At 39.7% G+C, this 144,179-nt stretch overlaps 2 protein-coding genes across 14 annotated transcripts in view; both read right to left on the bottom strand.

The window, feature by feature from the left end:
• Positions 1-53,643, bottom strand: part of LOC137109155 (seizure protein 6 homolog) — an 80,293-nt gene extending 26,650 nt beyond the window's left edge. Inside the window, exons 1-3 of one of the 3 annotated variants that reach the window (XM_067494628.1) lie at positions 53,253-53,643; positions 8,890-9,624; positions 8,319-8,440 (exon numbers count right to left, since the gene is read on the bottom strand). In XM_067494628.1, coding sequence (XP_067350729.1) covers positions 8,319-8,440; positions 8,890-9,624; positions 53,253-53,337 — 942 coding nt within the window. In that variant the 5' untranslated portion in view covers positions 53,338-53,643. The remainder of the gene's footprint in view (positions 1-8,318; positions 8,441-8,889; positions 9,625-53,252) is intronic. The other 2 variants (XM_067494630.1, XM_067494629.1) reach the window with 2 other exon arrangements.
• A 26,675-nt stretch (positions 53,644-80,318) lies between these two features.
• Positions 80,319-139,973, bottom strand: LOC137108970 (unconventional myosin-XVIIIa-like). 11 transcript variants are annotated; one of them, XM_067494220.1, is made up of 47 exons: positions 131,281-131,426; positions 130,362-130,532; positions 130,191-130,216; positions 128,329-129,114; positions 125,372-125,461; positions 125,109-125,180; positions 123,359-123,418; positions 122,523-122,610; positions 122,098-122,204; positions 121,834-122,010; positions 121,475-121,685; positions 121,212-121,354; positions 120,982-121,082; positions 120,761-120,824; positions 119,997-120,141; positions 117,140-117,310; positions 116,204-116,294; positions 115,606-115,798; positions 113,616-113,702; positions 111,753-111,891; positions 110,703-110,862; positions 110,411-110,597; positions 109,139-109,364; positions 108,877-108,986; positions 107,666-107,731; positions 106,031-106,159; positions 102,020-102,163; positions 101,748-101,837; positions 101,445-101,564; positions 101,220-101,334; positions 99,961-100,088; positions 99,607-99,761; positions 98,720-98,843; positions 98,380-98,580; positions 98,003-98,113; positions 97,467-97,571; positions 97,132-97,278; positions 96,813-96,926; positions 95,542-95,658; positions 94,990-95,073; positions 92,424-92,561; positions 91,954-92,139; positions 91,711-91,850; positions 90,988-91,032; positions 86,342-86,464; positions 84,370-85,801; positions 81,962-82,099 (listed from the first exon to the last, which is right to left on the bottom strand). In XM_067494220.1, the coding sequence occupies exons 2-46, from the start codon at positions 130,396-130,398 to the stop codon at positions 84,385-84,387; spliced, it is 7,470 nt and encodes a 2,489-aa protein (XP_067350321.1). In that variant the 5' UTR covers positions 130,399-130,532; positions 131,281-131,426; the 3' UTR covers positions 81,962-82,099; positions 84,370-84,384. The 11 variants fall into 11 exon arrangements, with proteins under 11 accessions (XP_067350326.1, XP_067350327.1, XP_067350321.1 ...); XM_067494222.1 differs by lacking the exon at positions 125,109-125,180; XM_067494217.1 differs by lacking the exons at positions 128,329-129,114; positions 130,191-130,216; positions 130,362-130,532; positions 131,281-131,426 and adding exons at positions 137,062-138,166; positions 139,851-139,973.
• Positions 139,974-144,179: the final 4,206 nt, after the last annotated feature.

Genomic DNA, 144,179 nt, shown 5'->3' with positions numbered 1-144,179 from the left:
CTGTCCTGCCTCAATTATGAATCATTGGCCATGTCAGGGGACATCAGACTACCTTATCTTCACCATGGCTGCAGAAAAATGCCCAGAGGGACTTAATCTCTCTCCTTCTCTCTCTCTCTTTTTCACTCACACACACACACACACACACACACACACACACACACACACACACACACACACACACACACACACACACACACACAGAGACTGTATTGCACACATGTATGTTCCTCTGGACTGTAATGAGAGCAGGTTTATTGTAAGCCCTAGCTGGAATCTCTGCCTCAGCAGACACATTTATGGGACCAGTGATTTGGCTGACCAAGCACACTTCTGCACCAACCACAACATTATCTGAGCATGCCATCTAAACAATGTGCTGTTCGAGTTTGAGAATTGTATTGAGAGAAGGAAGTCTGTATAGTGTTTTTCATCCAGCTTATGAAAGGAAAGTACTAAGCAATGCAAGAAAAGACTGTGGTCTATTGTAGCTAGGTGCACTTTCACATAAAGCACTCCTTTATTTCTCAACCACTGTTCCAATATTATTCCAAAATTTCCCTGGGTCCACTCAAAATGAAAGGAGGAGAGGGTCATCTCTCTCCACTAGCCACTGTCTTACAATCAAAGCACTATAATGAACAGACCATCCTGCAAGGCCACACTGCAATTGACGAGCCTAAAAATGCACTCCGAATAGAAAAGGCTTGGAACGAAAGCAATATTTGCAGGGCTGAATACCTTGATCTTCCTGTTTTTCCGTGACCTTTGTAGAGTAGGGTCCTCTAGTGTGCTACAGTGTTAAATTATGAGAGTGAAGAGTGAGCAGAGGTGAAGATTTACCTTATCACATCCAAGCAGCCTGCCATGGCTTTTACTCTGACTCGAGTCACTGCTAGGATCTTACAGTTGGTCCCACAGACATCAAGAGATAAATTAAAACTGTATCATGTAATTAGAGAGTTGCTATCTACTTTTAAAAAGAAACAAAATCGCTAATGAAACTGTATTTTGCACAGAAGGAAAAATTTTCCTCCTGGTACGTTTAAAAAAACAATCTGTCAAACAAATTAGACTTTTTTTTTTACACGTGGCATCTAATCTTTATTCACTCATGTATGAATTTATTCATAAGTACACAGTAGGAGTTAACTGTCCACAGAGGTTGGCTCTCTCTGATAATTTACTGTTGAAAACATCTGGTGGTGCTCTGCAATGAACATTTACATCGACTCACAGGAGCCATTGCAGATGCAGAATGAGCAGTATGTAATCAAAATGATCCCACTATACATGGAAATTAAATGACCCTGCTGCTGGGGGCAATAAATCAGCAGCCATTGGACTCACCAGCTGCAGTGTCATCATTACTATGATAAAACCCACTGGCTTATACAGCGCAGCATACTGGTGGTGTACCTACACTGCCCCATATCTAAGGCTTACATTTGAATAATCTTGGTACACCACATCCGCTTGGTGTTTTTGTGTATCTCCTGATAAATTCATACAGAAGTTCTTCCAGTGCTCATTATGTGAAAAAGCGTTATCTTAATTAAACATTCACCTCCATATAAAACAGCCAAGGCCATTTCCTGTTTGCCCTGCTGTCTAAAACAATGGATCCTCACCAATCAGCAATGCTGAATGTTAATGAGAATGTGCTGGAGCCAGTGGCTGAATACAATACCGACTTGCTCATTGTCAATTATGTCACATTTAAGATGGCTGATTTTATGCTCCTGGGATCATGAAATGCCATCTCGACATCGTGGCCATCTTTCCCAAATGTTATTGTTCAATATTTTCCCTTTCAGAAGCTTAGAGCAAAGCAGATATTAACATCATCTGCATTTGAAACACTTTCATGAGATGAGATTCTTGCTCTCTGATAAATCAGCCCGACTTTCAGAGTTGCCTCTTGGGCCTTGACATCTCAGTTTATTTACTGCAGTGTGCATTTTTGCATAGATTTAAATTCATGCATTGCTGATTACTCTTCATATTTTCTTGCATGCATCTTTATTCTCCCATCCTCATCGTGACGCTGAAAGAGTTGGAGAGAACATAGCCTTCTGCCAGACAGAGTCTTCTCCCTTTATGACAGCTAGCTGGGTGGAGGAGCAATTAGTGTCACCTGAAAGCATTCCTCTCAGGATGGCTAGGCCCCATGAAAACTCATCTCAGCAAAGCCCTGACACCCTAAAAAGCTCATCAAGATCAAACTGGCCTTCTTTATGTCCTGCCGTACTCCCCCAAGGCACAACATAATGAAGGCTTCCTTCTGCCTCATCTCAGGTTGATTAAAGGCAGAAAGCCTGTCTTGGCCCCCATTACTCAGTTTCTCTCAGACATATCTGGTACGCACTGTGTGATTTGTGCTACTGGGGACCTGAGTCACATAATGGTCAAAACATGCGCGCTGCCTTTTTAAAACACCACTTAAAATAGGTCAGAGGTGAAGAGGAAGAATTACAGGCAGCAGTGTATTGTAGAAGTTGCACAAAAAGTGTCGACGTGATTTGGTGGAAATTTCATAACACTTTTTTGTGGCTCTCTCATCTGATGGGAATACTAGTGGTCACTGGCAACCAACAAAAGAAATTTAATTCCCTCCCTCACCAGCCACAGTCAGACCTTGGGTCAATGCCTTGTACATTTTGATTCCTTTGTAAGAAATGCTGGAATTAAAATGAGAGTGCGAGAATCAATACAGTAATTCAGCCAGCACTGAGAGGAGGCTGTGTGTCAAGTATTGGTGCTGCTTATTAACATGACTATTGATTGGAGTCAGAGGAGCGTGGTCGCAGAGGCAGCATCAAATACCGATCTTTAACCCTTGAGTCGAGGTTAGCTTTAAACACTCGGCATGCTCTGTAATGTCTCAATCCTCAAAAGGGGGCTGATCCAACTCAACAGTGCTTTATCATCGTCTTACAGTGGGTGTAACTCATTAGTACATGCAGCCTTGAGCTCATTAGATGTTTGGTTCTGAAGTTTTACTTTAGTTTGTTTGGAGTTGTCTGAAACAATTTTCGCTCATTTGAGGATGAAAAACTTGGAAGCGGTAATTTCACCCCCGGAGACTCAAAGCCTTTGTTTGATATTTATAAGCTTTAATTAATGAAACAAAAGTTATGTGCTCTCTTTAACTTGATGGATCCTTTACTGGGAAACTCCCTACCAATATAGGCCTACTTCCAGTTTTTTGATCCACCATCATTGTTGCAACGTAGAATGACTGAAATCCTGCTTAACATTTGAGTGTTACATTGTTCTTTTAAGCAAAGCAATCGTATAGCAAGTCAAGCTATAATCATAGAATTTAGTTCCTTTCTCATGTAAATAAAAGTTCACAGTTCACATGCATCGAAACTGGCTGAGACAGAACAGCTTGACAAGTAGACAAAAAAGTAATGGAAATAAGTTGGAAAAGAGAAGAGATATACAGCTCTGATGCAGCATGATGCTGCTTTAAACCCGTCAGAAAACAGATACACTTGCTCAGTCTATGTTTGTGGCAGTGGGAGAAATTGGCCATGTCTGGGTTCCTAACCCCTGAAAGGTATCGCCCGCTCTCAGTCCTCCCCACACAATGCATTTTCTTTTAGCAAGAGTGCCGGATGTGGCCCTCATGAAACGGAGCTGGGACAACCTGTGCAGAGCCTCAGATGGCAACTCCTTGAGACTCAGGCAGGTAGATCAGTGAGCAGAGGAGACAGAGATATCAGAGCGGGACAGATGGTCTGGAAGGAGCTGATAGCTAGCTAACCCACCGGATTTAGTCGATCAAATAAAAAAGCACCAAAACAGATTTTAAGCATTTTAATGCCACAGCCCAGTTCTGGAAAACCTCAATCTTTGCTCTGCTAAAACCTTATTACCAAAGTGACTGAGGAGAATAGTAGATGAAAATAAAGGACAGAAATATGATGTGCTTAAGATTTCACTCACTAGAAATTTCATTTCCACCTGTAATTATACAGTCGAGAGGTGGAACTGACTTAATAGACCTGTACGCAACTATAGCAACAACAGTGTCCTCTTCACATCAGTTCATAGAAGAAATTTTCATAGAAAAATGTTCGCTGTTTTTGTCATAGAATAAATTCTGTTCGTATAAAATCTTTTGTAGAGAGGCGCTTCGTGCCAGCAGGCAACTACTGGGGGCTCCAGGCCAGTAGGGGGCCCCCTGAGCGCTGGCAAAAGTTAAACACTGACTGCGTGCAAAGTTTGCAATGACTCTACCAGTGGCAGACCTCCCTAAGAGGACCCCAACTCTCAAGTAACACGTGATTCAGTGTAAACAAACTAGTAAAAACCAGCTGATGAAAAGGAAGAGTAGTTATCACATTTTATATTTGCTCTAACTAAGGTGTGTCCAGCTTTATTGGAGTCACCAGAAGTCAACGTGTTAGCTTATGTAGCAGGCTGCAAATAATCAACTGACTCGGACAAAGCTTTTTCTGTAGTAAACTGAGGAACTGTAAACTGTGAATGCTGAGTTATGAAATTTAAATGAAAATAAATTGAACAGGTGTACTATAAATCACTACTCTGTATATTAATTGTGCTATGTCCAGTGTGGTGTGGTGTGAATTTTATTGTATTTTCCATATCTTAAGCATACCGGATTTATGATGTATACATTTTAGCCTGAGGCCCCATCAGACTCTAAGGTCACCATTGATTGTGTACAATATGTGTTTATTATTCATAATTTATTACATCAAATCCCACCTCAGTAGAGATTTTTGCAAAAATTGATTCTGCATATAGTATAAACCTTCAGTCACAGAATTAAACCCCGAAAGCTTTTTTTCTGCAACCTGATCTGCCTTTGATGTGATTCATCATCCTTTGCTAACTTTAATTTAATTGCTATGTCATGACAGGGAAAAATCTGTTTTTTACTTCTTTACTCATAACTGTTTTTTTTTTCACTTTACCTGTTCAAAAGTCATGCATTGCTTTATATGGTATTAACACATTTTTGATTATACTTTCAATGTTTATTAGATTATTAGTTGCTGTATGTATCTGCACTTTATAAAGGTTGGTGTTAAATCAGCTTCCTAGTATTTTATTTTGCAAATAAATTGTAATGTGGCCAGAATCACCAGATGGGGCGATGCATTATATGCTGTTAGCTGTAGCAGAGGAGTTGAACAGTCAGGCTAAGGGCAGTAAATTCCCCTGATGCATTTTTCATCCTCCTGCTCCCGCAAGCTGCCAGACTGCTGAAAGGAGTATTGACTAAATTCAGAAAAGGTCTGATCTTGCTTATTTATTCCCCACCAATCTCTGTGATCCTTCTGAATACTGGTGGAAATCGGAGGGGTGTCTGGGTGTTGAAATGACAGACACAGTCAACCTATTACAGTGGCAAAAAACAGTAACCCTTTGGAATTATCTACCATTATGTATGAATTTAATAAAGATATGGTCAGAACTTCAACTAAGTTACTACTACAAATGAACTCTTTCTTGTCCATATTGAATAAATCCCCCCAAATATTCACACTGTAGGTTGGAAAAACTATGTGAACCTCTAGGCTAATAACGTAAACATGAGCTAATTGGATTCAGGAGTTAGTAAATCTGGAGTTCAATCAATGAAACAAGATTGCAGACCTGGTGTGGGAAAAAAGCTTTATTATTTATTATTATTATTATTTATTTATTGGGGTTGTTTCTCATAAACTGATGAAATCTGACTGTGGAATAATGTTTCACCAAGAGATCCCACAAGACCTCCGAATAAGAACTGTTGGTTGTCACAGAGCTTGAAATGGTTACCGTCTCAAAGAGGCTTGATTTACATCAGTCTACAAACTGTCTTAGAGTGAGACATTTCATTATGACTTACTGCCTGCCTGCTTTCCGTAGGAGTTACCTCCTATGTGCCGATGGCTGAAAGGAATCATTCAAGCTGGTTCACATATATGTTTAATAAAAGTTCTGTAGGTTGTTGAAACTAAGTTTGAATTGTTAGGGAAGAACACAGAGCACCGTGTGTGGAGTAAAAAGGACACTTCATACTAGCGTCACAATATCATCCCAGTTTGGTAAAAGGGGAACCATTATTTGGGGCTGTTTCGCTGCCTCTGGGCGTAGACAACCTGCTATCCGTAACAGAAAAACTGAAAAATGAATTCCCAAGTATCTTGTGTGATAATGTCAGGGAGGCTGTTTGCCAGTTGAAGACTATTATCCTACACATCAAGGTAAATCTACTATGGAATGACTTTAAACAAAGAAAGATCTGACTTTTAGAGCAGCCCAGTCAGAGCCTGCCCTATTATCAGCAGACTCAGCTGAAGAGAACCATTTACAACAGACATCATGCAAATCTGGCTGAGCTGACAGATGTTCGTCCAGTCATTAAATGCAAGGATTCACTTAGTTTTTTTGCCAATAAAAACACAAAATTTCATAACTGTTTTGATGACCAATTAATGCAGTAAACCAGGTAATTCCAAAGAGTTGACTACACCGGCATAATATTTATTGTACAGTCACTGCATCTGTCCTTCAGAGTTTTGCTGTCACCTAATTTCCCTCATTCGCCCTTGCAAACTGCTGGTCTGTCTGTTATAATGATTACTCCCTTCCATAACGGAGGCCGGCTGCCAAAACAAGTACATGTATTTCAACCCTAATGTCTCTCCTATTCTACAATGTTGAACATAAGCATACTCCCTATGGTAATGTATCAAATTCCAGCTGAACAGAGTTTGTGATCCCTCCAGAGTGTGTGACAATGACAAATAAGTTCAACACCTGGCACAGGAGCCATGTATTTTGCTGTTCAAAATTACGTATCAAAATTCTATACATAAAACGTATGCGAAATATGAAATCTTAGAATGGTGGTAACATTGCAGCTGCATTGCAGCAATGCTCATATTTAAATACTGAGTGTGTTCTGCGATTGTCTCTATTTGTACTAGATAACAAAGAGGCAAATCCCATTGCTGACAGCCAAATGTACGTCCATCTTTTCGTCTACCTTTACCTAAATAATAACCATTTTTTTATTTATGAAAACTAGCACAAAAAATAAAAATAAAAATACAAGTTAGATGGGTGGTTGTGTAAAAATGATAGGAATTACAGTAAATATCTTCTAATTCCAAAAATATTCCAAAAGTGCCACTTGTGTAACACTTCTCTGCACATTGCTAGTCTGCAAGTCTGCATGTTGTGATCTCCTTCATTCCTTCAAAACCCTCCATGCCAAGGAGGTTCACACACTGATGATGAGAAAGTATGACGCAAGCTTGACTTTTTCTAGATGACTTCTATCTTTCCATTTTCAGTCAGTTTATATCTTTGCCAGGAACAGAGACCATGGCTTCTCATTCTCTCCAGCCATGCCAAGAAGTTGTTTGTTATAGTTTGCCATCAGATTACTATCAGATTAGCTGTAGGGGGGGGGAGGGAGACAGTGGTCCCATCTGTTCACGTTGTGGTGCTGAAACACAAGGAAATCTCCAGTTTCTTCATCAGGCTTGGTAGATGTTTGAGAAAGTAATATGTCTATGTTTTTTCTTTTCTTTTTCTACGTCAAATCAGGTCAAATGCATGTAGAGTATGTGTGCGTGCTTTCACATGTACAGGTGAATGTCTCTGCACTTGTAAGTGGTTCAAGATTTACTTAAGCTACCCAGAAGAAGCTTTGGGAGGAAAAAAACACACTCTCAACATATACTCTGTCAAGACTTATCTTAGCCCTCCAGAGGCAGCAAGACAAAGCTCACACATTTTAAAGTCCCCAATGGTAAATGAGGTGTTTGAGGAATTGCAAATGCCAGGGAACACACAAACACACACACACACACACACACACAGTGACAGTTAATTTTTATAACCTTTTCTGAAAAGACTTAGCAAGCAAACATTCAACCTGAGACAGACCCCATCACTTGTGCCCCCCATCCACCTACTCACCCGAGCAATTTGCTTCCTGTCTATCTCCGTCAACCCACACAAGACACTGTAACAGCTAAGACTAACCCAAAATATGTCAGTGCTCCTCATTACTTGAATGAATCCCTTTTTGCCACATTATTTCCCTTTTTTTTTTACATTTATTAGCTGAAAGCCATATTATTTCTCATGGGTTGGAAGCAGAATAAATATGGGTATGAACACATTGGCTGCTCAGAAGCACAATTGTAAATTGATGCCAATGTTGCTCCAATTGCTTGTAGCATAAATTTAAATATGGCGACTTAACTTGTTGTTAAGTAGTTTACTATTTCTTATATGTAATTATTTTTAAAATGGTCATCAATGTGAGCCTTCACACTGACCTGAACCTCGATGCCGTATCCCAGATACACAGTAACCAAGTAGTTACACTCCACTCCAGTGTCAAGCTGCTGCAGGATTTCGATGGTACTCTCAGGGTCAGTGAAATTCAGACCGCACGGCTCTGTGGGAGACAGTAAAAAGAAAAGTGAATCCCTTTTTCCCGGACCACTGATCTTTCTGACAGCCCACCTGTGTCTCTGTGGCCTGTAACCCCCTAACCATCTCTTCAGATTTCTACTCCGACACTGCTCATCTGGGCCTTCAGCCCTATGTGGCCAGTGGGAAGGACAGACAGGGCACATCAGGGAAAATCAGATTGTTTTTGACACATGAGCAGTTCTGTTATCCCTGGTGGAGAGATGAATAGTTGTGTGCAGCATGCGAAATGAACCACACTGATGTTTATAGCCTAATATCTAATTTTCGTGTCCCCTACTATGAAGGTGTTACACCTTACAGGAAAAACTATTCCAACTGTGGAGAAAATGATATTGTTGCTACTGCTAATTATTTCCAAGTCATCTTTAAAAGTCAGAGAAAACATAAGTAGTACAAAAACATGAACATTACCCGTTTGCATGGTGGTGACAGCAGTTGTGATAACTCCTGTGGACGTTGTTGAGGTGCCTTGAACATGGGACACTTCAGGTCGGTTGGTTTTGTGCTTCAGTGGGGTCTCCCTACCTTCCTCTTTCTCAACCCTCATTGGGGAGGGTACAAGGGTGGTCTCTACTGGAAAAGTGCTCCAAGTTTGAGATCGACTTCTCTGTAATGATAGGGAAGTCTCCGGGTTTTTAGCATCTGAGACTTTCTTATTTAATGTCACTTGAGTGGTGAGGGAGTCTGTCGTTGGCTCTACCTTGTCTGTCCCCCTGGTCTTCTCCTTAGACAACTTCTTTTGAGGGAGGGAAATGGGTGGCCTTGGTGTTGTGGGAGAAAATGTGGTCAGTGGGGAAGTTGCGGCCGCAGTAGTAGTAGTGGCAAAGTCTGAGAAGGCCGGAGCTTCCTCATGGGGCACCAAGTGAGTAACAGGGTCTCCTGCATCCAATGCAACACCTGGCATGGTGGGATATCCAGCCACAGAGCCATCCCTCCTAAAAAAGTGCTGGTCCCCCTGGAAGTCCCTTGTAAGTAGGTGCTCATGAAGCAGCATGCCCTTGAGAACAGGCTGATGGTTGGGGATGTTCGGCGGCGAGACTGTGGTGACTTCGCTTTCTGTGTCCCGTGTCGATGATTGCGTGAAGAGGACACTGGATTTGTCTGAGCCTAGTGACCCCTTACTGATGCCGTTGCTTTCTTTTGGACCTAAAAGAAAAGGAATAGAGATAACATGGTTGCGTTAAGCAAAATATTACAGCCCACTGAACTAGGAAAGCAGCATACAGTAGAGAGCAGTGTGTCTTTTTGACAGTTTCATTATTGAATCATCAACCCTGCCAGCCTATAATCTACCAAAATTATGCCTAATGAGGTGAGAGGCTGTCCTCTTTTATAATTCTTCCACACATATTTTGCTGCTATTTTAATCAGTTCATTATGCATCGACATCTGTGTGTGTATGTGCGTGGCTTTTGGGGGTGGGGACAATGGCATAGCGTTATCCTTCATAGTTACCATAGAAGCTTTAATAATAGCAAAACAGTCTATATAGGTCACTGCAAATAATGTAGAATACACATGATACGGTATGATAGTATCTTTTTCAGTGTACGTCCAAGAGCATCCTCGGTGTATTGTTTTTATTCAATATTTGGCATATTGACCGTTTCACTGAGCTATCTTGAACGACATTCTTTAAACAGTCATGTGGATTGCACAAAACAAGTTTATTATACTGTAAAAGACAAACACTGCAATCATACACCAGAGGCAGGGAAGTCTCAAAGCAGAGAAGCACTGGGCAGAAATTGTCTAGTTACTTATCAGATAAAACCGGTTAAAGACACATGCTTCTCAAAGAGCTGCTTCTGTAGGCTACTGTTCTTATTCTCTCAGAGTGCAGGAAGTATTTTAAAAAGGTGCTGTATGGTAATTTCTTAGTATCAATACATATATATCCAGATTAAAAAAATAAAATACACCAGTACAGTGCATAGGTCCACTGGTTACAAAGACTAAAGGATTCAATGACAATAGATTAGGGGGAAAAATCGTGCACAGCTTAGAGAAGGTGTCAGATTTGAAATTTTAACAAACAAACGGAAACTAATACATTTTAGCCAAAAACAATGTATATTATATGAATAGTGTTGTACATTACTGGTTGTCACAAAACACAGTTGCTGAAACAAGTTTAAAAGTGAAACTTTGACATATCATTTCAGAGTAAGCGCCAAATTAAAGATGTTCACTGCTGTAACTTTGGCATTTTGACAGTAACACTGCAAATATATCGAAGAGACAGACTGAGCTCCAGTTTATTGCAAACAACATTAGAGTTTGTTGACAGATGCACACATTTAATATTGCATAAAACAATAACTTTGAAACATAACATTATTTTACTCCTGGGAAATAAGCAACATAAACCCGATTATTACAGCAAAGACTGAAAGTATAAAAACTGGACATCTCTTTGTGACATCTGTCATATCTGCCTCTGCACAATAGGTCACCCATTTATATAAGACTGGAGATTTGCCTCAGGGAAGTCATTTAAAGAAACAGCTACAGAGGCTTTATCACCGTTAGAAGTTGACTAACCAAGTATAAGGAAACAACACAGCCTGATCAAACTCACTGTCGAATCACATTTATGCCATTTCAGGTCTCAGTGTGTCTTTTAACAGCTCAACAAGGACAGACAGGCCAATCGGCTCATGCAGTGTAAGTGTTTTTGTAGCCAAATGATAGCACTGTGAGTCCAAGAGTGCCATATTTACCCCATTATCAGCTACATTTTCCTCACACCAGCAGTTTGGGGGAAATCTGACATTTTGATGGCTCCCAACCACTGCAGACCCTTAAATGCTCCCGACAGTGTAAACATTAGCATAGATGAACTTCTTTGCATGTCCTTAGTGACTTTCACAGGACAGTTGTTGCTCGAATGTTCCAGCTGGCTGCTAGTTATCCTATCCATACTCAGATGACAACAAACATTTTTTGTCTCTTTGATGAACGTTTATGTAGAAAGTCTTTCTTTTTTTTTTTTTTTTTTTGGGAAATCTAGAGCTGACTTACTGTTGTGTTGGAAGGATTTTCTATTTTTCATCTCATTGAAATAGAGATGGGAATACAATGTATTTCTCTGGGTACTGCTGGACAAAAATGAAACATCTATGGCAATCACCATCCATTTAGAACGGTGAGATGAGCTGACTAATAATACTACAGCCCAGTGTGAATTCTTTCTTTCATGGCAGCATCAATGCAGTCTCCATCTTTCTCTCTTTGCATCCAATTTCCAGTACTTTTCCACCTTCATATTTCCCTGTTTCCATACTCAGTGCAGCTGTACAATCTCTGGCTAACTCACTGACCTAAACCTGGCAATATTAAAATAAAACAATTTAATGTGTTTTGAAATACGGCATAAATAATAGCTAAGATAAATTGTGAAAAAAGGGAGGGAGTTCATATAATCCTCTTATGTGTCTAGGCACATGTGTCTACATGAAACAATGCCGTCTGCTCTGACACCTTAATTAGCTTGCATTCTGCATGACAGTTTGTCTTAATGAGGCAGAAAAGCTGTCAGCATGCTTTTCATGCTTATAGATGAAAGGATGTTGTTGACACAGGCAGCAAATGAATGAGATATCGCTATAGCGAGTGTATCTATTAGCTACAGTGCTTCAGGAGGATGAAGGAGCCTCAGCTGGAGATCACGAAAGATGTAAGGTTCATTTAAAGTAGTGGGTAATATGATGTTTGTGTTCATGTTAAACGCTGGTTAAAATACAGTAAAGTGTCACGGCATGTGAAACGCTTGAAAATGCCATATCACTTTTCAGGAAAAAGCTCTGTGTCTAAATAACAAAATACAACTTGTGGTTGTGAGTTCATGGTGAGGTTCACAGCCATTCAGACTATTGTCTGTACATGTTTAATCCCCTTGATTAAATTGTAGAACTTGCATGTTCTACAATTGGCTGACTCATTTTGCCTGTATTGATTACAGGCACAGCTGTTGATCTGCATATGAGATAGATGCTTAAATCTGCTTACCAGAAGGCAAACATCGGAAAACCGACTTTGTATTTATCGACTCTGTAAGGATTCCCATCGCAGGAAATAAGCATTTAAGTTTTAAGCGAGAAATTTGCGTCTGAATACATGTGAAAATTTACTGTGCCACAGGAGAAGCTCTGCTTTGCTCATGACGCTTGCAAGCCAATGTAACATTTTGCCAACGCAAACGAGTAGTTTTACCACCACCCAGAACACTAATAAAAGTTTGATCGGGCTATTTAAGAGGAAGAGTAAACAATTTTGTTACAAAGCTTTTCCCAGGCTGACAGAACTGACACATGGTTTTACATTTTACTGGCAGCTGTAACAACCACATTTATCTTTCTTGGCGACAGAAGCAATTCAAAGACCTTTTGATGTTCTAAGATGGAGGAGAAACATTTCCTTGTAGCCTTATTCTGTCACAACAAGAGCAGCCAAAGCTGCACTATAAAGGCAAACTAAGCATATTTGACATGTCTCACTACCAGAGAGAATAAGGAGTGTAAAAGCAGGTCTTCATAAATGATTTAAGTATACAAAGCTGGCCCCCTCCTCATAATTGCGAAGTATAGAAGAGTCTCAAATACACAGATTCTGCATCAGAAATCCGAATTATACTTTTGCCAAGATTATCGTTATTGCTGCATCAAATTGGTAACCTACCGCCGCCTCTTATTTTCTTATCTTTGTGGCACTCTATGTTTCTATCTGTGCTGCACTGCTTTTGACCGCCTCATTGCTGCCCTTCAGTCGGAAAATTGAGTGGAACTCGGAAGCGAGAATGGAGAACTGGGTTAAACCTGAGTTTCTCATACAAAGATCAATACAGGATCAATGTGTATAGGTTGGAGACCTCGCTGTAGTGATTACGGAGGAGCAACTGCTGGTACAGGTCTGCTCTTGTCTCTGGACCTTAATTGGATGCTTACAGTTTAAGTCTCAAAGAATGGCACTCGCAAATGAATTTTAAATATCTTTTGTTGAGGCGATGAGTGCATGTACAGTATGTGACTGACTCATTTTATGAATCTCATCAAGTCACATTGTTTGCAATGTATGATAACATACTCATTATGTGATCACTAATCTTTTCTGCAAATGATATGAATTGTGTCTTAACTTTCATCTGCTTTAATAAAGGATCACTTGTGAAACTCCACATTTATACTAACATAAGCTCAAGCAAAAATGCAGCTGGGCTGGGAAAATGCACAATAGTCAGAAGACAAACTGTAATTGCTGAGAATGCCAAACAAAAGACATGATTTCAAAATGTAGGCTTCCTGCCCGAGGCTACACCAGGCTGCAAACAACCCCCATTGGAATCTGACTGGCCAACACTGCTGCCTCCTAATACCAGATTCTTAACATGGCAGACAATCAGCTCGTCATTGTTCATGTATGCAGAATATGTGAATAAATAGCAATGACAAGTTAAAATAACAGTATTAAGTTAGTAAGTCAATTCATGTCAAGTATTTGTGAAATATACAAGTCAATCCTCAAATCCTCCAGGTTTGTTTTGTTACAGAATAAACAGGTAACACAAGTAAACACACAGAATCTCTGCTATACATCAATTCTTGTTGTACTGTACTCGATTCATTTGATTACAAATAAGCTGCACTTACTAAGTTGAGGGTTCATTTCTGCATTATGTTAAGTTCTTGACATCTTCTGTTCTCACACATGGACAAAGAACACAACTAGCAAAGGAATGGAGGTGCCATCCTTTTTGTGATGGTAAAAAAAATTTTTTTTCAATAATGCAAATGGTTGAATTAGGTTCATTTGTTATCCAAACCCTGATTCTCTAGATAGAAACACAGGCGGACGTTGTTCTCACCTTTTTCCATCCAATAACACCCAGGCGGCATCCAATTTAAATTTATTGTGCTTGAAGGACTCCAATCAGGTATAGATGTGTTGTTATATACTGACAAAACCAGTGTAGTGTCAGAACAAAGTGATCTTCATGTGCTCTGTCAGGTTCACAAAATAGGTGTCACGCTATCTTATATAGCCCTTTACACACACACACACACACACAAGTTGCATTGGGTCCCCAGGATTGAAAAACAAATAAAAAAAGCGATGACAGAAATAACATTTGTGAAAGTTGTCCTGTGCATTGTCCCGTACTTTTAGTTGTCATAGAAGTTTTGCTAAAAGTAGACAACCTGCCGCACAAGGCTTTGTGGGTAACTGTCTAACAAATAATAGTAGCTGTTTAATTAGAGCTAATTCATAAATTAAAGGTGGTAATTAAGATGACTCTTCTTCTATTCTGAAGTACTAGCACAAGTACAATAAAATACCATTTACTGTCTTCGGGGAAATTTACTCAGTTAGAGCCTTCTTCCGTGAGCACATTCAGTAGAGCACATTTAGCATATGCCAGGGCCTCCGAGGAATCAAATGGTCCCAAGAGTGTGGAAAATGGCCATGTGTTCCTAAGGGAACCCACTGTGTCCTTATGCCCCATCACATCCAGCAATAATGTCACACCAACCTTATTGCTAATGTTTATCACTACTTTAAAACTCAGGCTAAACGTGCAACCATCTTCTAGTTACTGATGTAGAAAAATCAGAGCTGACAGTGTAATGCAGTGGTGGATGTTGCTATAAAACTAGCGCGGCTGTCTTCATAAGGAGACTACTGTAGGTCTATTCCCATCTTCTGGAAAGGCTTAGAGTATTTTTAAAATTTAAAAAAAACTGCCACATTAACAAATGCTTAATAGTGGAATCTGAATTTAGTACGAGTACGAACTGGATTTGATGTCAAGTCTCAACAGGCTTCATTTGTTTTCCTCTTAGGAAATCATAAAGCCAATCAAATATATTTTGCACAAGACTTCAGAATGTGTAAAGCTTGCTTGAAGACCTGTATCTCATCTGTACTGAACCACTTTTAATAAATGAATAAATGTCCAGCCATTCTGATTAGGTGTGACATTTAGAGTGGAGGCACAAGTCATTTTTTTTTTTTTTTTGCCTAATACTCCATGGACCCACGACAATGTCTATGTCTGCACTGACTAAGATGACAGAGTGAGCAGTCATAGGGGAATCCTCCTCAAGATGGCAACAGACAGCCTCCTCTCCTCAGTTGCATATCAATGGAGTCATCAGTGAACACTCAGTGCAAGGAGAGAGCGCTAATAAGATGGGACAAGCCACACTTGAGGCAGGCGGCTGATTGACATCAATCTCCTTATATCCAAGGGCTTTATTTGCTTATTATTACAGAGAGCCACTAGACAAGCAAATCAATAAGCAGCTTCCGTTGGGCTCAGATACGAGGTCTTCAGATCACTCTAACTCCTCCCAGGGTCCTCAGTGGAGGTTTGCTTTCATTAATTCATTCTAACACCTAAGGTGAAAATTTCCCATTAGTGACATTTGCTACGATTCACACAGTATGTGCATATTCTACACTGTGTGTGTGTGTGTGTCTGCATGTGTGTGTGTTTGGGTAAAGCAAAGACAAAAGACTATAGGAAATAATGGGGTGAAACTGATAAATGATTCCATTAGTCAACTTAATGAATTGATCATTTAATTTAGTTTGTGGGTGTAAAGGATGCATGAAAGTGGAAATAAATAAAAACAAAAAGGTAGCAGAAAGTAAATAAAGAAAATTAAAATAATAGAGCACTGGGTTCTCAAAAAACAAACTAAAAGCAAGAGGTGATCAGTTTATTTCTCACACAGTAGATCTATAAAAAACAAAAAAACAGTGCATCCATGACTGTGCACAGATTGTGATTTTGAAGCATCAGATTTCTCATTCTGTCTGTTTTTTTTTTTTTAGTTTTTTTTTCATAAGAATAACACTATATTGAGATGAGATGAGAAACCCTTATCCTCCATCTGCACTTTGACTTCATTGAGCGGAACCATAAGTTTTCCCTTTCATTTATTATGGCCTGTCGGTTCATTGAGCATTGTCCTTCAGACAGCCTTTAAACAAACTGTGTCTTAATGCTGCTAGGAAGCTCATAAGACCTGACCTTTAAGCTGGAGCAGAACCAAAACAGAGCTACCCACCACCACTATTTGCATGAAATCTACTGTAAAGCACCAAAGCTGCCGGGGGTAAATGGGACTGCATTAAACAAATCTGAACTCTATGCTGAGGGGTTGAAAGCAGTTTAATTAGCAATGAATTGTTTTATAATTTATCATATTGTTTGCTGAATTAAGTTGTATTTCCCATGTCGCAGTTATTCTGTCTTCTTTTGGACATTGTTATTTTTACCTTAATTATTATTCTTTTTTTTTTTCCCCCCACTCTGCCAGAGAACTAAGGATCAAGGAATGAGTGCATGCCTTGTCGTACAAATGCTTGGTTCTAAAATTACATCTTTTTCTGTAATCATGCCAAAATCTGCCTCGTACATAAGCCAGATCCTTTTTGTGTTTCAATTTACCAACATGCTGCCTCCTAAGAAATATAAGAAGGAATGTGTCTTTTCACACTTCATTTCCTTCCATTAGAGTAATTTATCTTTTCATTTTCTTCTCATTTACTCCATGGTGGAGTCAATTAGAGAGCTGTGGGTGAACCAAGTCTTACCACTTTAAAATCTGTGGTGGGTTACCATGTTGTAGGGAATTCGCTGGGTCTTTTAGGAGTAGTTCTGAAACAGGACTAACGGAAAAAAAACATTTAAAAGCGACAGTCTTGTTAGGTCAGCACGGACACTTGATGATGGGGCTATGGTTATGCAGCCCAAGCTGTGATGCACTGCGTGTTCTGCAGCCCGTCGATCATAGCCAGCTGTCCACAGCAAGAATAAACCCAACAGGTGACAGTGTTGTGGCTGGTCAGTGTGCTTCTTATTTGGCTGTGTTCTGTATTACTTATTTATAGCATAGAAGTTAGAATATGTAATGTTAACCTAAGTAGAGTGATGTTCTGCTTTACAGAGCATTCTCTGAGGCTGCAGGTCGTATATTTGGCTTTCGTTCTGACAGCACAGCCATTAGTCGTGAATTTAAAAGCCTTTTGATTTTTAAAATGATTTCCCACTTCACCACAACAACTCCATCAGCTCAAGGAAAGCAGTGCTAAGGACACACTGAGAGATTGTCAGCGGTAAACCTATCTGCGTACTCTGTCATAGCTTGACACATTGACATGCCGATGTATGTTGTTACATTCATCAATACTCTGTGGCTTATAGGGGGTTTTTGTTCTGAACAGAAAAATTAAGCCTCAAGATCTTGTTTTTTTTTTTTTTTTTTTCCAGCCTATTTGAAAATTTCAATTGAAATGCCTGCAAGAGGAACTGAGTACATATGGCCGTTGCTCGTTTTACTTTAATCAACAAACAGTGATTTGGTGTTCATGTTGATAACACTAATTTGAAATGAAGCAAGCATTGTCCATGTGTTGTGCAAGCATGGCAGCAGTGGGGGTAAAAACTCAGCACGGCTATCTTGCTTAGCAAACTGTATTTAAGTTGCCTTCTCTGACTGTGGCAGAATGTAAGGGGTGAAAACACAAAGTCAAGGCAGAAGAACAGCTCATTGTAATACAAAGAGACCTGCCTTTAAAAGAATATTTATTTACATTAATATATTTCTGTGAAGAACAAATTTAGCACCAGGCTGGCAGCTTACTTCCCTGTGGCCTTTTCAAACTTCACACTTCACAATTAGCCAGATTCTTCCCAATCCACTCTCCCAAACACTCATGCAAACTAGAAATCTGTTGTCTCAGTCTGACACGCTGTGTGAATGTTCTCCTGCAGAGTCACCTTCTTTTGAAATAAGCCTCCTGGCAAACTCAATAAAAAAAGACACTGTGTCTGTGTCTAATTCAGTCCAGACCTTAAGACACAGTACAGTTTAAGATCTACCTTAGTTCTCACCTGACCAGCTGCTTCATTTGTATATATCTTTGTAGTATCACATACAAATCCACAGCCTTCCTGTGATCTGTGCTGTTGGGAAACTCTCAATCATACACACACAGCTGGATAGCACATAGACACACGCTCCAAACCTTGTTTTAACACAACTCTGTATTTCCCTTGGGTATCAAACCCACAGCCACACTCACATTTGTCAATGTACTGAATCATGTCTCACTACTCAGCGGCATGTCACGGGCAAAAGCGGACAGCAAACTACTGAGTCATTTTTTAAAGACACTGTTATGGATAATTATTTATGCTATATTTCTTGAAAAATCAGGCTAAACATTTGGTGTATATCTGAAATTGTGGTCTTAGTTTTCTGATCTTTTGCTTCAGGCCAGTGCTGCTCATTTCCATATGTTGCCACAAGGAACTTTAGTAATTAGGATATGAAAATTACTGTACATTTCTGTGAAGTCTACAAAAATATTAGGCACAAGGCAAATCAGTCGTTTGCAGTAAATCATCTGCAAAATTGTCCTACAAAATAATATATATATTTTATAACAGTTTTCTTTCACTTTTTATGTTCAAAAATGTGGGTGTGAATGTCCGTGGTTAGAAGGCAAAAGGTGAGTTTACTTTAATAGCACTGGAAAGGAGAGCAGAAGCAATCGCATTCAAGTGTGAACTTTGACCTCCATGTACTTACTGGATTGGTTGGAAGGAGCTGGAAGGAGCTGGAAGAGCGGACTTTCAGGCAAAAAAAATAAATAAACACTTTTTTGACACTTACATCTGCCAGAATCAGGGCAGTGTGAACAGCACAAGTACTTTCTGTGCACTTTGTTGAAGCAAGTGTAATTGGGCAAGAGAACTAGAAAAGAAGAATCTTTTTTAAAGAAAGCCAGCGATGCTGCTACATAGAAAACCCATCATTAGTTTATCATTCGTCAAGGGAGATGTTTTTTTGTTCCCTCTAAACATGACAGACACACACTGGAAAATTGCGTCTAAGGGAAGTGACCTAAACATAGAAAAGCAACTAGAGGCCGTTATTCTAGCTTTGATCAGGGCTACATTTCTAACACTGGAGCTTTCTATTTTAGTGTATTCAGCTTTCTTGTCAATAGCTTCAAACCTCTTCTTTTATGGTGAGTATTCTTTAATATCTGTAGAAAACAGAGGTCTCTTTCTGGCCTCTGATCCACGCAGAGTATCAAGCCACATCACCTCAGCGGACAATCACTTTTTACTTTTCCACAAACTACTGTGGTGGGGTAATGGATTCAAACAATAGTAACAGGAGTTGCAGTAGTATTGCCCTCATCCGTATATTTTTTTTATAACAACGAAAAACATTTTTAAGCATTTGAAAATATAATCGATCACAATACAACTGCTGTCATCTTCCACCTGCATTAAACCTCAGCAATTTCACAAGAACATTTTAAAAAGCAATCGCAAAACAAGAAAAAATATAAAAATTAAATTGAGATCCAAACTATAATAACCTGAATCCTGAAGGGAGTGATGAGAGAGAGTGAGAAAGAGCAAGAGAAAGATGACTTCAAGCAGAGCCGTTTTAATATGCTGGCTGCATGTAATGTTGAAATTAGTTTTATGCATTGTGGCAGGTGGATGCCAGAGAGCACAGCCAGGTGAGGGCCTGTGAGCACAGCAGTCTGAAAACATAAATGCTGTAAACCCAAACACAAGCTGCCTTTTGGGAAGTGAGGGGAAACAATATTAACGCTGACAGTGATAGATGATGATGCTTCCTGTAGAGGTCTGATACATACGGGGCCCTTTAGAGCCGAGAAGCACTGTGTTCTTAACTGAAATACACATATAGTGATACAGGGAAAGCTGCATTCGTGAGGGAAAGGTGTGCATGTGCTTTATTGTACAAAGATAGATGCCATTGTCCTGTGTCATACTCTTTTATAATATATATAACGGCTTCAATGTAAATGGTTCATATGCTACAAAGTACATAATATACCATTTTCATTGCCTCTAAACAAATGTATGCTTGTTGAAAATTATAAACCACCATTTAATCCTGAGACATCACCAGCATCAGTTCTACATCTTAAGTGGTATATAGCTGCTTTTTCCCAACATGTTTGTCTCTTCCTAATGATGCTGTTAAAGCAAAACCAAAAGCTCGATGCAAAAGTCATAAGACTAAAATATGTTGCATTCTAACCCCTAAAACCTTTCTGTATGTGCACGGTGTTCAGTAGCATTTGTTTTCCTGACTATTAATGTCACGACAAATATCTAGTCTTTAAATCCATAAACAAGTGAAGACCAGATCGAGGTACTGAGGAATTTGTGGCCTCTCAGATGAAGAACAGCAACTAAATGGATGCTCAGAGCGATTATGTTCAAATTCCCCCCAAATAGAGCTTAGCTGTGTTTTTGCAGCATTGGAAAAGGTTAAAGGAAGATAAGGTCCTGGAGGATAAAATAAAACATGAATTTGTCATTGATAATAAGAAAAGATATGATGAAGCCACTAAGCTGTGAGGCAGAGGGAAAAAACATAGGTCATACTGTAATACTAAAGCTAGTTTTAACATATTTGTCAGATTTACATTGCTAAATAGATTATGTAGTTGTACAGAATATATATAGTATTTATATATAATATTGTTTATATCATATTTAGTATATATAATATTTGTATTATGATAATATAATTTACTATACCATAGTATACTATACTATACTCATTTAATACTATAATTTAAATAAAGCATTTTGATGACTTTAAATATCCATCAGAACAGAAGGTAACACGTAACTGTGTTAAATGTAAAAAAATAAAAATAAAAAAGAGAAACCTGATCATACTGACTTATAATACTCTGCTGATTCCTGCTTTATTAAAGCAATTATCCACTTTACAGTAGGAAGGTCTTTTAGCTCTGAATTGCCCTTCCAGTAGCTGTTTTAACTAACTGTGAATCACAGCCTCTTGTAGCTTATTGCTTTAATAAACTGTGACTGATAGAGCAGCATATTCACGTATGATTGCGAGACTCCAAATAATCAGATGTGATATTATTTAAACTTCTCACAGAAAAGAGGGGCCCTGTCTCATGGTGCAGGAGGCAGGTTATTATGAAGTGCTGCAGATTGCCACACCAGGTAATTGAGGAACATCAGTGGAACCAATAAAGTTGAAGCACTGGCAGATGGTAAAAACACAACCCAGATGATGAACAAGTCCCTTGGCAAGCAGCTGTTATTCTTTGGAGACAAACTTTACATTAACATTGTTGATTTCATGTGTGCAAGCTCAACAACACCTATCACTGCACTAAAGTTGCTAAGTTGTTTTCCACTGGCTTCTTAGTAATGAAAAGAATCATCACAGTTTATAAACTTTTTTTTTTATTTTATTATTTTTTTTCTGTGCTTTATAGCTTTACCAAAATTGGATTTCAAGCCTGGCTACCCTAAGAGGATCTACAAACACATGTGGTGCAAGAGCAAATCTGTGTAGAAGAGCACCAAGTGAAAAAATAAAAGAGTGGAAATTAAAGTGGTTTAGCCTGAATGGATTTAAGGGGCTGGAAAAGAAATTTTACTGCCCAGTCATTCATTTTTCTCATATCACTGTTAATATACATTTTCAGCTTTCCTCATGCTGCTAAGCTGTTGTGTGGGTGGAATTAAAGTATTGCTTCATTAATCCAGCTCTATTAATTATAAATCCTTGCAAGCAACACTACTGTATAATGACTGACTTATTAGTCATAAACAATATTATAATAAAAGACAAACACTGGCGCGATTATTCAGTTTTGTCAAATATAAGGTGTCAATTGCAAGACTGGAAGCAAGTTACAGTCTAATAAAAGTCAAAAATGTTAACACTTCATATGCGATTAATTACTTCTCATATCTCATCTCATTACTCAGGCTTTGAGTATTAACGGCTGGTTGTTGCTATCCTGACTGGTGCTTAGATTTACGTAACCTTTCAAAACTGATCCTTTCAAAGAAGTGAGAAAAGGTTAAAGCAAAAGCAATACAAAAACTATCACATGCAAAAAATTGTGTGATCATATCTTGTTGCTTGATAGAGCTTTAATGAAGAAAGCCAAAGAGGAGTTCACCAGCTCATCTCATCATGCCCTGTCTTATATGTGTGTGTGTGTGTGTGTGTAAGCAGCTGATAGAATCCTGTGACTTTCTTCAGAAATAGAAATGAGTTAAACAATTCCATTTAAATGGACGTTGCTGAATCTGCTGTAATAGCATCAAGTGTAATTAAATGCGAGTCAGCTCCATGAGTCATATTAGGCAAAATCACTTCATAAAGCTCTGAAGAAAATAAGTGCTTTTAAAACAAGATAATGTTAGCTATGTTCCCTATGTGTAACTCTGAAAGGGATAGACACTATGTTTCCTGTGACTGCATCACAACTATCCAACAGCTAGTTAACCTACAGTATAGCCACTTAATTTTCATCCATCTATCGTACATGACCCTGCTTCAAAGGTTATTGCGGCATTCGATGGCCATGATTTTGTTTTCAGCATCACGGCCATAAGCCGACAGGACCCTGCCCCGCATTCCCCACTATTTCATTTTGTTCGGAAACAAAAGACACATGCTTATGGGTAAGGTCAGGCACAAAAATGAGGAGGTAAGGAAGATAATTATTTGAGTAAAACACAGAAACAATGACTGAAGTAACAACACTGACTAAAAGTGAGAAACAAACTGGTGTCTCCTGCCTTATAGCTGGTAGATAATTTACCGCACTTTCCTCTCATAGTGACAATGCTGGTACAGTAGGTAGTAGACAGCCTACTAAACCATAACTGTGGCTTTAATACCAATAGATAATTCACTCTTCAGTGGCTCGGTCACACTTGAATCAGCTGCCACGACGGCCAGAACACAGTTATCATGACTTGAACATAACTGTAGCCTCAGAGCTACCAGCTCGTTCTCATCCCCATTGCATTAAAAAGCGTCATAATGCATTAAATGCTCACGTTTAGCGTCGGTGACCAATGCTCGGAGCTCTCAGTGTAGTCCATTAGAAACCCTGGTGCCTCAGTATTCGATGACGTAAAAAAAGAAGTGAAAAAGTCTTTTGTTCGTGCATATAAAAATTGACACTCCTGGAGCATCCAATACTGATGCCAAAGTGCACCTGCAGCATCAATGCCGGAAGCAATTGTTTCCAGGGTGTCAAATAACGGAGCTCCTGGAGCGTCCAATAGTAAGGCCAAAGAGTACCCTAGGCATCAATATGACACGCCAAAGGATGTAAAAAAAACGGCTCAATTTGACCCCATAGGAAGCATCAATATCTGACGCTGTGGGTGAGAATGTGTTGCAGCTTCTTCACTCGTATCACAAATTAGGCAGCACAGTGCTTGTACTGGATGTTATGTATGTCTTTCAGAGTAAATCTACTCTATGTTATTTGCATGTACTGTAAGCCACTATGGATTGATTGGATACCATCTGGACTAAACTGAATTCAGGGACATCTAGGATGAGCATTAATTGGTGGGTGAGCAACGCATACTTAGCCGACAATGCTCTAACAATGAGGAAAATCAGCTTTTGTCATTTGCCTCTTTTATGTCTCTCTTGCGTGTTCGTCTTTGAACCCTGTTGAGACTCTAGCAGAGATCCTCAAGGACAGCAGGTGGTCACAATACCCACGTCAGCCCTGAAATCTTATGCCATCTCACATGTAAGAGACATACATCAAAGCTGATTCTCACATCTGCAGCTGTTTGTTTATTTCATAGACAAGCAGCAGGATGGGAGATAAACAGCTTGATTTTTTTTTTTTTTTTTTTTTTTGCTTGCTGGAGACATTAGTTCTCTTCAGTATGAACATACAAGTCCCACTTTCAACTCCTTGGCCGTGATCATCTATGCTATTGTTAAGCTGAAATATCAAAATTGTCAACTAGAGAATGCACAGTGGAGTACACCGAAAGGGGCTTATTTGCCAACATTGTTTGCTGCCATGTTATCTCTTTCCGTCAGCACGGTAGCCTTTCATGAATTTTCCTATGCTTGAGCATGCAATGCTCAGGTTTGTTCTGGTTTAAAATGTGTCCACCAGGAGCTGTGATAAACTTTGTGTTTGTGAAATTTTGTCTGACCTGTTTTCTCTCTTTGCTTTGATTGTTCCACACCATGTATCACCACTTTGAATTACGTTAAATTTCCATCTAGTGACTCCAACCACACTTAACAAAGATTTGACTGAAGAACTACAGCTTCTGAAATTTCATGGCCACATAAGAAGATTATAGAAGGCATGTCAAACTTACTAAGTTCAACAGAAATCTTCAACTAGCAGCAAGAACTAACGCAATTTGGATACGACTTCCTGTCCATATATAACAATGAAGAAGCATATCAGCACTGATCAGTATCCTCTGGCAGGTTTCACAAACATGACCCAAAAACTTCTCTCTTATCTATTTTCAAAGTGAGTGACAGTAGCCGTATCATGTAGGAAGCAGGGTGAATAATTCAATGTATTTCTTAAAAGGACAAAAGACTAGGGGAGAGTGACAACTTGTCAGCGGGAGATAAACTGAGCGAATGAATAAGAGATGAAAATAAAAATGTGTGCCAGCTGATGCAGGTAACTCAGAGCCATCCACTTTTTTGCAGCATCCTTTTATATGTGTTTATCACTTCACCCTTTCTCTTTTTCTGGTTGTGTGCCTTAAAAATAAAACTCTGAATTTTTCCAGTGTTTTAGTCCCTGAGAATCAGAGCACATGTACAAGCTGAGGCTAAGACAGGGATTCCTAGTTCAAACAGGCTCATGAGAAGAGAGGTGAAGAGAGACGTTTAAAGGTGACTAACACTGGCTGCTAATGCCTATGGCCACTATGTGACTCATTTAACTCCCATCATAGCAAACTCTGACCAAGTGTGTCCAACATGGCAGCCATGCACAGGGCTAAAGGGGAGTTACACAGACAAGACAGGGAGGAAAGGGTGCAAAGTATAACAAGGGGAGAGGCCAGGAGGCAGGTTCTGCTATGATTTGACTGTTTATGGTCAGTGCATTTATCACAAATGTCATCCTTCATCACCACCAAGCACTAACACACGGCCTACATATATGGAATATACAGCAAAGGTCTGAAGAAGGCATCCGTGAAAGTAAAAGTGCTGAAGAAAAGTTCTGATAATGTATTTTTATCGGAAAAACCAATAAGGTGCATTCCAAAAGAATTGTAATTCCCACTGATCGTCTATGTGACTACTGTTATAAGAGTAGAGCTGTATTTTTCAACGCAGCACGAATATTTCTGTTTTATCTATGTAGCATAAAACCTCATATTTCAAAACCCAATTATATAATAAAAATCTGACTTTTGTTGTTCAAAGTTCAGAGGAGATTGGTTTGGGAAGGCAGCATAGTGTGAAAACAGAGAACGACACAGCAAGCGTGTGATAAAGAGGTTTCTTGTAAATACATATTTCATATGAAATAATATGTCTGCATCGTACCCAATAAAACAAAATATTTTTTTTTCATTTGTATACCAGTAAAGCTGCAACCTTTATCAGATTTAACTGTTCACAAAACAATCATTTATTTCTTGAAAATGTGCGTATTTCTCACATATAAAAACTGTTAATGAAAGCAGTGGTTTAGCGTGTACAGCCGTGTTTGTTCTCATCCAGAAGTGGAGATATTTGTCATTCAAGCACGACCCCTGCTTGATGCCCCAAGCCACATGTTACTCCAACTCCTCTGACCTTAAGATTTTAAGGCACAAAAGAAAACCATGGTTTTCCATATTGGGCTTAGATGTTTTTATTAGTCTCTAAACAGATTACGTCGAATATCTGTGTAATCAAATATTAAGCGTCTGCCCTGCTTATGGATCGAGTTGTAAACGGGTTTAGAAACATTGCCACTGCAACTCAAGTGCACTCCACAATCGCACTGCCTTGTAGGCGACGCTACAGAGCATATTATTAACATTAAAATGCCACAGGTAGAAATAAAAGTTCAATTTCAGATTAAAACATCAACCATATGAATAACTGAGCACCTACTGTTGTGAAAATGAAGCACATTAGTACATGAGGTACTAATTATATGAGGAGTCATCTCAAGAGCGAGGATTATGAAAGGAGTATTATCTTGGGGATCAAATCATCTCTGTCTTTTTATTTCTGATTGAATTGTGTTGCAGAAGCATTTCACATAATTGATACATGATACTTTGAGAAACCCTTCAGTTACCAGTGATACCACTCACCACTGGTTTTCTTTATCAATTTATAGTCACACACACTTAGTCTGACGTTTGTTCTCGTACTTCACTTCTCATGCCGCTAACTTGACTAGCTGCATTTGAGGGCTCTCCAGTATCCAACGTCTCGATGACTCAGTGTGTTCAAATGACATGAGTCGCCTCTAATCAGTGTGATTAGTGTACCTGCACTGGTCTCACTGGGTAGGAAGAAACACTGGAGAGGGGGGGGGGGGGGCTGTTTACACTGAACAAGGTTTTCATGCTTGTTTTTGTGCTAAACCTAGTGAGCTGTTAAAGGGAAGATTTCGGTTGCATTAATGAGAACACTACTAGTATATACAGTAGGGTACAAAAGCCTCGATCCCATCATTTTAAAATGGCAGATAATAAATAAATAAATTATACAAAGATTTTGTCAACATTAACATTATATGTTTTATATATACATTTGTTGAAATTATTAAAGTACATTTTTAATGACTTTATGAAGGGGATGCAAACTTTGTGCACTTTTGTTAGTTTCATTATTTTACTACAAGTTCTTATATACAGTCCTGGATTAGTTCTGTGACTTCAGATGATGCAACAACATTTGTATTTGCTGATGATGCGTTGTTGTTATGTTGGGTTTAGTGGTCATTTTGCATCCCTCTACATGACATTGCATTGCAAGGGGATACTTTCCATTTCCACAAGACAACAGGGAAAACAATGACATTGTGCATTTATCAGGATTGTAGTGAACAGTAAACATGTATTTCTACAGATTAAATCCCCAGGTGAATGTGTACATTTGCTGGTTAATCTGAGTGGCAAATGGTCGAAACAGTGGCGAAAGGTTAAGCGGTCTGTAGCAACATGGAAAATAAAACCCTGGGCTAATCCTTTAAATCTTGGCAGATCTACCAACACATTGGAGAAAAGATTCCAGCCAGCATTACTGGAAACAGATACTACGTGATGCACATTGTCTCATTGTTAAATGTTTGACTGGCTCGGTCTCCTGTGAAAAGAGCTTAGCCATTTAGTCAACTGATATTTGTCGCATGTTTGGCAGGAATAAATTAAATAGATAGATTATTGCAACCACTAAATCGCCCCCTCTTAGTTTTTTTTTTTATTTTTTATTTCTGGACAATAAATGTTCAACAGTAGATATTGTGTTGTATGTATTATTAATGTATTATTAATTTCAGTCTGATCTTTTGACCTGTGGATTTTTAAAGAAGTGTAGAGCCGGGATTAAAAAGGCTTGAGGTATCAGAGGCGGCAGCACCCTGTGACTTAAACGCTTAAATGAGTGAGACGTTTAGGGCTGGTTACAGCATCAGTTGTCATCTCTGCAAAGTCAGCCAGCACGCTCACACAGCCCCAGCTACCTGCCTACTTGATTAAGCAGGTGAATAGTGAATAAGCAAGCGGTCCGTCACATCAGTGTGTCAGTGCTGCCAGCAGTGCCAGCCACAAGGTTAAAAGGACAGCAACCTTTATGTGCGGCTGTTTACTGAGAGGTTATGCTAATTTTGATCTTAACTGCGCCTGGGAGAGTTGCCGTTTGTCATTTTGAAGCAACATATCATCATAATTTTATCGTCTCTCTCCTGGTTAAAATTTTTTTTTAAACTAAATTAGACATTCGGGCTGATTTGGAGCCTGAGGGCATTAGACCTTGTCACCCTTGTTTTAATATTCTGGATGCGAAACACTAACACATACACTTAGCCATATGCCCCTAAACCAATCTTTTAGGTAGTTTTTTTAATTAAAAATGCGCATGCAAAGAACGAGTGGAATGCTAAATGTAAATGAAACATTCAGACAAAAACAAGGATGAATCAGCCTACGGTCAATTCATCAATTGTTTGCATTCGTTAGTATAAATCTGCACCTATAAATGTGAGATGTTTTGCCCTTATGAAAATCATCTTGTCGCTTTTTTCCCTTCGGAAGTAATTAGATGCTCACGGAGCTGGTCTTTGAGTTTGCTTTAGGATTTAAAATTTTTTCTGTGTCACTTTTCTAATCCAAACAACCAGCTGTCACTCCACTAAATTACAGTTTCTTCAGTCGATGCTCTCTGCCGTCCCATATCCATCAAGCTTAGCATCAATACTGCTGATGGCCAGCTCCCAGGAGGATGAGGGATGTGTCAGACAGCACGCTGTGCAAAGGTTCAACTGTGGAGCGGAAGTTTTGGTTGGGGCATTTAACATACAGTATAACATGTATATACTGTACAGTTGAAAAGTCCATTCTGCTGTATAATGTCATTTTAAATTTAAGTTTGGTAATATTCTGTCAGCAGCAGCAGTTACTGTTGCTTCTGCTTTGCACCACAGACAATATACAAATTACCTAATGAATTTGCTGTTGTTGAATGAGATCCCAGCAGTCATTACTGCTACTACATTATTGTTATTGCATTTTTAAAGCTGGACAGCCAGGCAGTCTGAGTTCTACTCTTTTACATGCTGCACGGGGGATACAACAGCAGCCATGACCTGCCGACTGTCCTGTAAAGTGCTGCTCTTATCAGCTGGGAATTTATGTCAGCATGTGTAGTGCAATAGCTACATTTGCAGATAAAACCATCTATCTCTCTCAGTCTGATGGCCGAGGACAGAGAGAGTTTAGGTCACGCTGTAATAGTAGAGAGATAACTGATGAAGCGATGACCCCACGGCAGTGCGGAGATTGGCATACACAGTTTTATGGCCTAGAAAAGGTCACAGAAGCCATAAACAAAATCAGGTGCTGAGTGAGTGGAAAAGGCTGTTGTTTAAAACTCCCGAATTTTGCTGGCTCACCAGTGGAGAATTTAAAAATGAGACACAGACTATAATCGAACACTTGCACCTGTATTATAATTCTGAGACAAAGGATAGTTCAATAGGCTGAAAAGGCAGATAAACAGTTGACATTTAAGGCACCAAGTGACAGATATGGAGCAAGGAGAAATAAAACAGACAAGAAGGATGACGCCATTACTGTCTGAAATACAGTCAGTTGCACAGCTTGCAAAACAAGGTAGATTACTGTCACCCAAGCTTTCGCAAAGTGTGGACTGCTGAGCCTGACTGAGTTGGCAGCACAGCCTTCTGAAAGATTTAGATAAGAAATTGACTGCTTTACAGTATTTCTTATGTCTGTTATTCCTTTGGCTGCTGTCATTCTCAAGACATCTGATCTGTAGCAAACATCTTTACTTTAGATATGAGTATGTAACAGAAAAGAAGGAAACAAGCATGTGAGAGCAGCAAAAGGAGAGGTGAGACACACCAGTCACTAGATTTTATTTACTGGCTCTTTACTGAATATAATTTGGCTTACTAACAATACAGTGCTGTGCTGTAGTGTGTGCAAGTCGAGAAAGTACAACGGTAATAAAAGTCAAGGTCTCACTACAAGTCTTTGTTACACTAAATGTCCATTATGGATGTTAAACATCTAATTATGTTAAGTGCCTTTATCAGATCTAGACACACTCTTTTTTTCCCTGAGATGACCATAATGATGACAGATTGATGGCGACCATCTATAAATCATACAAGTGTTTTCTTGTCTCAAGTGCAATATAATCCAAATAGAATAAGTCACAAGTTTGGTTGTTAAAATGATAAATTATTTAGCTGTTTGTCAGACGTCGGCAACAGAATTTGCTCTGACTTTGCATACTGCTGACGCTGCAATGGTTCGCACAATGATATTTCATTCCATTTGTGATTGAGTGCAATTGTCAAGCTAGGGGCTGTAGAGTTGTAAAATACATGTTTTATTGAGCAAGACAGCCAAGCCAGTCTCCCACGAGCGTAGTTTGTGGGTACAGCATCAGCAGAAGGCCACTACTTAATCAAAAGTGAGCAATGTTCAACAAATGTGGATTAGACTAATAAAATGTTGACGAAATAAACAGATTAACCCGCGTGTAGATTTTGCCAATACCAATAATAAACATCATAACTCGTAAATCTCACCAGAAACTGTTTAGGCTGCTCTGGTAGATTTGGAAGAAGCTCAGCAAATCCATGTGAAGCACTGGGTTTTTTTTGGAATTTCTCATGTTGTGAATTGAATTTTACACAACGTGTACATATTGTGCTAAATGTCATTGTTTAAGTCACTTAGGTCCCAACCATGATGACATGAGATTTTAGGTCACAGGAGTAGATTTTTTTTAAAGGCCTCATGTTCTGCATGATTATCATTTGCTTAAGTACAAAAAGAAAGCTGTTATCAGATTTGAAATGTATTGTAATTGATTAAATATTTTGAATAGGACCAAAATACAAAATGTGCGAGTAAGACAGACAGCGAGTGATGTTTGGAGGAGATGATGGCAGGAGAAACCCTGGCCATCCTGCAGAATTTTAATTACTGCAGGCACCAGCACTTCTCATAGACTAATCTCCTCCACAGTAGGATTTATGGGCATTACTGATGCTGACAAAGTGATCGCTCAGGGAGAGATAAAACATTTTAAAATAAAGCATGAAAAAGGATATGAATAACATGACCTCCTCAAGGCAAGGTTGTTTTTAATGTTTGTTTCGCTAAACCTCGTTGCTTATTACCAGGTTGTTATGGATTATTTGGATTATTACATTTTGTAGTAATGTATGTGTGTGTGTGTGTGTGTGTGTGTGTGTGTGTGTGTGTGTGTGTGTGTGTGTGTGTGTGTGTGTGTGTGTGCACGTGTGTGGAAAAGTGGAAGTTTAACAAAAAAAGTTTCACATTTCAAAAAAGACTGCATTACACTGGACCCAATTTATGAACAGATTTGGCAGTTTTAGCACCAGAAGTGTGAATCTTCTCCGCAAAGGTTAATGCCATTTTAAAGATGTGAGTGGGAAGTAATAATAATGATTCTACACTAGCCGTGATTTCAAAGGCTTGCAGTTAGGACCCCCCCCCGCTCCTCACCCCTCCTTTCCGTTCCTCTTTCCCCTTCCTGACATTTCTATTATAGAGAAACAGCAAGTCCAGGATAGCATGTTACTGCTGCCACACTATATCCGCCCCAACTTAATCCTCCTGGCATTTCACTAGCCTGCTCTCCTTACTCACATGCACCAAACTATTTAATATTTAATCCACTTTGGATGAGATTACTCACTACGGGTTAGTTGAGAGTTTTGGCCGGGGCCTGCCTTATTAATGGTTATGATGCTCCGCTATTTTTCTCTTATTTATGGAACTTGACTGTGTGAACAGGGATTGATGAGAGATCTGAGTTCCTAATGGAGAAATAAATCAAACATCTGGGATTGAGCAGGTGTCTCTCTGCCTGTATCACAAAGTCACACCATATCAGACTATCTACGAAGGATGATCAAGGGCACTAATTGAATTGTAGTATGCACACACGTGGAGTGGAGTGCAGCATCCCCCACCCCAAAACTACTGAAAGCTATCACCTCGGTGGGCATTGCCTTTAATTTTACAGCTTGGAGTCAATTTCACAGCCTGCAATCTCCATATGTTTATCTACGGAAATTTAATTTATGTTATTAGTGACAGTCCTTTCAGCCACATGCTCAAGTGCTCACACCCACATGCCATTAACAATATTCACACACACTTTCCAGATGCTGACGTACCCCGAATATACACCCATACACCCACGCGTTCTAACATCTTGTTTAAGTTTAGTGTAAACTACTGTATATTGTTTCTGAATGCAATTGTTCTGGCTCACGTAGGAAACTGTTGGGTTATATTGATATGACTTGTCTGAGAGGAGAGTAATTTCACAGAGAATACTTTGGATTGACATTTTGTTTTAAAAAGCTTCCTCACTATGTGCAACCAAAGGATATTGTGACTTTGTTTTGAGCAGTTACGGAGGTTGGTGTAACGCGCTGCAGAATTAACTTAGCAGAGCACATAACGTCTGGTATTTTTCCTTTAATAAACATCTGATGGGCTGAAGTCGAACTTTCAAGGTATGATTAATGCTTTAAGTAAAACTTCCCACATGTCTACATTGTTGAGATATTCCCTTTAATTTAGTTTGTCTACAGGGATTCCTGCTGCCAATCTCGCAGATGGGGAGGATGGGGATCATTACTGGAAAAATCAGGATATTTTCTTGTGTGGTTAAAATAAAAGTGCTGGTCCCTCTGGAGGCTTGTCGGCCCACGAATAGAAACAAAAATATCAACTCACAAATCTTGTGAACTAAATGCAGTGATGGAAATTCAATAGAACTGATTTCAAAGCACACCGCAGTTTAACCATCCTTCACTATCTATCACTGTGGTACCTGCAGCACACGCAAAACTTCCAGTACAGATAAAGGCGAAGTAATGTTTGGCACAAAATCGTGCGTGATTTTCGCTAAAACAAGTTAATTTCTATCATATCTCAAACCAGGTTGCCCATTACCCTGATATGCATCTGTCTTAGTGCTAAGGGAATGAGGAGGGCACCTTGGAAAAACAGAAAAACACACTGTTACACCGCTTGATTCACACCATTAGTTACCAGATATGGTATAAATGCTGACTCTGCAGGATTTGTTTTCCACACTCCAAAGTCCAATTTATTACCAGAAGCGATACGGCTATGTTCATACGTATGCAGGGAGTGCTTGCACAAGAGGTTTGTGTTTACTTTGCATCACACTTTCCCCAATCCCATAGTTATCAAGTAGAATAAATTGAAGAATTTGTGCAAAGTAAGCTCATGTTATTCACCTAAATGCTTTTTTAAGGTACCAGACCTGGCTCAGTCTGGCACCCTCATATGTTCAAATGTAAGTTTCCCTGGTGGAATCTTGCCAGCGGTTTAATAATGTGTAACGCAGACAGATTGATCTCAGAAACAGGGAAATGCTTCCACCTTAAACCTGTCTAGCTACGCCTTCAGTATAAGTTACTCCGGAGGCTGTTTCCAGCTTACATTTTTTTGTATGCGGTTCAAGAAACATCACAACAAGTGTCACATGAAATTGGGAACCTGTAGGAGAGGGATTTAGATGCATTGCCAACCAGCCTATGCGATTATTGAGAAACTACATGAGAGCTCAGCACACCAGCATGAAGAGCGAGATTTGTAATGTAGAGATGTGAAAAACACATAATGCGGGAATGCCCACTGGCCTTGTTCCCCAAGCTTACATATGATAAGCTGCAACTCTCATGTCTTGAGCTGCCAAGGTGGTGTGTAACACAGCCTCATCTGCTCAAGGCAGCGGGCTCTGACATTTAACCCCCCCCCCCATTGCCAAGTGGGATCCTTCCTCCATCTTCCCTCTCCAAAGCTTCCACGGTCTCTGAAAGCACCATCAGAATGCAGCGGTCAGTGAATGGTGACTGAATTAACTGACACAAAATGGATTCTACCTGTTAAGACAGTTAAATGCATCACTCGCAGCCTTTAAATCCAATGGATGTAGGGATGCAACCATTCATACAACCATCAGGATAACCACATTTTCAGTGCTACATCAAATACAGCTAGGGCACCAGAAAAAGGTAACAAGCCTCAGTCCTAGCATGGAGTATTCTGAGCCTCAGCAAAATGTGTCTGCATCAAAGGCAGGGTTGCTTGTTTGACATAAATGTCTTTGTTTCCTAGCAGTGGGGCAGTGGTAGCCTAAGGTTAAAGAAGCAGGCATGTGACTGGAGGAAAGTCTGACTTGAGGAAATTAATAAGAAGCACTTTCTTGTGGTTGCAGCAGGCAGCCCTCAAGCCTGAGCAAACACAATTTCATGAATTGCATATAATCCTTCTTTCCATGCAACTATTGCCCCAAGGACGTAAATGAATGTGAGATATGTGGTAAGTGAACAAACAAACAAAAAAGGAAAAAGTAAACTTCCTCTAAATTCCACAACAGCATAATAAGCCATTACTTCAATAAACATGTTCATGAGGTGTACAATCAAAATGCCCAAGAGCGATAATACACATTTCAACAAGCGCTGTTATATTTGGGGAATTCAAGGCCAGAGAGCAAAACCTACACGGTTTCTGAAAGCAGGAATTCTTTACCTGGTTGTACTGTGCAGATAAATCTAATAGAAGTATCTGATAAAAGTAAAAGACTTTGGGAGCTAGAGCTTTCTTTTGTGACATTATTTAGTTTACAGCACTAATGAAGAAATCTAATGAATGGAGGAACAGTGGAATTAATCATTCACTGAACCCGAGACAAGAACAATTTGGTGGTAATTTAGTCTTAATAATTTTTTTCCTTTTCTTAATTTAGAGTTGCTGCCTCCACAGTGATGCATTTAGAGGAAAATCCTACATTTGGAACAACCTGAAAGATGGGTGTGGGTTCAGCCTTGGGGATTGACTCTCTGATTCCCTCCAGCTACTGAGGTTGGCTTTGAGAGCCACTAAGCAGGTTTCAAGGACTCTCATTACCAACGTGTACATGTAAAGCTGTTCACTGCTGTCTGGAGCTGTCTGCGGAAGAACCTTAAATTGAGTGCTACAGCGGAGATGATGGATAGCCTCGTCTGGTATACAGATGGCTCCTGCAGGGGGTCCCACTCCCCTTTGGGACAAGTCAGCTGGGCTGAGGACCACATGTCGACAGCTACAACCTCTTTGGAGTGTAACATAAGACACCTCAGAACAGCTTGGAGATTATGCCTCTCTCTGAGATCTTGTACTAGTAACTGTACTAGTACTACTCGATCAATGAATCAGAAAATTGTAACTCTAACAGCTCCACCATAGATGTTTCCCCTTTCATAGTCACGTGTGATTTAAGACTCCCTTCCCTTGGAAACATTTTGAAGTATGACTTTTGGTAAAAATAATTCAACTTAAATCAGAACTTACATGAGAAATACAAACCAGACTAAATTCATACATATCCTTTTCACTGTATATTATATGAAGTTTTAAGGACAAACTGTTACTTGATAATGTAATAAGTACATGAACTAGTGAATTATTATTAATATAATGTGATAAACCTTTCAGTTATTTCTAAGTTATTTTTTATAACATCACTTCAAGATTATTGTTACTGAAAAGTCTTTATACCGTGCGCTATTAGAAGTAATCCTTAATAATAAAATAATAAATAAAAGGATAGTCATACTCTTTTAGTATTGCTGCCACATAATACGAATACCTGTGCTTTATGCCTTTATGTCACTTTGACTGAGAGAGCAGCAGGACAGTAGGTGCTGAAGTGCACCCGCAATCCTCCGGGGCACCGGGATCACATGTTTTTTGTGCCCTGTCCTTTGAGTAGGCCTTGCTCTCCTGGTCCTGCTCGCCCTTGCTCTCCTGTTGGTACAGGTATAGGCTAATCACAGACTGTGGCATTGTGTTCATGCAGTGAGCCCTGAATAAAACATGGAGCGAAAAATTTAATCAAGAGAGGGCATCTGTGGCTGTCTCAGGCTGCTAGTACTCACACTCCAGCTATACGCCACGTGTCCTCATACTAATGACAAGCCTAAAAGGAGGCAGAGGGCAACCTCTTTTCATAATCAAAGTGTTTTTATTCATGACATGTCTCTTAATTAGTTTGGAATAGTCGGAACCATGTGCTCAGGAGAATTTAAATTGGCTGAAGAGGATTTGCCCTTTCTCTGTTGAGCCAATGATTTCTTGAAAAGTCTTTATAACCAGGGAGGGACAAAGAAGGGGAGCCGAAGAGACAAGGAGATAGAATAAGTGTATGTGTGCATGTCTAACCCCCCGCCCCCCCCTCTCAGTCTCTCTCTCTCTCTCTCTCTCTGTGAGTGACTCATAAAGCCTATAAATCACTGGGGGCAGCAAAATTGAAACTGTCAGTGTTGTTTGTCCTCTTGTAGTGTATCTAAGCAAGGTGTATATATTAGTGAGAACACACAAACACATATGAACGGGACACAAAGAATAAGTGTCCCAAAGTAATACCTGTTCTGTGTTTGACTTTCAATTTAATCTTGAATATGACAATGAAACACCTAATTCATATTCATTAAAAAGCATGAGATAACCTTTAGAAAGTATTGCCTTTGACACTTCTGGTTACATTTTGCCAATAGGAGATACAGCAAAGGCTTCGTGACTGTAAAGGAATATCCTTAAACTTTATCACATGAATAAAGAAAAATAGTAAATGTCTCCAGTGAAGATATTATATATATATATATATATATGATGGGCAACAGCAAACAGCATTTAACTCTTGAGAAATAATTGCATGACAAATTATCAGTTACGATTGTGTCATATCCTTTTAAATTCCTGCTTCAATAGTCCCTGTGTATTATTACAGCAACTTGCATGGCTTAGATAATTGCATGTAAATGTGTTCTCTCATGGCTTAATCTCTATCCTCTGTGTCTCACCTCCACAGAAAAGAAGCCATTAACATCTGTTTGTCTCCAGTCATTACAGCTCTACTTCAACTTCTGTGTAAGTACAACCTGACACAAATGCATTTGTTGTCTCTTTTATTCAAAGCGTGAATCAATAGCAGTATCCAATTCGAAAGCACAATAACGGAACGTCATAAACAAACCGTCACTGGTACACTTAACAAACGGGCGTGCAATATTGGCACTTGTCAAGACATAATCAGCAGTGATGTTTTAGTCATGGTGAAGGATGGAGCAGGAGACAAATTGTTTGCTAATTCTCATTTCACACTCCCAATGTGAAATCAGCCAGGCACACAGAGCACCGGTTCCTCTACATGCACAATGGTCTGGCTCGCTGCGTAACACCAAATTATCTTTCCCCTGGCTTAATTATTCATTAGACAAACATAATTAATTTAAGAAGCTTCTCTCACAGGAAGTGTTTCAAATAAAGGCCAGAAGGACAGCTTTCTGCCTAATCATTAACTGAGCAGAGAACACATCCAAGAACCTGCAAGGATCTAAATGCTTTTACTGAATATAATCTCAATATTTACTTCTTTAAGCACAGAAAGTTGGGATAGAAAATAGCACGGCAGAGATTTTATTGGCTCAGTTGAAACCGCTAATAATACCTTGAAATGTAAGCTTTTAAACTTTCTAAATGTCAATGTGTGGAATTTAACTTCCACCGTAAGCAGAAAGCAAAACCACAGCACAAACTGCAGAAATTATGTTCAGAAGAAGTTGCAGTCAGCCCCTGCAGACTTGCACACAGCATTTAGTTGGCCCTATTTTGTCTCAAGGTGTCTGATGGCTCCATGATGCCTGTGTGACTGAGAGGACATAAGATCTGAACCAAAGGATTTTCTTCATCTCAACCATTCCATCTCCCACCCTACACGTTCACCAGAAAACCACCCTAATTACACACACAGTACACAGGCAGACATGCACAAACTCTGCCCTTTCTTCTCCTCCTTTATCTCCTCCTCCTTCATTCAATCTTTCTGACTCTAACGGAAGCATCCTAGAGAGAAGGCACAGGCTTTGATCTATCTTGTCCGTGATTCTGAGCTTTCAGATCAAGGGGCGGTTTGTCTTCAAGCTCACCAAATCCTCAGAAGGCCTGAGACAAAGAGCAAACATACTGAAGTGCCTTCCTAGATCCATTTGCGTAATGGCAGAGCTGCCTGTTAGTGTGCATGTGTGTCCTTGCATTGACACTTTTCTGCTGTCCCCGATTTGTGTCACTCTATTCCAACAATTGTTACAGGCTTCTTTTTATCATCATTATTATGATGATGCTTTATTTTTAGTCTTGAGCAGATCTCTGAATTAAAAGGACTAAGTCTCACCCTACCACTTTTACCAGGGTCTGTGTTCACGTTATTTCAAATAAAGTTCCTTCGTTGCATTACTCCCTGCAAGTGAACAATGCTCACTCATATTACCATGGAAACAACTAGCTTTTTCCCTGAGGATCTATTAAAACACTTCTATTCTGAGGATCTATTCATGAGTCAATGAAAAGGGTGAATATGACACCTCTATGCCTCTTGTCAGTGTGTCTCTTAGTCAATAATTTTTGTTTCAAAGGCTCCAAACTGAGCTTTATCAAGGAGATATTTGTTGTTTTTGCTAAAAAACAATATGCTATTGAAAAAAAAAAACGCATTAGCCAATAGGAGCCTCCACCAGTACAGTTCCAGTTGTTTAGCAACTGCATACAGGAGGTATCTAAATCGATTAAAGAGAAAACCACCTGCCAGTGTCAAAGTGGAGTGTGGAATTTAAGAAAAAATGGAGCTATTTGATGTTCAAATGATTGTTGGCCTTCTGTTGTGTTTTTATTAATCAGTGCATGGATTCTTGTGGCATTTTGTCTAAAGTCTGACCTTTGGCCACCAGGCTCTGGATAATTATGTTTCTTTAGTTTCCAGCAAAGCACATTAGGTCTCTACCACACTCTCCTTCTCTGCTTTCTACATAGAGACAAAAACATTTAAATGCCTTTTGGTTAAAAAAAACTAAATATAAAACAGAAAATACTGGCAAAGAATGAATAAACACTTAGTCACTGTGGACACAGAATAAAATGTGATCATTTCGATTCAGCAAAAATGCTACAGTATTAAGGAAAACTATAGTAGCAATGATTAAATCTAAAGTTGTCTTTAATATACATGTACAACCTTTATCAAATATTGTATTTAACTAGTTGCCACAATCTGTTACCCAGTATTTCTACACACATTTTTAACTCCTGTGACCTTCTAATCTGTGTAGATCCACTGCTTTTCTAAGCCATGACTTGTAACAGTAAATGAGTGGGGGGGAAAAAAAACCTTTAGAGTCTGTTTGAACTTGTGCCTTCAAATTTGTCCTCATATTTGCCTTCATAATCAGTTTGGACAGACTGCATTGTTCTGTGAAATGAAATGTGAGCTCTCAAATCCCATTGGCTTATAGGGGGATAAATCCAGTTGGCTTGAAACCTTTCACTTATCTCTACTTTCATTTACAGTTGAGTTTTGCAAATATGAAAAACTGCACAGTTAACTTTGTTAGGGTTTAAAAGGTTAAAACTGCTTGGAGAACCCTCACAAATGGCAAGGGGTACTGAGACAGAGAGTACACATTGAGACAATAAAAGAAAAAAGAAAAGGCTGCAGAATAAAATGACCCTAAAATCACAGCGGACGTTTAATCCAATTTCCTTGGCAGTTGGAGCTGTGTAGAAATCACATAGCGGTTTGTCCCCCATAAAGGCCATAAGGATGGCTATATGCCATCCAAACAGGCAATCCCCAAGCACCAAAAGCAGAATTGATCAACAGTTAACCGAACAAAAGAAAGACAGATTCAAAGAGAATGTACTGCTGCCGAAGGAGCGAGTTGCAAATAAGCGTGACCATGTACAACTAGTTTGGGAAAGAGTGAGGAATGAGGAATTTTTGGATTGAGATGTACGTAAAAAAATATCATTCAAGTTATCACATAGTACTATGCAGTAGTTTAGATTAGATCACCCAATGTATAATTTTGTCTGAGTCAAACTATAATTTTGCCTCAGACAAAATCCTACATATAGACACCTGTAAGTCAAACCATACTTTATCTTGTTTTAGCATTTTCTCATTCTGTGGCTAAACCATCGAATACACTATAGGCTGACTCAACTACTTAAGCTATGTTACTGGGACCTGCCTTCTCCTTCCTGTCTCTGTTTTACCTTCATCACTACCTCAAATGTGCATCTACACGGAGAGCCAGGGCTCCTGGAGCGCAGCCAGGGAGCGTCCCTAAAGCCTCTCAGCAGAAACAGCTTTGTCAAACTCAGTTAGCCACCTCCAAGGGAAAACACCTCTTTCCACAGTAATACTCCAACTATTCACATCATGCCCCTGCCTCTGCCTCAGCCACCTCATCAATCCACACAGCAACAAAGGTAAACAGCCTCGCGCCTTCCAAACAGAGGCCCGTGCTGCTTTGTTGACACAGTGTATGTGCAAACCGCCTGCTCAGAGGGTGAGCGACTCACAGGATAGACTGAGCTTCATTTACAGAAGGTAATTGCATTGGAGCCAAGTGGTGCACTTTCGTGATGAGGTTTCTCACACCTTTGCAAAAACCTTGTCTAGATTTGTTTACCCGCTGGATGAAACTACTTTGACAGGGACATATAATAAGTTCAGCTAAACACAAACATGTCCTCTTCAAGCTGGAATGGTCACTGACGTTGACAAGCTATTTGCCAATATTCCTCCTTATTGTGCACAACAATGCATGAAATAACAAGACGCATGTTAGGTCGGCATCACCGCAGATGCTCTCCAACGATGAATATTAACACTTTTAGGGTTATGCTTTTGAGCCACGGTGGACCCTGTGTGCTCTCCTGATTTTGCGATGGCATTTTCAATACACCGGCAAAATGGTTTAGCTAATGTTTTTCCTACTATAAATAGAAGGCGAGACGATTCCCCACTACTTTGCCGGCATTTCTCTAGTTTTCGCTTAAACTGTGCTCTTGCTTTTACACCCCACTTGTCAAATAGTTTATAACCTGGTAAAGCACAGGACATACCTGTGATTTCATTGAAGATGTTCTACTCCTCTCGATGTGAAATCTGACTGACTCGTATGCTGAACAATGTACCAGTTTCGCAGTTGTTTTCTGAATTCGATATAGGGAGAGAAATAAGACATTTTTTTCTAGCTACCACATGCCAAAAAATATACATGTCACACCATGTGCAGCAAAAATAAGGAGACACTATACGTATACTGAAGAGTCTAACCAAGTCATTATTTCAACAGCTGTCCTCACGTGTTTCAAATGTGGATTTATTCATTTCTTTGCGATGAAAAACACAGGATGTAGCAGAACATTTCATGCACAATGCAGCAATAGAAATTGAGAAAACTCAAGAAGTGCAAGAGTGGTTGGTAGCACCACGGGCACTTGAAAAATACCCCCGGATGAGCTTTCACAGAATATTTTCTCTCTTTTTTTCCCAAGGCTGCGTGCTGATAAACATCTGGGGTTTTGTTCCTGCAGAACAGTCTCCTCTAAAAGAAACTAGACATGTGTTTATGATGCTAATCATTTTAATAATGAAACAAAAAGAAAAGCAGGAGGCCAGCTCGTCTACTAATAAAGATGAGTCTGTGGGCTTTTTTTTTTTGGATCTGGATCTGTTCCAACTACATCTTTAAACAAGCAACAGTGATTACAATATAGACCATTAAGGTCAGACAAGAGGTTTTTAGAGCACGGAAATTGGGTTATTTTAGCGTTAAGTGATCAAGAGAAAACACTAAATTCTATGAAAGTGGTGCATTTTAGGCAGCATGGCATTGCATTGCTGCTTCACAGCTTGTGGGATTGATGTTCGTTTCCCATTGCAAAACATATGCAGACGTAGACTGAGCTATGCTCTTGTTATAGAATTGACCTGTTACAGCTCATTATGTGCTTGGTCTGCTGCAGTAAAGAGCCTGACCCACTGCAAAGCTGACGCAAAAATGATGGAGTGCGCACTCGAGCTGGACCAAACTTGGGTCGATTTGTTCTCTTGCAATCTACTTTAAATAAATAAACACAGTTTTACTCGAAGCATTAACATTCATCATTTTCACCTGCCTAAATAAATCAGTGACTAATCTATTAATTTTGACACTTACACAACCATGTGTGTCGATGCATTCTTTAATTATAAGAAAAAGAATAATGGATATTCATGGTTCAGTTAACTGACATTTCCACCAAACTGATATCGTAGTAATGTTAATGTCCAGACTCTCTTCATTTTTCCCTGCTGCAGTTCCTGCTTGTTGCTAAAACATAAATCCATTCACACAGTTACATTATGGGGATTCAGCTCCAATTTGGGGGTAAAAAGCCGATTTACAGAAGGCAAACCAATGAAGGGCTGAGACATTTTAGGCTTGTTTGCTTTCTCAGTTGAAAGCTAGATAAGGAGATCAACAGCAATTTTATGTCTGTAAACTATAAAGCTGGAGCGAACACTGTTAGCTTAGCTCAGCAGAAACATGATGTAACTCTGTGTAAAACCACAACTTGCCATTTTTATTTTTCTGTTTGTGCAGAGATTAAGTAATAAAGATAAAATGTTTTGTTTTGTTTTTTGGTTTTTCTGTTTACCTTTGCTTTTGGTCTTCATGCTAAGATAAGGAAACCATCTCCAGGCTTTGTTTTCCCGTACAGCGTACAGGCATGGGAGTAAAATGGAATAAAAAGTAGTCTAAAATATGAGCCATGCAAAATGTACTACATTTTAAAATTGTTTGACGATAAAGTGCATGAAAAGAATGAGACTAAAATGCCTTATATTTAATTGACTAAAGCTACACAACAGCTACCAAAAAACTAAAACACTAACCTCAGATTAAAAAACATACAAATTTAAATGTATGTTTCCTAAAATGTCACAGCACTGCAGATATTTTAACTCGTAAGAATTTTTTATGGTCACTTGACCAGCTGAATGGCTTCACCCTTTTAACCTCATTTCAGATGTTCTTCCTTCATTAATGTCGAATTGTACAGTAATATAATACGAACATCTTGCATAATATGAAGTTGGTTTGTATGTTCATATACTTATGCATTCAGAACTTCTAAAGGCTGAATATTAGACTTAAACCTGTAGATACAGTACAGAATCGATTGACATCACAGGCTTTTTTCCCAATTCCTAGAGACAAACAACAACTAAAAGCTTCATAATCTTATGATTTAAAGGTCACAGTAAATTTCTTTAATGCTAAAATAAATAGACAGAGTATAGTAATATGATAATAGGACTGTGTATAAGTCATGCATGTGGCACAGCAACAGGTAACATCATTAAATATCCAAAACTCATCCACGATAGACTTATAATTTTAATGCATGAATGTAGGATGCATGTTTTTACTGCATTCTACAGTGAACTCATGCTGTGTAGTCACAGGTCCCGTATTGTCAAAGCTGCTTAAAAAATAAGCAAAAGTCCAAATATAGTTTTCTTCTGACAAATATCTATTCATGTTTATCACAGGGAGTATTTAGTTTTGCTTTAAAAATGCAATAATATTTTTAGTAGTAGCATAACTGGAAGCATGAAATGTATCTAATCACTTCGGAATATTAAAAATAAGATACTCAGCCTAATATTGAAAACACTTTTTGTTGCACTCAGCCAGTAATTTACAAGAGTTTTTTTCAGTTCAAAGATATGACTATGTTAGCAGGCAGGAGTTTAAGTGTTTTATAATTAATTCAAATGTGCCGCTGGCATTTTATTTGGCTTCATCGCTGTAGTGTTTTTGTTTGTTTATTTGTTTGTTTTGTTTTTGCGCGTGTATGTGTGTGTGAGTGTGTGTGTTGACAGTTGGACCACATTTAAATGTCTCCAACGGACTGTTTGATAAATAAAGTAAGGAGGTTTCATAATTCCCATTAATACAGTAGTTGTAAACACATACCTAATGGAACGTCACTAGTCTTTCTGTACAGGAGCATTTGTTGGTGCATTGCATGTGTGGGGAAAGTTTTACTCCATTAACCACAGTCCTGTATGGCTAAAACAGACATTTCATTTTTGTGAACTCACATCAGTGCATCATGTGCTTTTACATGTAATAATTTTGCCATTGATGGTTAAAGAAATATTATTAGTAGTACATTAATATTTTATACTCAAGAGAGTTGCAGTGTTAGCATTACAAATAAAACTGCAAAAATCATTTGGCCTCTTCCCACACAATTTCTTCTTGAGTACTTCAGTTTACTGTGCACATACTGCTGTGTCCAGCCTCTGACAAGGATCATCTCCTACTGTCAGAATCCTTTTTCTCTGTTTGCCTTTATAATTCTGATTAAATCCTACGTACACACAGCCAGGCCCGGTGGACTGAATATGGGCTCCAAGCTACAGAATCATGTTTAAGAACTGATCACAGGGTTAAATGAGAAGTCAATTAAGGAATTTTAAATGTTAAGCAACAGAAAGAGCACAAGCACATTTCTGCTACTTCATGAACAATCATTAAGATTTGCAAAGTGAATTGGCTGCATTTTGTCTTTTGATATGAACTCAGAGGTAGTCAAATGGTAGGTAAAGAATTTTTACCAAACAAAATGGTGCAGACATCATTTGCTAAAGTGCTGATTATAGATTTCTGTGTAGTGTGTATGACTAAAATGTTGTTGAGTAACTTCTGTTTAGCATGCCGTACATTCACTTCCTGGACTTATAGGCTTCAGTGAAAGCCCCAAACTACCAGATGTTTTCAGATATATATTTAGGTGCGGCCCTCAGCCAGGTATAAAGACACATCATTCAGGAGATGTGAACCTAGAGATTATTAAAAGACTATGATCAAATAGCACGTGAGGCTGTAGCAGCTACTGCACTAAGGCTAATGTCAGCATGGGGACTCTTAATATGCTGATATTCAGTAGATGTGGCCGGCCATGTTTGGTGTGGGGTTTTTTTTCTGGTTGGATCAATCACAAATGGTGTTCGCTCATAAATGATAAAAGACAGAAACTCGTCCAATCAACCACGGGCTGTACAGCACTGATGACGCCCTCTTAAATGGTTTGACAACAGCTAAACTGGCGTTGACATCCAGTGTGAAACTACTGCCATTGCTATTATTATAACCAGTCACGTGACTTACACCATGAGACACACAGCATTTCATGTTACCGATGGAAGCAACAGTTTTTAAAGCAAACTGTGACTCACCGCCCCATTGTAAGCGATGGCAGCCACTATTTTGGTGCCTGGCACCATAAGGGTGCAGTTTCATCAGAAGCCTTCCTCCCTTCGTGGGGGGGGTATTTCAACAAACAGTCCTGTTGGTTGTAAGACAGGGTAAGAACAAATGATCTATATGGGCATAAAGGTTGAAGGACTTCTTGGGAAAAGCAGTGGACTCATTGATCAAAGGACAGACCCACCCCTGCTATGCCACTAGCATAGCTTAAAAAAATAACATGGGAAAAAATTGGCATGTCTGCCTCAAATGCCAGTCTTCCTTTGTTTTGCAAACTGATTTTTTTAAAAGAGAAGCTACATAAACAGTTTGAACAAAAAGGTTAAATTATCTTCCTGTCAAGGATATTGTTTGACTCACAAAGCTTTTCCTCCATTAATAGGAGGTTCCTAAACATCATTTTCACACACCATTTGAATGAAATGTCAAAAAATACACGGAGCAGCGTTTACCACTAAAAGCAGCAGTCCAGCAATCTGTGACGTATTTGTAACAGAGCTCCAGCTGTCCCTTGCTAAGTAATCCATTCTTAAAGGCAAGTATTCTTTTTAAAGGCTGCTCACTGCTCTGACAGATGAGAATAGCCACAATGAGCTGGCTCTCCATCACCAGGAGAGAAGTGGAGGCAGGGGACTGCCTTATAACTGACAGACAATTGCCTGACCACCTAGCAGTTGCTTGGACTGAAAACGTTCGATATTTTGAAGATGGTGGTCGATGCTAGAACCTCTAAATTATACACAAGGTCCTCCGGGACATCACTTCAATATATCTCACTATGCAGAGCGAGGCTCACGGTCACATCTCAGCCCTCTGCTCGGTGTCTGTATTGTCTGGAGTAAAGACATCAGCAGTACAAAACGCTTGGAAATGGATGTACGCATGTCTGGGGCACTTTGCTTCGTCTTAGCCAGTGACTCATTTCTATTGCCACATTTTTTTTGTTTTTAGGTTATCTTATGAGCGGCTCGGTGAAGTCAACTTCCTGAAAATAAAATGAAAACAGATGCGAAAGCGCCGTGGAGTGTACAGCAGGCAAGCTTCAAATACAAATGCTATGACTTCCCCTAGCATCCAGCACCCTTTCTTTACTTGTGTTTGTCTTTGACTATTTTCAATTACTCATGGAGCTACTATCCCCTTCCTTGATCTACCCACAACATTGTTATCTTTCTCTGCTACTTATAATATGTTTACTCATCCTCATGAATTCAATTACATCTTTTTGGAGGAAATTACTGTGGGGGTGGCTCAGTCTGCCAGAGGTCAGCACTAACTGTGAATACTAAAAAACTGCTCCCCCAAACACATTACACAGCCTATTACCTGCTGCTTTTCACACAACACTCTCCGACCCTACACAAGGCTTTCCACTGCCACAGATGAAATGCTTTCTAGATGGGATCTGGCATGGAGTAGAGGGGAAGAGAGCTGGAGCTGTCCCCAGGCCTAATCGTTTCAGAGAGCCATCCCCACTGCAGCCACAAAACACGCCAGTCCTGATTAGGGAGGTGTATACACGGCCAGGCAGAGCGTGAAAGGTGTGGAAAGGAGGCTTGGCTTGAAGGAGGCTAACCGTGCCGAATCTTTTTTCAGTGGACGACTGGTGGGATCGATAAGGCGCGAGGCCAAAAGCAAAGCAGGTAAAAAGTAAGCCAGGGATATACTGCTTTGACAAAGTGGTAGACATGGCTTCATTTAGAGTTTTGCTGGAGCAGTTGGAATAAATTAAACATGAATGGTCCCTACCCCAATTTGGCCAGGAACAGTTCTTGAGTCCATTGCCCTCTCTGTCCTGCCCCAGCTGCCCTAGTCCTCTGCTTTGAGAGGGAATGTGAAGCTGTGTTGTGGAGCTGCTTTTGATCCAGAGGAAATCTCTCTCCTTGGATGATTCATGTTGACAATGTCATTGTAAACCCGTTACTGTGAATCTCTGAAGAAATGATTGTGTTGAGACAAAACACAAGCTGTCGGGAGAAACCTCTCACGTAATTATCTAAACGCAAGAACCCATTTCAGGCCTTTCCAAACTGTCAACCTGATTAAACAAACAGGACAGGAAACGCTACCGGGAACAGGGCACTTTATCCATTTTTGCATTGCCATATATTTTTAAATGGTTTACTGCACAACATACTGTCTATATTTAGTTTTATTTCTTTAATATGTCAGGCACAAGAAGAGTGTAGGCTACATGTTCCCAACGCTCCCAAAGTACATTTACACAGAGAGAATTGCTTTGCTTAAAACTGTATAAAATCATAGATATTTTTCCTGTATTCTCACTCCATGTCACTGAGGAAACACTTTCATCCAAAAATCACGAATCTTTGCAATATATATTTCTGCTTAGTTACATGGCTTGGTTGTTTGATGGCAGATGGCTGTACTGTAATTGACTTCTGAGTACTTTCTGTGTTGATGTATTGTACACGAGTGTTGATGTTATTGAATTTAAAGGCTTAAAAATATACTGTATGTAGAAATTAAGAATTGTATGAAAGAATACAACTGGAAAATAGTAAAAAGCTGATTTATCTGTTTTTCATGCTGAAGGAGAACAGAAAGAGTAAATGGTCAGTTTACCCTCAAAACAAGGACGGCAAAATGTCCAATTAATCCTCGGTAAATGAATGCCGACCACACTTACATGAGCCTGCCTAAGGATAAACTGTAATGCAAAATCTTCAATAAAATGAGAAGGATGAACAAGGACATTAGAAACAAACATATTCAAATATTCAAAATTCTTTCACTATTCTACGTGGGTGATAGCTCTAATATTTAAAAGCGATACAGTAATTTAAAAACACAGTGTTCAGTGCGGGGATAAAAAAAAAAAAAAAAAAAAAAACTGATTCCAATTGCTCTCTGTTCTCCACACCTGAATTTTAATGCCGAACTGTAGATTCAGCTGAAGTACAACCGGATTTAGTCAGAACAAACCAGCTGTCGGATAACCATTCAAAAGCAAAACAGTCATGAAATCCAAAATGATCCTTGCGAAAACACTCTTTTCCTTTGACAAATAAAGCTCGACACTTTTGAGGAAGGAAATATGTGAGGCAATGATTCAAATTAGGATGCATAGAACATTCTCACGGAGCGAGAAAGGCATTTGCACATGAAGAGTTGAAAATGAGTTGCATTCAGCCAAGCTGTGAGCTCCACCTAGGAGGCAGTGAAAGAGACCGAGACAGGCACAGAGAGGGGCTGAGGCAGGCAGGCGCCAAGCCTTGAAGAGGGGCATTCTGGCATAATGACTCTCATTTACCATTGACAGGCCTTGGGAAAGTTAAACTAATTATGACAGCACACAGATGCTGAATAGCCCTTGATGAAGTTAATCACTGGCAATCCAACAAACAGGTGTTGAGTGATTTCTGTTACCTCCCCTGGAATTATCGGATGTTCTGATTTTTCTAGCACACCGCTCAAAGCAACAATCCACCCTAAAGCAGAATTATGCTGTTTTATCCTCGTGATCCCAGGACATTTCTCCAACATTTGTGATAATGAGCAACACCTTCAACACTGGAAAACAGAAAGCGACTGTGGTAACCTCTAACATTAGTGACAAACTGAGTTTAGGAGTTGAGTGGGCACACATAAAATGCTTGTTTGTAACAGGAGCTCGTTTTGACCTCGTTTTTAAAGGTTCACAGACTTAAATAAAGTGAGAATTCTTGCTGTTTTATTGAATCTAAGCTAAAATATGTGGCATTACTGAGCAATACTTATCAGATATTGTCAGTCTACTGGGTTCTCATCCAATATGAGCTGACATATAACCTTCTGTGCTTTAAAGAACAGTAAGACACACCGTTGCTATCCAAGTCCCAGTTTTCCCTCCACAGTATGACACATTCTTCAAAACACTAGTGGCATTTCAACAAGAACTCTATCAAGCAGAAGAAGATCATAACTTAAATTAATGAGCTTTAGGATACATAAAACATCCCCCTTCTCCAACTCCCCGATCACTATGGATCGTTGTTAACAGGCGGAGATAATGTGTAAGCATAAAGATAATAGGCTCAGCCAAATGCCATTAAATTCTGTAAACTTCAAGTGCCTCACCAGGGCCAACGAAAACCCCATTGAATGGACACGTGATTAAATATCTGTCAGGGTTTTATTGGACATACTAATTTGACCTTGTGGATAAAACCCATTGTTAACAATTGGTAACAATTGTAAAATGTGTTTTTGTACGTAAAATCTAATTCAGCAGGCTTTAATGTTTCCACGCGTAATTTTGTGTCACAGTTCATAAGATGATGAGCGCTGGAAATGAAAAACTACTGTCAATGTGATGCTTATTTTGATCTTGTTTTTTATGCGCCTAAATAAATGTACAGTCATAGACTTAAAAAGAAATGACAACCATTCCTCTACTATATCTGACATCTTGAAGAAGCTAGCTAGTGACTAGCTTGAACTGCAAAAGTATACTTTACTTCTGTTAGCATGCTGTACATAAGGTGTGAATTTAAATGATACCTCTTGTGACAAGTTCAAGCTGTTGCCTTTAGGTTGTCTATCCTAGTTAATGTTCATAAAAAGTTCTGCCACTTTGTCCCTCTGAGATTTGCACTGAGATAATTAAAGGCCTGCAGCGTTCTCACTTACACATCCTTAAAACTCTAGTGCTTGGATGCCTTGCATAGGCAGCGCTGTAAATCCCTCACAAAATAATAAAATCAATACCATTCACAAGACACAAGTCTTAAATAAACACTTCTTAATATTATTTAATTTTGATTCGTTTTTATTCTATTTACCCACTAATGATAAACAGACTCTGCCGTGCAATTGTCGTCCAAGCAACAAGAATATAAAGATACATATATGGTTTCTGTGGAGTCACTGACCAATTGGCTTACTGTACATGTCTTGAGAAAGTCAAACAAACCTATATTGAAATGTAGAATTATGGAATGCAATGCAAAAGTTACACAAAACACTATGCTACTATGCCATATACACAAAATATAAATGAAAGCTGAAGCAGGAAGTAAATTAAAGTCCATCGCGAAACGTGTTGGACAGATTCAAGAGCTGCCCTATTATTTTCTTGTTGTTTGAGGGTTAAACTTGTATATAAAGAGCAGAGAAGATGAGCTGGGAGAATTTTAATGATCCTTCCTCTGTGTGTTTTTTTTTTTTTTCTCTTTCTCTCCTTGAATAACCTCTTCTTAATAACGTGAAAATAAAAAGAGAGGAAGCATGACCAATTCATTTGCAAAGCAACAACCATGGACTTGCCTATAGTCCTGTGATTGTTATTCGCCTTAATCAGTGGTTAATTATTTCTTGCATGCTTGCATTTGCTTTTGTCTTTGCTGCTTTGCTGTCATTTTATTCACATATGAAAGAAATGCGATGCCAAAATTGTAGACAAAGACGACGACCCACTAAAACAAATAAAAAACAGGATTTGTTGACATTTGTTATGACTTTGAAAAGGCAACTGTTACAGCATGTTTATCTTTGAATATTCAGAGAGAGTAATATACCCTATCTATGATATATAATATCTATGAAACAACCCAGAAAGTCCAGAGCATGACGAAAGTCTCCTGCGCTTACTAGGAGGTGAAGTAGGGCTCTACCACTCTACCATATCAAAAATCCCAGTCACAGCTAACAACAGCTATTAAAGAGTATGATAACATTCAAAGTCTCCAACATTCACAACCTCACAATGTCTGATTACTTCAATTACATTGTACATAATAAATACACAGTCAGCTACCAGAAATAATTGTTTTATGAGTCACTATTAATGAATTGTTATATCCTAAGACTGAATAATAGAAGCAGCTTGATCTTGCACTGCAAACAGCAAGTGTAAGGAGCAATTCAACATGGAAAGACAACAAAAACCTGGCAGTTAAGGAACAATCAGTTCAATTTTGAAATTCACAAAACCACCATTAAAATACAAATGACGTAGTAAAAAAGTAATGTGAAATTAAACGCCATATGGGGAAATAATGGCACGATTTCCCATATTCGCTGCACTTATGACAGTGACACGGATGGTTGTCTGTGTTCCCTGCTAGGTAACAGATGAAGCAAGTTCACAACAACAAGCAGTGCCACGGATGAGAGATTATGGCCTCTTCCAATTGCTAATCTCACTCGTTCACACTCATGTATACACATTCAAAACTTCTGAAAATGACAATACGTCAAAACCATGGCGCAGAATCTAAAGCAAATGTAAACATTTGCAAGTTACGCAACAGCGAAGGATGCACTGATATAAGCTGTTAAATTTAATTTCCCTCTGAAAATAGTCCGCTGTGCCTTTTTTACTTTCCCTGGAGTTTTGAGCAGTGAGCGAACAGTGCAGGTGGGTTCCTGGGATTGATGCAATTGTGGCTCTGAAAGTAATCAGAAATTCACACATTTTTGATTACTAAGCACTACTGTACAATATTCCGCTGCTGAGTGTGTGTTTACTTAAACAAGTTAATTAAATATTTAAACAGTATAAAAATTTCTTCTGGGGGCCTAACTCAAATAATTTGATTTGCACTTTCTGAAAGGTTCTGAAACACTGTACTGAGATCATGGAGCACTCCTCCTCCCCTGGCTTTTCAATCTGCAGATGCTTCATTGGTAGTGTAAAATATTGTTTCTGGCCCTGGTCTAGAATTGCACCTGGGTTTTCAATGGACTGAGATGTAATGACTTAAAATGCCCAGGCAATGTGAATTCATTTTCACAGTTATTACATTGTTTAGCAATCACTTGTTCCTCATAAATGTGTTCATTTACAACGGGAAACAGCTTGTGAAAAAGGTTTCATTAAAAGAGCACAAGGAATGACACTCAGTTTACTGGCATTTACTTCATGTGTGTTACAATGTTTTCTATGTTATAATAAATGTGTGTTCTATGTCCTGTTTGTGGGACAAAATACATCCTGCTGTTACAGAATTGTATTAATGGAGCCTTTTCTGTGACTGTGCAGAGAGTACATATTGCACATTTTCAAATAATACGAGAATTGTGGAGCAGTTAAGAGTCTAATCTCTACTATACATCCAGTTACCCCACAAGTAAGAGTTTTACTGTGCATTACTACAAAACATGTACTACTAGTTAAACTGTGCAGACAAGTTGACGCACAGAAAGTATAGTTATGATGATGAAAAGGGGGCAGGCGCACAATAGAGAAATAATTAGGACAAGCCGCTGTGCATGGATCCGTTGCCACTTCCTACAAGCACTCAACTGTGTCAAACAGCTTGGTCAATAATCTTCAGCAATTCCTGAGGATTAGAGTCTTATTACCGAGCGCCGTCTGTCACACAGACCTCGCTGTCCAAACAAGTCACTTCCTGAATGTTTGCTCCGCGTTTGATCAAATAAATAAACGGCCCACAAGATAATTGATCACATTAAGTTGAATATGGTTGATAGTCATGTTTTATTTCGAGGTCTTATTAAGTCTTATTTTGCTCAGATGGTGTTTCCATGTTTCCATGTAAGTGTGTGTGTGTGTGTACAGGAGGTGCAATTATAACAATGAGATGCAAGTTAAGATCGACACTAAATTGTTATGTAACTGACTGTTAAACACATTTTGCCCAGTGGCAAAATGCAGAATCTATAACTTGTAATTAGCATCACCATGTGTGCAGCATGAAGTCAGGTGGAAAATCAAGTTTTATATTTTTTGTTTCCTTCACATGTAATATTAAAGTAATCTTTGTCTGGTGCAGATAATTCATGAGAGTATAGATTTGTAGCCAGCAACTTTTAAGCCATCCAAGCCTTATTGTCATTTCTCCTCGTCATAACTGTTGAGGTTTGAACCGACAAACTGTTCATACGGCAACAGACACACTTGTAGATCTGACAGACAGGGATCTAGTGTCAAATATGAAGCTTTACCTTCGTGTATAGTTTGGCAGAGAGAAGTACACGAAACAGCCCCCACGAAGTACGTACAAGCCCCAAGTTCTTACCTTGCCCATGCATTTTGGCCACGGCAGCAGCAAGAACCAAAAGCGTGAAGAGGGTCTTAAATTGACAGTCTTGTCTCACACACATGTCTACTAAAGTCAAGGTCGCTCTTCGCGCAGCTACAGAACACGTCCTTGTGTTGGAAAAGATTACTTCCAGCGCTTAAAAAAAAAAAAACAAGCAATGCGAGATTTTTTTCCCCCCTCTTTACATCTGCCAATAACAAACAGAGCCGTACAGGTCGGTGTTGCACTTCCTTTATAATTCGCGGAGTGAAGACAGTCGAGAATGATCGGCTGAAATGCGTAGGTCCCTTTTTAATTTGGACGCTCTGTAAGCGGATTCCCGTCGGTGTGAGCTCTCGGCACATGAAGAGAAAAGGCAGCCGAGGCTTCAGCACCGCGGACAGCTCCTAGCGTCAGCTGATGGAACAGCCTCCTTAAAGTTAGACAATACAAATACTGTACTCCGCTGTACTGTACCACTGTGCTCTCTTAATGTAGAAATCCAATATTTTACATGTTACTGTAAGAACTATATGAACTATTTTCATTCTGGTTCACATTTGCAGAGAAGATTGTGTTTTTCAAGCACATCAAATGTTGTTCTGACTCACACACACTATTGTTTTCTTTTCTTATGTTTTTTTTTTTTTTTTTTTTTTTAGCATTTATTAAACTTATTTATTAAACGCAACATTTCAGCGTCTGCGTTTCAGGACAGGCCAGTGCACCAGAGGTCAGATGAGCAATGATTAAAATTCACATATAATTTACATTTACACAACAGTGGTTATACAATAAAGCAATAAATACATATACAGGAGCATCATTCCAAGTGCTTGAGTGTAATAATTTAATGATTGCAATTACTTTGAGGACTATAGTATTTAAAATGTATTTAATGTCCACTTTATGTTTGATCATGCTGTATAAATCACCATCTAATGACCATAACACAATGAGTGTGTTTGAAAGTGATCAGAGAACAGAATAATTTGGCAGATTTTGCCATATAGATTAATAGATAATTAATGAACGTTGCAGCTCCTTTCTGTCCACTTAAGAGGGCTGTCCCACCTTTCCACACAAACACAATGACACAATTAATCACTTGTGACAAAGTGCCCTGTGATACAGGAAGTCAAGAGGTGGGAGCGACACACATGCCTACAATAGGACATTACCATAAAGTGGTCGGTAGTTGAGGAATGGTTTTTCTGTGCTGAAATGTGATTTTAATTTGATTGTCAGGTGTTCAGCAGACACGGATGACTTGAAATGTGGAACACTTAAAGTGTATTCGATTAAGGTATGGTATTGTCTCTATCATCATTATGATGCATTGGTTTTCATGGCTGCCCTTAATTCGAGAATGCACCATTCTGACTAGTCTTTTTGTCCTCACTGCAGCTACCATGGATTCTAGCTTTTCAGTTCTTTCCCAGTAAAGCTCAGGCCGTGCATGGAAGTGAGGTATTCCTCAGGTGGGGGAATTATTTATGTCATAAGATTCTGAGCCTTTTAGTTTGGTTTTTTTCTGTCCCTTTCATAGGTTCAGTTTATGGCTCAGGGTTGTATATTTGCCATGGATGTATGTCTGCCCTGTGCTTGAAGGAGAACTTCAGAGAAATAAATAAAGTGGGGTTGTTAAATTGGTCACTGAAGGTAAAGCATAATCAGAGGAGTATGTGAGTAATTTATGAGGGGTTGTGATGTGAATGCAATGAACATTGAAACAAATCCCTCAGAGAAGTATGGGTTCGGTCTTCTGTGTAGTCAGAAATTTAGCAAACTGAAGGATGAGCTGGGCTGAACTCCTACAAGGTCTAAGGGCTGTTGTTGTATGACCGCTGACCTCCCAACGGAGTCTGAGCAAGTGAAAAGATGGTTTCTCCTAAAAGATCAATACAGTACTACATCATTGTTCTTGGAACAGCAGTCCGTCAGACTGAGCCTTCGCAGGCTCTCAGGGAAGTGATCTCAACATCCGACACCAGCGACTCACCGGTCACATATGTTTTCTTAATATGTGCTCTCCCTTTTTCGATACTTTCTACTAAACCTATAGGTTGATACTATCTACAGTTCCTATCATTACAGGCCCTTTTGTAATCTGGGTCATTTTAGTCGGTTCTATCAAAAGAGGCTTAATATAGCAAGTCAAATAATTGCCCACTTTCTGTTCAGCCAAGTGAGTAACTTCTACGTAAGTGATTCATGAACAATAAAATCCAGAAATTGCTGACAGTCTACAGAGTAAAATAAGAACAACACATACTAGTTTCCTATGCTGAATAGCAGGTTGAAACGCATTCACGGGCTGTCTGTTTTTTCAAGACAGGGCAAAACAGCATCGAAATGAAAAATAATTAGAAGACAAGAATAGCGACACAGATGAAAGTGGGAAATAAAGGTGTTGTCAGAGAGAACCCGAGTCAGACTTTATTGAAGACACTAAAATAGTATATGTCAGCAGATGCTATTTCAAAACAAGACCAGTCATTCTAAAAATAAAATGTGTACAGTGGAAGCAGTAAAATGTGCACCTGCTCTTTGACTCCTCCCTGTGCAGCTTCAACCATGAGCCACGTGTGATGTTATCATCAGCCGATGGATGAATTTCTCACTTTCTGTTATACGTCTGGCCCTTAAGACTTAACTGCCAGAATTAATAGATATTTTTTTCTCCAAGGTATCCTGTAAGTCAGTGTCACGGCAAACAGACTCATTTTGTGTTCTCCTTTATAGTCTCTTGTCTGTTGATTTTTCTTTCAGATTCTATTTGACTTTGTCTCCCTTTGCCTCTCTCCATCTCCTCCGTCACTGTGCCAATGTCTCGCTTTTTCTTCTAAATTTATCTCACTGTTTCCCAGACACATCCTGGAGCATGGGACACTCTCCTTGCATCATACCCATACTCCCTCTGGCATGACTCAGAAAAGAATCTAATCGTGCAACTTCCCCTTTAGTGAAGCTCGGTGGAGCCATAAAGCAACCCCGAGGTCTAGTTGGCAGCCAGATGGTTGCAGCCGAGCTTTCATTCTGCTAATGGGTAGGGGGGCTGAGGAGTTAATGAAAATCAGACCCTTGAAATGAAATGACCAATGTCCCAAGGTAATGAGGCACACATCGGCAGCAAGCCTTTACACGCATTAAGGTAATCTTAGATGGCAGTATTATGTAAAAACATCTTATGATGACTGTTCATTAAATAGCTAAGGACTGACTGATTATTACACTGCATGTTCGGCTAACAAAAACACTCCTACTGAATCAGAGCACTGTCTGTGATATTTAGATCGACTGGCTTGGCTGGGCGCTTCATCCGAGCGAGGCTGTGTGCCAAATGCTATCAATGAGTCTCTACTCATGCAGCATTACAACATACAAATTACAGCCCGTATTACAGTCACAAACAGCAACAGTATCCCAGTCACAGGATGTACAAACGCACGCAGGCTAATCATTGTGCATTACATTCACAGAGCCCAAGCGTGACCCCTTTCAGCTAACAATCCCAATTAGAGTACAGTATGGAAATCTGTTCACTGTTCACTGTCATTTACTGCTATTTGTCTTACATGAGGCTATAGCAGTCATACTTCAGCTGTTAGAAGAGAGCAAAATGTGAGAGATTTAACACTGGTTGATAATAGTTTGGACTAGAAAATAACGTACTGAATTAATTCAGTTAGATAACAAAATGGCAGCAAATTTCTTTTTACTCAACAAAGGCACGGCCTAGTCCTTGCACGGCAATTTCCCGACAGTTGGAGTTTTTTGGAGTTTTGGTCTTTCAGACGTTTTAGTAAAAATGTGTTTTTTTTACTAAGTGCCAAACACTTTCCTAATTATTTAACTACAGCAAACAGCCAGAGCTGCGTGATCGTAGTGAACAGCTGGTGTGTTTGTGCAAATAGTTGGAGATGTGAATCACTAATAGCATTGATTCCCTTTAAGAGTTTCTTTTCTATGATTGCAGCAAAAGGCAACTCGTAGAAAAACATTACACAAGTTAACAATAACAGAATAATTGTTTTCACATTAAAACACAAGCACAATGCTTCATTTCATTGATTAATGCTGGAAAAACTGTAATATTCTCTTACCCATATAAGAGATAATAGAAACTTGAAAGCCTCTGTTAATAAAATTATTTTCCTCACCACTTTTCCACACGTGATAGACAACACTGACAAATGAGGATGATGCCCAGTGGGGAAAGTAGTCAAATTCCTAATGCGTAATGTGTTACTGGCAATTAACACGCTTGATTTCTGCTTTTGCCAAAATTGCACCAGTTTTCAGTTTTGACACATATTCACTGGGTCAAAGACAATAACTGCTCTAAACTGCTAGGAAAATTCTGTATTGCTAAAGATTGCAAAAAACAAGTAAATGAAAAATTCAATTACAGGAACAGCATCATTACAGGAGAAAAACGATGTCAGACGGTATTAAAGTATGAATGTAAATGTTTTATCATCAATAGGTTTCTTTTCTTGTCATGACTGTCGCAACGCTCTCTCTTATACTGGGGAAAAAAAAAAAATATATATATATAATGTAACACTAAATAATAGGCAGTCCTATTTTATATGGTGTGGTTCCAAGTGTCACTGTGTATTTTTGTGTGTGTGTGTATGTGTATGTCCATGTGTGTGTGTGTTCAAATTACTTGATATCATTTTCCTCTTATTCACAGGTACATTGTTGTTACAAACAGCCAGTTTTTCCTCGGCTTTCTTCTTAACTTGCCTGTGCAGCACATATAGTTTATTGTTGGTTGTAGTATTGCATTGTCTTTCTTGTTCAGCCCCTCCCCCTTCGTTGTGTTCTCCCTCCTGGTCGAGCCCAGTTAATTGCACATCCCTCATTACCATGTACTGAAAAAGGGCTCCCTCTAAGCAAGTGAACTGTGCAGTAGACAGTTTATGTAAGCTTTCTGCACACATCCATTTTCTGCAGGAGAAAAGGGAAAGGGTGTATGCCATGCTCTGCTCGACCTTTGACCTCAAATTATGAATTTCACAAAGTGCTTTATGGATTTGTACCTGTTGGGTACAAGAGCGTTCGGAGAAAGTCTGTAGGTGGACGCATTTCTCTCACAGTATAGTTGCACAGTTTCTTGTTTTCACAGCAAACTGTGTGTGAGGATGGTGGATGGTTGTTGTGCTCACTCTGCTCAGAGTCCCAACAGTGGGAATAGACTGGATGTGACCCCAAAGACTGAGCAGCATCTGTTAACCCCCTGATCATTGCATCTATCTGATGGCTAGGCTGGTGCAGCGTATGCCCAGTCATGCAGGGTTTTGCCAATAGATTCAGCAGACTATGGTAATGAGCCTGAAAGGATTCCCAAGCTCAGTGCTGTCACTTTGATGACTCCAAAATTAACTCTGTGGTAGAAATACTCAACACCTGCTATAATAACATCCAAGATAGAAGGAATATGTCTTTGGTAATACAGGTACAAGAAAATTAATGTAACCCCTCTTGTCAAACGTAATTAGAATCATAGTGGCAGAGATATGGTGCAATGAATGTTTTGAAAGGGTGAAGCCAGAAATTATTACTGCAGTGAGAAACTCCATTTTGCCCCGATAAAAGTATTCTGTCTGCCTTAGCAGAGGCACATTTTACGATGTAGTTTTCTGTCCAGAAGTGTGATAGAATGTTGGGCTAGAAGAGAAGTGCTCGTATACAAACCAATAAACTTCTCATTTACGTTGCAACACGCATACAAAGGCAGTGCACACATGAATCCATACGAAGCCGAAAAATGAAAACATTTTTTTTTCTCTCACACACATGCAAACCTTTCAGGGAGTGTGTGCGTGACATGTTGTCCCCTACTTTTACATCCACATCTCTGTTCACCGTTTCTTCTCTTTCACTCACTGTGTGCCCCTCCCCCTCCTTGACCTTCTCTTTTCATTAGTCAGAGTGTGTCTCATGCCTCTGAGCATGCTGATAGTGCACTGCTCCAAGGCTGCATTTATCAAGATGATAAAGCGCTCTCAGACAACAGCCAAGTATCTCAAGGCTAGTGGCCGCCGTACCTGACAAGTGACAACAAGTCACACAAACAGCTCCACCTCCATCCACCTGACCCCCCCCCAACCCTATCACCCACCCAGCCTCCTTCCAGTCTCGCCTATATACAATGCCTAGTTGGTCACAGGTTGTTGCATTATGTTACACGAGCCCCTAATGAGAAGGTAAGTGGTAGTAAGGGCCAGTGTCTGCACTAGACAAGCGATCTGCCCACACATTTACCTGCACACACAAGCTTCTCACAGCACATAGATGTCCATTGTGCACTATGTCTGGGTTTAGTGACATCCTATTAAACCATGCAGCACCCGAGTCACTAAAATGCAAGTCTTGCCACTTTGACTTCGGCTTTCATCTTTGCCGCCAGCTCACCTCACTCTCCTCAGTTCAATGGCTGCTGGTCCACTCTCAGCCGTAAAGGTGCTGTCTGCCTTGAGAGCAAAGGCTCAATCCCTGTTGAGCCTGTCAGATTCCAGCTGATGGCAGAGATGATGAGGAAGGTGTATTATTCTCATAGAAAGGAATTAGCAATTGCTGTAATGGGAGGCAGTAGGTGCATGTTTTTTTTTTTTTTTCCTATGCTATTGTAGTCGCCATTGAATTTCATTTGGACATCATTATGAGATTATACATGTGTTCAATTAGAATTAAAAAGTATATTGTTCACGGGAAGTCTTTTGTATTAAAAGGGCTCAAAAGACAATTTTACTTTATTGCCACAGAGTTTGATTTCTTTTTTTCCGTGCTAAAATGTGCTTCTCCTTCTGTCTTCTTCTATCTGTTGCTCTCACGCACACACACTCCTACATTCACACACACAGTGTATTACTGCAGATAATCAAGCTTTGTACTTCTGTGATGCTGCAAAACCAACAGGAGCTTTTCTGCTACCCCTGGAGTAAGTATATAGTTATTTTTACTGTGTTGATAACTGACATGCATTTTAAAATGCTGCAGGGAATTTTGTTTAAGTGGCATATTCCAAAATTATGTTGTGAGTGTAGTTAATCCTTTCTCCTTTACAATGGAGATATGGAGTCGATGGAGTATAGTTTATATTTTCACATTTTGCCCTAAAAAGAGCACGGATGTGACTCTAACAACCAGCTTGGAAAACTATAACGATTGCTATCTAAAGTAATTGCTGCAAAAGGCAAGTGCTTGAGATTGGACCCCTTGATGAAATATTAAGAGTTTCGAGCTAGCTACGTCCTCCATATGTTGTTGTAGGAGCACAATAGTGCACTCTGCTTGTAGGCTAGGATGATGGCTACACGGGGGTAATAGAGGACCTCTTTGAAGTGTTTCTCAAATACCAAATGTCAAGAAGGATGGATGGTCATTCTATTACATTTCTTTACATTCTCTTCACTTCTCTGGCAGGAGCTGCCACATTTTAAAAATCATTTTAAAAACCATTGCTGCCAGAGTGATGGCTGTAGACATTATAGTATCCATTATTTAGAGCTATTTTTAAAGAATGGCAGTATACTGTATTTTAAAACATAGAACACATCTGAAAGGGACAATGGCACTTGAGGATTCTTAGGCCGTTTTGTCTCGATGGCTTCACTTCACCAAAAAATGTTCAAGTAATGAAGAGCCCTTAGACTGTTTATCAAACTCTGTTGTGTGATCATTGCAAACTAGCATAAAAGAAATCAACAGCTTCCTCCAGCCCTGAAAAAAAGCTTCATTTCTATAGCAAAGTCATGTCAATATGTGACTTAATATACTAAATATACTTCCTGATGGGTAAAAACACACAATGGATGGTCACTGTGTTTAAAATTTCTTGTTCTGCTCTTTCGTGGCTTTCTGTTTCTGATCGTATCTCTGAAGATGCTTAACTTCTGACTGAATTCACCTCTGTCAGTCCTACTGCATTTAAACTGTCTGCAGAATCATAACCTACAAAATCTTTCAGCTCTAAAGCAAAACCTTGGGGATCATGACCACTGCCGTCTTTTCTTTATATTTGAAGCTTTAACAGTTTTATCATGGGTAACACTGCAGGCTTCACAATCCGAACTTGCTGACAAGTTCACTCTGTGACATCCCAGCAGAAAATAACCCATTCTGTGGTGGTGGTGTTGTGTACTTGACACTGGCAGCTGCATTCATTTGTTTCATGCTTCACTATTTCCTTTAATGTTGCTTCGCTGTGTGAGTACTTGGAGTCTTAATGGCCTCCTTGTGTTAGACCCTATGTAACAGTCATCAGTGGCATGATCTGGACCTTTTTTATGTATTTGCATCTTGTTTTTTTCGCCTTTCCTTTTTCCAAACATAAAACATGGCTCGGCTGGCTGCCATGGCACTACTGGGCTCCTTACTTATGTTGTACACATGACAGTGGTGAGATTCGCAACACGACTGAGTAAACATCAAAAACGAAAGACATTTTTTTCAATAAGAACAACCAGAAAAAAAACTGGGACAAAAGTACAGAAGGTTTTCACTTTGAACACGTAGAAACCAAGAGTTTTACATCGTCACAGTGTAAGTGTCCACACTGGGTATTGCATTTCCTGTCCACCATACGGGGATGAAAAGATCCTAATTCATGTGTCTCAAATACTCTTAAAGACAATAACAAAATTTTATTTTTGTTACAGTGTCTGTTTTCATTCTGCATAAATGTAGCAATTTTATCAATACTTTAAAAAATAATATACAATATTCTGTTTTAATATAGACAATATTTCTTTCTGCCTGTGAATTTTCTCAGCATTAATTCATGAGAAGCACATTGGTCTGGGTTAAAATCTTCACCAATCCCCCCACCCCCCAGGGAAACAGTGGAACTACAATGTGATTGTAAAAGATACTCCCACATGTGAATTTTGTGTGTGTGTGTGTGTGTGTGTATTTTTAGAAAAAAATCTTGTACATCTCATAAAAAAAAAATTAAAAAGCCTGGTATTATATTTTGAGTCATGCCTCCATCCAACTGCCTTGCTGAGGTTGTGACCTGGCGCAGGTTGACTTTGACCTCGTTGAATGGCCTCAGCTGTGGAGCCATGAGGAGCACTGTTTGGTTGGAAATGCTGTTCTTGCCTGGCTTCACTTATGCTGGAAGGGCTGGAGCTTTTGAATCCCTGACCTTACTGGACTTTGCCAAGATTTCTTCATGCAGAATTCATCAACATTTGCCTTTACCTGTTCTCGAATGTGTCCAAAAGTAAGTGAATGCTGTTGTATAGCTGATATTCACTCTTGCTCTCATATTGCATCCTATGACCAGCTTATAATAATTAATTCAGCCTGTGAAATCTGAGTCACTTTAGGGATATTACTTAAACAGGCAGGAGCCAACAATCAAATGAGAAACTCTGCAATTAATCATCAACTCTTATATTCATAAATGGAATGACTGTTCAGAGAAAGCAAGGTTACAGCATAATCATTTAGTATCTCATATGATGTTAGACTGATCCAGTGACAAAGTGTTCTGAAAGGCAGTGTTCTTGTACTGAAACAAAAATAAAATTGACTGAGTGTATTCAAACAGTATACGTGTATCACCAATCTATAATGTTACGCTAACTGCTAACTTATTTGACTCCACTATTATTAGTTTGTTGATAGATATTTACAGAGTGTCTGTTTACACCTATTGTTACTGCAGAATAATTACAACTATAAATAACGTAATAATTTAGTTGTATTGGATACAACATCCTCCCATGAACTCAGTTGAGTCTTAGAACTTTGTCATTCATTCACCTGAATAACACTGTAAATGTTCTATCTCCATTGTACTGGATAATGTTTACAGGAACATTGTGTAGAACAACAAATGTGTATTTCTCATGTGTTTCCAAAGAAAATCTCTAATAATAAAAAATAAATACAGACATGTAACCTGAATGCTGAAAATAGTGGGAACAATTTTAAAGAATCCTCCGAGTCCTGTCTTAAAAACTAATGGAAAAAAATTCAATAAAGAGTGGGACAGAGGCATTTCAAGCTCAAGTCAAGACACTGGGCAGCTGAGCAAGGTGTAGTCAGAAACTGAGAGGTGAGTGGGATGCAGCCAAAGGCTGGTGGAATAAAGTGACCTGGGAGTGAGAGCAGAAGGGGGGTGATAATAAGGGATCCATGTGACTGACTCAGAGTGATGGGCTTACCTGGCTATGAATATTTCAGACAGCAGTGAGGTGTGTTATTACAGCTCAGTGGGAGCACCCACAACATGGGGCAAGACATGTGCCATCACAAGATAGGACTGTGAGCAAACACACACACACACACACACACACACACACACACAAACAATGCTTTCTTTTCAGTATTCAAAAAGAAGCCGTTTGAAATTGCTCATTCACGTTGAATAGCTGAATAGAAAAACATTTCATCAACAAACTAACAACAGCATCTTCCACTGACATGCTTCCTTAAATCGATATACCCACTAATCAATAAGCAGGGGATGGTTTACACACTTTTGGAAGCCTGGCTCTGCAAGTGGAGATAGTAAAACAAATCCGTGTGCAGTATTTCTCTTGCGTTGGAACAGTCCCATATGCCAAGAAGATGATTAAATAAATATTCTGTTTACATGGACTGGCAGCCCAGGGGTCTGCAGACTAGTACAGCAAAGCAGCTTCACTCAGCTAGCTAACAATCCAGAGCCTCTGGCCATTCTGATATATTCCCTCCATTATTTCACACAGCACTGCCTCTCAAGCCACCATCTCTTTTTACAAAACAGTGTCTGGAGATGAGCCTGTCATTGAATACTATGATGGGAAGGCATCTGCTAGTTTAGGGTTCCCTAAAAAAAGAAGAGAGAAATGAACTTTAAATGTATCCAGGATAGCGGGAGCACTATTGCATACTGTGTGTACCAGGCTTCACATTAAATGCCTACAGCATAAACACTGTACAGCACAGAAATATGATGCTTATGGGAACGTCAGGTATAGAGGTGTATATATAACACCGAATTCTGGTCACGCTTTTCTCAGCTCGAATCTCAACCAGAACTTTACATTACTGTAAAACACAATTAAAGCACTTTGTGATTTCCCCAGCTTTTACAGTATGTTACATACTCAAAAACTATCTCTAGTGGACCTTCCAACAATGATGCCTGAGACAACGACAAAGCCCTGAGCAGGGAACAGCTGTATGCATTAAACATCAGCCCTTAGTTATTCATCAGAAAGGACATGTATTAACCTGTGTGCAACCTAGAGAGCACTATTAATATTTAGCAGGTAGCGCTGTTTGAACAGGTCCGAAAAGCCATGGGACTCGCGATGTGTTGTCCTGCAGCTCACAAAAACACGTGCTTTGGCAAACATATTGCAGCCTACTTTAAATTTGCCCCTATGTTTGAAACATGTTACACTTCAATTTGTCAAGACTTTTAACTTTTCCCAGAAACCCTGGGGAGTCCGTCTAGTTATTCACCAAACATATTCATATTTTATTTATAGTTACATTTATATATCATGAGGAGATAGGTTGGAAAAAACAGCTGAAAGCATAAGTGTTGGGCCTTCACACAATATCATAATTATATCTCTAGAACAAATAAATTGTTTTTGAGACTAATGCTATGCTTTAACAATATTACTATGACATTCCTTAATATTGTATATAACTTATAGCTGCATTTTAGCAGACAGCAAGATAACATGTATGTTTAGGACTGTTTTAATTATACAAAATAAAAACCCAAATAAATAAAAAATAAACATCACTTTTCTCTAAAGAGACATTTATGTAAGTCTGAATATTTTATGTATTGTAGATATATTTATGATAAATAAGACACACAACCATTTCAAAAATGTTATGCTTTGCAACTTAAATTGAAAAAAAAAATTTATCATTGTGGAGCTGATGAACTGTGACGTTAAATGCTGTTTGTTGAGTCCTGAATGGTATTTGTTGGAGGATGAAGAATGAGGGATGTCCTCAGTCAGTCCAGGGATACAAATTATTTTCTGTCTGAAACAACTGTATGCAATAAACATCCGGAGTCAGCTCTGTCACACATACACATAAAGCAATAGTACTGAGATGATAAATCGGCAAATAAGTTCAAACTGATAGCTGCAGCAGCTATTTGTGTTCTCATAGATGTTACAGAAATATTTATGCCTCTCTGGAAAGTACAAACTCAATATTTTACCCGGCCAATTTAATTATTCACTGCATTTCAGGCAGAGCAAAATGATTTCAGGATCCAGCCAGTGCAACATAACTGGTAAAAAAAAAATTAATGAAGCTCACCTGTCTGGTAGAAATGCAATTCTTTGGCTGATTCAGTTAGATTTTGAATTAACATGATGAGCTTTCTATCATGCTGGCAGGCACAGAATTCATTGGTTTGAGACTGGGGAGAGATCCTTGGAGAAAGCTGTCATGTTTGCTAGCGTGAGTAGCACCTGTAAAATAGTCAAGCAGGTGTACAATCAACATGTGTGGAGTGTTCTTGCAGAGCAAATTTTTACACCTGCCCGAATGTAATTTTGGTGGAGCAGCAGGATGCCTTCTACTTCATACACAAATCACACTGGTTTCCTGTATGTGTGTGTGTGTTTGTGTGTGTGTGTGTCTTTATTAGACCTTTTCCATTGTGAACAAAGTAAACATATTACTTATGCCACTTAACCATATGGTCATTTTTTACATTAGAAAATAATACAAACCCAATTCCAAAAAGTTTGGACAATGTGTTAAATGTAAATATAAACAGAATGCAAAGATTTGCCAAAAAATATCAACCCATATTTTATTCACAATAGAACATATGTAAATAACTGAGATATTTTACCATTTCATGGAAAATATTCGCTCATTTTGAATTTGATGGCAGCAACCCATCTCAAAAAAGTTGGAACAAGGTGATGTTGTCCATTGTGTAGCAGCCCGTCTTTTTTTATCAACTGTCTGTAAAGATCTGGGAAGTGAGGAGACCAGTAGCTGGAGTTGTAGGACAGGAATATTGTCCCATTCTTGCCTGATGCAGGATTCCAGCTGCTCAACTGTCCTGGGCCTTTGTTGCTGGATGATGAACCAAAAGTTTTCTATTGGTGAAAGGTCTGGACTGCAGCTAGTTCAGCACCCTGACTCTTCTCCTGCAAAGCCATGCTGTTATGATAGACGTAGTATTTGGTTTAGCATTGTCTTCGTAAAATATGCAAGGTCTTCCCTGAAAGTGATATTGTCTGGATGGGAGCATATGTTGGTCTAAAACCTCTATGTGTTTTAGGCATTGATGGTTCCTTTCCAGATGTGTAAGCTGCCCACACCATAGGCACTAATGCACCCCCATACCATCAGAGATACCGGCTTCGAACTGTCCGCTGATACCAAGCTGGATGGTCCCTTTCCTCTTTAGTCCACAGGACATGGCATCCATGAGCTTTGGCCCGGAGAACATGGCAGTGTTTCCGGATCGTTTTCACATGCGGCTTCTTCTTTGCATGATACAGCTTTAACCTACATTTGTGGATTGCACAGTGATCTGTGCTCACAGAGAGTGATTTCTGGAAGTGTTCCTGAGCCCATGCAGTGATGTCCAGTAGAAAATTGTGCCTGTTTTTAATCGAGTGCCGCCTATGGGTCCAAAGATCACATAAATTAATATTTTCCATGAAATGGTAAAGTTCCTCAGTTTCAACATATGATATGTTGTTTATGTTCTATTGTTAATAAAATATGGGTTGATGAGATTTTCAAATCAATGTATTCTGTTTTTATTTGTGTTTTACACATTGTCCCAACTTTTGTGGAATTGGGGTTTGTATTTTATTAAATTGAAACAGCTCGTGTTAGTTTGATCTAGCTGACATTAAGTGGCTAGTGAATATTTTCATTATTATGTAACTACATTAGATTTGATTCTGCACTTATTTTGGAGATTGAGGGAAGTGGCCGGAAGATAAGAGGCTCATAACCTCCATCTGTTCTCAACTTCTTATTCCCAGCTCTTTATGTGCACAAACCTGACACTGAACTGACACTGATGGTTTCATATAGCAAAGTTCAAACAAAAAATTCAGCATCATTATTACCAACTATATGTTGCCTGGATGTCATGCTGTACATCAGTTGTCTCTTATTACCCATAAAAGAAGCAGGAGGTCGGGTTCATTTGTATAAACGGAGACCTTTAGATACTGAGGGAGAGAGGGGCCAACCAGCAAAAGCACAAATAAAACAGGATGCATTTTGTGTTGTGTGGCCCAAAGTGAAAATATTTGGTTTTACTGCCAGCAGACCATCATAGATTTACAATATTTGCAAGCAGTGCAATCATTCACATACAAATGATCAGATAAAAATATATGGTTTATAGAGGATAACTCCAGAAGTGTGGTGTTACATAACTATTAAGTTGGGGGCTCACAAGAGACATATTAACAAGACTAGGAGTGGTGAGACTGTAACAGGCAAAGTGGTGCTTTGAGTTAAATGTTTTCATGTCTTGGTTTAGCATCCATGCTGGTATTTGCTAATTAGGACTAAACTCGTTAGTTTTACAGATAAGTGGTCATAAATCACAATTTTACATTTTTTAAATTTTATTTAATTAAGCAGCTAACGCAATGGAAACTACTTATCATTTACAATACTGACCTCACCAAGAAGTTATGAACATATATATATATACAGTACAGCTGCGCTAAAGACTGCAGAATGACAACAAAACCAAATGTGTGTAAGAAATTTTGGATTTACAAGATATAAATATAGCCTGTGATGTGAATATTAACTCATAAAATATTCACATGGATTATTGCTATTGTTGAATATGTTAGTGAAGGATAGGAGTAAAAAGAGTTCAGTGAGGTGAAGGCTGTTCTTTTTACTGGACAGTTTATTTTTAAAGTAGCTATATTTGGTAGAACAAATATCCAGGGACAACAAGCAACTATGGCTTTCATCTTTAGGCACCATAGATTTCTGCAACACATTTCCTGGCAATGTTTAAGATATTTCTGTAAAATCTGGTTCTGGCAATAGAGCAAAAGTCAAAACATCACCAGTGTCAGTAGGATTCAACTTTGAGGAATCATGAATGATAGCATGAAAGTTTATCTCTTTTTGTGAAGTAGGTAATGTTAAATTTCAGATCAACAGACCAACCAATCTGATATTGCCATTAGTAGAACCATGCTGCCAGCAAGCAACACAGTGGCTTGAATGGAAGTTTGGGATTAAATCACACTCATGTTATTTTGGAAGTTCGCTCCAGAGTAATTGTCTTTACAGGCTGGGCTTTACAGCTGATTTTCATGTTGAAAATACACGGGGCATCCCTTTAAAATTACTGAGCACGGATGATGTTGGTGATGAAAGTGACCCACCGGGCATTATTAATCAGGTCAAAACAATATTAATGATCATTTACAGTGATGTGTCAAACTTAAGTCATCAGGTTCAGTGCATTTTTAAGATTTAACAGGCTTATATTTGTTCTGGGTTTAAAGAAGGAGCTAAAATGACATCCATACCATAACATCTGCCACCTAAAAAAGTCAGTTTGATAATTAGAAATTACCTGTATTAATGCCAACACAGTAAAAAAGAAAGAAATCTTCTTTAATAGCCTTGAGTCAGGCAGACTATTCAGTTGCTGCCATCATGTCAGCAGTATTGATGCCTGTTGCTATGCAGAATAAACAAATTGTGGAGGTGGAATCATGGGAACAGCAAATGTCTTCAGCAAATGTCAGTCAAATCCTCCTTTTTCATTTTGTCTTGAAAACTGAGTCTTGGCTCAGAGCTATAGCATTAATCAATTATTGACTAATAGAGAATGGACTCAATCAAAATGATTGAGCTGCAGCTTTACCTTCTCAATTGTCCAGAGAGCACTACCCTCAGTGTTAACTGTAGCATGAGTTGAATGACTGGGTCTTTCCTTTCACTGTTGCCAAGGGAGCTGCAGTGGATATACATGAATAATCTGAAAGAGCCACGACCAGGACTTTATCCCCCAGCAGTGCCACAAGCTCTGGGCAAAGTTAGAGGTGAGGCTAATGCCACTGAAATGTACTTGAGCAGTGGAGCAAAAGAAGCTGCAGCTCCTCTATCATTAAACTGGGGGAAGCAAACTTCAGCTCTAACACTTTCACTTACCGTTTTTTTAGTTCAGCCAAAGTGGTGGTGGTGGTGGTGGGGGGGGGGGATAACGGCTATTATGATGATTTAAAATTCATTGCAGATGTTGTATTAAATCGTATAAGAAACTTGTGCATTAGCCAAACCAATTCATTCAGGCTGTTTACAGAAAGTAAATGTGCAGGAGTTTAAAACAGTCACAAGTCGAGGATAATGCTGTAACACTACCGATGCAAGCATTGTGATTAGTGGGTAAGATCTTTTTTAACTATTTATTTTTTAGCAAACTTTTCAGTCCCTTTCAATGCCTTGAAAGATCTGAAGAGGTCAAAGGAAGTGATCAAATCTGCAAAATACTTGGAGCATTTAAGGTGAACTGTTTATTTTGGGCTGAAATAAATAAAAAAAATAAAAAATAAAACCGTTGCAGTCACAAAGTTGCAGATCCCCAGGGGGAGAGTTGAATGACCTGCCAAATCTAATATCTCAGTGTGTGTATTTACCAGAGTAGCTATACTGAGGGAAAATGTATTGTGTCAGCGCCTGGCAGTTCTTTCTGTTATGGAAGTTCACTGACCCATTATTTAGTGTTGTGTTGTGCACTGCAGTGCATAACAGCAAAAGTAAAAATCATAAAATTACCTGATAGCAAACTAAAAAATTACACATTTGACTCTGCTAGGCTGCTGATTAAAGGTCTGAACGCAAGAGAAGGTCGTGCTTTGTATGGATTGTAAGTGGATCGTGATGGCAAATGTCTCACACTTTAAGGATTTGTTTTCTGACAAACCTGAAAAATGATGTTCTCTTTTTGTTGCATAAAGAGAATTAAGGGTTTACTACTCTTTATGCAACAAAAAGAAAACACAATTGCTCCACAGCTGCCGATTATTAAACCCAGACATGTTAATTGCTATATCATTAACAGTAAATACTGTAGTTAAATAGATTATTATTTTCAGAAAATGTGAAACATAGTTTATCAGCTTTTGCATAAATACTGTAATAACCTGCAAGCTGCTTCCAAAATATTCACACATAATCCTTGAAACTACTGTCAGCTATCTCTTGACTCTTCTAGACAGAAATGAATGTGCAGGGGCGTTCAGCTTTGAATATAATGTGTTTGATTTTATGTTTAAGACCTTGCAAATACCAAAATGAAAAACATATGACACCAGATATTTTGAAATTCATAAGGGGAACATTATAAGCTGCCAATCCCAACAGATCTTTGTTTATAACTAGCTCACTATTATGAATGTGTAAAAGTCAATACAACGTGGCTCTGTTTCTTTTGGGGGGGGGGTCAAGAATTTATTATTGCTCTATTCACTTCATGCAAGTTCTTCTGAGAGCTTTATACAAAAACAGGGAAAACGTCTGACATCAAATAAAAGTGACTTTGAGTTAAACATATGGTTTTTTCAATATACAGATATGTGTAAAAAGCGTTCTGAGGAAAGAAACTGGTTGATTCTGAAGTGGCTGCTTTGTTCACTGTTTTTCACCATTTTTAACAAAAAAATCATTTTACGTAATGAAGCACAGGTTTTCAGTTTAATGGTTAAATCATCGTGGCCAGTCTGAGAAGGTAGGGCAGGTTGCCCACCCACTGCAGGGTCATATCTTTCATCAATTAAGCAGCCAAAGCATCATCTGTTTCTCCTCTCCATCCAGGAAAGGCTGTACTGCAAATATTCTGTATAACACTGAACTCAGCACAGCCCTGCTGTCTGCATAATCTAACACTGAATTCTGCTATTCACTGAACAAATATAAAGATTGTGATTCTCAAATCGACTGAGACTGCTGCAACAAACCTAGTCCTGAAATCTGATTTCTGTCCAACAGACAATGAGGCCCATCGCTCAGCATCTGCCATGTCGTACCATGGATCATATTTACACCCAGACAGCAAATCAGGGCTCCAGGGACGCACAGGAAGCGGGGGTCACTTGACCAAACACAACCCATGCGGGCCTGTGGGAAGAAAGCAGCAGCCATACATCATGCCAGGGGCTATCCATCACCCAAGACCATTCGATTTCAGGCAGCCGCTTTGAGATTGGCTGCAACTACCAGCCCTTAAGGGACAAGCCAGAGCAAGAGACTCCATACACGGTAGTGTCAGGAGATAATCTGTTATCACATACAGTACTTCTAATCGAGATGGTATAAAACTACCTAAAAATTGCCATAATTCTAACAAATGCATATAAACACCATAAAAGTGTTTTTCTGTTTCGTAGGGAAGATGGAACAAAAATTGGTGTTTTTTTTGTTGAGAAAAAAAGCATGTCTAAATAGTGCCTGTAGCACCGAGCCAGTGGTGTTGTATGCAGGCTGAGCCCAGCATAGCAAATCGTTCTTTTATGGTGCAATCAGAAAGAATCTGGCAGTGGTTACAGAAGTGTAGCCTAGTTCTGCAATGACTGGAGTGTTTTTGAATGAATGGAAATGAATCCATGATTGAAAGCAATTTCTGATGTTCCCAAAAAAAACGCTGTACTGAAGGCCAGAAGACATTCGCCTACATGCCAACATTGAAGGAATTAGTGTATTTTAAACATCATTCAATCATTGTTTCATTTCTAATGATATGTCTGTTCTGAATTATAGTTTTTGTTTGTGGTAAAACAAATATTGTTAGCTTTTTTTTTTTGTTTGTAGGCAACACAGAGGAGTTTGCCAAATTTTGCCAAAACAGCTGCAATTTCTCTGTTTTTTGTTGCTAAACAAAGCAGCAGATTTTCTGCAAAATCCAATAGATGCCTCACACTGCAATGTCCTGCCAGCTGTTTTAATGGTTACATCATCTTAGTGTTACTGTATGCCTCAAATATGATGCTGTTGTGCTTTAAACTACTGTGAAGGGCTAAAATCTGTTTCTAATTCATCAACAAATGCAGGTCTAAATCAGATTTACATGTTAGTTGGCATTATTTAAAAGATATTAGCTTGAACTTTCCTTACAGATCTCAATAACGTTTTAAAACTATTATACAAACAACACAATATGGAAAAAATGTGTACCTATATATCAACCCCAAATCAAAAAAGTTGGGATGTGTAAAATGTATATAAAAACAGAATGAAATGATTTGCAAATCTCATCAACCGACATATTAGATGCTGAACCTGAGACATTTTATCATTTTATAGAAAATATTAGTTCACTTTGAATTTGATGGCAGCAATATATCTCAGAAAAAGTTGGAAGAGGTTGATGTTTAGCATTATGTAGCATCCCGTCTTCTTCTAACAACTGCTTGTAAATGTCTGGGAAGTGAGGAGACCAGTTGCCGGAGTTTTAGGACAGGAATGGTGTCCCGTTTTTGTCGGGTGCAGGATTCTAGCTGCTCAACAGTCCTGGGCATTTGCCTCGGGATTGATTATTTTATGATGTGCCAAAAGTTTTGTACTGGTGAAAAGTCCGGAGTGCAGCCAGGCCAGTTCATCACCCAGACTCTTCTCCTGTGAAGCCATGCTGTTGTGATGGGTGCGTTATGTGGTTTGGCATTGCGCACACCATAGGCACTAATGCGCCCTCACACCATCAGAGAAGCAGACTTTTGAGCTGTCCACTGATAACGCTGGATGGTCTCACTCCTCTTAATCCCACAGGACATAGCACCCATGATTTCCAAAAAGAATTTCAAATCGTAATTCATCTGACCACAGAGCCATTTTCCCAGACCATTTTAAACCATTGGCACAGAGAACACGACAGTGTTTCTGGATCATTTTCACATACGGCTTCTTCTTTGCATGATACAGCTTTAACCTATATTTGTGGATTGCACAGTGACCTGTGTTCACAGACAGTGATTTCTGGAAGTGTTCCTGAGCCCATGCAGTGATGTCCAGTAGAAAATTGTGCCTGTTTTTAATGGAGTGCTGCCTAAGGGCCCAAAGATCACATGCATCCAGTGTGGATCTTTGGCGCAGAGAGATTCCTCCTGATTCTCTGAACATTTCGATGATTTTATATACTGTAGATGGTGGGATCTTTAAAATATTCGTAGTTTTACGTTGGGGAACATTTTTCTGAAATTGCTCTTGTTTCTCACAGATTTGTGAACCTCTACAGATCTTTACATTTGAGAGGCTCTGACTCTCTGAAATGCTCGTTTGATACCCAGTCAACTTACTGACCTGTTAACAATTGTGCTGCAGCCATCAAATTCAAAACGAGCTAATATTTTCCATGAAATGGTGAAATGTCTCAGTTTCAATATCTATGAGGTTTATCTTCTATTGTGAATAAAATATGGGTTAATGAGATTTGCAAATCATTGTATTCTGTTTTTATTTAGGTTTTACACATCGTCCCAACTTTTTTTTGAATTGGGTTTGTAGATGGTGAGAAAGGAAAACTGAGTGCTGGATTAAAATGCTCAGCAGCATTCCCTTTCTAATCATTCATTCTTCCACATGTCTAAACGTGCTAATTTAAAACAGGATGAACTACTTTTAGAGATATTTCTGGTAATTATTGAGTAGATACTTTAAATGATGCAGGTCTGTTTGAGTTGTGGATGTTCGTGTTTGTTACTGATATAATGATAGTGGGATGGGAAGAGCAACAATCAAGTGTTTTAGCTGTGTTAATAGCAGGTCATAGTGTGGCACCAGTCCACCATATGGTCCCGCCTCACCAGCAAATACACTATACTTTCACCTTCACCACTTACATAGCTGTATATTCTGGTACTGACTAAACATAATAAGCACTTACACACTGCTCCGAGCCACGAAGAAGCACTTGCGCTTTATTCTACAGCATTTCAACAATCTTCAATTTTGCTGAAAAAGTCTCTTTCTCTCTTTACTTATATCCCCTAGTTATACAAACATCAGTGAGTGCAGCTTTACTAGCAATACTGCAAAACAGTAAGTTCTGAGGTGGTGCTGTTTGAAGAGTCACAACTGCAGACTAAGCCTCTCTATATACTATATGTAGACATGACAGGAGCAGGTTTTGCAATTATTAGTTTCTAATGTTGAGGATTTATAGTCACATCTTTTCGGGTCTTTGGGCCTGTACATCTTGGTGAAGCACAAATAGAATAGGCGAGAGCTTTCCACTCATTGAAATGCTGTATTGTTTAGCCAGGAACATGGCAGACAGCAAGAGAGGACAGCTCTAAATTATATGTTTCTGTATATTTGGCCCTGCAGGAAGATGTGAAATAAACGCCTGTGCCCTTGTACTCTATGAGGCCTGTTGCAGGTGGATAGGTGGTGTAGATTAATTCGTGCCACTGGAAGGGGAAGGTTCCGTGCACATACAACACAGCATAGCTTGAGCAGCGGATTGGAAAAGAGAAGAGAGCAGAACAAATAGCGCAAATAGCAAGAAGCATTCTGAGTGCATGCCCTTCAATGGGCACTGCAAAGGATGAAGGTGAGGAAATATTACACGTAAATGGATCCACCAGAACGTCTAGGGATGCAAAGGTCTCAGGAAGAAAATTGGCTTCCCACACTGATCCAACCTTTCCTAACAGCATCACCTCCAGTAGTGATACCAAATAATTCAGTGCCTATTAGTCTACAGTTTACCTGGATATAAGGTCTGCTAGCAACTTTGCTAAGTTTCTGATCAGGTAGGTACTATATCACACAACACAGGGCTTTTGCAAGGACATTATCATATACAGCCTACAGTATTAAAAAAAAAATAACATTATGTGGCTGGCATTCCCAGTTTCCTCAAAGCTTTGAAATGAATTCTACTGAATTTTAGATTTTAACACTTATTCTGAAAACAACTTGACTTGGATTTCGTGTGTCTACCTTTAAAGCATTATATGCTACAAGCATGTTGAAATGCATGTTTTTTAGCTAAAACAAATAAGTGTCTGTTTTGTTTTAATGAATCTTCATCTGACCAAGAGATTGTAAAAGTTCATTACAGAGAATGAATCCAGCCGAATGAAGAGGGGAAACAGAAGGCACACACCATCAACAGAGAATAACAAAAAAGCAGCAACATAATGATGTTTGGGCACAGTATAGTAAATTAACTAATGATGAGTGAGACCATCCACTGTGATTGCATTTTGATACAGGCAAGCTTGCCCACACTTTGAGGGCGAGAGAATGTAAATGTCAGTGGCTTGTCAGTCAGACTCAGTCCCACGTGAGCAGTGAGCTGGAGCCTGCTAAAAGGGAAGAACGAATGACAGGACAGACATTAGTATCCTGTCTGACTCACTCAGTGTCCAGCTGTCAATCTCTGGGTGTGTTTGAGGCACTACTTTACCACTTTATGCATTTTCACATTTCTATTCACTGCCTGATTATATCCATTCAGTACCTCACTGTTGGATGTTGATTGGTTCTCCTCCTTGAATAACTGGTTAAGGTTTTCCAATTGGCTGAGGCTTCAAATTGCTTTCTCCAAATTTCAGCGGGGTTAAGTTGAAATGGAAAAGAAATGATTTCTTAGATTCAGGGATCAGATGTGAGTGGAAATGTCTTTCTTCCAATCACTGCAGAAATGAAAACTTAAACCTTTGAGAAACATCATTGCAAAAATCAGACATTCGTGAGATATAGGTGGCTGTTGTTGAAAACAAACAAGACTCTGCTGATGTCTGATGTAGGAGTTATTTCACACTTTTCTGTGACTTTTAAATTTGGTTCCTGGAAATGGATCAGTCAATTAATAACAACAATAAATGTTTTTATATGCGAGTGCCTTTTATTTAAATTATAGAGGATGGTACACTGTACCATTACACTGTGGGTTAATATGTCTACACCACCTGACACCAGCGATACACATATGGTTAGTGACAGGCACCCAAATCTGGTATAGTAGTATTCCAGTAAGGCTGTGCACAAGCCAAGACTCAATGACACAATATGACTCCAGAGCCAAATGGCCACTAGGCTTTTGTATTACTTTAAATAAATCTCACTTTGGAGAGGGATCTGTTCCTCTCAACACTGATGCAGTGCAGTATCCTGGGGTTTGAATAAAGTGACTCAAAACACACCAGTGACTTCCATCTGCTCAGTGAGTTATTCTTATAAATTCTGCAATTAGATGCATAGTTAATTCCTGCTATCTATCAGTTTATAGCTTCAGCGCTTGTGAGTTTGGTGGTAAAGGCCACCAAGCTGTCAAGTGCTGGCACTAAGTCGAGAACATTTTATCTCTCAGCGCAGTGACTCGCTCAGTGACAGAGCTGAGGATTTTATTAAGTGTCTGGAAAAGTCATCATGAGGCATGTTTTCACACTTATTTTCAAACCTCACTCATTTTCCTTGCTAATAAAGACTTCAGCATTCTAAAGGGTAAATTTAAAGCCAATTTTTCATCAAGGAAAATATCCTTGCAGAAAAGGCGATTGCCGAGACAAAGTCTATAATAGTTAGTACAGCGTCACTGGGACAGGGACAAGCTCCTGTGCAAAATGTGATGACCATGAAGTGGAACTGCATAGGCAGCTTGGCAAAAGCTCTCAGGAAAACAACACGGCCTCCTGTTTGGAAGTGGAATCTGGAGATTCAAGGTCCATTAGAAATGGGCCTTAATAAATGAATGTAAGAGCAGAGAATGCGGGGAATAGAAAATCAGTTTAGAGCGTGTTGCAATAAGGAACTTTTTCTCATCTTTCCACTTCCAACTGTGACCACAACATCTCGAGAGGTAAAGGGATGTTTAAGAATGCATCACTCCAATCATCAGCTCTAGAGGGATGTGAAACTACAGTACAGCAGCAGCCTCCTACACACAACTCTGTCACCACCCCCACACATGTCAAACCTCCCATCTGTTTGGCCATTAATTAATATGGACAAGTAACTTGCATTTTCACAATAGACATGAACTAATAAGAACAACCATATAAGGAAGGCAGAATAACTGCTTTAAACTCGGCCCTTTGGCTTTTGGAAATAAAGTTTTTAGGTTTTGCACCAGACATTTAACACATACAAATTCAAGACATTCTTTCTTCTTCAGTGAGCAGTTGAAAACACAAATATGTCACACAGCAGGAGGGTGTCTTTGCAAATTTGAAGGTAGATTTATTTAAAAGCCATAAATATGCCCAAAGCACAGTCATCGCATACCTTGTCTATTTTGTGCTACAAAGAAGTGTAATGCACTGAGTTTGGTGCTGGAGTCTAATGCTTACAGGTACAGTTTACACACACCACCAAACCTATTTTCTGCATTAAAACTTGGTTTTGAATGGGTGGGTTCTATTGGGGGTATGTATGGAGGAATAAGATGAAAGCAGGTTCCGCATAGCCCAGAAAGGTGAAATACAAACAAATGAAATCACATCACCGGGTGGATGAAAGTGCTCGTGACGTTAGTGGAACAGGCAAATGATCGTTCCAACTGAGAAAAGGCCAGGAGGAAGGACCATTAACGCCCCTTTCAAATCCCTCACATGTTGGGGGCTGCTGTTGAGTACATCCAAAGTCTTCATTTCCTCCTCACCCACACACATACACACACCAGCGACAAGGGGCAGCAACCCTCCTTTGGCAGGGACACTAAGCACTGAACAGCTCAGAGCACAGCAGGAGGCTTTGGCCACCTGCACACTGTGGAGAGGAGATAGAGAGACAAATCCAACCACTGAAATTGGTGATAGACACTACAACATTTTGTTTTTCCACTCCGAGGATTTCTGCAATTTGTTTTCGAGGTTTACATTGTGCTTAGGTTTGAGGATTGGTACGGAACATAAGAAATCAAACATTTCCCATTGCTGTGGGTGTTAAAACGCATTCACTTTCATGGTAGGTCCCACACAGGAGAAAGAGAAAAATGCTTTTAATGTTCCCCAGGCCCTGCAAAGACCTATGCAAAATGTAAACATTGTTTGAGCCTGCTACCTTTGAGCGTTGTTACAAGGGCCCACTACTGTGCAGTGTTCATTAGAGTGGAAATGATATGTGCAAACAAAGAGAGCCGCCCAAGCAGCACATTTTTCGCCTCAGAATTGCAAATGAATGCAGCCTCCTCACCTGGTCCCTGCAGGCAATGTCCCAGTGTCTCCAATCAGTGCTTTATTGACAGCAGGCATCCAGCAGAAATCTGGGAGCTCTAATAGTTGAGGATGATGCCTGATAAACACGTCCTCTCCTCTAACTGCACCCCCCACATATTTTTCTGCCTGGCAGGGTGGCCTCCAACCAAGGTCAAAATGTGGAGCTGCTTGGCAAACAGGGCTGCTTATGCACACTGACACACAGTTTATTTAAGAGTCAGATCTGTTTGGCTGTTCTCCATCTGCTTTGTAATTTTAAAAAGGTGCATCTTTGTCCATACCGGCATAGAATCTCGTTAGATAAGACAAGTGGTTTCCATGAATATGTTGAGCAAAGTTCATCCAAATTCGAGATGAAACTTGAAGCATATGAGTCAACAACATACTTCTTTTCAAATGAAGTGCGCGTACAGTATTGTTAAGACTCCTGGCATTCATTAGTGCGTGGAGCAGCCCGGTACATGGAAGCACAGCATTACACTCCTAGTGCAGCAAATGTCTGCGGCCAAATCATTCTGTCTAAATAACGGGGAGGGTGGCACCGTAAACACAGACTTGCTTGGCTTTGTCGAGCTAATGACTTCCTGCTCCAGTGGCTTGTGAAACAGTGTTAGAGCCAAAATAAGTAAAATCGGGAGCAGAATTTAATCTGTCACTCAATGGAAAGCCTTTAAGCAGAAACATGCAGCCACCCAGAGGGTGCGCGCAAGTGAAGGGAAATTACAGCAAAAGCTCCCTGGCACAAAGTGAAGCACCAGAACAGGTTGTGTATAGGAATGAAGATTACAGATTGGTTGGATAAATAGGGGATTCTTTAAGGGAAAACACGGTGAATGTCAACCAAGGTGGTAATCTAAAACCATCAATCCCTTTGAATCCAGGTAAGCGTCACCTATGTAGAATGGAGATTGATGTGAGGAGGAAGACTGTGTTTGCTCTCAGTTTTTGATCTTTCAGAATTTGCCCCGAGCTTGGTTCAAAACCGTGTAGCTATGCCGCACTCATATTAACAACCCAAGTGTTGCAAGAGAGTGTGAGCAACGTTCAGTCTGCCTTTCCCAACTCCTCCGAATTAATCATTTCTGAGAATTGTTTGTTTCCCCTGCAGACCCCTGGGAAAACCGGATGGGTATGATGAGAAGCTACTCTGCAGTAGATGAGCTAAAATTAATCAAACACATCAATGACTTGTTTTGCTAAAACAGTCCTGCCTCTTACCTAACCTCCTTTTCTGCAACTGTTTTCAGAAGGTGTTGAATTCAAAACAAAATTGGGACCAAATTATACCTTACAGCAAGCCGACATTGATTCTGTCAACAAACCGCAGAATTTATTTGCTTAAAAAAAAAAAAAACCTCAACATTCATTCGTATTACAAATAGCGATCTGTTCCATATTGAAAACAGACTTTGAGCCTTTTAAAAGACGTGATGAAGTGTACAAACTTTTTAAGCATTATGTGTAATGCCAGCAACTCCAAGTTAGAGGCAATGGAACTTACAATACTATTTTCATTTAACAAGTGTATTTTGGCATCAAAGTTTCCACTTTTCCACATTAATATTCATGTCGGAAATAAAGAGAGAAAACTGAGGAAATAAGACATGAAATGCAGATTAGCTTCTTCTGAGAAGATATGCAAATACCGGGCCAGATACTTGAATCTTTTCTTTGCACAATCCACATGCACACACTGGTTACTGGTTATGCTTCAATATTCTAAATTACCTACACACCATTTATTACGTATTTAAAATGCATACGGTCAGAATAATTTATGGATATAATTATCATTTTTTAAGGCAAAAAAATGAAATACACAGTTTTATATGTGTCTGGACAGTAACATTGTTGTCTGTTTTTGACAGTTCAGATTTAAATCACATAAACTTGCTGATTTGCAAGAGCAGACTAGCTTTATTAAAGTGTGTGTTGGACAATATTCTATGGGGTGATACAGATTATATGGATGGCTAAATGATTATAAACATTCCCAAAACATACTCCTATAGAGTCACAGAGGTCTGAATCTTTGACAACTTGTTATGTGATAAATTAAGTCTATAAAAAACATTATAAGGATAGCACTCAATCAATGTCAATGTCTGAACCTTTTACATATCTCAATGCAACTCACAATATGAATAAGACAGCTCTTTGTTGGTGTTCATAGGAAAAAAAACATATAAGTACCTATAAATAGCCTAAACCCAGCTTATGCTCACATGCAAAACAATATTACGTATGTTAGTTTTGGCACCATGACATAGGAAGACAATGATGTATTGAAGATGATGTAATTATTTTACTGCTTGAATCAATATGGCAGAAAAAACAAAACAATGTGCACTGTATACCCATAACAAGTAACCATATACCATACACCATATACCCGAACACAAAATATTACTCTGTAGCATTCAGCTTAAAAATTAGCTTTAGTTCTTCCTATAAAGTAGAAATTTATGTAGGTCTCATTGTATCTAGTAAATGGGAAAAAAAACAACACGAAAAACACCGTCAATCTTTGCATCTCAAGGTCTATAAAGCTCATTTGAAAACTCCTTAATAACAGCAAACAAATACATTCCCCCCATTGAACTGCAAGAAATAGAATATATTTATATAGATATAAATGGACTGAGCAACGAGATGTCTGAGCTTTGACAGAGCTGAACCAAAAGCATTGTAGTCCACATAAATAAAGACTAGATGTCAAAAATTACATAAACCTTATATCAGTAAAATAGTTCTCCCACGAGCTTCAGAAAATCTAATTTCATTTGAATGTCATGTTCATGTTGATTCCATATATAGTATTATATATCTATAGCAAATCAATATATACATGTTTAAATAATGTTTTATCTTTATATAAATTTCTCAGCATACATAGAAAGGGAGTCTTCCTTAAATAGCCTGGTTTGAACAGAAATATATTTTCCAAAATAATTTTACTTTGATGTCAGCAATCATTAAAAGCATCACCTGCTCATGTGATGGATATCGCAACTTGGAACAAGAGCTACATGTAAACTTACAGCAATATAATTAATTGAAAAGGCGTTAATTCCTCCCTCTGTGCTCGTCCACACTAATGGGGAAGAGATAAGACCAGTCTTAATAGTTGGTTGGACCGTTTTGAAGACGTCCAGCCAGAGTGGGCTTATCTAAATCCTCTTGGCAGAGCTATCTGAATAGTCAGAGGAGAGCACTGAGGAGTGCTTAAATTTGCCTGAAAAGCAGCTCTTGCAAATGAAGCAGTGACAGAAGTTCTTCTGATAGTGCTCTACTTAACTCTTCGGTATTAACTACCTCATTCAGCATACCGTGTCAAATAAAGAAGAAAAAACACTCTTTAGTCATAAAAGCAACATGATGGCTGTGCCATAATAAGTAAAATCATGCCCAGGCTAAACTATTTGGAAATTGTGTTCTTTGTGTGCTTTTTCTTTGTCCTTTTCTTTGTCCTTCCAAGTGACTGCAAAGTTGTCTCCCTCCTGTGTGTGTTTGCGGTCTCTGAAAGCACGAGGTGACCTGAGTTTGGGTTAAGATGTGTTCTCTCCCAGTGTGCCTTCGCTCTCGCTCTGCCTCAGCACCTGCTTGCTAGAGTCTCTGTCCACCTCATCCTCTTCATCAGACCTGCCAACACACAGGTGTCTCCGATACACAGGAGGGCTATAGGGGTCAACAAACACACAGACAAAGCATTATATCATTGCCTGCTATTTAAAGGAAGAACAACACTGAAAGTGTGCGGAAAAAACATTAGTGTAAAATGTATTATTTATTATAATTACCAATTTAGACTGCAAAGAAACTCGACTAAGTCTTCTGGCACTTAACAACACATCCCCTTAAGCTATGATGCACACTGATGTCATGGCTGCTTACAGTATTTATTATAAATTCAATTAGTATTGGTCTCTTGTCCTTGGTTCAACTTTGATAATGTAATTAAACCACAAAAATTAACATAAAGCCAGATACTGAATGTAAGTAATATCTACACAAAATGTATACTTTGCATACACGAGCCTTGTTTAATATTAGCACACAGAGTTTTAGTAAATAGAATGAGAAGTTAGTGACATAAATGTGAGGGGTCAGATTGTGCAAGCACAGGTGTCTAATTTAAGTTTTTCATTATTATTCATCAATCACAGCTGAATACATTACATTTTGCTTCTTCAACCCACCACAATCATTAAAGGTCATTTAAAACCTGGGCTTTACATCCTTAGATAATGTTGCCATGACAACACATGTCATGGCAATCACTCCCTGCATTACTTGAATAGCAGCTTAATTCATAGATTTCATACATGCAGACGGTCATGAGCTCTGCTTTTTAATAGACATCCTGAGGTCAAGAAGCAAAAAACAACTGAAATATGCGGTTTCAGCACATGCATTACAGTATAGCAGTAAGAAGAGTCATTATGCAATTATTAATACAGTATGTAGGTATTCTGAACAGTGGTGAGGGGGCTCCCTAAAGTTGACACTTTGGTAGTTTCAGATAGTCAGCGACCGACAAATAGCATATGAGCAACCCAAACACATGATGCATGTAGTTAATATTAACGTTTCTGTTCTCCGAGAAGCACGATTAGGATGTAGGATGCATCACAAAACGTTCGGGGTCACGGAGGGCTGGAGCCTGACTAATTCAGGGCCATCACGAGCAGACAACCATTCACACTCGTGTATTTCGACTTAGGGAGGAAACCTCAGCAAACACGAGAAGAACACACAAACTGCACCGAGAAAGGCCACAGCTGGCCAGTGGAGTAGAAACGGGGACCTTCTGGCTGTGAGGCAGCTGTGCTAACCACGCCATCGCTGTGCTGCCCTGCATCATAACAACCACTATGCAGGAATACTGGAAGGGTGTTTAACCATTACCTTGTAACTGTGTATTACAGAGAAGCACTCTTGGTAAACTGCTGGTGCGGAGGCTGTCAAAGTTAACGTATAATGGGAAAAAAACAATGGCCTCCCACTGTTAGGAGTTATAGAATGGTAAACTGTTTACAATGTTGACATGGCGACATACTGCATGTGCCAGTAACATATTCAGTCCCCTACATCTGGCTTAACCCCCCTGCCAGGGAACATACTCAAGCATACGCAACGACAACTGAATTAAAAAATTAATTAATAAAAAAAAAAAAAAAGAGGCAGAAAACTGAAGCAAGCTGTCTCTCATTGTTTAAATCACACAGAGACCAAAAATGCTCCAACTGTCTGCAGAATGAATCTTAAAATAGATAGGCTTTTAAAGCTGGAATCTAATTTTAGCGCTTCAATTATAATGCAGAATGTTCATAGTAAATTATATCAACAGTCATGTCACAACTCTGTACACTCTGCTCAATTAACATGTGAAAGCAAAAATTGGTGTAATTTTATTCTTGTCTCATTGCCAACATCTGTTTAGAGCAGCCACAGCTAGACACCGCTCTTGTACCAACACCACGCACTCATAACTGTATCAAATACAACATCGGGGGGGAAAAAAAACAAAACACATTTGCAGAGACGTTATCTATCTTTGCAAAACAAAAAAGGAAAGAAATTTTTTCTTTAAAACAATAGTGTGCAACGTTTGTAATGGCTGGAGATGAGACAAATATACTTTACCGCAACAGGAAAAAAACAAAAAAAACAATGATAAATTATAATGCAATTATATATTACAGTGCGTCAACAGCTGTTTTTATCGGCATTTAGAAGCTAAAGTGACTTCAGTAAACTGGTGATGGGCAAGAGCAGAGGAGTCTTTTTAGTGGCATGCACTAATTGGAAAACATCACTTGTGAAAAACATGGTGAGGGAAGTCAACATTACAAACATTAATCAGAGTCAAACCATACAAAACACTCGCACACACAAAATTAGTGAGTGAAGCAGAATCCGTTTGAGACAAGCCAGGCTATTATCACCTTCCACTGTTGGTATCAGTCACTGTCAGGCCTGTAGAGGTACTTCATCATCAAGCTATCCACCTTCTTCTGCTTCTTCTTGGCATCCTTCTTTTTAGCGGTCCCATGACCAGCAGGCTCCTTCTCATCATCGGAGGGCTTTTTCGGGCCTCTTTTAACACTGCTGGAACTGCGGTAGGAGATGGTCGAGTCAGAGGAGGACTCTGAGGACGAGGAAGAGGAGGAGGAGGAGGAGGAGGAGGAGGAAGAATCCTCGGACTCACTTTGCTTCTTCTTAGATCTCTTCTTCGACTTCTTGCCCTTCTTCCCTTTTGAGCTCTTTCTGCTGTGACGACCATCTGAAGAGGAGGAATCTGACCGAGAGGCTTTACTTTTTTTCTCTTTTCGACTGCGGGAGCTTCTGGTGCTCAAGGTGCTGGACGGGCGATTAGCGTAGTCCAGAGCAGAGCCAGATGCAGAACGAAGCAGGCGGGATGTGCTACAGCCAAGCCCCGAGTCTTCTGTCTTCTTTCTACTGTCCTCACTTCCCGGACCCTTCTTCTGATCCCCTTCCTCGCCACTGGACTCGTCAAGTTTGCTGCGCTTAAACTTAATGGGTTTAAAGCTCAGCACCTCATTGATGGCAGCTTCCAAATCAGGGTCTAAATAGTTGCGGTGGGTGACTGTTTTAACGTCAGATGTATCTACCAAGTTGCCATCTGAGGCGCGAGCTTGAGGAGGGTTAGAAAAGCTGCGGCTGGCTGAACGGGGACTATAAGATGAAGTTCTCCCTTCGCTAAAAGCTAAGCTGTGGCCATCATCATTGTCATCATCTATATGCAAGCCGAATTCACTAAGGCCGCAGCTGCGGGCGACGGACAAGCGTGAGCCACTGCGTTTGTCATCTTTCCAAGAAGTGCTTCGATGCAAAGATCTGGGACTCGAGCGGCTGACACTACTTATAATAGACTTATTGTCATCATCCATGTCCATCATACCCCTTCTGGTGGACACCCTGCTTGGAGCAACAGAGGACATTGTAGACTCCTTATCAAATTCAGGACTGCTTCGGGAGGTCCAGCGAGACTCCAAGACCTTCCTGGCTCTGCTGGTAGCCTCTGAGTAGGCCAAGGAGATCACAGAGCCTTTGTCATCCAAGTCTTCCTGTGATTGGCTCTTCTTTCGATCCTCCTGGACCTCACCAGACTTAGACATGGCTTTGCGAATTGATGCATGGTCTGGCATGTCAGGCTGTTCTTTGAGAGTGCTGAACAGGGAGTTCTCATCACCTGCACCCCCTATGGAGTCTTTCAGATTGGAACGCTTCCTGTAGCTCAGGGAGCTCATGACAGAAACTGATCTGCTCTGCTCTACCTCTTTCCCATCTTTGCTTCCATCGTTCACCTTGTCTTTACCTTCTTTAACCTCTTTGGCATCTGCATTTGCTGAATATCTAAAGGGTTGTGTAATAAGATCAACACCAGAGACAACCAACAGAAAAAAGAAAAAAAGGATACAAAAGAGTCAGAAAAAGCCTTTACGTTCACGCAGCATCTCTTTATTAAACCACAGTTGAGCAATGATACTGTCTTCATATGTATCTCTAGTTTCAGACCCTGGGACCGGTCAAGACTCTGCTGCAAAATACCCATGTCTACTACTGTTATGTACAATATAGTCTGTGGAACGTGAGGCAATCAGCCAATAGTAAGATATATCTAACTATGGCAGAGGCATCATTTAGCAGACATGCCAACTGGCCACAGGCCACTTCAATAAATGTGACAGCAGCCGATTCCCCATTCCGCCTCCTGTCATTACACCGATTACTGAGAGAGATGACACCTAATCACATGAAATACCCATCCTTCTGTTGCAAACTGCCCCTGGGCATTTTTAAGCCTGGAAAAATGTGTAGTTTTATCAATTGCTTACCACAGGAATTAACATATTTATACTGCATGCCAGAGTGCAAACCGTCATTAGCACTAACCTGGTGCTCTTCAGGCTTCCCTCATCTGACAGGGTCTTGCCGGAGCCTTTGTTCTTCGAGAGCCAAGACTTGACTCCATCCACACGGTCCTCCACTTCTGAATCTGTTTCTGTCTCATCCCCACTGTGCAGAAACAAAATCAACTAGAGTTGGTGAGAAGCATCTTCCACGCCAACACAACACAGCAGAAATATTCACCATAACAAGTCATTTTCACATCACCAAATGCAAAAAACATTGGCTCTTTTTATACAAACCAACTTGTTATTAGAATTTTTCCTAATTTTGAGTTGCTTACTATTATTTAAAATGCACTTTTTCATTATAGTTCTACTATAATTCAAAAGCTGATAAATATCTAAGGGATTCCTTTAAATGACTTGTTTGATAATATTTTATGCAGCGTCGTGGTAATTGCAAAGGCAAAAAAAAAAATAATGTATTATCACATCTCAGAAGACCTTTGTTAGTAATGCCACTATTGAGACCTTCTGTTGGTAATTGTGTGTATTATGTCAGGGTCACATGGGTCAGTGGGATGCAAAGCAATCCAGATAGGCATGCATGATTATGCGATACAGTCATTTCTATATATCCAAGATTAAAGGGTTAAGAGACATCAGCGAGGGCAGCAAATGCATAATCTAGACACAATGTGGATGGAGCTCTTGGAGGCATAATTAACTTGTTTGGCTGCTTCTGTGCTGCTAGCATCTGTGTGGCATGTCACCTGCTCCTGGTGATTGTTATTGGAGTGGAGCCATGAGACAGCCCCACAGCCCTTTGCTTGACATAACAATCAATATACAGAGACCTGCAGATCGGGATGAAAAATCTTGCTAGATCCCACCTGGCTAAGGTCACTCCTCATTCATTCGTTTCAAATCCATGCGCCTTCTGAATTATGCACCCCATTGTCCTGCAAGCTTAATGAGACAAGAAATGGCGAGGAAAAGAAGGGAAGACTGACACTTCCTCTGAAGTCAATAACAGTCAGAATGTGTTTATGTGAAAAATCCCCCATTTGTTTGAGCACACACCGTTTCTAACGTCTAACTGCAGAGTTTTGTGCACAATCTTCCCTGGCTACATAAAGTGTGAAAATAATGTTTCACATTTTACGCAAGTAGTTTAAAAATTGCACAGAGAACATATGTCCTGCAGGACTATATAAACTATATAAACTGTGTTTGGTGTATATTGCTTTGGTGAGCTCTGTCAGGGAAATTAAATTCCACATGATACGGTTTGTGGTTTCCAAGCAAGACAACATACTGTATATTAATAACACTGATGACAGGGTTGTTGTAGAGGAGCTGCACATTTCAATTCCTCTTGATTTATTGCAGACTTTGAGTTTCATCTGTACTATTATTCATAGCCTTCCTTTCAGTATCTTTCGAAGAGTCATACTTCATCAATCTAAAATATTTGCCCTGTACATCACAGAATTGTAGGTATATTTCATCCAGTGTCTACAGACGGCTGACAATCATTAAAAATGAGGAACGGCAATGCAGGTAACAAATCGACAAGCATATCTATCTTAACCTCGGCACATGTCGCAAAATGCGTGTAAGGAGAAATCTAAGCTTTTGTCACACATTCAGTCATGTTTTTTTCCGAGAACAGAATGTCCTCTCTCCTCTTTTCTTTTCTTCTTTTTTTTTTTTTTTCAGTGGTCTGCCTAAAAGCGATTTTTTTTTTTTTCCATTACACAAGAAAGGTTGTGGCTGTGCTGGTGGTCTGTCAGCATTGTGAAGAAGTGAGCACAGACTGAAATAAGCCTCAGACTCTTGGGCTGAATTGTATTCACGCTTCCAAGCTAAGAGCATTTACATATTTAACTTTGTCATCATCGCCGTTATGGCCAGGCTTTCCTGGTGGAAGGTAATAATGATCCCAGAGACTAAATGGCCGGATTATATCATTGTCTATAAAAAAGAAAAAAATACATTCATTTTAGACTTTGTAGGCTAGTTCAAGAGACAGCAAGCTAAAAGAGTCCAAGTTCAGTTATTATACGTCATCCCTTTATTTTCTACTCCCCCTCTTCTCTACTATACATCAAATAACTGATAAAAGCGCACCATAAAAAAGATAATAGGTTCATTACACTAGCAAGTTGATTACACATGCTGCCCATTTGTCAGCTCTGTGATGCTCGGACTTTTTAACATGATATATTACACACAACAAAATGCTCACCAGCCCACAGCAACATTATCTCCCTTCCCCACCCTCTGTCTAACACACACACGAACACACACACACACACACACACAAAATAAAAGGTGGCTCACAATTGAGTCCTGCGCAAATGGTGTCACAAACGATTTGTCCTTGGCCCCACACTACTAGCTAACCAGTCCTGAGGCTCGTAGATACAAACAAGCCCCAAGAATTTAGAAATGAACATTAATGGCTTCTGACAATCGGCCTACACTGGTTGTAAATCTTTGTCACAAATGCTTACACTCAGCATCAAATATCGTATGGCTTGGTTCTATCAGCTTAGCACTTGTGGTATCAAGCAACATTTTTTCATGGCATCTATTCAACATGAGCTACATACAGTAAATACTGACAGAAAACTGCATAGTTCCACCAAGTTATGTTGATAGAAAAGTATACAGTGTGCTCAGGGGTATTTAGTAACTTGTAATATAAATACACACAAAAAATACAACAGCCTGTAATTGGACAACTACAATATGTACACAGTTTGCAATAGTTTAATGTAGCCTCCTGCTGATGTGAGGAGAAGCGAAGTGAATGTTCTACATTATCCCCTCCCATTATAACAATAGTAATTTTGCTATTGTAACCTTTGTTTTAAAGCAGATAGATAGATATAAAATACTGAATAATAATATAAATTGTCTGGAAAACCCACTTCATAATTACAAAAAAAAAAACACCTCCTCCATTATTGTTCATCCATGCTGCTAATGCAATGATGTTGTAGGAGGAAAAATGCAATTAAGTAAACATAGAAAATCACTGCTCGTTTCCTCAAGTTGCACAAAAAAGGAAAGCAAAGCACTGACAACACTGGTTGTCTGATGACAAATGGATAACGAGGAGCAAAGTGATAAACAGAGTGACACTGTGTCGGTTTGAAGCGCAATCGAAGGTTAAAGTGGGAAACTGTGTATATCCCTCCAAACTGAAGATCAATTTCTTTAATACGATCCGATGACAGTTTAAATTATTTAACATGCCACAAATGCCCTTTGATTGTGGGACAACTGAAACAAAATGGCGTCTAGTGAGAAAGAAAATAAAAATAAATACACTTGACATTCACAAACAGCATGTTTTAACATTTGGAAACGTACAGGTTTTTTGCAACGCTGTTAAATGAGATTGGACTAGTGAAGTACTTGCATGCATGGAAATTAGCAGTAGGTTGGTACAGCTGCGGTCGACAACATTTCAGCATAGCTTGCACTGCGACATCACTGTTTTGCACCACCTGCTGACTATGGAGCCATTGACGTGCGGAAAACTGGGATCATTTCACAAGCATTGCTCACACATTTCTGTTTTAGGTCTTCCAGAGCACGCAGAGTTACTCCCATCATGCCACCAAGCGTTTGCACAGGGGCCTTTCGTACAACAACAGATTCCAACATTAAAGTCAAATGGTTATTTAAGTCATATTTGCTTATTTTCAAGACTGTCAAGCTGTACAGCGTGAGAACTTTCAAAGATAAAAATGTAATATATAAATAATAGGAAAGCAATTCCTTACCATTTATTATGCTCTTCAAAAAAACGTACCGTATGTCCTAATGTGTTTAAACTTAAAACTATAATAATAAAAACAGATATATTTTCTATAAAGTCATGATTTAACTTTGGATCAAGTTACCGGTCAATTTGTGTCCCTGTTTAAATCAGTTCTCACCACCTGTGCAACACGAGAACAAAACTGTACATTTGCACAAAACACTTATATGAACTCGTCCCAGTTTGACTTGTTACACATGCTATGGAAAAAAATTTTTTTTTAAACACATTTAACCCCTAGAGCCAAAGAAATGCATGTCAGAGGTGTAGGATGATGCTGCAAATGAAGCACAAGATGAGGTTTCACACAAATATTCATGGAGACAACGATGCAGTATTTCCACAGGTCTATTACACTTGCTGTTTTGTCATTTGAGTCATATTTCACAAAGCAGCGATTCTGGCTTTAAGGAAGATGCTGGTGCCATTTAGAATTGCATTCCATTTACCATTCTAGTTTACATTTCTTCAAACAATGTGCAAAGTATCCTGTGTGCCATTACATTTTTCAAATAACTTATTGCTGCTCTGAACGTGGAAAAACATGCTCTGAAATATCCAACGAGGCTGATTGTGTACAGACGCATCACGACACTCGGCACAAAATAAAATGAAACAAAATGAAACACCGGGCCATCCTTTAAGCACAGCCTTTATCAGAGGTGTATACCACAGACACGGCTTTCCATCTATTTAAAATTACTTCGCCCCACAGTGTTATTGTGAACTACACCAACTGAAAGGATAAGGAATACTGCATTATTCTCTCACATGGTTGAAAAGGGTGAGAAAAAAAAAAGTTGAAAAACAACTGTAATGACAAAAACAAAGGATGCATGTTCCATTCTCACATTTTGTTCTTTCTTTTTTGATACTTTGTCACCATGTCTTGCAAACTGCCAGGAGTGAGGAAGACACCGAAAGGGGGAACAAGAGAAGAGAAACAGGAGAAGGTGAGATATACAAACAACACTGCAATAAGAGGACACCATGAGATAACAGCAAATAAATAGTTTTACACTTACACGCACAAACGATATAACTATCCATTGTAAAGTAGTGACTCGGTAAATCAACTCATGCTGTTGCTGGCATCCTTCTCAAACAGAGCTAGTGTTCATTTGTGTTGCTTTTAGACGTGTGTGAGACTGCAGTCAGTGTTTACCTGAGTGGGCTCAGAGCTAGTATAACCCTCAACCCCACTGCAAAAGGGAAGGAGTAACCAAATAGGGAAAACCAGCACTGAGACAAAAGATCCAAACAAGGAGCCAAATTAAACCATATGAAAAGTATTTGGGGAACAGACAGAGACAAGTCTGACTCACAGAGTACAAAAAAGGTTGGAGGGAAATTGATGTGGGAAGATGTGTGAGACGGAGAATAAAAAGATACAAGTTGTGATTGGCAGGTAGCTAAAAAAAAAAAAAATCTAGCAGTTAACTTTGTTGCAACTTATGACGGGAGCCTGCTCTACCTACATACAGTGTCGTCTGATGTGCCAAGCAAACATTACAGATCTTCTGAAGCCCATGTAATCATGTCTTCCACTGGGGAAGATTAAAGCCTTGCTGTACCTGTTGATTAAGTCGTCATTGTCATCACTCTCCATCTCATCCTCAATGGCAGCCTGCAGGTCGCCTATTCTCTTGAAGGCCAGCTTAAGGTCCACTTGTAAGCTCTGATTGGCTGCCTCTAAGCTCTCAATGTCCATTTCCTGGTGATTGAATATAAGCACACAAGAAGCGCAGTTATCTTATCTGGTGTAAACTGCAGTAAATCAGGTTTCAGGGCCTATCAAAAGCACCTAAAGGCCTCACCAACTCGTGCCTCTTCCGGCTCACTTCAGCCTCCTTCTTGGACAGCTCGGCCATTTCTTCCTTCATGTCCCTTATCTGCCTCTGCATTCGCTTATTTTGTTCTTTCTCCCTGTTCTCTGCAGCAATGCGTTGGTTTCTCTCCTCGGTCATCTTCTCAAGGTTTTCCTTAAGACGACTCACCAGGCTCTGGAGAGGAGTTGAGGTCAGTTGAGTGAACCCATAAAGGTCTTTTTAGCTCTTAAAGGTAAAGTATCTCTTGGAATCTCTTTTGTTGTCTACTAACCCTCAAGTGTTTATTTAACCAACCCTCAAAATATAAGGTTTTTCAAAAAAAAACAGCTTACAGTTATGGAGCCATGCAAGGCATAAAATACCATCCTTACCACTTGAAAAAAAAAAATCAAATGTCAAAATAACAATTCTAGGTTTACAAAGCATTTAACGTATTACAAGACACAGGATTATTTAACCTCCAAGCGTTTGATTTGTGTCCTCTCAAACTCGAGCTTGGTCTCCAGCTCACGGATCTTGGCCTCCTGACGGCTCACAAGAGACTTTTCCACCATGGACTGTTCTTGGAACTCTAGCTGGCTCTGCAGCGATTGAAGCTGTAGAAAGGACACAAACATACATACATAAACATGCACAATCACTCCCCGAGGAGCAGCGTTCACTGCACACCTCCTCCCTGACCTCTGGTTTTCCATTTCCTCTTAAGTGAGGGCTGTGCGATTCTTGGTGCTGATGTTACGTGTATGTATTAAAACTAAATTAATGTTTACTTTTTTCCCCCTTTTCTTGTGTAAATTTAATCCATGGTGGTGCATGTAAATGTTTTGCATTCAGTCTGAATAATGAGCTCCAGATAAGACCCCAATCTACCACAAATGGTCAGAAGAAGAGCTTGTGGTTCAGGCTGAGTAACATCCAGCCACAGTAATTTCACAGGCTTCGGGAAAAGGCTGAGCTTCATGCAAAGCACGTTTGTCCTTTCCGAAACGCTTTCTCACGACTGATAAAAGAAAAAAAAGATACGTCACAACAACAGCGGCCCAAAAGCCGGCACAGCACCTAATGAGGGACTTTGCATCTGAGACAAAGAGGATTTGGAGTTTTCCTTTGATATTATTAAAGAAGCCAGATTTCCCTCCTATTGGGGATGAGATAACCACTTCAAGGTCAGATGCTTTAGATGGCTATCACTGCCTGCTCTGCCATGTTTTAACAATGCCCTACAGCTTGCCATGTGTTTCAAATGTAGCCAAAATATTCTGATGGGTGGACCTCGAGTGGACCAAAGCTTTGGCAGGTGCATTGCTTAATAGATTAGAACCAGTGTCTGCTGCGACAAGAGCTCAGTCCTGCCTGTTGGTTGAAATTCATTTAAACACATTCTGCTTAAAACAGAAGGTTGTACTTGTGTTGTGTACCAGATTTTAACACGCTCTGAACGTCCAGTAAGTCTGAGCCTGAGCATTTATAATGTGTGTGCACACGCACCCTGAAGATTGCTGTATTATACATAAATTCAGGTTCAGTAGCCTAGAAGAAATTTATTTAGCCAACAAATGCATCAACAAAAAAAAAAGGGCATGCATTAACATGAAATGTGTGAGCAAAATCCATCAGAAAACGCTGTTATTATAAAAGCACTATTATCAACACAAGCCTAAATCAGATGCATTAACCCTTTTGAATCCCCATTTATGCCACTCCTCAACCATTTAGCTCAAACCTCAAGCACAGTACTGTACATAATAACCAAACCAATCTGCCCAGAAATGGGCCAAAACAAATGCTAATATCAGCAATATGGTAACATAATGATGTTTATGAGATGTCATTTTTACCATGTTCACCATTTTAGTTTTGCATGTTAGTCTGCTAAATTTATTTTTTACTTAATACAAAAGGACAGCTACTGCTGTGAACATCACGGGTTTCACAAGCATCTGGTCATAAATTGCAATTGTCCAGGCCCGATTTTTAATGACTAATGGGAAGAACTCGGCCAATATTCACTATGTTTCTTCAATTCAAGTTCTATGATATCATATAGCCAGTAATTTATTTATACTTCAGAATTAATTCACAATCTATATTTTTGCTGCGAGCAGCATAACTTTGGTCAGTACCAATTTTATATGTGAGACTCAATCTGTGGATATTTATTGTGAATTACCTTTCCGTCATATTTGAGTGTTAACTTAAATTTCTCATGTAGGTACATCATTGTACTTTGGCCGATGCACAAAAGGCAAACCAATGAATGGTGCAAGACCATTTATCTCTGCATAGTAGCATAATGTGGGTGTGGGAGTGAACAAAGCAACTAACAAACACAAAAGTCACTTAGAGCAGGGCTTTGACATTTCAAATATGACTCAATTGTGAGCGTTGGCTGTGAGAATCTTTTTCATGTATGGGAGCAAAATAGCTTCTTTAGGGATTTTTTTCAACTGATTGGAATAATCTAATGAATCATGCTTGAAACAGCCAGTGTATAATAACAAGGGGTTTGCTATCTTCTCCAATTATCGCCGTTTACTACATCAAAAGTTAAGTCACTGGATGAACAAATGACTCATACCACCCAACACCGTTTTGATACTTGTTTCCAGCTGCCACCTCTTGATTTATCTTAACATGCTGTGAATTTTGAAAATAAAATGACGCACTGGCAGTGGAATCACACTAAGACACAGGCTTGAGAGGTAACCATTGAAACAGTAATAATGAGCGCTTTTTCTCAAATGTTATCTAATTGGGCTGCCAAGTTTATGTGCATGACCCCCTCTTTAAATACGAATACAGAAAGGCAAAAGAACAATTTCCCTCCTTGACTTTGCTGATTCCTGCTATTTAAATGCAAATTGCTTTGCAGTTTGGGAGAGAAAACTGCCATAGAAATGACAGATTTTTTTTGGTCACAATAATCAAAGAATTCTGAGCAAAGCTGAGGTCTAATCAGAAGTATTGAGGCAGCGAGCAGGTTCCTGGCAGGCAACTACGGTGCTTTTGAATACTTCCTTGTACCTTTTCTTGGATTTCCTGCTTCTCCTTTGTGGCCTCTTCCAGCTGGGCTTGCAGGTCACTGATCTGGCTCAGGTCCCTGGCAGACTAATACACACACCCACCCACCCACACACGCAAACACACACACGCACACACACGTATACAGACACAAAATTGTCAATAGACAGAGAATTTGGGTATGTGTATGAGAGAGAGAAATGAAGTGTGTGTCCATGTGTGCTTCAATTGTCTGTGAAAACAAAACAAAAAAAAAACACACCTTTAATGTAAATGGTTAATAAACGTGCATCAGTGCCAAGTAATTGGTCATGTGATCTGCTGTAGAACAGATTGCATCGCCCTGACTGCAGAGCACACACTGTGTTTAGAGGGGAGTATGTCCTCCAAACCTCAAAGCCACTCTACTTCACATGCAGAAAAAGGGCAGAGTATGAATATCGATGTTAAGACCCAGCACCCCACAATGTTTCAAACTAAACAAATACAAATAAAAAAAGAAAGCACAGTTTTATTGTAGACATCTTTAAGCAGCTGTCTGAGGTACCGGGTTACCTGGGCGACTGCCGCCTTGTGTTTCTTCATCAGCTCATTCATGTCCTCTTGATCCTCCTCCGTGCGAGACTGCAGGTCGTTCTTCTCCCTCTGCAGACGGCTGATCTGCTCCTCTAACTGAGGGCAGAGGAGGACACACACTTTAGCCATAACATTAACACACCATGGGGGTTTTAATGTTGTGGTGGTATGGGTCATCCCGGGGAATGCTGAATCATAATTGACAAATATCCCAACACGCAGTGCACCGCAGCTTGCCACCTATGGTTGTGTAGATGCAGACTGGCCAGGATGCCCGTGCTGACCCGGGCAAAGCACCCGCTAGATTTAATGTTGTGGCTGATCAGTGCATTTTAGAATGACAGGATTTATTCATGAGCTATTGAATATGATAAATGGTCATTAACTGGCCAGGCTGTGGCAGCCCTGGAATCTCATCTAATAGCAATAAAACACAATCTGGACGAGGTACTGGCTGGAGGATGAGACCAATTGGAGATAATCAATTGGCTCATTTAGGCAGGGAAAAGTGCAGCCAGTGCAGCATACTGGTGATGTCCTATTTAGAGTTCATCCCCTGTGTTCAAGGGGGGAGACTCAGGCCCTCAATATTCATTCTCTAATCTGAGACATTTACAAGACCTTCCCTTGCCATAAATGCAGCAATTAACAAGCAAAGCACAGGCACACAGCACTCTGTGTGTCATCCCCAGAGACACAAACATCCTCAGTCTGAAATGCAGGCAGTATTCTCAAGAGACAGCCATTAATGAGCAGATGGGGGGGAAAAAAGCATTCAACAAAGCTTATTTATCCATTACAGCAAAATGTTGAAATCAGACATACGCCAAAGGGCATTTATTATTTTAATATCTCACCATGGCTTGATGATGTATGCATATTAATGTTATAGCCCTGCTGCAGTTTGAAAAGTGAGAATGTGACAGGCACAAGCCCTCCACTAATTAAACATTGTTTGTTGTTTTTGTTTTTATTTGCTCCTCATCAGAAGGGTATAGAAACATTTACACTATTGCCATCTAATCAAAATTGCGATAAAGGGAGGGAGAATTTCATCATCTTTCAATGGCTGACGTTCTATAAATCGAGTATGGTTCCCCCAAGTAACATGAAAAACCATAACGCTATAGGAAAGTATGCCGCACCAGTTAGCATTCAAGCTCACTCAAATGGAACACAATTAGTGCAGTTCCACTCCATTTCATAATTTGCACCCTCAGGACACATGACTAATAGATATCAAAACTCACCGACATCTTAGCTTTGACCACATCCTCCATTTGAATGTGTAAGTCTTCTATTTCAATCTCCATGCTCTTTCGAGCCTTCACTGCAGCAGCACAAGTGAACTCTGACTCCTCCAGCTGCGAAAACAAGAGGAGGAAAAATGAGACAAAAATTTGTAGGCCAGAACCAAAGACCTACTCAGTTTATTCACAGGACTGATGATTTATTATTCTGACAATATTTTCTATATCTGGAGACCAACGTTGAGATACTGGGTTAAGTCCTGCATCAGTGAGTATCTTACTGATTTAAGTCATCATCTGCTGAGTAAGGAGTTCGTACTTGATTTTTGAGCTGGGCAATCTCCCTCTTGCTGGGGGCGTTACTTTTCAGGTGGTCCAGCATAATCTGTGCATCAGCCAGGAGGACTTTGGTTCTCTTCAGGTCTTTCTTGAGCCTCTTCTCTGTCTCCACATCCCTCTGGCTCACCTGAATGATAAAACACTCCTCTCTAGCCAAAATTGTTACACATACTCTGTTTTTCTATCCCCCTTCAAATCCCATAGCACCTCTCAAGGCCGAAAGCAGTTTCTTTCCAATCAAAAGAAGTGGCCCACACTAAATCACACACTCTTAACCGCACTGACTTGAGATCAGAGGAGGAGTGATGGAAATACCTGGTCCTGGACATTCAGCAGTTTGGTCTCCATCTCTCTTCTCTCGCGCAACACTTTCTGCTTGTCTTCATACTCCTCCTCCAGCTGTACCTCCATCTGCTTCAGCTGCAGGACACATGCGCACAGTGTCAGGATGCACAAACAGATAACCAGTGAAAAACAAAGTCAGACATAACACACTATCGAGCATCCTGGTAGACATGGCTGCTGTCACATATCAAAGACAAATGGAACCAGCTGAACAGACCTGGATCTAACCTCTATATCCAAAAAAACATCTTAATTTCTTCTGAATACAGCATATTTGTACACATTCTGAAAACCTAAAGCTGAAATAATCCATTCAAGGGCCTAATAAATTGAATTATACAAGAATGTCTGGCTAGGAAGTCCATCAAGGTGTTAGCAAGTGAAAGCAAGTGTGTGTTTCTGTGAACGTCCTTGAACAGGCCCGATTAGTTATTTGATCAAAATAGGGAAGATATGTATTAGAAGTTTGTGCACAAATTAAAGAGTGAATACAAGTAGCGTCTAACCTTCTTACTGCAGGAATGTCTGATCTCCTCTACCTCTTCATCCTTACTCTCCATATCTTTCGAGTGGGTTTGCCGCTGCCTCTCCATCTCCATCTCAAGCCGTAGCTTAGTCTGAGTACATGATGAGGACGCACACATACAGTAAAAGCACAAGTCAAGCAAGTACAAAAACACAAAATTGATCTGCTCACAATGTAACAAATGCCCCTGCAAACAAAAAACATGCTATGCTGATTGCACTTCTGAAAGATATTAGGGTGGAAAAGGATCACTTTGTTGACCAAGAGGACTTAGAGACTGAAATACTTAACAACACGATATAAGCATTAAGATTTCACCCCGTTAGTATAAAATGCCACATCTGCACTGCCCCATACCTGCTCCAACATCTGGATGGTTCCAGCCTGTTCGTCCAGCTCTTCCTCCTGGTCTTTCACCTTGGCCTCAAGGTCACGTAGCTGCTTCTTGACTTTGGCCAGTGAGGCTTCGTCCTTGGACTCCTGGGATGACAGATCCTGTAGCTCTGCCTCAAGCTGCTGCACCTTCATATTTGCAGTGCACATTTCATTGTCCTTGTCCTGCAGGTGGAAGAGACACAGCAAAGAACAGATCTGGACCAGCACAGTTATGTCATACAAAGGGCAGAGAGACCAGACATGAAGTCCCTGAGCGAGAACACAAGAATACATCTGGTGTATGTTCTGTTAAGTAGCTTACCTGGAGCTGCTGACGGAGGTTAAACATCTCACCAGTCATTATGTCTTTCTCTCGAGCCAGCTTCTCCCTCTGGCTCTTTTCTCTTTGTACCTCAGCCTGAGCCTCGTTCTGCTCCAGGTCAAATCTGCAACATACACACACACACACACACACAAGCACACACAAACAATTAATCATTTGAGTGTCATATGTGTGAACAATACATAATAGACTGGAACACTAAGTTGTTTTTCATGTGATGCAACCCAGTTGTATATATAAAAAAAAAAAAGAACAATTATGAGACTGCTTATAAATATATAACTTACTTAGGAGATTTTCAGCTGACACAGAGCCCAGGATCAGTTCAGAACTACTTCTATTTTAGCCTCAAATGTTATCCCCTTCCATTAGCAATCAATTTACAATTGGGTTGTAATAATGTGCAAAATGTTTTCTTCAGTTGTCTGGGGCAGAAGCACTTATGGTTAGTGAACTTAACAGCTAAGTGTTTCATGCTGTCAGCTCGTTGTAATTCCCTGTTTTTCTCTCTGAAGCGCAGCTGAAAATAATTTCACCCACAGAGCATCTTCAATTAGCCACAGGGGAGAGATCACATTCTGCCACAGCGATAGCTTCTCAAGTGCTTAAAGTCTGAGTCATTTTCTCAGCTAATGCAATTCCGCAGATTACAGAACATCTCAGTCACTATTCAAATTAAAGAAAACTTTAGTGTTCTGTGGAGTGGGTCAGAGTGTCTGTGCCGGGCAATCCAAGGAGAAAAATGCAATATGTTCTCTGTAGTGTGTGTCTATGAAGAAAAGAAGGACAGATGGACAAAATGACACATACACAGATAGCCCGACAGACAGACAGATAGGGACATTGGAGAGTTAGGTGAAACTAACTTCCTCTGTTTCTTCTCCAGATCATGGTTGCGGCTCTGCAGGCCCTCCAGGTGAAGCTTGGTGTCCTGCAGTTCTGCCGTCAGTTTCTGGCACTTCTTCTTCAGCTGTTGCACAGTGCGCTGCACATCCTCATTATCTGTCTGCAAATCAGCCAGCTGCAGCGTGTGCACACACACACACCCAACACACACAGAAACACACACACACATTTTTATTTTATTTTTTTGTATTTTAGGACAGGTCACTGTATTTCATTATGAAATCTATACAACTAACCAGCTAGGAGGTAGTCAAACATTAAATAGAGATGATCTCTTGGGGTTTGTTTATGTGAATATTATAAAAGTTTCTTGCCTTTCTCTCAAGATGCCTCTTGCTCTGCTCTTCTGTCTCCAGCTTGTCATCAAACTCCTGCTGGAGTTTCTTTTTGGTGAAGTCCATTTCACGAATGGCTCGGTTGTATTTTATCCGCCACTCGCCTCCTGGAGAAAAATCAGAGAAAGGCTGTATGAAATTTGGGTGTCTCCAGTTTTTAATGCAGGCCTATCACAGGTAGAGAAAGAAATAGGCTCTAAAGCTAAAAAAAAAAAAAAAAAAAAAAAAAAGCTCATGTATGAGCTGAATCATGGACCGCACTGTACTGGCTGCAATGGTTATCACATTCAAGGACTGAACTATTATAATCTAACAGGAAATAAAACTTCTTTAATCAAATCCTGACCTTATGAGGTGAAGATTTTTGACAGGAAACTCCAAAGCAGCCTTTACATTTCGACCCTAATCTTGGATAAACCTCAGGTAAGAATTCAGAGCACACCACAATAGTAGTTAGAGAAGGACATGTCTAAGTGGCACTTTCCACAGTTCTTAGCCGACCCTAATTCTGGAGCTGTCAGAGGCTATCAGAACTATAACAGCGGCCGGGCAGACATTCAGGTTCAGGTTCATTTCCAAGCCTTATCATTTTAGAAGCTGTCCATTTCTCCTTCACATACCAACACAGGCTCCTCCATCAGTGCTGCTCATTAGCATATATATAGCATAATGACAACTTGCAGGGCCACCAGCTCTGATCCCAACGATTATTTTCTCATTCATCTAAGAATTCTGATATGCTCTGTAATGGCTTGTCTGCTAAGGTGGGTTGAAAGTGGGGGGGGGGGAGACCCAGAAAAAAAACTCTCATTGACAATATGCTCTCAGCAGGAGCCCTCTTTTCTAGCAGGTGGAGACCAATCTGTAAAAGGCATTAGTTGTATGCCTGGGAGAAAACATCTTAATCCCCTATCGGTAAATCCCGAACTTGGAAAATATACTTAACAGTATTATGCAAGATGTGATCAAATCTGTCTCTTGTTGAAACAGTCAAACAAAGCCACATATTCCTGCAGGGGTAATTAGTATAAGGGAAATTGCTCAATGCTGGTATGAGTAGTTCAGTAAGTTATACTTCTGTCCTGAGCTGACAAGCCTAATAGGCAGACCTAAGACTTTTCTTCATTAAAGTTTAGTGTAAGAATTCAAAGCACACATGGATGAATCTCTACAAAAAAAAACCAACAACAAAATGTTCACTTATGATAACTACTGTGGCACTTTCCACTTCAACTAACCAGCATCATCATCATCATCCATCTCCCCATTGAGCTCTGATGTTTTCATAAGCCGAGTTTCCATCAGCTCCATCTCCTGTGATTCTAGTTGTTTCTTCATGGCATCAAACTTAGTCTGAAATGCACAGATTCACACATCAATCAAAATTTTGCTTGTCAGTCCAATAACCATTGGCAATCATATAATTCTATGGAGTATTTTTTTGGATTAGCATGCATATTTGCCTGTAGATCCTGCATGTCCTTCTCCAGGCGGAGTCGCTCTCCAGTCTCAGTCTCCAGTAACTGGGATGCTGATTCACTTGTGCTTCTCTCATCAGCCAGCTCTGCCAACAAGTCTGCAATCTGGACACAAATACACACACACACACACACACAATGTGTTGCAAAACTACAAAACAGTCAACATGGTTCTTATGCAACTATAGTAAGTGATCAAATCTTTAACTAAAACAAATAAGTGTAACACCACCAGCAATCTCAAACACTATCCTCCCAGCATGCATTGCCACAGGCGAAGGGACCTACCCTGCTCTCCAATCGATCCGTGTTCAGCCTCAGCTCATTTCGTTCCTTTTCCACCCTCTCGAGCTTCGATTTCTGCAGCTGTATCTCCTCCTAGAGCACAACAGTTATGCAGTAGTTATAGTTATGCAGGTTGCACGGGTTGTTGCACATTCACCTTTAAAATATTGCGTTTCGCAAGAAATGTCTAAAATGAAAGGGAGGAAGTGCAACTCTGCAGCATCTGAAATGTGGATTAGAGGCTGTCCGGCTGAGCGGAATCTAGGTGTGCTCACGTCTTTGCTTCGCATCTGCTCCTCTGTGAGCTGGACCTTAATGAGAGGCTGAACCGTGGTGAAGAGCTTCCACCATGGCCAGTCCTTCACACCTCGGTTTTTCTTTATGTTCTTCTGGATGCAATGGATTGCGAGATCCTGGATCTAAACACATACAGAGAAGCAGTCAGTAAAGAGAAACACATACGTGATTACAAATCTTTGCTGTAGTGTACACGCAGATAATGACAGTAATTTGTATGATATTAATGTAATTACTGGGTGCTGTAAATAATCATCTAATACAAATAAGTGTCTCACAATCAAGACAACGGAGACAGTAAAGACTTTACTGCAGCAAAGTAACTGTTAAAGTAACAATTTCATGCAGAAGTTTAATGCAAAGATATCACAGGGCTGCAGTGTCCAGTGGTCCATGGAACAATCCCAGAAAATTAGGAAACTCTTAATTACCCAATGGAATAATTGCTTTTCATAACCCCTATCATCCTCACCACTGACAAACACCATTTGGAAAACATTACATTCCTCACTCTTGTGTTATATTGCTTGTTTATGGGCTAGCAGCTATCCCAGGACTTGCCATCCTCCTCTGGAGAATATTCTGCAGAGTGTGTTCCAAGGCTGGAAGCTAATTTTTGATTAATTAAATCAAACATGTTGGCAGCTAATTCCAAGTATTACACGATTTCCATGCTGCTTATGCATGAGGCTCTCCAGCAGCAGCAGATTATGGGCAAACCCAATTAGAGCAACACAATTCTCAGCATCAGGTACATTTCGCCCTGAAGGTACGCTCTATGACCAATTAGGATTTGTCACACAGTGAAAGCCTTAACATGGAGCAAAATGCAGCAAATCTCTGACAGAAGATTTAAACGGGTCTCACTTGTCATATTTAGTCTAAATTGAATACAAAATAAACAAAAGACTATACTGCATGAACACCGTGGATAACCATTTGGTATTCATACACACATTAAGAGGGTGTGACAACTGTAAGGCAGTTAGCTGCGAATTAGACTTGTGAGCCAAGATTAAGACAAAAACATGCATGCTATTTTCTGGCTCAGTATTTCATGTTCACATAGTTACAGATTTGATTTTAGTATTTTTCTACGTACACCATGCAGTCTGTAAGATATCTGAGTGTTGCAATATGTGAGTGCAGCATTGTCTGATGCCACTTTGATGCCACATGTGAAGCATTTACACTTTATGCTCAGTTTCTGGGGATTTCTTCAACAGGGGAAAAAAAAAAATCTTTATTTGAAGAACAACAGCTTTGATTAGATATAAAGCCAAATGAGGAAACTAAAGCTTCTCATTCTAAGCTAATATTATTATCATGATAGTATCAAATGGCATTCCAGCCTCAAAATATACTGCTATGTTTTAAAGAGCTATAATACTAGCTTGCAGAGTTACAGTAGCATTGCTTTAAAATATCTGTGGTACACACTATACAACACAATGTGCCTCATACCAATGCAGAGCTAAGCCACACCTTTATAGTGGGAGGTCTTTAATATAGGACTATAGGGAGGCATGTTTCAAATGAATGAGATATCCTGTAGAATCCCCTGTCTGATAAAGGTATATCTTAACATTCAGTGAGCATTGCTACAATGAAAAGAGCCTGTGAAATGAATAGGAAGAGTACTGCCAGACGAAACCTTATGCTTGCTGCCTCACACCGACTTCAATGCAAATAACTATAAAAAAAAAAAAAAAAAAAAACATCTATAAGGTACGTGAAGGACAAAACACCCAATATGGTAAGTGCCTGCTGAGGCAAAATAACAGACTTTTAAAATGTCAGGGTGTCCCCTTGAGGAGACATTGGAAGAGGGGGTGAAAAAACAAGAAAAATTGTGGTTTTGTCATTTAATGTCAGTGGGCTTGGCACAGCTTCACAAGGTTAACATGCCAGAGAATATCAATCATGGGAACCTGTGACTTTCTGTCACATCCACATACATCAACCAGTAAGTGTCTAAGAGGCTTCACTCATCTGCACTGTTCCAGGGGCAAATTACCATCTACTACTGTATACCTGCTAAGACTGGATACTTCAAACAGTGCGAGAGGCGATGCAGTCTTCTCAATTTTCACAAAGGGATAACAGGGTAACAGCAAGGGTGCAACTGAATGTTATTATATGATGATTATTTTACAATTGAACAGCAAAACACTGTAAGTCTTCCATTTGGAGAGAAGGGGAGATGGATAGTAACTCAATAATCCACTACCGCCCTGCGTTTACTGTAGTCTCAACTAATTTAATCAGGAATAATATAAACGGAATGAAATTCGGTGGGAAAACATGTCCTTCACATAATCAATGTAAGATGTGACTATATATACCAACAGCTGAATAGTAATAAGTGTGAAAGTTGCCTGAGCAGTAGGTGAAAAAAGGAGAATGCAAGCAGAGGCAAACCAGATATGACACTACTCCTCATTCTCTCTCCAGGGTTAATTTTAATTTTAAAAGCTTTTATATATTTTTCTATAATGATAACAAAGTATTGGTAGAAGCTTGTCACCACTTTAATGCTCACTAGTTAATATGTTATATTTTGTTTATCTATTCAGTTACTAAGCAAAGTTTAGTTCCCTTATTCTTAGTGTTAAATTAACTGGCTTTAACTCAACTGAAACTGGGTATGACTGTGAAAGTGAAGTATTATCATGCGCACAGTACATCCCAATACATTCATAATTACATATTACGGTATGTTATAGTCTTGACAACTTATTGTAAATTGAGTTTAAGAGTAACAAACTTGCAAGATAGATAAAAAATAAAGTGTTATCTTTCTGTTATAAATACATTTGTAGGTGATAGGTGGCATATGGAGAGAGAGAGAAGGGAGGAAGGAGAGAGAGAGAGAGAGAGAGGGAAAAAAATATCCTCTTTGCTAATGGATTTTATAATTGCACAGTTGCCTAGCAATTCTTAATGGTTTTTTGCTCTTGATTTTCTTCAAGTCCAAGCAGATTATGAAGCACCAGACGCTTAGTCTGTTTAGCTGTGTGAAAAATGACCTTTGAACCATGCTTTTCTACCAACATCCATTACTAAATCTCTTAGTGTAAAAAAGAGAGGAAACAAAAGGGGCCTGGAAATCCTGTAATATAGAAGGTTATTAATTTATCTTATTACAAAAAAGACAATTTAATAGTTGTACTTAAAAATATACGCAAGTGAAGAAGCACTCTCATCACTATCAGCATGTCATAGTGGATGGAGAGCAGCGATGTTGGGTCTGGTTTCTTCTGGTTCATCACTAGTCAGCTGCACATTCGCTTAAATGGTAATCACAGAGGTCTGAGGGGCTCATACATCACAAGAGGAAATGTATGAAGTCCAAAGAGATGGGCCAATCACATGCTAGGAGAAAACAGAAGATGGGTGGAGCAGGCGGGTGCGTGAGTCAGTAGCACATTTGATAAGGCGGTATTTAGGAGGAGTGCTTTGATAAAGTGAAACAGAAATGGATGGTGTCACTATCAAATATCCCCTCGGGTAAGATGACTGAATGGGATTACAGAACAGCAGGGAGAGGGTTAAGGGCAATAGATTTAGAGAACACATTTGTAATTAGCTGAAGATTTACAGCAGAGCTGGTTAGATCTACCCCAAGAGCAGAGCAAATAGGAGCTAAATATAGCTCTGAACAAGGAACTCTCAACTCCTGGTGGACTCCTAGGCAACACGGCCTCTGGAGCTCACATTCCTCATCTACGTTCCACAAATAAAAAAAAGAAACAGCAGCAAAACGGACCTTGCTACTTGTTCTGTTAGCATGTTTTTGCATTGTGCAACTTTGTGTCTTGTGCAATACTTTTGATTTTCTTTTCTCACACCGAAAATGGCGAGCAAGATAATATTTGTAATAAATATATGTAGTATACCAATATAAATTTAGAGAAATATATCCTTGGAGTTTTGACTTTAACTTTCCACTAAGCCATTCATGTGCGTGCAACGTCTTGCCGTCTTACCTTTCTCTTCTTGAAGGCTTGCCGTGCCAGGTAGCCTCTACATGCAGCTTGGAACAGGATTAGATTACGCTTGGTCTGCTCATCCCTCTGTTCCTCCAGTTTAGCCAAGGTGCCGGCTCTGAAGAACAGCTAGAGCACAAAATAAACAACACACACACACACACACAGACTTACCAAACTGACTTTCAGCCAGTTTAAAATTAATAAGAGATCACGCGATGCTTATCTTACCAACGGGGAAATTATTAGATTTGATGCATTTGTGTGAAACATGAGAGCAAAATAAAAAGAGCTGAACTGACTTAAAAGTAAATAAGTACACTAAAGCAGCAAATCAATAGGAAACAGTGTAATCCGTGGACAACTGAGTCTTATCTAAGTGAGAAAGCCGCGATTAAGTTATTATCTCGGACAATCAGCCTTGTCTGTTTCTAATCTGGGCCAAAGGTAAAACACGGGTAAACAGCCAATTGGACGCAGATCACGTCACAGCCTGTCAATACCTCAGAGGGATTAGGTACTCCAAGTTCATTCCAGATATGATGGCAGCAAGCTATTAAAATTGATGGATGATGACGAAAAAATTGTCTCCACCCAAGGTCTCTCTACACAACAAGCCCCGGTGCTTCATAAATTACCAGATCCATATGTGATTTGTTAACAAAGCAGAAGCTGGAGATGATCAAGCAGCTTTAGCAGGAAAATCTACAAACCAGTAGGGAGGAGTGATGCATTCCCTGACATCACTGAATATTACCTGTCAAATTGCTTAGTGGGGCCTGAAGTAGAGGCTGTCTTTCATTATCATCAGCTGCATGGTACACTCTCTATAGAGCTATGCTGCTTTTAGACATGCGGTTATTTGCAATGGCAGATTTGATCCTGTCTGTGCTTCCACTGCTAGAAGGTTATTTGGGGCTGGTGTAATTGGCATGCAAGTGAGACAGGTTGCTAAGACGCCACCGGAATGCTTTGTGAATGGCCAACTGTGCTTGTCTACGTCTGAGCCCATTTCACACTCCAAAGTGTGGCACCATGTGCAGCTGCCTCCAACCCATTCTTGTGGCATGTGCTTAAAAAGGGCTCTGTACACTGCATATATCTGGGAGCATAAGTTCCACTGTTTTGTACATTATTGTTTCCTTTTATTTTCTTCTTGGCTGATGGCCACTTTCCGGCTGATAGGATTAGACCTCAGTGTGCCAGACAGTGTTTACTGTGATTACTTTACAACGGTCGTGGTGAAAAACAAAGAGGGCCATCAGTTGCGAGAATTTGCTCTAATGACCTGAAAAGAAAGAGGGAATTACGGTCACATCGTCAGGCAGGGCAGAGACGTGCCTCTCGGGTAGCCACTAGCTAAAAGACTGGAAGAAGAGTCGAGACTTGGCAGGTGTCCAGAAGAGAATGGCAGACAAACCTCAAAGGGGGACAGGTGTAATGAAAGACACACTCCCCCAGACAGCAAGTGTCCTTTACCAAAAAAAAATAGAAGCATAAAAAGAGGTGTGTACTGCAGCTCTGCGTTTGGAGCTCACTCTTTAAGAGGAGAGAACCTGGCAGCGATTCACTGTGAATGTTTATTCAGTCATTTTAAAGCTGTTTATTCATTTGAGATGTGGCGGCAGTACTCACCCTGCTCAGACCCATGTGGTAGCTGCTTTTCTCCAAATCCAAGGACTCCAGTAGCTCCTCCGCAGCCTGGGCAAAGGCACAACACGTACACAAATATACACACACTTAAGTCTTTCAACTGCTGGGTCCGGTGGGAACTTCTACTGACACCGTAACAGTTCAGTAGTCCACAGCTCCTCTAAGTTACCATGCTGAACTAATAGCACAGTGCAGTTTTTCCTCTTTGATCACATTCATTCCCAGCTGCATTTTGTTTTGAAAGTAAGACAGTAAGCACGGGAAAAGTTTGGCTCCCCAGAAGCTCCTAACCCCAGCCATAAACCAATTACAACTCGTCCCCCAGAATCCACCTGCTCCTGGCCTATTCTTCATGAACCCCTGGCGGTCTTGCCCCTGTTGCCGCTTTGAGCACATATAGCCTATGCAGATATACACTATCAACCAGCTCTGAGCCTCCCTCGTTGTTCATTGAAGTGTTGTCTCAGCCTTTTCTCTCTACTTGAGCCTCCAGCCTGAAAGACCACATCTAGATTACACCAGGAGAGGTTTGCCAGGAGCACTGAGGGGCTTTTGTTTGCCAGTGTTTCCACAGAAACTAAGGCCCAATACACTGACCCAGGAGAAAAGAGCTTTTCTCCCCATAACTTCATTATTTCTCTCTCTTCCTCACATTTCTATCTAAAAAAACTAACTTTTTTTTAACTGGGCTTCTCTCGCAGAGGAACAATGCACCAATGCACAACACACGCAAACCGTTAGCATCTAAACAAACGTACAGCAAGCTTTAACTATATGCTTTAGCTTTTTTTTTCCCCTTTCACAATTCTTATTGATACATTTATAAAAATAGCATTAATAATGTAAAGCACCTGTACTTATCAAAAGGAAAAGCTTTGGTGTCTGGGTTACAGTGCCCAGATTACAAAAGATAAGTACGTCTACACAAATGGTACTTTGTAGCGTTGAATGCAGTGAAGCACTTGCAAAGCCACAACAGTGATCTGCTTTTTAACAGGCATGATACTGATAAGGTTAAGTTGATTAGATCATTACAATAGCTCTGATAAATGAAGGTTTATTTCTGTGTCAGCTGGCTGCTGACAAATCAGGGGCAGATGTAATGAAGCTGCCTCCTCACAACATTAATCTTTACTGTTCTTGGCCACTGGCGGAGCTGTATATTTTACTACCTCTCTCCCTGATTGACTTACTCTCTTCTCATCCTTCACTATGTAATTCCTCCCGTGCTTCTTGGTGAGGTGCGGCGCCAGTACATCAAAGCGCCGCCGAAACTCCGAGAACACCATGTGATCGGGGTAACCTGTGAAGGTCAGCATTGGATGACATTACATTCTGGAAATGTCTGTAGATAGCAATAGAAATTTTAGGGCAGCCTACATTTCAAAACATATGGACAACGAGGTGTGTGTATCAATACAAGTCCGTAGTATGGGACTGAAACAGCTACCTCACCTTGCCTGTAGATCCGGAGAGCATCAAGCACCTTGGAGCCACGCAGCTGAGCACGGAGCAAAGCTACATCTAGTTGCATTAAGCCGGGATCTCCACCGTCCCCTTGTGCCTCACATTCCCCTCCTTTGAACAGGGATCCACTGAGGGCCCTCAGGGCATCAGCCTTGGGCAATATGCAGTGAACAAAGTGAACCCTGGACCTCCTCACCATGTCAAGGAGAGCATCCTGGAAAACACAGAGCAGCGTCAGGGGCACTGCTAGTAACAGGCGGTACACTAGCTTCCACTGGCGTATCTACAGGAAGTCAGTAGCTTAACTTCGTTCTGACATGCAGGTCTAACAATACTATATACAGTAATCACTTAGTTTTAGTTTTAACACGCAAACACAGGTTCAATCTTCCATCCCAATTCTTTGTAATACCTGAATAAATCCCCTAGAAACCTTGTAAGGACTACTCCCATGTACTGAGAGGCTCACGGAAATCAGCTTTTTTCGCAGAGAAATACACACATTTTGTTATTTGTCCTCACTTGATACGAAGATGTTCTATTTTGTCTGTTTTTTCAACATAAACAAATCACATTTAATCATAATATGTCTCATCACATGCTATTCACGGATTATCATGGAACCATTTGCTTCTTGTCCTCGTTACTTTCATTTTTTTAACACCTGGTTTAATGGGGAAACTGCTTTGTAGTTTTCAGTTCAGACCTCTAATCATGCCATTTTTCACTTTTCGTTTTTGAGATATCAATACCAAGTCCTGAGATTTATTTCTTTTTGCCCTACACATGAGTAGTCCAGGGTTTTTCAGCATAAATACTTATATTCTTGTCAAGCAGCAGGATTAGAAGTAAAACATCTACACAATATACTTTCATTGAATAAGTCTAATCATTTTACAGCTTTGAGCCATGTTCTATCAACCAGCCAGGTTCCTATGGAGCTGTTTAACATGAACCTGAGGACGAGGGTGTTGCTTTGCAGCCCCATTATATTACAAGAACTCAGTTGTTGGTAACGTCAATGATTTAAAATTCTCTGAGTGTCCCTGTAGGGACAAAGTGAGAAAACATAGAGCAACGGCCACACAAGTAGTGCTCTGAGTGTTACAGTCAACAATTTAATGTCTTTGTTGTTCTCACATTTATATTTTAAAAGTTTTGTTTTGATGCCCAGTGGCGTAACCAAATGTGGAATTATCCTTGGGCAAACACATAACAATGAAGTTTGACAGATGCATTAGTTCCCTCCTCTGCTCTCACCACTTGAAGCTTTATCTGGATGCACAAGGACTTCTTCTTCATAGCCGCTACCCCTGTTGTGAAGGTCTTTCTCATGCTAGTGGCCCGTCGCAAGGACAGTTGGGAAACACCTTCGAGGCCTGCAATGGAGCCCGACAAAACAGTGGCTCCACCCGATCGGCTCATGCACAATGAGCTGATGATCTTCCTGCAAAAGATTCCGTACCTTAGCCTAGACTTAAATCACTAGTAATATTTCAAGTAATACACCACCAAAGGTTTTTATTTTTTCCCTTGCATGTCTGATGCTTACTTCTGGGAGTCCTGCAACAGGCTAGCAGCGTTGGTAAAGGCAGGATTCTGCTTGGCATAGTTCAGCCACCCACGGGCTTCGTATTCCACCCAATCATTCCCATGACTGTGGCCCAGCAAGAAATGCCTATCCTTTTCACTCTTCAAGAGGAAAGTGTGACCTATCATAGAGCATGACTCATTATACGATCCATATGCAGAGAGATGACAAAAATGACTTTAGTGTGCGCCTTCTGTCACAAGCCCAACTGAACTTTACTAATACAGTGACGACCAAAAGCAACCTGTTCCTATCTATTCAGTCTGTCCGTGCACTTGAGTCTGAAATGTTTGAATCCATGATACTGTACTGTCATACATAATGTAACGGACTGACTCAAGCATGATTCTGTACACTATGAAAGAGATATGGGTGATAAACTAGAGAGAAAAATCTGACCTATATACAGTAAGGAATAAAATGTGATGCTTTCAGCTGTAGATATTTTAGAGGAGTAAAATGACACTTTTCTCATGGGAGAAGTTTTATAAGCTGTAACCTTGTGGTAAGTGTTGACAAGGTTGCCAACAATACACAAAGAAACAATTTCTCTGACTCACCTCAAGTATGATACTTATCAATCTGTGTAGAATTCAATATATGACTATGAAGAAGGCTTCTCCTGCTTTAGTGGAGAACTGTGGTAAGTCTGAAACTGTTAATATATTATTGTGGAATAAGTTTATTAAAAAATATAACAATAATGATAAATCCTGTGCAGAAGAGTGTTCCCACAAAGTGCACACACATTATGCTCCAACAGAAACAACAGGTGGTTATTGTTTTTATATTAAATATAGATATTAACATATTAGTTGCTTTTCTTTCTTCTAAAATATGGTAATTTTCCATTATTTTCTTTAACAACCTTTATGAGGGGGTTAAGTAGAATGGTTGCCAAGCCAAACGTGTGGGTACGCATGTGTGTGTGTGTGTGTGTGTGTGTGTGTGTGTGTGTGTGTGTGTGTGTGTGTGTGTGTGTGTGTGTGTGTGTGTTTATCCTTTCCTTGCCTTTACTCTCGCCCTCTGCAGGCCCATAGTAGCTAAAGAGACGCTGCAGCAGTGTTTCATCTGACCCCCCAGGCTGCAGTGCCTCCTCCTCCATCAGCCACAACAGACCCCGAGCCTCATCTGTTCGTACCGTCCGTACCTGTCAAATAAAGACATAGACACACATATAAAAACACACACATCCCCAAATGCGCATGGGTCCTTCGGGAAATCTTAATGTGGACACAAAATGCTCCGTTGTACTTTCAGACCTTCAGAACAGCAGCACATAAGCATAACTGACTCCCTCCTTTAGGTTACTTTTTATTTCAACTCATAACTAATACTTAGATAATCGTAATGAATAATCGCTGCCTCAAAAAGCAATAAACCACCTTGCCACAAGGACATTTATATCACTTTAGCCATTTGTTAGAAACACAGTAATGAAATGAATGAACGAGGATTCTTTTCATCCTATGCTTTTCTACCTCCTTGGTACAGTAAAAAGACACTTATGCAAGATTCTAAAAATTATCCTTTAAATGATCAGTGCTGGCCTTTAAAGTCAGTGTTTCATTAATTTACTAGTAGTAAACATACTTCTTTGCTCTATGTCTTCCCCGTATAAGCCACTTGTGGCAAGGTTGATGGTAATAATGACAACAGACATTAAAGTTTCGAAATCATTTGTGGTCCCCACGCCCTTCAGCAGTTATTGTGGTAATAGCGTCATCAATTTAGCTTTTCCCTCAAATCGAAATGGAAACAAAAAGGGTTCATAATACGAAGAGTGGCAAGGGACAAGGGATTAAAAAGTAATACAATTAGTATTTCAATTAGTGTGAACACAGAGAAGAAAATAAAATCCATTCCAGAAGTGATGATCACAAGTGCATGGTAACGGTTTTGTTACCATGCACCATGAAAATGTGCATGTGATGTGACTACACAGCTCAGCTGCTATATCAGCACCAATATTTCATTTCCTTTATATTTCAAAATTAAACAACTCCATGTCCCATGACATTTAGAATAAGCCATTACTGCTTTATGAATGACAAGTCAGGCAACTTGGTTTATGTTACTCAGACCTGAATCCGCACTGAGAACTTAAGAACCAAACACACAAAACCAAACACAAGAACCACTTTAGCAGCGATCAGGAAGTTAGACCGCAGTTCTTATCAGCCGACCACAAGTACAACACAGAGATTCAGTTTGGAGGGGATACATGACAACTGTGAGGCTTGCAATGACTTGAGCATTAAGACTGTTTGTGATAACATACATCTGAGCTACAACAGAAAAAAATATCTGAAGGAGCAAATTCTCTAATCAAAATCCCTTTTTCTGCCAAGCAAGCGTTTTTTAGATTTTACTTTAGAAATAAATTTGAAGCACCAGGGTTATATTTAACCATCTGGTTTACAGTTCACTGCTTCTGATGATGCTCCCGTTAGTGTGAGGAACTTTTAAAAAGTAAAACCACTAGACGAACCGTGATCTAAATCTCTCTAAACTCTGTCAAACCCAAAGGCCAAGCAATGATTTCCAAACCTCTCTTTTTCAGCTTTCAACCTCTTTTTCAAGCCCCTTCCATATTTAAAAACTCACATTAACAAAAACGTCTGATGCTCAAAAATAATATTCATTGTTTAAAAAAAAAGAAAAAAGGGTGCCCAGAGAGCACAATGTGAAAATAGATCATGAAAGGCATACAAGTCCCATAGGTGTTCTGCAAGGCATTCAGAGGTACATTATTACACCAGCACCAGATGCATGCAAGAAAAGATCAAGAAAAACACAACTATGCAAGTGGGAGATGCAGAATAATATAAACACAGAAATGAATACAACAGACACATTAAAACTAGAACTTACCAGCGCTTGACTTGAGGCTTGGTCTACCACTGCCACAGATAGAGATGTGCTCGGCTCCGTCTCATCTAAAGCAACCTCAATGTTCTCCTGGAGGAATAAAAGCAGATTGACAGACTCTTTGATAACTTGTCACGAGGAAAAAGGGAAGTAAAGCAACATTTTCTACAGAGGAAGCAAACGTAAATCTTTTTAAAAGATGAAAACAAGATAATGATTAAAACTGCTCACATTACGTTTTGGAACCACATTTTAAACGAGCCATTCTGTGACCATTTTGGTTTTAGTTCATGTTGGCCAAAAAAAATTCGTAGTCCTGTCCGGAGGTGGTAGCTTCAGATTATCCACAAACTGTGGACTGACTACTGTAGCAACTCAACCATAACCTTATGCTTCAATGAGCCCAGAGAGATGGCCTCCATGCAACCCTGGCCCAGCTGAATGTGTTAACATTACAATTTAAAAAAATACCTAAAAGGAGGCAAATCATAGGTGAGTAAATCAGCAACTATTTTGATGCCCACTTAATCTTTTACAACCACTATCAAGCATTTGTTGATTTCAGTTTCTCAAATATAGCTGCGTCCTTACTTCTACTCCCAGCTACTGGGAAATCAGATGTTCTGCAGATAAGAAGAAACCAGCACTGCTTCCAATAACTATACCCACAGGTGTCATCGAAAATTTAGTTTAAATCCTGACGTCCCCTTATGTCAGGGGAGAGGCCGCAGGCAACCATAACAATTCTCACAAATATTAAGGATGGTGCAATACGAAAAAAAATGCATGAAAGCTAAAAGAAACAACAAATCTATTAGAAAAACTGAACATTTGTCATTTACTTAGACTGTTTTTGCTATTGGTAAATGGAAACTCCAAAAGATTTCATTACTGTTGCAGATGATAACATTTCTGGGATAAAGTGGAAATAAATATGCAAAATCACTTCCACCAGAGCAAAACAGGCGTGCAGAAACACACAGTGGCAAAGTGCAGGCCGCACTAGAAATGTGGGGAAAATGTTGGCAGTGCTAACAGTGTAGCTATGACAGATGCCAGTGTTCAAGTTGGGTGTGTATGTGAAGTAGACTAAGAAAATATTTCTTCTCTGCTGTGGAGAGTCAGTGTGTAGAAGAAATATAAAAACTATCCACACAGCTGGAGCACTCAGAGATTAGTTTGAAAATATAAAGCGTTATGTGTTTTGTGTGTGTGTATCAGAGTTTAAACTGCCTGTCAATGCCATTGTTGATACTGTGTGCTGTTTTAAATGAGTCTGACCCAGTTTCAGATGACAGTTTCACAGCTTCTTATATTTTCAAGTTGCACTGACGAGTGGAAATTTCAGTACACAGATTTATGCAATACTTCATTTCGCTGCAATTCCCTTTCTCCCAGGGAGAAGATGTGGGCGGGAATGTGGGCGGGAAATCCCAGGATCCACATTCACAATAGTAAAAGTAATACAATCAGAATTTCTGCTTAACGTTAGTGTGTGCCATAAGCTGATTTTTGAATAAAGCTAATTTTTTCTGAGATTTAAGTTGGATGAATATTTGTAAAAGCTGCCGTGTATATACACTTAATTATCTTAAATTTATAGGAACGGCTGTGCCCAGTTGTTACGGTCGTGCACTGCTAGAGAGGGCAGAAAAAGAATGGTTCCTTTATCTGGGAGCAACACCACGTCTGTGCAGCTGGGCGTGTCTCCCAAAGGCAGTTGTGACTGACTTTACTTTGATCTCACCAGAAGAGGTGAAGACTGGCATCACTAATGAGAAGGTCTAACACATGAACTACTTTGGCTTGTCACAGCTTGTGACAGGTGGGAGGGATAGTGTATCTGATGTGTGAACACATACGCTATTGGAGTTGATATATCTGAGAGAAAGCCGCAGACAAAAGGGAGAGAGAGAGAGAGAGAGGTAGATGTAGAAGGAAGAAAGACACAATAATGAGAATGAGGCAGTAAAGTATGCGCACACATCCTTACGTCTTTGTATCTCTCCAGCTCCTGAACGAAGGTACGCTGGTAGAAGAGGGTCTGCAGACGCTCTTGAGTGTAGTTGTGGCATAGGTCCTCGAAGGTCGCGCCGCACTCGCGCTTGGCCAGCCTGGGGTTTTGAAAACCTGGTGTGTCCACAATGAGCAGAGAGCAAAGGGAGTGCTGGCCGGATTTCAAGGCCCTGAAGCACAAAGGGAAAACACACTTATACACATCAACATTAGCATCGGGATTCTTGAGAATACATTTTATCGATTATTTTCACAGCATATAACCCCTAGTTTTAACCTTAGCTTTCTTAATCACATCCCAAACTTTAACCTCAGTAGAAATAATGCTCATTTTAGTCTAAAACCCGAAGCCATAAACTTAACATAGGCTCTAAAAAACTAACACTGTCTGGACAACTATTGCTTGATCCCCCAAAAAATTAAAGCGTTTTTTTCCAAGATGCCACAAAATGTGTAGGCCTATTAGCCTATAAGGAGTCTTCTACCCATTTCCATCACAAGGCAAAGCATCCAAAAAACCATGACATCTTCATATTGATTCAGCCTCAGTAAAGAACTATAGCAGAAATACTAACCGGTTTATTAAAGAAATGAGAATAGTGAACAGTTCGGAGTAAAGCCCAGACGCCATGGCCTCTAAACACTCTATGGCTGTGGCTTTGGATCCTGTATGAGAAGCACCCAGACAGATAAAAAGGAGAAATAGTTAGTTCACAATAACATCTCCATCAACAAATAACATGAAAACTGTCTAAAATGATCTGAGCTCTAAAACCTTGACTAAAACTGTAGTCAACACATTTGCTACTGAAAGCATTGTATTTGAGCATATTATGCCCAAAGGCATAAAGTGTTCAAACGGGATCTGGAAATTGTCTCTGTAAAGCGTTGTTATTTAGGACTCAGGTGCTTCCGAACTGGCCAGATCAAACAGTGCACACTGATGTCTGCGCCTCGCGGCAACAGCCACCTGTTAGCCACTCGTAATTCATTCCACTATCACACAAAATACTGAATTTAATATGCTTGGGGGATATTTTCATGTTCACACACACACACCTATAATTGTATGTTCATGTGTGAGGAGAGATAGAGGGAAGGTGAAAGTGAGGTCAGTTATGTCCATTCCTACTGTGATGGACTTTTAACTGTATCCTCGTGCCCTTCAAAGTGTGTTGCAGTCTTGGTGGAAGTCAGAGCGCTTCCACGTGTGGAAAATCAATGTGTGGCAATTATGATTTCAAGGACAATGAATGAAGAGTGGATCCAAAATTGCTTGTCCCGACATAGTGTGTGTACTTATCTGTCAATAGCTATTGTAAAGCTGTGGTATTCATTACCAAGATAAGCTTTACTTTCTCCAGGGCATGCAATTTCCCTCAGGTGATGAACAGAGGCGTATGTGTGTGCGCATGTGTGTGTGAAGCACAGTGAGAGTGACAAAGAGAGGGAGAGGAGCTGTGAGGAATAAAGAGGAAAGAGTCCGGTTGTAAATGCGGTCTGTGGAGTACCTGCATCTGCTGTGCCATTTTCGTCAGAAGCCTGGCGCACGGTGCTGGCTCTGGGCAGGGCGCCCTTGGCCTGGTGCTTGAAGATGGAGGAGGAGAGCTCCTCCAGGGTGCAGCCCAGCAGGTAGGCTGCCTTCTGGGCCCATTCATGACGTGAAAATTGTTTCCTGCCAGCTGAGACACGTGCATGAAAACCTCCATTAGTCCTTCTGCCAACTCCCCCAGGCACATGGCTAGAGAGGTAGCTTTGTGACAACCCAGTCTCTGGCAGGGTAGGATTATGTCTGTGGTCAAGTTGACATGCACTAAAAACATGTCCAGAGTGTTGCTGGCTCAAGCCCATTTTATTATTGTTGAAAATCACATCCCCACTAACTTCAGCGACTGCGGTCTCATGTTCAAAAAAATATCTACAAAGTTGAAATGATAATTGCCCCTTTTATTGTCTTGAGGATGAAAGTTAAAACTTATCATTAGCAGACAAAATTAATTTATTTACATAGAGATCTCTTTTGGGAAACACAAGTTTCTCTTTGATCCAATGGCTGAGTGATGGAAGCATGCAGATATGAATGCAAGCATCAGTTTAATTCACCATGAAGTGGTATCTTCTTAGACTTAAGAGAGAAACTGGGGGATTTCACACAGAGAGTGGAGGGCTCTATCTGTTTCATCAGCACTGCAGAAGCCCCACATGCTTCTCTGGATGATAAGCAGCACACTTATGAGACAACCACATGTATTTATATAGCTGCTTTGATAGATACTCACCACCACAATTATTTTAATTTCAGTAAAACATAAAAGAGTGAGTGAAACTGGGTTTGCCAACATAAGCGAAGATTACTGAGACAAATATTAAGAAGTGTGGCATTCCCTTAGAAAATAAAGCTACACATGTGAAGCATCTACACTTTAAAAGCATCTAGACTCTAAATGTTGGAAGTCTTTTTTTCTAGCTATACGGATTAGACATACATGTTGGTTATACAGTCAAAATTAAAAGCAAATTCATTGTGTCTTTAATTAGCTGTGATGGATCAGAGACCATTGCTGCCCTCTTGTGTTCACGCTATGTAGCTGCACCTTCAATGAGCCTCTTTTTTCAGGTTGCATTTGAAAGCTCAATCACAAACTAACTCCTGGCAGCAAAATCCTATCTAGAGCTGTAAAGTATTTTCATGAATTAATTCATTGCAGAAAAACTTCAATGTAAATCAATGCGTTTACTCTTGGTCACAACACGTATCCCTCTATGCATTTTTACCTCATCAGCACCGCTTTGTGTTAAACAAAAGGACAGAAACTCTAAGTCCATAATTTGCTCAGTAATTTGCAGATCAGAACGAAGTTGTTCCATGTCTGTGTTCCCAACAACAGATGCTACGCGGCAAAAGATTCATTCCAGGAATTTTTTTAACTGTTTGGGGATGGTTTTATCCTGCCATCAAAAATATTGGCAGCCAGATGGAGGGGATCACTGAAAATAAAAATTGGCAAGCAATTCTGCACAAGTGACTAGCAATTACAGTTCAAAGAGAAAATTTAACAAAGATGTTCAAAACAGAGCTCCTATCAATGGCACTATACAGTCCCTGAGGTTTTTATGATTATACAACATATATTCTTCCAAAACTGAGAAAGCCGTGCATCGAGTTAAATCATTTGCATAGAACATCTGACATGCACTACAGAGAGTTCAAGTGACTAACATACAAAGAACTAAAAACGTCAAACACACTTACAAAAAGTCATTTCTGATGTAAGTAATTAAAGACCTGAAATATATTGTTTGGAAGGACATTTATCTGAAAAACAGATAATTTCATCCATAAAAACGGAAAATGTTTTTCAGACTACTGTACTAACAAACCTCCCCAATATTACAAATGCTCCTGACAGCATCAGCCTGAAAAGGCTAATTTTAAAATAAAAGTGAAATGCTGTGAGAGGTCTATTATTTTAGAGCAAAAAAAACTCTCTTATGTTAGGTTTCATCATACAAATAGAATCAAAGACAGGAACAAATCCTTGTGTTTAACAGAACTGCTGTTCCCATTAGTACTCTGATGCATTTTTATGACAAGATAAAAGGTTTCTCAAGATTTAAGGTCTGAATGAGATTAATGTTTCTGCTTTCGTTTTCTGTCCTTGAGGTGCAACAGTGTTTCCTAATAATTTCCTCAAATAGTTTGCCAGTGTTTCAGGTGCTGTAACAAACGGGGTTTGTTGAATATGATCTTTCTGTACAGATAACTAAGCTCAATCAGACAGAGTTTAATATCCATCAGACAGACTACACTCCATCACTTCCCCTGCTGTACGTGAGCAGTAACAGCCCCACACTACGAATACCAGATCCTGCGGGAAAAAGCTGTGACAAGGGGTTTTAAAAGGTAGGAGCTCAGCCTATAATCACCAGGAACATAGCCAGGACACAGTCATCTACATTGCTGCTGCTTAAATTTTGATTTTGAGCTGTAGAACAGTGTAGTAGAGCAAAGTATATTCGAACTAGCTATGCACAGATGTCTTTTAGAGTGCATAATTCATTTATCTGTATTACAGCTGTCTTGCATCACACAGAAGATGTTACCTACAGTGAGATAATGCAGCCTTGACATTTGTGATATTACATAAAGTGTTATTAGTATAGTTTTAGCTATTACAAGGGTATTTGGCCTGTTTTCATCATATTCTGTGATGTTAGAGTTATACTGTTTTCAGTAGTACAGAAATAAGGGAGGTACCTTTGCATCTTTGTTATTGGTAAATGTTCTCATTCTGAATAATATTATTCACAGTAATATTAGTATGAGATAGAAAAGAGCAAACCAAAAGGTGAGTTCAGCAATCTGACCTTTAGTAGCTCCTGCAGCTCCAAGATGGTAGATGGCCCCAAGGATGAGCCAAAAGGCCTTCTGCTCATCGCCACTGATGCCTAGAACCTTCATGGCTGCTAGCAGCTTGGAAAACTGCTGAAAGGCTCGCTGTTTATCCTCGGTCTGACAGATAGCACATATATTTACATATAATTCCTTGTAGAACAATAACTAATACAGTGACTTAGCCATTATGTAGCCAAGCACATTGCTGGGAGTCTGACTAATCTCTTAAAATACTATAAGCAAAATTACACTTGCAAAGGTTCAACAACTTATAATACAATTTCCGGCTGATTTTCATTTCAACTGTACAAATGCAATTTTAGAATTTGCCAGTTAAAAGCCAAGGCTGGCTGATGTTTCAATAGCCTAGAACAGATGTTAGTAGAAGTCACAGGTTATTTAATGCTGCTTTAACTGATGATCATCAGATCAAGGCTGGTCATTGCAATCTCCTCACTTTCTTTAGTCCTAAAGCCCATCCTGACTTATTGCTTTGTGACAGTAAGACGACAAATAATATAAATGGGTTTGGTAGTGAATTTATTCCACGGCTTGTCAATTTAAGATCATAAATGAAGTACCAATAATGTGGGTGAATGAAGTGCAAACCAACAGCAAAGATTTTCTTCAGCTACATATTAAACCTTATAACTTGTAAACATGCTTTTGTTTTTGTTTTTTTGTTTTTATTTCTGGTTATGGGGGAAAAAAGGCCATTCTGACAAGTAGCATTTACCTTAGTCTGAGGTACGATTCCAAATGCATTGTTTTCAGCAAAGTGATTGAGATGCAGCTCAGTTCTGAGGAAAAAAGGGCAACGTCCAGTATGAAACATGACTACAGAAGAAAATGGCAGCATTATTTAAAATCATTAATATATCATTGCAACATAACACAATAATCACGTGCACTGTGCTTTATTGTGCAATTAGTTGGCACATTAGTATTGATGCTAACCTAAGAGAGCTATCTGCTCCAGCCATCAGGTAGGTAAAGACATTAAAAGTGGATTCTCCCTCTGGTCTTCTTGTCACCCTCATCTTCTCCAGAAGCATGGTCTGCAAGGCCACAGCGGAACCGGATATTTCCATGAAAGAGAATAGCATTTAACACAAACAGTCGACATTAGCATAATAACAAGGCCAGTTAGAGTTGGATGAAATGACATGATAAGTGTTGATTTGAACCTGGATAGAAGCTGAGGTCACCAGGCCTGACTGGTCAAAGTCCAAGGAAACAATATGGGAAAAGCGACTAGCATTTCCATTCAAACAGGTAGAGGCATTCCCAAAGGCCTCTAAAACTGTGTAGACCGCCTGCCATTTCTCTGCTGCAGACCACAAAAAAGATACAGCAGTTATTTGTGAGAAATAACAAAAGTGTACAATTAATTCAGGGTTTTTGTTGGGGGTTTTTTTTGTGAATGGGGGGTGGGGGCTATTCAACCTACTGGAGAAGGTTTTGTTAGTGCTGCCAGCAACAGTAACCAGATACTGGATGATGTGTTGACAGTTGGTAGTCTTGCCACTACCACTCTTGCCCAACAAGACGATGGACTGATTCTGCCGAGTGGTCAGGAGGTTCCTATAGGCAGCCTGAGCCAAGCTGTAAATGTGAGGGGCTGTGTCCTCCCTCCTGCAGCCTTTGAACATTTGCATTACCTGTAAAAAAAAATATATATATATATATATATATATATATATATATATATATATATATAATAAAAACATGAGGGTTTGTTCATTGGGATTACACTCTCATATTCTGCTGTTCATGAGGGATGTCTCATGTGCTCAGGCTGCAGCCTACCTTCTCCGAGTACATCGACGGGGCACTAATGGGGTTAATGACCACCATGTTTGGCCCAGTGTGGGTGTGCACCAGGTTACCACCATACCGCTGCCGCAGGGAGTGCATTACACTCGACTCATTCAAATACTGCAGCGAGGCCAGGTCCTCTACTCGGTCGAACATCGGAGGGTTTGCCTGGAGTTCAAAGTCAGAGCAGGTCACTTACCCACCCAGTGTCATCCGTAATTGATAAGATTAAGAGTCGATTTGATGATTAAATACCTTTTCTACATCATCTTCATCCACATCCAATAAAGATCCATCACTCTCCAGGCGGATTTTCACCTTCCCATCTGGCAGACTGCCTGTCTCCGTCTTCAGGAGAGTTGCTGCATGACCACAAAGCGAGGACCTAATTTATCATGACACATGATCTCGACCTGAATGCAAAAGCGCCCTCTAATCTTACATGTCTGATAATGTGTGGGCAGTTGTATCCCCCTCAATAATGTCTAAACCTTATTCAAATTAAACAAGTGTTCAACATTGAAAGATGGTTGGTCTACGGCAATGGCTCACAGCCTGTGGTAAAACGCAATGGCGTACTAAGGTAACAATTTTGAAGTGTTTTCTGGGAGGAGAGTGCTTTGAAATACTTGTAAACAGAAGGTACATGAAAGAATATAAATGCAGAAGTTTTTACTAACCCAAAGAAAATCCATCCTTGTGGACAAGCCATACTTTTTCTGTGTTATACCAAGCTCTCTCTGTCGTTATCTGCTCCTCAGTCTTTCCCTGTTAGGATAGATTAGAATAGGTATGAGAAAAACTTAAATACTGGATCCTGCAAATGAGATTTTCACAAGCACCGATTAACATGCGGCTCACATTTACGAGGCATGCAAGGGTAACTGAATTCATTTAGGGGGGGGGCTTCTTTTAATGTGAAAACACGTATGATTTTGACCGAGCTGGTTCATTTTCATATTTCACCTCTAGCTGTTATGTCCATTAGACATCGGCTAGGCCGTAAAGAAGAACTAGAGCTCCCATGCCTCCCCTTTTAATGCACCTTACAGAGAGAACTCAGTGAGGGTGCGGTGGATTTTATGTGCTCACCAAAAAGACATCACAGATAGAAGCTGAGAGGCGACTGTTTCCTTACAACCAAGTACATCACATACGCAAAAAATACATAGGCTTTTTACACACAGCAGAATAAAGATTGAGTAGCTGCACCAAAACTGCTTTGTGTTTTCTTTTCTCCCACTGATTGAGACGTGGGGAACTCAGAAAGTAAACAGCTGAGCGCTGAACCTGAGGAAGATACTTCTCATATCTACTTCTATTGGTAGCACTACAAGGAAGATGAATCCAGGGCTTTGTAGGTGGTGGTATTGCCTCAGTAACTACAGAACCATTCTCCCAAACCCATTTACTAGTTCATCACACACACCAAACAAAAAACCTGCAATACACATATCACTCTGAAACACAAGAGGGATGCAAGCAGAACAACTATCACTTGTAGCCATGGTCAGACCTTAGCTGCAGCTGAATGCGCTGACTGTAGGATGGCCACGGGGTCTTCAGCAAGCTGGGACTGCATGGTAAAAAGGAAGGAGCACAAGTCAAAAGAGGAGCCAGTATTTTTGGTGACTAGTTTCAACACATTTGCACAGCAGAAACAATACGAACTATGTAACTATAGGTCACAAATCATTAGTAGTCATCACACGTAGTTCACCAAGGAAGCATTACAATAAAATGGCATTAATGAGCAGGGATTACAAGGTGCATTAAAGTACAGTGTGTTGGTATGTGGGCATGAAAATCCATTTTCTACCATATTACCAGTCACAGGTAATGAGATCAGTAGCAGACAGTAAGGTATAAATGCCAGGCAGCATGCAGCCAAGTGTAGAACAATGTAATAGTCAGTGCTAATGAACCTAGCAATAGAGATGTTATGGTACTGAATAAACACAAAGATATAATGTACTGCAATTTAGAGATATGTTATCACCTCAAGCAAATTCAGGTATCACAAACACCAATTTCCTAAGAATTGCTAAAGTGCAGAGCGTTGTGAATCTGTTAACTGTTTGCATGTAAGTACAGTGTAACCTCGGTATGTGTCTCTTCTTGCGGGTGTGGACAGCAGATCCAGTGAGAGCCGAACACAGCTGCACATTGCGTGAATTGTAAACTGAATTTAGCACTGTCTAAACAACAAATTTAATTTATTTATCTGACGACCTCTGAAACTCACCAAACTTCGGCAACCAGTGCCGGTTATTAGTAAACTCCGGACCCTCGCACGAAGCCAGCACAAAGCCGCACATATTGTCAAAGAGAACAGTTCTAGCAATCTACAGAGGAGGGAGTGCAGCAAACCCAACAGTCAAGTACCTGAGAGGATTTGAGGCCTGTGGCACGCTAACCATGCAAACAGCAAAGAGAAGAGCAGCAAGTCAGCACCCAATAAGACACAGAGAGGCACGGAGATGAGAGATAATTTAAAACAACAAGGGATCAAAGCAAAGAGAAGGTATAGGAATAAGTGCCTTTCACTGGCTCTAGGAGAACAAACGGCAGGCATCCGGCACTGCCAAATAGTCCAACACTACCAAGAAAAGCACACAATGCCAAGGGACAGGGTACATTGTTGTACAGTAGGATGTCCAACTAATATTACACAGTGAAGAAACAAGCAGTCCTTCCTGAATTTCGCTAAACTTTTTGTGACGTTTTTGGCCTGAAATGCCTGATTTTGTGACAGCTTTTTCAGAAAAAAATCCTGATAAATGTTTTAATCTTTTTATGGTGCGTACATTTTTAAGGTTTGGTTGAATTTATTATTGCAATTGTAGCATTGCAAACTTCAATTTCAGGAAGGGGCTGAACAACAAACAAAAACTGTACCAATAACTCGTACACTTTAATAGAACTATAGATATTTATACACACGGATCTACAATTATCCACTAATCCAGCTTATGTATTATAAACATTCAGGGAACACAAGTTATATTTACTCAATCCAGCTCATTGGTCTTTTCTCCCAAACTCTGTGAGCCATGGAAACGATGTCTTTGGTCTCACAGTTTCACACAATGTGGCAAAAACGGAGAAAAGCCTATTGGCAGTCAAGAATCTTTGTACAAGCCGAGATGTAAATTTTGAATCCATTTCTCTCTGACTGGGGAAGCAAGCAGTTATCTCAGGCTGGTCACAGGTTTGCTAACGGACGGCAGGTCCAAACCAAAAAACCTGAGAGGAAGAGAAGTTACATCGTTGCCACTGACGGTGAAGATCCTCCTCACACGCTTGTAATCGTCATCTGAGGGAGTCGGCTCTCGAGCCTACAGGTGAATTGCAGGACCAACAATTGCAGATGGATAGCCACAAAACAAATGATCTAGGGGTAACTGTTGTGATTTTCCATTTCAAACTGATAACTGCACTCAGCATTTTATGAAAAAAAAAAAAAAAAAACTGTCAAATGCTTTTGAATGTAAAAAAACACACATAGTATTTTTGCAGCGAAACACACCTGTTCATTCGGAGCAGCCTGGGCCTCGGGCAGTGTAACAGGTGATGGCTTACCATTGGGGGCCACCAGGGGACAAGATGTCTCCTTTACCTTTACACAGATTATGTAAATATTCACAAAGACACAGACAAACATGCACACACAGAGATGGAGTTACCATGGGCAGACGATGAGGAGGAGGACATTTACAATGAAGGTGTTTGTATTTTCATTAACTTTGGATTCAATTTAATCTGTCTGCAATTACAACCAACTTTTAAAGATGTTTGTTCCCACTATTTCTAGGTAATTCAATCAGGAAATGGGAAAGGGAAAATGACTATCAAAGGAAATTGGGTCATTAAGCAATGCAGCTAAAGAATAATGGGTGAAGGCAATGGCTATTGAAGTAACAAGGACTTGTTTTAAGCAATTAATTTAACACATTCTCAGCTGACTTCTCATCAGAGGAACAATATCTAAGGAATCGTAGCGTAGCACCTGAAATTAAAGCATAAAAAGTTCTGCAACATGTAGTTTAAAATTGTAGCACTGGAATCAATAATACTTGTTATATTTCAAGTTGAGGTTGTGTTGCTAAAAACTCGTGATATCATGATAAAATCATTACTCTTGAAATTGCTCGGTGTGAATCACTTTTTGAGCTATTAGGATGTCGTAGTTCTGTCGTTTTTTTCTCTCTCTAATGTGATTTCTAACTAATAAAAGAGCCTAAAGTTGAACCAAACTTCTACACACATGAGTTATTATTTTCAAGGGATAATTAGAATGTTTAAATATTAGTGGATGGTGTCTGCAGTGTTTTCGTGTTATTGTCGCATGGTCTGTTGACATGCAGCTACTTTGAAAGCTAAACAGTAAAATCACTGCACAGCACAAACCCTAAATGTCAATTTCACTTTAAGTTTAGCTGACATCCTGATGCTGCCCTTAATACCTGAAACCTAAATCTCTCCCTAAATCGCAAAACACAATGTCCCTCTGCAAAAATACCAGGTGCATATCTCCAAAATGAAATCCCCCCGCTCCATGGCCAAATACCCAACTGTTCACCAGATTTCATGGACATCTGCTGATAAACTTTTCAGATGGCCTGCTGACAGCAAGAATGCCAAAGAAACGAAATAACGGGACAAAAACAGAACCTTGCCTTAGGTACAAATTCAAACAAGGACTATCAAAGCATTCGAAACTTCTACAAATTAACTTTGTTCTAACAAATATTTTTAAAATTGTTGAAGCTAACTTTAGGTTATACAGCTCAAAGCTGCAAATGGTAAATATAAATTAACTCCTTTCTTCTTTCCAACTACCCCCCTGCTGATTACCTGCATTGGATGTTTTTAGTCAATCCCAATCTGGAAGATACCATCATGGATGAGGTTGGATCGTGGGAAGACAAAGTTAACTGGTATCTTCTAACTTCTGATTCACTGAACATATGTGATCCAGGCACATGGGTGGGGGGGGCAAGGTTAGTTTGAAAACAAGCAAGCAGGGGTCCTTGAGGAACACAATTGGGAACCACTGGTCTACAGCAAACAGAGCACAACTCCAATGTTCTGCCTGCAGAAACAGAAAGTAATGAATCCTCGCTCAAAGCTGACAGACAGCACCATCTGAGCAAACTACCAGAGTGCAGGTCACAGCCACCACCTTCTACGTGACGGCTGCACCTGTGCCACACAGCTGAACTGAGCCCTGAACCCTATTGCCCTGAACACTTAGTATTTATTTTCCTCAATTAATTTCCTGAGCTATGTTGACCTTGAGTGGGCACATTTTAGTCGAAATTAAATCACGTTGTCTGTGTTTCATGCAGTATTAGTTCAGTTTGCAGTGCACATCTGGATAGATTTTGTAGTTACACTTAGTTTCAGTTATCTTTGCCTAAGCTGTAACAACATGGATTTATTTTTTGTTTTTCATTCTTAGTCGTTTAATTCTTTATAACTAATAGACTAATTGTTAAGTTTGGTTGTTTATAGTTTGATAGTTTTTCAAACTAGTAGAATTAGTTTTTTCCGTTACCCCGTGTTTATTAATGGTCCCATGAGCCATTATTTGTTCTCCTGTGTGTTTAGTCTTTTAAGTCAGTTTCTCTGTGTTAGTTAGATTGTTCAGTTAGAATTAATTTTGCAGAGTTAACGTTTCTTTTCTTATGGGTCCAGTTTATCATTCCTTTTTTTTTTTCCACTTTTTGTGGGGAAATAAAATAAATCGGCCTGTTGTCCTCTAACCTGGCTGCTCTCTCCCTCATAGGCGCTATGAAAGCATATAAAAGTTCGTAACTGCTTTAAATTAACATTTCCTTTTTGTTTAAACATAAAGAGGCTGGCTTCCATTATCCAGCTCTGAGCAGCAAATGGTGGTACAGGATCTCTAATCAACTGTTATTAGGAAAAAGATGTTTAATTGACAAGATCTGTTTAGTTTAATAAAATACAATTTAACTCCTGTCTTAAAAAATGATCCCAAAAGACCCTTAAAGTCAGATCCCTGTGGTTTACAACACACAGAGAACAACTCCAATGTTCTGCCTGCCGAAATTGACAGTAATGAGTCCTAGCTCAGAGCTCATAGACAGCTCCATCTGACCACACTACCAGAGTGCAGGTCATGAGCACACCCTTATAGGAGCTAATGAAGTGTGTGCTGGTACATGCACCCTGCTTCTCTTCACTTACTCAGGGTGGCTTTATTATGTCAAGGATCGTTTTTCTCAGAAACCGAGAGTTACCTTTGGAAAAAGTGTCATTAGTTTTGTTAGTACCACATACATGATGTATCTTAAATTTTCTTAAAAATATTATAATGTATCTCTTGAAGCAAATCAGCTCCGGTTGAAGTCTGTAGGGGGTAAATATCCTGTGAAGGTTGCTTGTATATGTTGTTATCACACAGCATGCTCCACCCAGAGGTTAGCAAGCAAACATGCACTCATTTTCAGACAGTACCTCAGGCTTCTTTACAGCCACTAGACGAGGTTTTGGGATAAAACCTGCAGGCGGAGCCAGGGGGTCTGTCTTAGGGACAGGGATGAATCCTGGAGGTCTTGCCAGGGGATTTTGTTTTGGCGGTGCGGGACTGGATTTTCTGGCAGGGATGAAACCAGGTGGAGGAGTCAACAGACTCTGTTTGGGGGCAGGGATGAAACCAGCAGGCGGGGCCAACGAATCAGGTTTGGGAGCGGGGATAAACCCAGGCGGAGGCGTGAAGGGGCTCGACTTTAGTGGTGCGGAGCTTGCTGCGGTAGTAGTGGGCACACTTGGGGATGTTGTTTCTTCTGTTTTATCCGCAGTAGGTTTGTCCTCCTCTTCTTCCGCCTTTGCTTTCTCCTCCTGCTTTATCTCTTCATTCTCATCCTCTTTGCAGTCCTGGGTGCGGGTGCGAGGCCGGTGCTCCTTAGTTCGACCTCTGGCCATTAGGCTGGTCAGGCCCATGGCGATATCATCCTTATCCTCCCTTCCAGTTTTAGTGGTTTTAAGCACAGAATCTGCAACACTGGCACTCTTGGCAGACTGATTGTGCTCCTCTGTCCCAGCAGGAACCACACGTCTAACAACTCTTCTTACAACTCTCACAACCTTTTTACCACTAGAACTCTGCTCCTCACCTGCAGTGCCTGGCATTGCCACGTTACTATTGGACTCTTCAGCTGTTGATGCGGTTGACTTTGGACCACTTCCAGTGTCTAGCCCAGGTTTTGTGACGGCCTGAGTTTGAGTGCTAGCTACATCAGACTGGATATAAATGGAACAAGGCAGAAAACAGTGCAGATTATTCCCATAGCTGATCCAGATAAACTGTCAAAGATTTCAAAAGCAGGTTCTGAGCTCTGAAACTCTATACAGGGGATTATTCAAACATTGAAATGAAAGAGCTTGTCTATTTTCATTTGTTAAACCCTCACTCGAGTCAATGTATGCAGTCAGGTCATCTGATTCAATATTTTCATTCAATTTTAAGACTGGAGCTTATTGACTAATTAAATTATGCTTTCTATTATGCACAAAGCTGTCAAAGCTTCCTGTGATCAAGACTCACTGAACAGCCATGCCAGCAGTGCAGACACGCTCACTTTTTGAGAGAGACTTACACTCCCAACCAATAAAAGAACTTCAACTATTTCTGGAGCCATTTTCCTTTGTAAATGAATGTATATAATAAATGTATGAAGTGTAAGTTTTGCTCTTATTTGTTTCAGTCGATGCCTTGATCTAGTTTTAGAACTTGTGTAAAAAATCTGATTGCATTTTTAGGTTGTTTAATGAAGAAATACAGACAAAGTGACAGGGTTCACAAGCGTCTCTGAACAACATCTGAAAAACAATTTGATTTAGAAAAGTTTTTACGAGTTAAAGTTTTTATAAAAGAAATTTATACTACAGTATTTGCACAAGGTAATTATACCAAGAAACACTGAATGTTTTTTCAAGTTACTGGTTTAATGTTAATGTAGTTATAAAAAGGTCAAATTTTAATCAAAACATCTTCATCACTGGCTTTTCATTATTGTTATTCTCTAAGACTCGGGCACACAGTGTAGCGTACTCAGTGTAGATAATGATTAGACTTAACTGATGTCCTTTTACCAAACATGCTGTAATCATCTTCTCTAAATAGACGGTGCCCTGATTACATGTATCAGCCTACACATTATCACCTGTTCCAACATTCGCTTGCTTAGAAAAAAAGGTTTTTGATTGCAGAACATGGCTATAAGGATTAGTAGCCTAATTTCAGCAAACAAAATGGCTAACTGCACTGAATATCACGTGAAGCAGTGCCCAAAGCATGCAGATGAAAGAACACTTACATCTGGCTTGTTCTCAACTTTAACCTACACAAGAGAAAGCAACAATAAAAATCAAACCACAGTATGCACTAAATATTACATGGAACGTAAAAAGTTCAGTTCACAACAAAATGCAGATAGGAACTGTGTGGTAAAATAACGAAAAGAAAAAAAGAAAAGCATGACTTCCCTTTTGCTCCCAGAATGAAAAGCGTGATCTATACGCCATGATGGAAGGCCAGTAGTCATGGAACAAGCTCGGTAGAGTGGAGAATAAATATATGGAATGATGAGGAAAAGCAGAGACAGGGAAGGAGTAGAAGCACGATGAAGAATAAGAATTTAGGGGTGAGGGGCAGGATACTGTGAGAACAGAGCACATGAAGAACATAATGAGATGAATTATTTGCTTTCTTCACAGCACAACACACATTTGGAAACCATGAACAATAAGATCTCAAAAAATAACAACTAATACGAAACAGGAATACAAGTGTGTATTCACCATCATCTGCTGCAGTCTTCTAAAATATATGTGGCCCTCACCCTCCATCCATCATTATAACTATGCATGAAGGACTGCCCTTTACCTCAATCTGCACACTAAAATGATTACATACAATGCTGGTCATTTGTTTCACTTGCAGCGATGACACAAAATCAATCAGAAAACATACGACTGTTCCACACAGCAGAAATTATGGCTGACGCCAAAAAGCATTAAAGCCAGCAATACATGCAGCCAGCAATAAACGGTCATTCGACGAGGAAATCAAACAAACATAATTCCAGTGTTTACATTTTTACACACCACTATACTTAACGATCAGGCTAATATTCAACTTGATTAATTTCCTTTCCATTAACACTTTAGAAAGTAAAAGCCTTTACTCTGTGAGGAGACAGCACAAATGAGTTAGGCAGCAACATGTTTCACTGTCTCTAGGCCTGCTTTCATCAGAGTCAACTTCTATAAATAGTTTAAGCAGTAAAGGAGGCCATTCTGAGACACCATCAGAGCCCAAATGGAACTGCTAAGCACTGAAATACACCCTGAGCAGATCACACTGCTCAGCACACACACAGTCCACCAGAGGCCGGAGCCTATTACCTTCTCTCTAAGCCCAGTTAACCTTCCAATCTTCGCTCTGTCTCTGAAGCAGTGCAGTCGGGACCGAGGCAGGGTAAGACCTGGGTCTACACAGAGCACACACTCACTAGTCCTGAGTGAGCGAGAGGGCAACCTCGAGGGTGGGGTCACAGTCAGCACAGCATGGTAAAGCTATGGCCAGAGGAGTTTGGGGGGGGGGGTAATGTGAGAGCAGCTGGGCAGGGAGATAGAAGAGGGACAGCTGCTGGAATACAGAGCGGCTATAAATAGAATTTGCAGAACCACGTCAATTAGCACTGACACTTTTCCCTGCCAATCTCTCCTCTTGGTGATAAGGAATCAGTCTGCCTCCCTCATCAGGTTCTCTACAAACTTTCATTCAAAGGGAACACATAAAAAAATAAATAAATAAATAAAAAACCATACTGCGATGCAATTAGGAGAGGACTCAGAAATGGAAGGCTCAGTACTAAGTGCAACAATTTCTACTTCCATCCCCCTCCACAATGGCAGTTCAAGAAATAATAAGTTAATAATAAGTTTCTATGTGATGAAACCCAAGAAAAACCTGCGTTCGTCCTTAAATGTAACAAGCTTGTTACGGGAAGGTGTATCTTTGTGTAGCTAATGCACAAATGAATACAGATAAGACACACTCAATGTACCAATGTATAGAAGTCCAGATCTGAGGCCACACCATGTTTGTGGACGTAATATGCTCCACCATGTCTTTTACACCACAAGAGGGAGCTATTAAACTGTGCATTTCTTTTTCTCCATTTTCCAGAACGTTATCCTCAGACACACTACTGACCTAAATTCAAGATGTTATTGAAAATGTTCAAATTGTACAAAACATATGAAAATGAAACACAGGGCAGAAAGATAAAATGTTTAAATCATTAAAATCACACTACTCTCTCGATCAAGGGAAAATGGATCTTGACAAGGCTCAAAACTGCATTGCTGCAAAACCAGTCTGGTAAAAACACGTGTAATGATTAGTTGACAGAGGCATGCATTCAACTTATCGGTCAAGGGAGTGTAGTCACACCAGGAAAACAGAAAATGTAGCAACAGGCTTGGCTGAGCAGGGCTGAGTTAATCCAATCGTGGCACAGTCTTTTTCCTCTTAATAAGCCCATTAAGGGTTTCAATTATGTCAAATAATCAATTCTTACCAAGTCTACAAAGTGACAGCTATTAAAACGTATTACAAATCTACAAATGATTGAAAGCATTTCTGCCTTGTTTCTAAGTTCACAAGTTCACATATTAGTTTACATGTCAACAACACCCAGCCACCTACACAACCTAGCTGGTCTGTGCAGGACAGTCTGCTAATCCCCAGAGAGTCACTTACTGGGACGCGACATCATGTTCTCTGTCTACACACGGTTTGCACAGACCAAAGATTAAGGACTCTATACATCATCGACACGGCCGATTCTGACCCACTTAAGTCCTTTCACACTAAGATCTCAATTCAAATCATGTGAAATGCCATATTCTTAACATTCTGATGCGTAATTTGTTTATGTTAGTTATAGTTTCCATTAGAAAAAGGTAAAGCTAAAAGGAGAGGTGACCTGACCAAATTAAAACAAAACATAATTAAAACATACAGGTTATCCCAATTAAAGAAGTCAGAAATTTATGAAGACTTTGACCCCTCTCAATTTTTTGGGAATGTGGCATAGAAAAGAATCAGAAGACTCTACCGTCCTTTAGCTGCACCATAACATATCAGGATTTGACCCAGATTTTCCTCAGTAATAGTAAATAGGCCTGAAAACCAGAACTACTTTCCACAAGTAGGCCAGGTGAATATGATTCAGGAGAAGCCAATTTGAACTACTCCAGGCGCAACCTCACCTGTGGATACGGTGAGTAGGGGGATGTAATAATGACAGACACCAGAGACAGTGCAGGTTGAGTGGATGAGAGAGCCACAAACAGCTGATTCTCACCTACTGAACATACACATAATATGGGTATTCATATCCAAAAATAATATTTTAAAACAAGAAAAGCTTCTCAATGAAAATCTTTTGCTTTGCTTATCTTTGGCTTTTGACTGACAGGTCAAGGTGTGTCTGACAAGTGTCCCACTGACTTATAGTATCAGTTACACACCCAAGAATGTGGAGTATGTCTACCTTACCTAAGGTAGCTAACCTCAGCACTTACTCTTTTCAGGTGAAAGGAACATGAAGGTATCCTATGTGGGGGATGACATCTGAAGTGCTGCCTTTATCATAAAGCAAAAAGCTTTATCCTTGGAAGCCCCACCTCTTTCTAATCCAGTCTAGTCTGTGCTAATACTCTGCTACTGTATCATGTCCCCAGTGGAAATGGAGATGATGTCATGTAAACGGCAGCTTGAGGAGGAGATTACACCATTTGGTAATTTCCTAATAATGAAACTGCCGATTGCTGAAAAACAGGAAATGTACAGGATGAGAGAGCGCTGCAGGACAATTAGATGAACTATAATACTATATATTTTAACTGTCTTTAAAATTGACATTTACAAAACAACATTAAGTTAAAAAACGCACTTATTTCAAAAATGAGAGATCAAAATATAATATATGTACATCACATATATCACGCAAACAACCACGTATCATGTAAAAGCTATCAAACAAGTGATGTTCATAAAGAAACTGGTTTTTGGCAAAACTGACTCAGCAAAAATATCAGCTAGGTTTCCTAATGCCTTTGACCAACTGAGTTACTTCAAGCAGCTGGAAAAACATTCGAAAGTTTGAACAATGAGCAGCCACAGTTAATCGGAGACCTTCCCACACAGTTTCCACCTGCTCGTATACGGTACTGCAGCATCCCCTTATACAAACTGAACACCTTGTGTAGATGCACAGGATTTGTCAGTCCCCCTCTAATTCCTGTGGAAAAAGCTGAGAACAATGTCAAAAATACCACTAAGGGTCACCACAGCCTTCTTCCCCACTAGACCCTCCCCACCTTCACACAGTATGTGGATTTCACACTAAGGGGGGAGAAGATACTGGACCTGATGTACTCAATTGTTAAAAAGGCCTACTGCAACCTCCCTCTGCATGTTGTGTCTGAGAGGAGAATGTTGTCCAAACTCCTCTTAATCCTGGACAATCCCTCACACCCACCCCACTGCCTGCTGGCTGCACAGAGGAGCACTTGCAGCCAGAGACTGATTACAGTAAAGTGCTCCACAGAACACCACAGGACACCCTTTCTCACACTTGCCTTTAAACTCTTCAACTCATCCCCAAATGGGTAATTAGTAATGTTTTTATTTTATTTATTATTTTTATTTCATTTATTTTTACTCCTCTAGCTTGGTTTTTTTGTATTTGTTTATTGGCTTGGTTTTGCTGGAAGTTGTTTTCCTTTTATTTCTGCTTTCACATGGAGATTAGCTGTAAGAAGGCAACACAATCTCCCTATGGCATCAATAAAGTTGTTGAATCTTGAACCGTGAAAAATGTGATCTTTGTGCAGTGGTGTTATCACAATGATCTGAACCCAGTGATGTCATCTGGGTAGTGATGATGGTTACCTGGCTTGGGACTCAGCCAGTCGTGAAGTAAGACCAAATGAATAAAGCTTTGAGACAAAACAGAAAAATTGTTGTTTCTCCTGAGAGGCAACAAACCACATGTTATGTCAAGACCAAAAATGTGTCACAGATATTTACTTTGTCCGAGAAATATTTACACGGTTCTTTTTTTTACTGCAGATATTTGAATGTGTAAAGGACATGCTATGCAGCTTAAAACAAACTAAAATTTAGAAACCATTTTATAATAAAGCTAATAAAAATTGATTGAGGGACAGCAGGTGTTTAACTGATACCAACTGTGTTCAATGTTCAGACTCTGTATTATTGTGGCATCATTGTAGGCCGAGAGATCACTGCAGGTTGCCTGGCAACCTCACAGCCATGACAAGACTCCAGGAAGTCACTGCTTTCAAACCAAGAAATAAACAGGTAGAACATGAGATTTTCGATTCATAGAGTCCTGTAAGCAGTCTCCTCTTCATTGTAGGGTTAAGTTAAAGATTTCATGTTAAGGCTACACTGACAGATGTCTGTGAGTAGCTTTAATTTGAGCACACTGCTATAAGGGTAGTATCAAAAGTCTTGCCAAGAATGTTTAGTCTTTTACATATACTGAGCCACAATGAAAAAATGTTCATGCATCACATATGCTACATTGTGTAAAGTGTGTTGCAAGGCTCCAGTATCCAGATCTTATTATAACTACCTATAAATAGGACTGTTAGTTCTGGGTCACCCTCACCCTCCACATTTTCTGCTTTTTCAATTGACCTGTCTAATGATAATTATTAAGTTCAGTTGAAAAAACGATAGAGACAGGAAGATAAGCATCTCCTCTAGAGATCTAGGCACATTCCTATGGCCCATATTTACAGTTTCAGTTTGGAAAATTACAGTATTATAGTTAAAAAACCATGACCCTTTCCCACCTCCATAACATGGAAAAATATGTGTACATGCAAATAAAAGCAGGCCTGTCTCATTGTCGCTTCTCTACACAGTGTGATTTTCTAATAATGATACAGTAGTAGCCTACACGACATGCACTCACGCATTCCCAAAACAGGTGAGCCTCACAAAATGACACACTCGTAACACCAGTATTGTTAAGAGTTTCTGTTGTCACAGCTCTACAGTCTCAAATTTCTCAGCACCAGCCTGGTACAGTGCACCTTTTTTTATGTGTCAAAACAACGAGTCAACTGTGGCCCCACAGTGTAGGTTAAGCCGTACACATTCACATCCTTGACTGTTTCTTCATTTCCAACAGTATTCTGCTAATTCATTATTAAACAGAAATTAGACCAGTGTGAGCTCCAATTTACTTGCAGCTCTATTCTAGTAGTGCAACTAACACACTACATTGCGTCGTTTATTAAAGAAGGCTTTTTCTATAAAAGCAGTGGAACTGTATAAGCTCTACTGCCACGCCAAGGCAATTGGAAGAACCAGGTGTTTGTTGCTGTGGTTTTAATAGAGAGTGGAAATTGATGGCTGTCTACTTGTTGCACATAAATATCCAAACAAACACAGTGAATGGGCTGCCAGCCAAGCCTTACAACACCATATGGCCATGGGCCTTGGTGGCGTTTGGGCCGTTGTTTCCTTCAGCATCCCATTGTTTAGTGTCAAAGGACTGGGGGCAGGGAGGAGGGGATTATATATATATATATATATATATATATATATATATATATATATATATATATACACACACACCAGAACACATGCTGTCTTTTGAAACACACACACAAAAACACTCCCCCATACACAAAAAAAAAAAAAACCACAAAAACACAAAAGCACATTACCAGTGTTATTAGAGTTCTGCCCATGATTCAGACATTTTGAATCCACTATGTGCAAATGCAAAACCACATAGGAGAAATGCCAAAATGACACAAAAACAACAGCAATTTCATTCATTTTATGTGGTAACACCTTGTACTTCACGTGGATGCAAAAACCCAAATAATGCAGGATTCGGTACTTCTTAAGAACTTAAGTCATGCCTAAAAATCATACAGTCAAATATACTTTCTCTAGTAAATGTCAATGTCAATGCAAAAACTGAGAATAATTTCCAAAATTCTAAAGTTATCACAAGAGCCAAAGTAAAAAAGTAGAAAACCTGAAGGAAGAGAATCAGTAAATCAGTGAAATTTGTGTGAACGTGTGGAACCCGAGAATGAGAATTATTCAACACTCCTACTTACATCAAAGATTTCTCCAAGCAGGCCTCGAGTGGTCCTCAGCCAGCTGCGGTTCAACTCACTCAGCTCCAAAATCGGCTGCACCTTTAGATGTACTGATTCTCCAGAATGACGTATCATCTCAACAATCTCATCCCTGCTCTTGTTCTCCACGTTGATCCCATTTATTTCCACCAGCCTGTCTCCTGGCAACAGGCCCAAAGCCCGGTCCTTGGCCCCAGCACCGGGTTCGGCAAAGTGTACCACACGCCGACACACTGCTCCATCAGGCTGCCTGTCTAGCAGGGTAGTCCTGCGCAAAGAGAACCCAAAATCTCCAGTGCTGCGCCGCTGTATCTCAAGTTCTCGCGGACCTGGAATTGATGGAGCAACAAGCTTAGGCAACTGTAGATCTGCACCAGGGAAGGTCCTCTCCACAATCTCCGGAACGTGGATCCCGTTGGAGCCTTTTCTGTCGGGTTGGGACTTTAAAGAGGACGTAGTTGGGTTCTCCCCAGAAAGATCTGCAGATACTACAGCACTGTCCTCTTTATTGCTCTGGGAAACAGACATATGCTTCTGGCTTACCACTGAATTTAAATTGGCCAATTCCCCAAACTTAGCTGCTCTCTCCTTTACAGAGCTGCGATGATGCTCCAGTTCAGTTCCCTTCACATCTTCACCAGAGGTACTTGCATTTAGTTCCACATTCTTCTCCAGTGTGTTGTGAAGGCGCTCAACCTCTAGCTCTGTCAGAGACAGCTCTGGGTTATTTGCTACCTTGATTGGTATAGGACTCGATATCTCCAGCTTGCTCCTTGAGTTCCTCTTGGAGCTCCCACGATTAAGGGAGAAGAAGCCTCTACGTAAGCTCATCTCCTCCAGGCTTTTTAACTCGGCTTGGGACATACGCTCTTTCTTTTCTTTTTTGTCTTTTTTCTCTTTCTTGCCCAAGTCCTTTTCCTTTTCCTTCTCCTTGTCTTTCTTAATTAGGTGAAACATGATAAATGTCTGTGCAGTTCCTTGAACAGTTTATAATGAGGAGAGGACAGTTGTATATAAATTATTTTGTTAAGGTCCCAAAAGGTTATCAACATCTACAGTGGGCATGGAAACCTTGTAATCTCATCTGTATGGAGGAAGAACAAAGGAGAAAATTTAAGAGAATATTTGCCGTGAGCATAACAAAGTACATCGGTTTAGTGTAACAATTAGAGCCTGACTGAATAAGCAGGGATCCTATTACTCGGCAATATTGTCTAATCACTCACATGTGCAACGGCATATGCAGAATGCTGGCATAGATAATAAAAAAAACAAAAATATTTTAAGCAGCATATGTATTTCAATTCAAACCATATTTTGCTAATTTCACGATTCATGTCATACATTATTTGTATTTTTAAATATTAAGAAATATGAAATGCCAAATAGTAATTTGATAATGTTTTGTGAAAACTTTATGATTCCACCAGTGTAGAAAGCACTTCATCAAGGTTCAGTTAATGTCATTCAGAATGGCATTCTGTGGTTTATGTTGCTGCTGGGGGCCTTTGTCCTGCTGCACCACCCACGTCCTACTGAGCTTCAGCCATTGGACAGACATTCTGCCGCCTCTACAAAACATTTTCCCCTGTCGTGTGTGTCAAGGTGTTCTTTGGCAAATCTGGCAAACCTCCTTCTTTTTCCCAGTCCAAGTCCTAAACTTTATATTTCTCCTGTTGGATCATCCCGTGCTATAAGTAGTGAAGTGTTTTAATTTTACACATTATATTTCACAAACCATTGTCCCCAAATGCTGAGGGCCTCATCTTTTCATCTTAAAACCTTGACATGACATCAAGGGCAGTAAGGAAATAGATAACAAGATATACAGGTAGCAGTTTTCTTTCTTCAGAAGGGTTTCAGAGTGGAGAGGTTCAATGACTGTGTCTATGTGTGTGTCATGCTGAGGGACAGAGCTGATTCACTGCACACTATCATAAAAGTCAATGTTTGGGCACAGGGAGGAGAACAGGTCATCTCAAGTCAAAGGGCTAAAGTCCAAGTTACCTCACTGATGGTAGAGTTTAAATGCAATTGCATTTCATTCATGCTTCGCGTCTGGCTGAGCCTTAAGTCATCAAAATCACGGCTCAGTCTGTCTTCAAGTCAGTTGCCAACTCTGCCAATTAGCTTTGTTTGTTGTCGTTAACCTGAATGTTGTACTATTACAACTATTTTGCACCTCGGGGCCACCGTATAAGAATAGATTGTGCTTGTTCATTACTCCAATTTACTACACGACGTGACCACACTCAGAGATAATTCAAAGGTGTTCACCTCTTGTTTGCCTTGACACGGTAGATTTTTAATTTGCCCTGCATTCGAGCTTTGACCCGACGCTCAGCATCACCAAGTGATGCAGGACACCCGAACATGTGTGCAAGAGATTCTCCACCGGTGCTGCCAGTCTCAGTTTTTGTGAAGATATAAAGTAAATTCACGCTTAATCCACACTTAATCGCATGTTCTACCAAGCAGCCAAAAGTAATTACAACACTACTTTATAGCCCTTGTCTTGCTGTCCACATTAACACAGGGACTTCTGTAAAGGAAATGGGAGAATATTCCTGTCTTTCAGCTTTCCTAAACTTGCGGCATACATGACATGGAGAGATTGGGACTGCGACTGGATCGCAGCTTGGCCGTAATGCTCTCCCTTTAAGCTGCTTGCCCTCATTCTCTTGCACCGGTGCCCTCAGGGAGCACTTTAAAAATGTCAGCCAAGAAAGATAACATAGGCTACATAAGCAGATACAATATTGACTTACCTGTAAATGCCGGTACATGCAAAGCGTAGTTGTCTTACTAGAAGTTTGGAGCATTTTCTTCCTAGGAATTGACAGTAGGTAAGAGGAATGTGCTTGTGGCGCTTTCAAACGCTTACCGGAAGCTTCGACTTCTGATCACTGTGGGTCAGGTAGTCCTTTGGCCCAGCGATAGGGGGGCCGCTTACCTTTCGATTTTTATCTAAATTTCAAAAATGTATAATACGTTGTGCTGCAAAAAGAGGATTAAGTATTATTAAATCCATTCATTTAAAAAAAAACGTTCAAAATATAGGCCTAAAAGCCAGTAATAGGCTCTATTTATTTATATAAGTAGGGAAAAAGACTGTGAACTGTATGGTTTTTTTTCTCTGTCAACAACTGCTGTATATATTTATGGTTAGATGTAAACGCTACAGTTCCCGTCTTAAAATCGTGTTTAAGTTGCCAAGATTTGAATTATAACTATTCCAATAGCATGTGAAGGCAGCACCAGTGTTAACCGGACGGCAGTGACCCCTCCTGGTCTGTTTGCTTAACTTGAACTAGAAAACACAAGCAGATGTGGATAAAATACACCCGGTACTGAACCACGTCTTTTTAAGATGCGATATATACACTACTCACAAATAGTTAGGCATATTTGTGGAAAATGTAAAACGTTCATGTTACAGTGATATTATATCATGAGAGTAGGGCATTTCAGTAGAAGCATGCAATGGTAACTTTTGTGTGAATGAGAACAGCATGATGAGAGAGAACAAATTGCCATTGTAACAGAACATTTAATGGCCAGTTCGTGGATTCACTTGTTGTGATTTTTATAGGTTAATCACCTTTTTAGAGAACAGCATGTTGTGCAATAAGTACCTAAACACTGAACAGTTGGACATGTGCATTCAAAAGTTTAGAGAGGGTCAAAGTAAGTTGACCTTCTGAAATTTCACCTAAAAGTCGAATATCCCTAACTTTTAGTGTAGTTTAGTGTAGTAGTGTATATGAATTACTGCCATGCAGGACAGGAATAAAGATAATTTTGGAGAAAAATCAAACCCTTTGGCTTTGTTTTTATTTAACTACTGAAAACACAGTTCGGAAAAACGAGAATAAAATCTGTCTGTCAACATTTCTGCTTAATATGCCACCTTACTGTGAAAACGCTGATGTTTAAATGCTTTATCTGCTTATTTATAAAGGATATGTTTCATGTAACTTCAGAAAAGGGTTTAGTGGGGTGTGAATATGATTCATAGCAAATACTGTACATTATATATATATATATATGTAATATAAATATATATAATATATATATATGACAAATCAAGAATGTCACAGAAAATGCAACATTTGAAAAACATTCCAAAATTTCTGGCTTTTAATGTTAACTTACACAGTTGACATGTTCTGGGATTAGTACAATGAATTGAATGCGAATTATCCTAGAACCTTCATAGCTTATGCAAAGTGATCTGTATTGAAAAGATTTCCATTTAAGTTAATATGGATTTGCAAAGATTGAAAAAATATATACTTTCTGTTACAAAATATAAATTCTACAGCCATGACTTTTTACTTTTTCCTACTTTGGCCATATTGTGCTGTCTAGTTTTGGTGCCATATTGCCCATCTGGATTTCCTTCTGACATATGCTCAAAAAGGAGAGACCTGGAGTAGGTGTGGTTTTTAGGACAACTTGTGTATACATAGCCAGAACACTTGAGCTCAAACGACAGTAGGTTGTTGTCAGTACACACTTCCACCTATATAGGGTCTCTGCTGTTGAGTCACAGAGAACAGATGGCTGAAAATATGATGCTAAATAGTCTGCACTTATCTAGTGCTTTTCTACCTATTGGCACTCAAAGCGCTTTACACTGCTTCTTATTAACCCATTCACACTCATACACTGATGGGGGGAGCTGCTATGGAGCTGGCCATAACTGACTGGGAGCAACTAAGTTTTGGTTCAGTGTCTTGCTCAAGGACACTTCGACATGTAACCAGAGGACCATGGGATTGAACCAACAACTTAGACATTGGTGGACAAAAAGATGTGGAACGTCATATGCAAAGAGGTTATACTGCCCAATCAGGCAATTTTTAAATGAAGGAGCGCAGCAAGATATGTATGGTGTAAATGAGCAGTACTTGGTTGGAAAGCTCAGATTGGAACTTTTTCTACCTCATTTCCTCTTCCAGCTGGCTCTTCTATCACACTCCCCTTCCTGTAAGCACCAGGTCCTCACTGTTAGAAGATCGTTCAAAAGAAATGCTGGCTTTGAAGGTTTTTATCTCCTATTAAATGTCGGTCCCTTTCAAAATGAACATGAGGACTTAGTCACCATTTTATCTCATGCTATCAATCATCCTATAGGTGCATGTAGAACACAGAAGGCAAGGAAACAAGAGAAATTTCAAAGACTTGTGCTTGGGTCTGGACCGTTCTTCGCTGGAGACAGCATTCCCCACCAAGACCACAGTCAAGATACACAATATAAGCAACAAACTCAGCCATATCTTGCCAAAGACTGTTCATTTCACAGCAGCTAAGAATGGACCAGTCTCCCATTTTTGTGGATACACAGTAGTTAAAATGCAATTAAAAGTATTTGGAATGTTTTTAACAACCACTAAATCTTGATCACAGAGCTGCTCTCACACTCTGCTAGAGGGAGAAATGGAAGATGCCCTAAAAAATGCCCTAAATATAACACACCGCGTTTACCACAGAGGAAGGTCCATGAAACCAGGAAATGTTTGTACATTTATTACTTTTAATAATTATCTGGATTTAAGTATCAACGAAGACATTCCTTATAAATAAAGTAGTATTATATATAGACAGTATATAAACAGTAAATATGATACAATATTAGTATGTTACAATCTGGCTTAAACCTCAGTGTAATTTTTCACTTTGTAGATTAACTGCTTGATTTATAATTGAGAAATCAGTTGTCATGCATAGTTTAGATGCTTTTTCAGAGCATACATACAACATTTTGTTATAAATGACCATGAGTTTCTCATATTCAATAAAGTTTAGTTATGTCCAATTATTCCTTTTGGAATTCTCAAATTAGAGTTCTTTCTTTACACAAAGCTGGGAAAATGTTATAAAAGGCAATGTGAGTATTTGTATTATCAAGTGAGCTCTTTTTCTTTTGAGCTGGATGAGGGGAGAATGGGCTGAACACACTAATTGCCTTACGCTAACCGAGACCTTTACTCCACTGTATATGAATAAAGGCTTTTCAATGTAGAGTGGGACAAATGTTGAAATGAACAAAATTACAACTAAATAGCAAAGCACTGACAAGGAAAGAGTTCATAGAAAATACTGGAAAGAATATGCACAATTTGCACTGTAAATTAATTATCCCATCTTCCTTGTGATAAAGTTTTAAGAATAACCAGCAACTGTTCCTGCAACAATGTGTGGGTGAATATGCTTTTCGCATCACACTGAGAACAGACTTCAACCGTCTGTTTCCTCAGTTACTGCAGAGAAAGTCTAAAATGCTTGGGCGAAATAAGCAGAAACGTGTTACTTGTAAAACAAATGATAAAATTTGCTTTTTTGGTGGTAGTGGGTTTTTTTTTTGGTTTCTTCACTGGCAGCATAAAGTTTAGAAAAAAGAAACAGTTTTAAGGCTGCATCCATACTTAATTTGAGATACTGTGAGAATTGTGCCCATGCAATACAATTATTTTGATTGTACAATGTATAATATTATTATGATCAGTATTGTATCTACCGACAGACAGATAAAATGCAAATTTAATGTTGTCTAACACTGTCTAAGTGTGTAGCTATTGTGTAGCTATTTGGTGCTGCCAAGCAATTGAGATACGATTTTCCTCCAAATATGTAAAATGTATAGGAAAAGAGGAGCGTAATAATATACAGTATGTGCCAAACTGGGCTATGAATGAAAGATGTTGCAATGACATACAATCTTAGTCAGTCTTAGTTTTCTGAGCCTCTAGAAGAGCCCTTGGTACTTATGAATATCATCTGGCATCACCTACCATTCTTGTAACTTTTCTTGTAACTTTCTTGTAACCATTCTTGTATTTCTTTGCTCTCCAGAAGTTAGGTGAAGCCAGAACAAGATAGGTGTCATTTAATCACAGATATGTATTCTTAATATTGTCTGCCCAACAGCAATATCAGTTATTTATTGGTATTCAAAAAAATCACACCAGATTTTCAATTTAACAAATTTCTTGAGTCTAATGTGTGAAATCTCAGAGAGAGAGAGATCCAAAACATCAGGATGACACAACATGAGGCAGCTATGATTAATTTCTAGTGCATTTCAATTACCA

The sequence above is a fragment of the Channa argus genome, chromosome 24, assembly GCF_033026475.1.
Source record: "Channa argus isolate prfri chromosome 24, Channa argus male v1.0, whole genome shotgun sequence".
NCBI lineage: Eukaryota > Metazoa > Chordata > Actinopteri > Anabantiformes > Channidae > Channa > Channa argus.
The sequence above is the reverse complement of the archived record's forward strand: the minus strand, read 5'-3'. Positions and strand labels throughout refer to the sequence as shown.

Excerpts from the sequence above, each read along its gene's own strand:
- LOC137108970 (XM_067494217.1), bottom strand. The coding sequence starts at position 138,039 with ATGTTTCACCTAATTAAGAAAGACAAGGAGAAGGAAAAGGAAAAGGAC. Across the intron at positions 120,825-120,981 it reads GGAGCAGATAGCTCTCTTAG|AACTGAGCTGCATCTCAATC; the intron begins GTTAGCATCAAT and ends TTTTTTCCTCAG. Across the intron at positions 120,142-120,760 it reads GAATCGTACCTCAGACTAAG|ACCGAGGATAAACAGCGAGC; the intron begins GTAAATGCTACT and ends GCTATCTGTCAG.